Source organism: Macadamia integrifolia, chromosome 7, assembly GCF_013358625.1.
Source record: "Macadamia integrifolia cultivar HAES 741 chromosome 7, SCU_Mint_v3, whole genome shotgun sequence".
In the NCBI taxonomy this organism is placed as follows: domain Eukaryota; kingdom Viridiplantae; phylum Streptophyta; class Magnoliopsida; order Proteales; family Proteaceae; genus Macadamia; species Macadamia integrifolia.
Window position 1 is genome coordinate 35023007 of NC_056563.1, and position 127766 is coordinate 35150772.

The window sequence follows — 127766 nt, forward strand, 5'->3', positions numbered from 1 at the left end:
GTCTTTAGTTCAAATGGAAGAGCATGTGGGGTAATTTGCATGAGATGATGGTTCAAATCCATCAAGACTCCTTTATTGATTCAAAATCTTTCCCCCATTTCAAAGCAATCCATCTCTCTCTCTCTTTCACTCTCACTCATAAGAATGAAGTTGATCTCAAGCTTTAAAAAAAAAATTATATCAAGCGAGTGGGAAATGAACACAGCAAAGCAAAGATTTAGATCTCGGGAATCAAATTGGCATCGATCTCAGTGATTATTGATTTGGATCAATTCATATTAAGCTTGGATCTGGTTTTATATTTTTATTTATTTTTTCAATAAAGGATTAGGTTTTTTATAATTTGACCCTTTCGTCCGATAATAACTTTCAATTTTGAATCGGACTGAGGGCGATATTCCTAATTTAATACCGATGAGATAGAGATCTTTAATCCCTATCTAGCAGGTAAGAATTTTTTTAGCTTTTCAACATCAATTATTAGAATCATATTTTGACAAATCGGATTGGTTAGGGTCACCTGAATTGAATTTCCATTAATATCGATCCAATTGAATTTCCTTACTAAACATATGGGAAAGTGAAGCTAGGACATCGGCGTCTTTTCAATTACAACTCATCATGTAAATGACTAAATGCATTTAGAATTGTGTATAAATATTTGGAAGACATTCCAATTTTATTTTTTTCTTAGTAAAAATATTTGCAAGGAATTGTTATAAACTAAACATAAATTTACTTGAAATCCATTAGCTAGTATAGTATAATAGAAGGGCCAGTATTGATTATGATATAGGAGAAAAATTCAGTTTAAAAGTACAATTAGATATAAGAAGTCACTTAGTCATATCATTTATTGACATGACTTATTTTCCCACGTCATATCATTTATCAACCTTTTAAGATATGGTGTTGTTTGTAATTTCCCTCATCCTCTCACCTCTTTCTCTCTTTCTTCTTTCTCCGTCAAGAAAGAAGAAAATTGTTGCTCGGAGGGACGGGTAGTGTTCAGTGACAGAAAGGTAAGTTGGGAAATGTCTACTTCTGAAACAAATAATCTAAAAGTGAAATTACATTATATAACAACATCCAAAGCCTTATCTCAAAAAATTACAAATTACTGTTTTTTTTTTTATTTATTTATTTGATAAAAAAAAATATATATATATATATATATTAATGGTTTAGTTATTAGATTTTCAGCTTGATATTCTTGAACCTGGCTCTTTGATATATGATTGGATCCTTAGAATGTGACACTGGAATGATTTTCGATGTTGGATATCTTATATAGATCCATCAGGCAGAATATGGCCTCACATTAAGAATGTAAGTGTATGAACAAAGGAGTTACAAGTTTCCTTCTAAGAGAAAAGGGCCTATAAGGCTATCCACTACTTGCATTAATTTGATTATCAATTTTGTTGTCCAACATTACTTTCTAAATAGAGTAGATATTGGAGAGAGATTCAAGAAGCCAAACCGAAGTAAGTTAGCACAAGACTTTGGTTGGTGAGTTGAACAATTGAGTTGAGATGTATTTTGTAAGGACACAATATAGAATTGTGTGGGGATGTTACTCAGTTGATTAAGTTTGTCTCATTGTAGCAGGCATAGGCTTAAGTCTCAAGTTCGAGTCCTCTCCTCACATTTGTAGTGCTAGTTGCTATTGTCGTTTTCCTTGGTTCCCATCCCTCATCCTTGGTTGCCCTCTTGGAATGACATCCTAGTGGCCCATGGGCCGTCATATAGAATGACCCAAAGAAAAAGTTATGTTCACTTGACATGGAGAAGGGAAGGACACAAACCGAAGGGAAGGACACAACCCATGGTGTCCTTATCTAACAATCCTCAGTAGCTACCTTCTTTTGAATCTCCTATATTAATCCATTCAGAAGTTTCTATTGCAGCCAAAATAGCTCTGGATGGGCTTATAGTATTTCCTTTAGTGGTCACTTTCTATTATTGTGTGCTGATTTTATGATGAAGAAAATATCATTGATGCAGCCTCCTGAAGCCTACCCTACATTGTACACAAGATCAGGGATGAAGGGTAGAACGTGGCAGAAATCTGGAGTGACTCAATGGACATGCATAGCATGATCCAGGATTTTAGCACTTTTTCGCCTTCTAATGAATTTATGATGTTATTTAAGCAAATTGGTTATCACGTTATGTATAGGAAGACTATAATTTTTAACTCAGGATCTAATTGTTTTCAATTTATCTAAATTAATAAAAAAAATTATTATACAAAAAAATTATACTCATGTTAGATTTTTTATTTTTTATTTTTTTTGGTGTAAGACCACGGAACTAATTGCATATGTCTCCTATTGTCACATTAAAATTTAAATATGGTGTTGGAAGTACAAATTGTCACATTCAGTTGAATTGGTCTGAAGACTAAGGGTTTACCAAAATCAGAAAAGGTGTCAAGAATAAGGGAAGACGTACGTAATTATTTAGAAGATGAGAGCAATTAAGGCCAAATCCAATAGAATCACTTATTGGGAACCTAAATATTAAATTGGTGTTGGTCCGACCTGGTACACTCATAAGCAAGCAGTATTGTATTAGTGGCTCAACTCAAATTAATTGGTATTTTTTTTTCTAGGTGTGCTTTAGTCCGCAATTGGGCCTTGGAGTGTGTAGTTTGGACTTTGGAGCGGGGATTTAAATTTTGGGAATCGGATCAATATCTGTTTTGAGTTTCTTTACTGATATTTGATCTTGATCTTGATCTTTCCAATCATAATCCATCATGTATGGTTTAAGGGTAAAATTGTAATAGAAATAGAGGTAGATTAGTCTAATAGAGTCTAATCCAGGTTGATCCAGAAAGATATTGAAACATGGCACCGATCCAATGATTGTTCCAGAGTTTTAGAGCCTTGCTTCAGTGTGTTGTTTGGAGCAAGGATTTAAATTGTGGGAATTAGATTGGTAATGTTCTTGTCGATATACCCATATTGCCTGACTCAGTTGGATTTATCCCTACTTTCTATTAATTTTTTTTTTTTGAATGATTTTACCCTTGATCCAATAGCAATACCCGGTCCTGAGGTATCAATATACAATCTGTCCGATCTAAACAATTCAATACCAATACTTAGAACTCTAGTTGGAGTCAATTCTGACCCCGATCCGATAAATCAAATATCATTTAAAATCAAATTGAATTGAACCATTGATAATCTGGTTTTACTTATAAATTCTAATAATAAGGAACAAAGTTTTATAGATGGGATGTAGGGGTCAAGTCTAAACACAAGGGGTGCAAAATGACCCCCATGCCCCTTCCGGGGCAAACTCATTAAATCGATTAAATAATTCCTTATCCGGAAGAAATTAAGCTTAAGATAAGGTGCGAGACTCGGTGAGTGAGAGAGTGAGAGAGTGAGAGAGTGAGATTGAGAGTAGTATTGAGTTTGACCCTCTTCCATTCTGTTTTGATTTTAGAAATTAAGAACTGATTAATAACCGTTTTGGTATCGGTGTACGTTCGTTACATCATGAACTCATCCGAAACCGAACTGATTTAACATCGTTAATTTCTTTACATGTAACGGTTTCAAAAAGGTAAGCACATTAGAAAATTTCCAAATTTCCAAATTGGCTAATTACTTCATCTTCTACCGAACAAAGTCTCTATCTATCTATATATGCAACAACCTAGAATGAAAAAGCAAATTCAACTACCTGCTTTAAACCCTTTAAGATCAGCTTCTCCCTCTCTCTCTCTCTCTCTCTCTCGCTGAAAATTAAAGGGTTTTTCGATTGGATTTATAAGCTATTAGACTTTCTTTTCTGTATAGTACTTCTGATTATTGTCTCCGGGATTTGATGATTCAGGTGTTGTGTTAGAGACAATCAGCAAAAAATTGTGGCGAGAATGTATTAATTTCAGCATATTGTTGAAGCTGATATATTGCAAGAACTAGTACTGCTCAAAAATTGTAAGAAGAAGGTGCTTTGTCACTCTTCTTCACTATTTTCACTAGTTCCTGCAATATATCGCTATCAGCAATATGTTTAGAAAAAGGGTAATTAAAGGTTTTGTTTCTCTTTTATTTGTCTACAGATCCAGATTGGTTTGTTTCAGGTTTGATCAGACAATTTTACCTCTGTTTTCATTAGAAATCTGATTTTTCCCCAACCCAGGATCGCATGAATCAGTAGTATTGGCCCCTGCTGTTCCAGATATGAATCGGTCTATCCGATACTGATTTGAACAATATATTATTTTGTATTTTATTTTTATTTCCATTTAATAGAAATTTTACAATTTCTAATCATGTGCTTTTGTTTGGAGGACCATGTTCTTTTCATTCTTTAAGAACAAAGTTCTCTAAGAGAACATGTAAGTTATGGTTTACTTATTTCATCTATTTCTTTGTACCATTCCATTTTGTATGTGAATTGTGTTATTTTATTATAGACTTTAACCAACATGATTTATGTATGCAGGTGAGTCTTTAGTTCAAATGGAAGAGCACGTGGGGTAATTCCCATGAGATGATGGTTCGAATCCATCAAGACTTCTCTATTGACTCAAAAATTTTCCCCAATTAGATTTCAAAGCAATCTCTCTCTCTCTCTCTCTCTCTCTCTCTCTCTCTCTATATATATATATATATATCATACTATTATATAAAAGTATGTATTCATACTTCGTGGCTAATCTTTCACTTGACTATTTTAGCCCTCTTGCTTATTTAAATACCTTATCTTTTTCATTATATTTTTTTGTCAATATTTTTTACTTTTCTCATATTGTTGGTACCCTTTTATATTTTTAATATTTAAATATTTTTTAAAAATCACTCAAATCCTTTGCCTATTCTTTCTCTCACTTTCCTTCGCCTTTCCTCCTCTCTCTCTCTCTCAACCGTTCCTACCTTTTCTCTTTTTAAAATATTTTTTAGGATTTACTTTCTTAAAAAAAAAAAATCTAAAATTCTATATTTTAGGACTTTTTTCTGCCAAAATCTTATTAGTTTCCTTGTCAATAATAATTCCTCACCTTCCTCTCTTATCTCACTCTTTCCCACTTTCCTTTTTTTATGGTAAGCCTTTCTTCTTCTCTCTCAACCGTTCCTCCATTTTACTCTTTTTGAAATATCTTTTAGGATTTTTTTTTTTAAATCTATATTTTAAGAGTTTTTTCTATCAAAATCTCATTAGTTTCCTTATTAATAATAATTCCACCCTTCTCTCTTATCTCTCTCTTTCCCATTTTCCTTCTTTTGTATATCGCCTTTCCTCCCCTCTCTCAACCGTTCCTCCTTTTTCTCTTTTAGAAATATCTTTTAAGATTTTTTTTTAAATCTTTATTTTAAGAATTTTTTCTATCAAAATTTTATTAGTTTCCTTATCATTAATAATTCCTCACCCTCCTCTCCCACACCTTCCTCTCTTATCTATCTCTCTCTCTTTCCCACTTTCATTCTTCTTTTGCAATAAGCCTGTCCACCTCTCTCTCAACCGTTTCTCTTCTTCTCTTTTCAAAACTTATTAATAACTCCGTAAAAGATTTTTTTTCTTTTTTAATCTGTGGCTAATGCGGTGAACCTTTCATTTATGCAGGTACCACTTGTGCCACAGCCCTTACCCGTGCTATATTTTCTGAGGGCAGCAAATCAGTTGCAGCTGGGATGAATGCAATGGATCTGCGTCGTGGAATCACAATGACTGTTGATGCTGTTGTTACAAACCTGAAGAGCAGAGCCAGAATGATTAGCACAATTGAAGAAATTGCACAGGTTTATTTCTTTCACCCATTAGTTTTGTTGCAATTATTAGAAGTGAAGGGTTGTAATGAACCATTATGGGCTACAGTTATTGTTTTTTTTTTTACTCAGCAGCTGATTTAATTCTTTTGGCTACAGTTCTTTCATTAGGGGAAAAAAAAATCTCTAATTATGATTCATGCTTTAATTTCTTCTAGAAGTTTTGGGCATTCACAATTTACAAGTGCCATATACTTCTTATATATAAATAAAGTAAAATACTTTGTTGTCATAATGAACTACGTTGAGATTGGAATTTTCGGTAGCAGTACTTGAGAGTAGATTTTCCATGTCTTTGTAAAATTTGGCTCAATTAGTTTTCATGGAAGGGATAGATATCGCTTGTTGCAATATCGATTGTTTAATATCAAGTTGCTTTTGATGGTTAATAAAATTCTTAAAAGAATCCATTTAAGCTAAATTAGTACCAATACTGGTGATAGATTAATATTCGATATAGTTTCTATTTTCAATCATTTTTCTATTTGATGGTTAATATTTGATATAGTTTCTATTTTCAATCAACTTTCTATTTGATAGTTAATATTCCTTCTTTCTCTGTATTTCTCTTTGTTTACTTCTTTTTAAGTTTCAGATTATAAAATTCTTTAATCTTCTAGGGTTTCCTTCTCCGTAAGAGTAGAGAGAAGCTCTAGATTGCAGCTCAAAGTGCTTCCTTCTGTTAATTTGATTGCATTGAAGTGTTTTTGCATGAGGTAATTCCTTTTCTCTCCACTCCTCTCTATATGTTACTTTTAGTCTGGCATGTTTGGTACTTTTGTAATAGGTGCAAAGTCATTCAATCGGCAAAGCTTTGATCACATTGGAGACACTCAAAATCCTTATGAGCAAGCAATATCTATCATTTCAAGAGCATTAAGTTTTTCTTTTTCTTTTTTATGAGGATGATTTGATACCCTATTTCAGATTTGGAGATGACAGTTTCTTATGATCATATGCTTTCATGGGTTGTTTAGTAGCTGACTCTATCTTGATTACACACTAACGTTCTCTCATCTATATTTTGGCAACATCAATATATGATCAAGATGTCTTTAGTTACTATCCTGATGAGAGACATTGATGGATTAGAGAAAGCTTTGACTCCAACAAAGAAATAGTCCCCGTCTACCGTTGGCAGGTTAAACTTTTCTTATTGCATTATTTTTGCTTTGAAGAAGATATCAATCTGGTACATGATTGTCAGCTTCGTTATAATTGGACCAACATCATTTGCTCCCATTGTTGAAATGGCTATGATTATTGTCGACCAAAGCGGTGGTCAGTGCCATGTTTTATTGATAATAGCTTATGGGCAGGTAACTTTTTGTTTGGTCGAGTTCTCATTTTTAGTTTAATGAAGAACTATTATTTCGTAGAAATATTATTTTAGCTTCAACTTTGATCATGAGTGCATTACATTGTGGCCATAAGCTACTATGCCATATGTTGGTTCTACCACTGTAGTGTATGTATGGTGGAATACAAAATTTTACTTTCATCCACTTATCATGTTTCAGTTATTGGCAATTCTTATTTTACATTTTTTTTTTTTGGTTCTCAGATTTTATTCTTTTTTGGATTCTCGGATAGGATTTTTTTTCCATAGTCCTCATAATTTTGTAATGATGTAGAGTTCTTCATTTTGGCATTAAATTGGGTAATCATGACATTAATTTCTTGTGTGAAAGATATAAATCATTGTATTTAGAAACTGGATCTAATATATCATGCCATTTTTCATTATAAAGAAGCCTTGCTCCCTCCCCCTCTCTTTTATGGTTTGAGATAACTCATGAACTTTCCCTTGCTGTTCTTAGGAATGGACTCTCTATGAGATATTAAGATATGCACCCCAACACAATTGGATTGCTTATGAGGAACCTCTGAAAACAAACCCTCTTTTGGCCAAAATGGTAATAAATGGAGTTGTCTACTCCTTGGGGGGATTGGATTGTGCAAGTATGACTTAGTCTTGAAATAAAACCTTGTTTCTTAGTTATCTTCTTTTTCTTCTATGAAAATTTGGTAATCTATTATTTTATTAAATGGATTTTGATGACACATGAAACCATATTTAATATTCTTCTTAGATTTCCGAAGGTAAGAAAGTTTTATTTCTGTGCTTATTATCATGATTGTAAATAACCCAAACTCAGTAGTTTTGTTTGCACTTTTGGGCTTCCATTTGGTATGTTTCTTATATTCCCACTTAAAGCGTCTCTGATATAGGTACTAACACATCGCCCACTATTGGGACTTAGAAGCTTTGCCCTTCCCACTTAAAACATCTTTGATATGCTTGTTCAATTTATCACCGGCAATGATAAAATTTTGCAAAGTTATTGATGAAATGGCAGCCAACTCTGTTATCATATGCTGCCCCCCCCCCCCTTCCTTTTTTTATTTTTATTTTTTGTTACCATATCTAGCAAGTTTTTGAGTTATAAAATAAATGTTAATATTAGTTGGAAAATTTCCATTTTGTTTATGTTTCAAGGGTTAGAAACTCAATTAAAGTGACAAATTTTACTCGAAATAATATTGACTTTGTGTCAAGTTGTCCATTGCACTCAATCATGTAAATCATTTGTTATCTCTCTCTCTCTCTCTCTCTCTCTCTCCAAAATAGCATTTAACCATTGATTGTTGAAAAAAACCGTGTGTATAAAAATGTTTGGCCACACGTGCATTTGCACGTGTTTTTTTTTACTAGTATATATATATATATTTTTTAGCTCTCGACCTCAACTACGACAATACCCTCAAGTCAGTTTAATACTTCACAAATGAGTTGCCTTTTCCCAGTTTGATTGACAATTTATTTAGGGAAATTTACATCCACCTCTCCTAGTGTTTGCCCTTATTACATCCATCTCCTTGCGTTTCGTTTATTATATTTAAACTCATCAAAACTGACACTGTGAGAGAAGTGTTAGTTTTTGAAACAGAAAATATGATTTTACCCTTCTTCTTCCTCTCCTCTATTTGCCCATAACTAGTGCCTCTCTCTCCTCCTTCCCATTTGCCTAGATGAGTTAGTTTTGGACTTGATTCTGGTGGTGTAAGTAGGTTCATTTCTTCAATTTTCTCGATTTGGTTCTTCACATTGATTTCTTTGACCCCATAGTTGTCTGAAAATTTCGATTTCACAGTTGCTGCCTCCAAGCAATTTGATCATAGGTATTTTGTTTCTCATTTCCACCTCATCTCCAATAAATCCGTTTGACAAAAGGCCAAGGGAATGAATTTTTCAAGGTCAACCATGAACACCTGAAATTGAAAAAATTCAATTAACTCCTCAACTATAATATCACAAGCGATTCAACAGACACTACCAAATTTCCAGGGCAAGGGTCTCAAACATAAACATAAAAGAAAGGTCCAACCACACACAAGCAACATTCTAATCCATCATAAACAATGGCAAACATATTCATTTAGGTTTTGTTATATGTCCATTGAAAAATCCAGAGATAAATAATTCTCTTAGGGTTTCACTCCCCTTCCAAAGCAAAGTAGACTGTCTCATCAGCAAACGATTCAGATTGGCTTCGAAATTGCACAGAAACCCAATAAAAAAAAACCCTCTTAATCTATCAAAGAAGAAGAAACAAACCATTAACATATTTCATTTGATCCTCTATGTGGATGAGAGAGATCCAATAAAAATACCAAATGGGCTAACTACTAAATTCATTCCAGTCAAATACCAAACAAGCCAAAGACAAATCAAAATAAACTCAAAAAAGAAAGAACTGAATTCAAACAATCGACAGAAAACTAGATCAATACAGATAGAAAGCTCACCTACAATGGTCACCAGAAACCCAATGACGAAAGGAATGTTTAAGGATGAAAGCAAAAACCCATATGAAGATTTTCACTTCGATTTAAATATTGAACATTCCTTTGTACTTGGAAGTTCATAGATTTCCAGTGAATTTGTCATCGCCACGAAGTGAAGGAGGTTTTGACTGAGAAATCATACCTGATCTACTACTAGGCTTGGTTAAAGGGACCTCATCTTTGCAGACATATTCTTGATGACGGCTTGGGAAAGAGGGCTCAACTTTAGTTATAGGCAAATGGAAAGGAGGAGAAAGAGGGCTGAGTTATGGGCAAATAGAGGAGAGGAAAGAGAAGGGTAAAATCGTATTTTCAATTTAAAAAATAACACCTCTCGCGGTGCTAGTTTGGATGGATTTAAATGTAATAGACAAAATGCGAGGGCGTGGATGTAATAAAGACAAATACGAGGAGAGGTGGATGTAAATTTCCTATTTATATTCACATTTAAAAAAAAATTATTATTATTATTATTAATCACCATACGTTTAAAGTCTATTTAGAATCTATTTAAGGACAAAATTGATATTACCCATTTAAAGCCTTTATAACCCGATTATTGATAGCTTAATCATTTATAAATGAAACTATGGTGAGCCTAAAGTGGATAAGCCTGAGCTCGACTGAGACCTACCCGCCCCATCAATTGACACCCCTATCATATATCATTGAGGTTATCAACTAATTTCTATAACTTAAAAAAAAAAAAAAAAAAAAAGGGTTTTATCAAATACTAACCTATGATGGAGCGGTTTATGAATATATTCGTAGTGGACTTGATTTTATCAAAGATGACGAGAACGTTAACGCCAAATCATTTATGCTTTGGAAAGATAATTTTTTATTGGGTTTTTTCTTAATGCAATTTATAAAGCACAGGCCGAGACAGGTGAAATCAAATCAAAGGGCATTTTGTTTTGTAAATAAAAAAAAAAAAAAAAAAATCAGAAGGCTATATTTGCGAGAGACACTTGTTTTCTCCTCCAACCATACAATTAAAGAAACTTTTCGTGTGATAGGTAAGACGTTAATGGAGATCCTGCCGCCACAATGGCTCCACGCTGGCAGTGTAGGACTGAAGGTGAATATTTGGATTTTCCGTTTTTCGATAGGCAATTCAGTCATTTCAATTTTTTGTGTAGGGCAATTCAGTAATTTCGACAACATTATAAAAGTGAGAAACAAGGCAGGTATAATTTCTTCTAATTCTTCTATCTGAGATTCTGAATCCGCTGAAACCAGAAGAAAAAAGAATAAACGTGGAAGAAGAGGTGGAGCGACTTCAGGAAGAAATTAAGCGACTGGGGCAGATCCAGACAGATGGATCTTACAAGGTAATCTTCAATCCCATCATCTTTATTTCTCTTTTGAATCTCAATGATCTTCAACATTCTTTTATATATACATCTTTTCACTTTATTTCATAGTTATCATCGTTCCAATTAAACTTAAAATTTCCGTTTTTGTGCTGAAAATTAACGATTAAACTTCAAATTCGATCTAGGGTATGGCTTCGGAAAAGATTTGTGTTGAATCTGAATGTCTAGTTGAATTTATCAAAACTGTTCCAGAGTTCTAGATGTGTCCAAAAGCTCATCCGCTTTGTGGTTATGTGAGATTGTTGGTTGTGTGAGAATGTCTAGTAGAAATGAACTCAATTCTTTTACTTCTTCTCCTCTCTCTGGGTTTTGGGGTTGGAAGAGGAAGGAATTGGAGGGTGTGGTTCTATAGAAAATTGTTGAGGGATTTAGGTTTCAGTTAAGATCTCGAGAACAAATTTTGGTTTTTGTGGGACAGAGCCGTATATGCCTGGTTTGACGGATCCTATTGCTTCCTTCGGACTGTAGCATCTGTGTCTTCCCAGTGATGGGGGAAGCTTTACTCTATTCAAAACTCTGTTTGAACCATAATTAATTCGTTTATAATCTTTGATTATTCAATTGTAATGGACTATGTCTTTCTGTTAAACCCAGTTCCTTTAATGGACCATTCATATTAAACCCGCTAGAATGGCTAGATTTGGAACACATGTGACTAGGGTTGATTGTAGAAGGTGAAGCGCAGTTCTTGGTACTCAGAAACCAGAGGAGTCAGCATCCAGTGAAATTAGAAAGGAATGAAGAAAATGGTTGTTCCTGGGATGTATGGTTGAGAATAATTAGATTTCATGGTTGGTGGTGAAGGCTGATTAAGTTTTAATAAATGCTTGAAGTTGCTGGTAGTGCTTGATGGAATAAGATGGTTTTGAGGGGCTGCAATGATTGGTTGTGTGGGCTGTTTACTGCTGGCCTAAATAAAACAGAATTGAGACCTCAATATTGTGGGATGATTTACATTTATTTTTACTCAGCATTGGCTTGAAATATTCTTCAGCAAGAATAACTGTCAAGTTGATGGAAGTGTTTCATACAATAACATGATGGAATGGTTAGCAGCAACAGATTCGGAGTGCATCTGAGCAGTCTTTGATTTAAATGGGTCATGGAGCTTCTTTTGCCCTACTTTTGGATGATTCCAACACTCTGCTTCTATGCTGCTTTGTCTCCCAAGTCTCCCATATTTTACTTACTTATGTCTGGGTTGGGAGTGTAACCAATGTTCTTTGAAGCCTTTAGTTGAAGTTGTAGACACCAAGAGAGTAACCATATGAATCCTGGAGTCTAGCTGCCAAGAAACTTTGTGCATTGAGGATGTGTCTGCTAAGGGGGTTAACCAGATTCAGAAACATGCATTTTTCCATGCCCGGTTCGACAATCAGCTGCAAAAGATAACTAAAGTTTACTTCTTTATACTTTTGTTCTTTTTTTTACCGAGAAGTTGTCTTGTGTTATCATTTTCAGTTCAATTTTATTGCAGCTGTTGGGACTCATTTCATACATGATCTCTTAGTCATCCAACTTAATACAACCAACATATCCATAGATCCTGATCTTGTTTTATGTTTTGAAGGTTACTTTTGGAACACTATTCAATGATGATAGGTGTGCAAACATTTTTGAAGCATTGGTAGGAACACTGAGGGCAGCCAAGAAACGTAAAATTGTAGGATATGATGGTGAGCTACTACTACAATGAGTCCATGACAATGTAGAGAGCACCCTCAAATCACCAACAACGCCACTGGCAACCACTGCAGCTGTTGTATGATATTAAGCGAAAAGATTGTGATAATACATTTTGAGAACCTTTTTTTGGGTATGAAAAGCCTTCTTGGACAAAATTGAGTGCAATGTATTCATTTCCTCCTGTTGGATGCAAGTATGCCCTCAACTTAGTTTTCTTTTATTCTAGTTTATGTGGTGAATTCCCTCTCGTTTTTATATCATATGCATTGATCTGTGGCTAGGCTTCATGCTTCTTTCTGATCACAAGATGTTTGAAATTTGCTAATTCCCTCATAACATGTTCCCTCGTGGAGGCAGGTTATTTGGTCTTTCAATAGAATGTAATGCTGGGTTGTAGCCTCTCTACTCTAATTAGCCCAAGCCAAACCTTACTCACCCCTGAAATAAGACAGAAACATGTTTCAACTGCATAGCTAATGCATAACACTCTTTCTCCTATTTTCTTAAATCGTCCAATTGTCACTTTAGACAACTTTAAGAGGAAGGAAAGAACCTGGGTGGATGTAGACCACAGGCTTGCAAACAAGATTAGAACTGACAAGGATCTAATATATCTGTAGATTTGGACTCTGTTCTTTTCTCTTAATGCCTATTTTCTTTCTCAGAAAAAGAAAAGTTTTGAATGCCAAGGAGACTGCGCTCTGGTATATACAATGTGCATTGAAAGAAATTTGTGTTGCTATTGATGCTAAACGTGGAAATAAAGTAGCTGATCTGTGTTCCATTACCGCCTCTATCAAGCATAACATAAACAAAAGTTATGTTAGACGTCTCTCTCCGCTTCAGAAATTAACAGCATTCTAATCAATATGAACCGTTGATCTAATTTCCAGAAATCTTAACCCTTCATTAATTTTATCTATTCTTTAAACTATTACCGGCTGTTACACGTCTCTCTCTCTTTCCCCCACTCTCTGCGGGTCCGCTCTATATCTCCGATTCTCCCCCATCACCGGCTCCAAGCCCCCGCTTCCCTCTTTGTCCCTCTCCCCTTCCCATCTCAGCATCTCTCGCCACCCCATCTCCCTCTTCTTCGTCTTCATCGCCATCGCAGATAGACGGTTGAGTTAGAAACAATCTTTTAAACTCTTCTTTCCCAAACCCTTCTCTGAGATTTTTCTTGAATCTACAACCCTTAAGGAGTAGCCACTCCTTCCCAACCACATATAATCCAAAATCATCAATTAAATCCTGAACCCCAATTTAACAGATGATGACCACAATTGCATGCATCTAAAGAGGTGTTGCAGGGGTGGGTTAGGCTCGGAGCAGAAGGACTGAGTGAGGGAGGGAGATGAGGAGCAGAGGGCAGGGGTGGACCAAAAAAACATAAACCATGGGAGACTGTGAAAGAAAGGAGGAGAGGGAAGGAGAGGAAAGGAGGAGGAAAAGGAAAGTACTTGTGTCGTCGACGGAGAAGACGAGAGTCGAAGGGGTAGTTAGGATTTGTGCAAACAAAGCAGAACAATGGAGAGATAATATTACCCCGACACAACCGGTAATCATTTGAAACCGAAGGGATGGCTCAGATTCATTATATTCAGATCAGAGGTTTAGATTTAATGCAGCGTCTAGAAGGTGGGAACGCTTAAGCGCCACTACCTTTTAGCCCAGAAGTTTAAGGTGTCTTCGATTGAAGCTTCTAATGATGATTTCTATATTTTATCTTTCAAAAGGGCATATCCAATGCTTAAAGCTCTCATCATTGCGGATTCCGAGGAGGATCATAATATAAACAGTCTTACCCCCACTTCATGGTGTGATTGTTTCTCGACTTGAACCTGTAACTATTAGGTCGCAACGATGCAATCTTGTGGTTTTAGAAAAGGTGGTTCGTTGCGTTTGTTGTAATTTCTTTATCCCCCTTATCATCTATAACAAAGTTTTTTCATTATGTTTATCAAAAAGGAAGGAACAAGTTTTCCTTCAACTACAGTCAAGGAAGACCAAGGCCTCCAGATGGTAGAGGCGCCAGGTATAGGTTTTTTTTTTCCTACTAATTGCCATTGGCCATTGAACAACCTATTGGGCGCTAGTAAGGCCAATGACCAATTATTCCTACACACCTGAATATGACAAGATTCAATCCACAACCTTTTCCCCTGGGCACCGGCTCTTCAAGCCGAAGCTGCCACCAATAGGCTAAACTAGTGTTCATTGTGGGGTGGTATTATCAACCATATGTCCATGGGGTATAAAAATTAATAGCTATTGATGTATTTCACCTTGCATGGTGCAACAAAACTCTCCCCAAATATGTAAATCTGATTTTTCTTTATATTTTTAATTTTAGAAGAAAATTTTTCTTCACACGTGGTGAAAGAAACACCACAAATTGACCGTCATTATTATTCCCACTATTTGTTGGAGGTCCAAATCATAGTTAGCAAAAACGGGAATGACAAAAACACAGAAACAGACAGTACGGGTTTTAAACAATAAAATTTTTCGAACGACATGATCAAATAAATGAACAAAAAAACAGAGAACAAAAAAAGAAAACGGACGGTACAAGTTTTAAACGTGTAAATTTTAAACAAACGGAACAAAAATAATGGTAGTATACTCGTATAAATTCAGGAATCATTACATGAATACCTACATCTAATGTTCAAAACAACTATATTATCCAACACTAATGCATATATATCTCATGTCTCATTATAAGTTTTACGACATATAATTGAATATCATCCAACACCAATTCTAAATTCATACACCACACGTCCAAAAATTATTGAGCAATGTGGCTTGGCTATGATGTTGTTCATTGTTGTCAACATAGTCAACATACTCTTGAAGTAATGTATGCTCAGTTTGAGTTGGGAGTCATCACTTTAGAAAAAAATTTCAACAAATGTATCACTTTGTATCTCAATTTCGGGGTCCATATATTGATATTGAATTGAAGATGATATTATAAGAAATATAGGACATTGAGTTAGCTTCAAGTCGGCGAAAGAATCAAGTTGATTAGAGTTTGGGAAAGAGAGATATGGTCAATTAAATTGACATTATGTTCAACAAGTTATGTCTCAAAAAACACCAAAAAAGGGGAACGTGTTTAAATGCATTTTAAACGTGTTTAGAATAGGAATGCTTGCCGTTTGCAGTTTTTTCAAGTATCTTTGAGAAGCATACGAAAAAATGTGTTTCAAACGGTAAAAAACATGAACGTGTTTAAAACGGTTTTAAACGCGTTTTTGCTAACCATGGTCCAAATTGCTCTTCAGTGTTCCACACCTATTCAAGAGCAATGACAGCCATCGGTGAAGGAATTCCTCCTTCACCATGACTTGAAGAAAATTAGACCATTTATTTTACAATCATGGCTAGTAAAATTTCTATTAAAAAAATGGCAGGCCTTTAATGAAGGTACGTATTGAAAGTAAAATTGGTTGAATACAAATTTCCTCTAATGGTATAAATTAACATAGTTTATAACTACATATTGAGTGCTTAAGTCGGTCGATTTTTTGGCTGATCCAAGACAAGGTCTACAAGATCAGGCTTAATGGGCCGATCCGACCTATTCAACTTTAAAAATCTCAGCACCATGACCGAAGCTTGTCACCATCATGTGAACTGTTTATTAAAAAAGAGGAAGGAAGGGAACCAACCACTGGCAATGGAGGAGGAAGGTTTAGGGCTGACAGGAGAGGAAGCGAGGCAGATGGAGGGGACGGGTCGTGGGGTAGGGAGAGGAGAACAGGGGCGAGAGATAGAGAGGGCAGGGCCACAAAGTCTAGGGGGAGAGGGAAGAAAACAAGGGTGGAGGAAGGGGGTATTGTAGTGGGAGCAAGAGGGAGAAGATGGGACCAAAGGAACCACTGGAAGGGGAGGAGGGTTAGAACCTGTTGAAGGGGAGGGGAAGTCAGAGCAGATGGAAGGCACAGGGTAGTGAGAGAGAGAGAGAGAGAGAGGGGGGGGGGGCACAAGGTCGATGTGGGGGAGAACAATGATGGGAAGGTGTTATAGTGTAAACAAGAGGGCGAAAATAAGTGGGAACTGTGGCTCTAAATAGGATTGGGAATGCTGCCACGGGGAAGAAAAGACAGAAAGACTAAGGTGTATGCAGTGAGCATCGGGTGGCTGAGAGAACCCAGGCACACACCCCAAGGTGCTCTTAGCCATCCAGATCCTCACTGCACCAAGGCAGTGCAGCAAAGAATTTTTATACGGTAGAGTAGGGGCCCAGTTGGACTTGCTGCGAGAGACAGGACTGGAGGAAGGGAAGCATATTGGAAATGAGAATTTCCACGCATCTTTTTTTTTTCTAACCATTTCATTAACCATGCAAAATTAGTCAACTCGCACCTCCAAGCTAGTTCTGATGGATCTCGATTCCTTTGTTTTAAACCCTCCATGTACTCAAAACACACTGGTACTGTTTGGTTGCAAGGGAAAATAAAGGAAAGGTTTATTAAAATTCACTTTGCAATCAAAATTTCTTCTCTTTGTTTTACAAAAAATATATTTCCTATAATAAGAATTTTTGGTAGTCATGACTCATGACTCATGATTGCATAACTTTCGCTCTTCTTTACCAAATCACTTCCCTTACTTTCTTTTGCTAGCAACCAAACGGATCCACTATGTTGTAAATACCACAAATTTTTCATTACGGAAAATATGATACAAAATACAATACGCATCTGTAAAATTGCCAAAAGTATCAGAAAAATAAAATAAATACAAACTCAGATGAACAAATCAACCACCTGGTCGAGTAGTGGCCGGCAATGGTTTAGTGGCCAAACCGCCACAAGAGTCAGAGAGGAAGAGAGGAGGGGAGGGGTAGGGTAATCCAGGTCTCAACAAAAGCTGCAGAGATGGAAATGAATGAAAATGCCAACCTACAGCGTCTAGCCCTCCCTTTGCAAGCTCCACCAGACCTCTCTTAATTTGCCATTACTAGGCCAAAAGTTTCCTCCCTCCATGAAACCCACATTGATTCAATGAAATTTCTTTCAATAATCCCACTTATTGCCAGACCAGTTCTTATGGAACCAGTCAAATTAGGGGCATTTGAAGGCCTTATTGCCGGTCTTGGGTGTTTTAAGCAAAAGTAAGACACAAAAGAAGAAAGCAAGGAAGAGCATTAGTCCATTCATATCTTTCATCTTCTCAATTTCTGTTCTTGTTTGAGTTGTTTCACCATTCAACCGTTGCATGGGTCTTTTTCAATTCTCTTCTCTTCCAACCGTAATGGCAAATGGTCACTGCCTAAGAGAATTTATGACGATCGTAATTGCCTTGGTGTCAATAGCAATCCTCACAATTAACATGTTGAGCATGTCAACCTCACCCAAAGTGGAGCCAAATGTGTTAGTGGGGGCTCATGTTCGTATGGCAGCTCAACATAAGGGTGTCAATCATTTCAGTTTGATTCAGGATACTACAATACGTACGAACGAACTTGAACCAAATAATTTTCATAACCTCAACCTATTCAGTTCCATTCGGTTTAAGGTCTCAATAACTCTGTTCAAATTCGAAGATGCCTACAGTCCCACAATGTCAAATCTGGTATCTTTTAACACTTTTTGCATAACTCAACAAAGAAACCCATAGTAGGCAATTTCACACAACTCAACAAAGGCATGCCCGTAAGGTATAGTATGGTTTCGATTCGGTTTGGTTAAATTCAATTTATATGCTTTACACTTTATTCAATTTGATTTGGTTCAGACAAACGGTTCAGTCTAAAACTGCATCTAAAGAAATTTCATTTTTTCAAAACCAAAACAGATTCAGTTGAGTCTTAAATGCCAGTTTCAGTTCTGGTTCTATATTGACAACCTTTGCTCAACATTCAGGACTAGTTGAGATTTTTTTTTGGTTAGAAACTAGTTGAGATTGATGCGGGGCGGGGTCTGTGTTATTGTTACTTGAGTCGAGCAATGATCCACAGCCAACGACCATTTTCCCCTCATGGATTTTCCTTTTTCAGTAGGTTCCTAAATGTTTTGCGAGTTTTCAATAGTTCTGATCAATTAAAATAATGAACCATATACAAGCTCAAATGGATGCACATATTGTCAACAGGGATTGTGCATTTTGCGGCCAAACCGGACTTCGGATGTTTGCTACTCCTGAATGGTTGTTCCACCCTATCCTGCTCTTCTTTCGTTCTTTCACGTTTGTGTTTCAATTCGTGTTGTTAAAGAACTGCTTTTGCTTCTTTACGTTTGTAGTTGAGGTGTCTGTCAGCCTATGGTAATGTTTCTTCCAATTTTAATAAAGGTAAAAAGGAATACTCTTCCATAAATAAATATATAAAAACTTCAAAAAGAAAATGAATAAAACCCTATCCTCTTTCCCCTATTCTCTTCCATCTCTCTGCTGACCAGCAGAGCAGCCCATAGATTATAACAATTCCAGGTTAAGATCAGATGGAATCATCCTCCTTTTTCCTACTCAATTGTCAATGTTGGCCATGGCCTTCATTTCATTTTTCATAAATTAAGTTTTTTCAGAGAATGTTCTAAGAAAGAAAAGGCTCAAAGATGTACGAGTCATACTAATAGATTTTCATACTGAGTCCTCTAAAAGAAGAAAAAGTAAGGTGTCAAATCTTTTAAATAATCTCATGATGTTTAAAATCAACCCACAACGCTTACCACCAAAACCAATATCAGTTGAAACAAGCAAGCAGGAAATTGTTTGGACCTCTTCCTCCCACTAATGTAATCAAAATAGCCGTTTAGACCTCTTCCTCCCCTTAATGTGATCAAAATAGCTGCGAACGACGATCTGGTGACGACTGTCCATTTAAGATGAAAGCTTGGAGTAGGCTCTGTGCTGTCTGAGTCTGTTCAGGGGTTCCAGATATGAAGACCATCCCATTACTTGTGCCAGGCCGAGGATCGTGTACTATGACTTTGGCACCAGAAATCTAATACCAGGAGAAATAGAGCTCAATAAAGTTGAAACTATAGAAAGGATATATCGTCTGATAAATGATATTGGGAGCAGACATTGAATTTTGCGGTAGGAAAGCCATTAGCTAGCAAGCAAAAGAATTGACCAATGTTTTCGGGGTTTTTCTTTTTTCTTGGTGCTTTGTGTTTCTCTTCCTGTCGTTTCATCTCTTGGTAGATCCAAGGTTTTAAGTATCATATTGTATCCGCCGATACTAACCCATACATATCGTGTCTGTAAGGAACGCGATACAGTACCAATACATACCTAAATTTTGGTACATGTAAGAAACCTTATCCATTATATATAATTAATTGAATTGAATGCAATCGTTTCGTCGTATTTTGTTATCATTTCTATACATGATATAATTTACATATTGTTTATTTATACTATTTTACGATTCAAAACTGTATATATCCCAAGCATTTCCATACTATTTTTAGCGTATCTTGCATCTCTCCAATACAATATGTCTCTTAAGATCACCCTTCCAATACGATACCTGGTACTGATACTTTAAACCTTGGGTAGATCCCATTAACTCATTAGACAGTTTATTAGCAACATTCTCAAGGAAACTTGCAGGTCAGACAGCAACGATCCTGTAGCTAAGACAATCAATTATAGGTTCAGGTACATCTAAACTAGCTGCCCGCCCCACTCTGACCTAAGCTTCTTTTGCGACAATAACTAATAAATTGTTTCCTCCTAAAAGTCAGCAAAATTCTACATAGACGTTTCTCAGTGTGTCAGGTAATTTTGCGATTAAGGAATCCAAAATTTGACTCATCTTAATGTGGCTTAATGACAGTGAAGTTTATTGTGGGACACAGTCTGAGCGAGCACTTCAGGTCTAAGAGGATGGAATTTAAATTAAAAAAAAAAAAAAAAAAAGATAAAAAATAAAGGAATAATCTCCAAGATAAGCACAGAACAATTACAAAGAAGGCAAGCAATAAAGAACGACATGTCCAAACTTACCTGTCTTAAACGACTCAGATTGTTACCCTTTTGCCCATATACATAGATAAGAGCATCTTCAGGAACTGCGATCTCCACAGTTGTATTTGTCACTATTGCAGATTTGCTTCCACTGCAAACACAATTGAAAATTTGAAACAGCAAGAACTAGTACAGAAGAGTTCCATTAAAAAAATTCAATATCATAAGTTCTTTATGGATGGCTACTAATTTTTATTAAAAGAGCATAATACAGCAATAACAGAGGGCAGAGGCATACTTCGAGACAACCCAGAACCTCCCCACACCCTGCAAAAAAACTTTTTTTTAGACTACTCAAAGCAGAATATGATTCTTCTGCTATATTTCTACTCTGGCTACCAGAGTAATATGGTGCTTCTACAGTGGGTAATAGCAATACATCTTTCCATTGCTCACTGTGATAACAAAAGTGACAGTAAAGGCAATGATTATTCCATCAATCTCTTCCTCACCAGGACCACTAATAACACTTCTTTGGTGATAAATCAAACAAAATACTGTTTTATATGATTCTTTCCTTAGGACAATCGGTGAACAACATAACCCCAGGATCGAGAGGATTACCAGTCAAATTGTAGTGAGTAAATAGTTCCATCAAGGATGCACCTTATGAAAAAAGGATTGGACTAACAGCCTTGCCAGTTGGACAAATTATAAGGCCACTAGGGCCATGCAAGGTTTTAAAAATCGGAATCGAATCGGTGGAAACAGTCAATTCAGATCAGAGGTACAAGGCTTGAGCCTGATCTCCACCAATTCTCCAAGGGAAAATTGCAGCCGCCAAAAACGCATATTTTGGCCATATATCCTTCATTTGGCCACAAAAAATGCACAAACTTGAGAAAACTTGCCATTTTGGCTTGAGCTATAAGATTCTTGAGCTCAAAACTCCAAAAAATTAGAGATCTACGGAGATCTAAACCCCCTCTAAATGCCATTTCTGGGTGGACCCATCAATTCAAACCGATTCTAGTTGATCTACATCAGAATTGGATTGGGATCTATAGACGCCGATCTTGTTGAAGAGTCTGATTTTTAAAACCTTGAGGCCGTGATCCAAAAATAATGCATCTCATTGATGAAAAGTACAAGGACACATGGAAAGTTGCATTAATCATCCTCTTTCCATAATTGTTTTTCACTTAAAGAAAAAGAAATCAGGATTAGGCCGTTGCCCATCTGTGCTTTAGCTATTTTTTTGCAATAAAATATTATTATCATTACTGATACTCCTCTTATTGCAAACTGGCTTCTCAGAAAAACCCAAATATATGGCCTCATAGACAGAATCTGCAAGGGGGTGGAAATACCAAGCACGACAAATTTATATTTGGAATGTATCATATGAATGGCATTGTGACAAAAGACAGAGACAGAAACTAGGAAATAATGAAGTAAAAGAAAAGCCAGAACTGAATAGCCAGCAAATAAACTGATAGAAGTAACCGTTAGGCGGAATAGGAGAAACTGAATATCTTAAGTTGGAGTGATAAGTTTGAATTGGACCTCTGGTTGAGTGGTCTCTCTGGTGGGGCCCACTGATCAGCAAACCTTCACAAGAAACTCTTGAGAAATCAGTGGTGCAATAGAAGGTTTACGGAATAAGCCAAAAAACAGAACAAAACAAAACAAAACAAAAAAGAAAAAGAAAGAGCACCTAGTCCAGAACTAAGGGTTAGTAGGCAGCAGAATGCAAATAAAAAAAGAGAGCACAAAGTTCTGACATATGTTACTAAAGAGAGATTAGCAGCAACAAGATGCAAATCAGATTTCAGAAAATGATCCCAGATTGGGAAGTTATGACTAAATTAAGAATTCAGAATTCACATAGAAACAGGAGGGCCCAGGACTTGTAAGAGAGAGAAGGGTTACAGCATTCCAACTTCCGTGATCCTGTAGTGAGGAATCTGCAGAGACTCCCTTGAGAAACCTCCCAAGTTTACAGCAGTGTGTCCACAGCACAAATAAGTTGTAGAAACTGAAACAACTATTGCTCAATGTATGGTGACTTGTAGCTTTACAAGCTTAATTATGGACTTCCGAATACCTATCCTATATTGACTATGGACTCAAAATACAACCAGTAAACTGAAAACCAGACCTGATGCTACTGTGGACTCTCTTTGAGTGTTTTGAGAATAATTATTACTAAACTATTTTAAACTGACGACTAGAAACTCCTCCCTATTATAGACAAAGAAAAGAAAACCCCAGGACCTGCTGGATTAGGACACTGACAAGACCCAGTAAACGAACACACCAATTATTTCTGACCCACTTTTTCTAGCAAGTCCTGCTTATTATAGACAGAAAAGAAAACCCCAAGACCAGCTGGATTAAAACTCCAAACTAGAGCCAGCCCACTTTTCTAGCCTTCTGACTGATGCTGAATCAGCTCCCTCCCCCCCACGGAAAAAGTAGAAGGGAAGAAGAAGCATACAGAACTATGTGAAACTGACCTTCCAAGATCTATGCCACCTCTATAAGTTGTCAATCCTTTTCCAATGTCAGTGAAGCCCCTTGGATTCCCCCCGCCCACAGTCTGCAGCCAAATTAGACAATCACACATTAAAGTTGTAAGAATGGTCAACTAATCCTCATTATGTTGACCATGATAATAACAATAATAATCGCAAGAATAGATGATACAGAAAATTTTACCTGTGATGTCCATAACCTTGGTGAAGGAGGACGATCTAAGCTGTGTGAAAGTCCAAGATGATCAATACTGTGTGTTAGGGAACTTTTTCGATCAATGTTGTGAGAAAGGGCCACAGATGGGTACATCCTAGGAGGAGTAGGCTCCCTCACTCTTCCATAGGGACTAATCTCTGGGATGGCCGAGGAGTAGCTCCCAACTACAGAACTTTGCGACAACTCAGTGGGGAAAAGATTATCCCGCAATCTACCACTAACTAGTAGCAAACCATCCTGAACATTACGAAACTCTCCAATAATCTGTATAAGTCAAACTTCCTCATTCAGTAAATAAAGCTATGCTTCCGCTTTCAGATATTATGCTACCATAACAGTCTGAAAAAGTGCTCATTTTTGCCTTATTCAATGTCACATAAACTCATCAAAAAATAAGCATTGCATGAAAGAATCCAAACATGGTAGAATGATCATTCTACGGAACAAGATGAGAGGGGTAATGCAGGAGTAGATTACAAAAAACTACCCCAGCAATTTATAACCCCAAACAATACAAATAGGACCAGGAAACAAAGAAATAACCCTATCAAATAAACCCCCAATGATACAATATCCATATAGGAGCAAAACCAGCCCAAAACACAACCCAATAGGAGAGAGAAAGACCTGCTATAGACCTGGAGAGAGAGAGAGGTGCGGTCAGGTCTGTAGGAGTCCGATTGAGCTGCACTCTTGGGCATAGAGTCCCTAGGGAGGGTACAAAAACCCCCAAAGTTGAGCGGATTCTGATGGCTGGTTGTGAAGTTACAAGCTTTCTTGATTTTCTGACCTAGGAGAAATAATCGCAGGCTTTAGGAGAGAGAATCAAATCTGGTTTGTAACTTGGACAGATCTGAACTTCTAAATACTCACAGCAGTCGTATACTTCAACTGCAGTAACTTTAGGATAAAATAGAAAGCTTTAAACAAGAAGAAACAAAGGGAAAAGTGGGGGAGGAGCGGCTGTCTTGGCCCGGGCTTCTCACCCACAGCTATCCCGGCTGTTCTAAGCAATTGACTGCAATTATTCTTTATTCAAATATGAAATTATGAATACATAGGCTCCTCTATTTATAGAGGGCAGAATAGCAATCAAACTACTACTAGGAGCTAGTTTCAAAATAAGACTAGACACTCCTACTACAACTAGGAATTCAAAATTGGACTAGGAATAATAATCCTATGTGAAAAACAAATAGAGTTCTATGACAATTTGGACTCGACATACCACTTACTCAACTCGATGGGCCCAATGGCCCTTAATTAATTAAAAACAACTACTAATTATTCCCCTAGCTGATGGGCCCAATTGGCCCTTATTTGTATTTAGCCACTCATGTGGATCAAGTAGGGGTTCGGTTGGCTTCTTGGATGGACCCTAGCGACTCAGGTGGACTAAGGCTGGACCCTTTTTCCTCTTATATTTCCTTCCATAATGTGGATCTACATCAGCTCCCCCTTTCTTAGAATCATTCAACTCCGATGAATAGGTAATGGACATGTAGTGCTCATAGAGCTCTGTGTCAAGGCGTTGAAAGTCATCGGCATGGATCCAAGTACAATCCTCTCGTGGTCGACCTTTCCATTTGATAAGGAAGGAGTAGTACCCTTTGCCCCCACGAACTGTGGTGAACTTGTTGTTGAGAACATCTTCGATGACATCATCTTTAGGGTTTGCAAATTGAGGAAGTTTAAAGGTGTGTTCAGTGTCATCGTCATCAGAATGGTGTCCCAAATATATCGTCAGATCAACTACATTGAAAACATTGTTGATCTTCAGAGTAGGAGGTAGCTCTAGCATGTAAGCATTAGTGCCAATGCGCTTCAAGACCTTGTAGGGACCCATGTTCCGAGGATGGAGCTTGTGCACTGTACCAGGAGGAAACCTCTCAGGTGGAATTCGAACCATTACCAAATCACTAGGCTGAAATTCCACGTAGCGACGATGTTGATTGGCAGTTGTTTGGTATCCGTCATTACTAATAGCGATGCGATGACGAATATCAACATGTACCTTCGTGATGTGTCTAAGGAACTCATCGGCTTCCACACTCATATGGGCCTGAGGTGGCAAAGGCACCAAGTCAACCGGTCGTTGAGGTTGCAGTCCAAGGACAATCTCAAATGGTGTACGACCTGTGGTGCAGTTGACGGAACTATTATAGGCGAATTCAGCAATGTCCAGTATAGATGGCTAAGTCTTTTCATAGTCTCGGACTAAACATCGGAGTAAGTTGCCAAGACTTCTGTTCACCACTTCGGTCTGTCCGTCTATCTGAGGATGGAATGTAGTGGAGAACTTGAGTTTAGTATTTGTTTTCAGCCATAGAGTCGTCCAAAAGTAGCTCATGAACTTGACATCCCTATCTGAAACAATTGTCTGTGGTAGACCATGTATGCGCATTATCTCTTTGAAAAAGAGTTTGGCCAAGTGACTTGCATCAAGAGTCTTCTTGCACGGGGTAAAGTGTGCCATCTTGGAGAAATGATCTACTACCATAAATATGGAATCATACCTTTCCCGTGTAGGTGGTAAGCCTAGGACAAAGTCCATACTTATGTCTTGCCAAGGTGCATGTGGAACGGGCAACGGTGAGTACAATTCTGTATTCTTCTTTTCTCCTTTGGCAAGTTGACAAGTGCGGCATCTCTGTATCACATGTTGCACATCCTTTAAGAGTTGAGGCTAAAAGTATAAGTCTTTCATCATGGAGTATGTTTTGTCCTTGCCAAAGTGTCCACCCATTCCTCCTCCATGTAGCTCTTTTATTAAGTGATGCCTCAAAGAGGTGTTTGGGATGCAAAGGCGAGTGCCTTTGAAAAGATACCCATCTTGTGTAGCAAATTTGTTATCCTGCCCTCCTTGTAGGTTGTTGAATACTTCGGAAAAATCAGCATCACTAATGTACTCCGCTTTGATGTGGTCCACTCCTGCACTTTGTACTGTGAAGGTGTTCATCATCATCACCTTTCGACTAAGTGCATCAGCCACTTGATTCTCCTTCCCAGCTTTGTACTTGAGAGCAAATACGTATCCTTGCAAGTATAAGATCCATTTAGCGTGCCGATCACTAATGGTCTTTTGTGAGTGCAAGTATTTGAGTGCTTCATGATCCGAATAGAGCACAAACTCTTTGCCAATTAAGTAATGCCTCCAATGCTTGAGGATTTGAACAATGGCATAGAGTTCTAAATCATAGGTAGAATACCTTCTTTTTGCATTATTCAACTTTTCACTGTAGAAGGCAATCGGATGGCCCTCTTGCATAAGCACTCCTCCTATCCCAACATGGGATGCATCAGTAGCCACTTCAAATATAAGATCAAAATTGGGTAGTCTAAGCACTGGTGCTTTGTCATCTTTTGTTTGATCAAGTTGAAAGCTTTAGTAGCTGCCGGAGTCCACTGAAATGGAACTTTTCCCCCTTTTGTGCATTCTGTAATTGGGGCTACAACGGCGTTGAAATTCCGGATGAATCGTCGGTAAAATGAAGCAAGACCGTGAAAGCTACAAACCTCGGTCAAGGTCTTTGGAATAGGCCAATCAACGACACTTTTTACCTTCTCCGGATCAGCTTCTATGCCTTGTGAAGACACAATAAAACCAAGTAAGATGACCTTGGGCAGCATAAAGGAACATTTTTTCAAGTTGATGTATAACTTCTCTGCCCGTAGTACTCTCATGACACGTCTCAGATGCTCTAAGTGTTCATTTTGTGCTTTGTTGTATAATAGTATGTCATCAAAGTACGCTACGAGAAATTTACCCATGAAAGGTCGTAGTACATGTATCATCACCCTCATGAAAGTGCTAGGTACATTGGTGAGGCCAAAAGGCATAACCTTCCACTCATACAGGCATTCTTTTCTTTTGAAGGTTGTTTTCCATTCATCCCTTGAACGGATTCGAATTTGATGGTAGCCACTCCATAGATCAATCTTTGAAAAGATGGATGCTCCTGTCAACATGTCAAGCATAGCATCCAAACGAGGAATAGGAAATCTGTACTTTACCGTGATTTTGTTAATGGCCCGGCTGTCAATGCACATACGCCATGATCCGTCTTTCTTTGGTGTCAATAGGGCTGGTACTGCACATGGACTCATGCTCTCAACCAAGAACCCTTTCTTTAATAAATCATCCACTTGTCTCTTGAGTTTGGCATGCTCTGTAGGACTGAGACAATAAGTGGGCAGATTAGGGAGTACTGACTCAGGCACAAGGTCAACGGCATGTTGAATATCCCTCATCGATGGTAGTTTATCAGGCAATTCCTTTGGCACCAAATCTGAAAAATCAACAAGTAATTGTTTGATTTGTGGGGAATGTTTGACAACTATCACTGGTTCAGCAGCCTTGGTAACAAGAGCTATGATTAGGCCGATTTCTTCACCAAGGGTCAGGAATTCTCTATGGGGCAGTACGCATAACTTGTTGTCCACAGTGTTCTTGCTGAAATTTTCTTTGCATGGTTGCTTCTTTTGCTCAGTGGTTGTTTTGGAAGAGGTCTTAGCAACATTCTTTAAGACATGTTGTCTCCTTAGTTGGGCAGCCCTTAACTTGTCTTTTACCTGAGGTATGTTGAGTGGGTTTAGAATGAATGGTTTGCCTTTGTGATCGAAGATACATTGGTTCTTACTTTTTAGTACCTCCCACTAGTACATTGTTGTCATATAACCAAGGCCTTCCAAGTAGTACATCAGTGAGGACCATGGGGATGACATCACACCATACACTTTCTTCATAATCTGAGAACTTCAATGGGACTAAACACCGTTGAGTTATAGCCATGGTGTTGTTGTCTAGAAGAGATATCTTGTATGGCTGTGGGTGGGATTTAGTCTTAAGCTTTCCGTCAATGACAAAGGCTTGAGATACCACATTTACACAACTTCCACTGTCCACAATCACTTGAGCTTTGTGAGGTCCACTAGACATTAAGGTGTAGAAGATATTGTGCCTCCTCCAGTCTTCACCCTTAGTTTCAGACACTAGGATTCTTGCAACCACATTAACATAAGCATGATGATCATCATTCTCTGGTGTAAGTTCATCTTCCCGTTCATCCTCCTCTCCTTCAACTGCAACAATAACAATCCAATCGTCATCTTGAGGTTCGTGGATTTGTAAATCCGGCTTGGATTCGATGGCACTGATGACAGAGTTGGACCGTCCCCGCTTAGGGTAGAATTTATCCGTGTGTCCAGTCTTTCCACAATTGTAGCATGTCACAGATCCACTCTTCCTTCCCATTGGAGCCTTCCCCTTATCTTATGTATCTTGTGGAGCTCGGGTAGGTAATCTAGTGGGTTTGGTTGGTGCATAAGGCTTTTTGTTGTCAGTTAGCTGGATGTACCTTTTGGAGGTTGTTTTGATCAGATCCTCTGCTTCTAGTGATTTGTCAAAACAAGTGCTTAAGGAGGGTATCTCGATCACACCAAGCTTCTCATGAATATGATACCTTAACCCCAGTTTGAAACAGGATATGAGCAGTTCTTTATCTTCTTTATGGGCACTTTTTTGTGAAAACAGTTCATTAAAACGATCAATATAATCTCCTACAGTCATAGCACCTTGCCTGAGAGTATTCAACATGTCGTAGAGTTGACGTCGGTAGGTGGGTGGTAAGAATTTATCGTTAAGGACAAATTTCAAGTCTTCCCAATTGTGAGGCATCTGACGACTGCGGATCAACCTATTCTCTTCATTCCTCCACCAGTCCTTAGCTCCACCAGTTAACTTAGTGACAACTAATTGAACTTTCCTTTTTTCAGGCATACGGTATCACCGGAAGTAGTCATCAAAGGAAGTTACCCAGTCCTGGTAGTAGAGGGGATCATTCCTCCCACTGTACTCTTTCAATTCTAACTTGGCCTTGTACGTATCGTTAGGCTGATAAAGCTGATTGTCATACTCATTATACTCATCATTCTGAGTTGTGACATTACTTCTAGGTTGCATAGTGACTCTTCTGGGAATATTACCAATGCAATTAACAGCAAGTTGAACATTAGTTTGGGCAGCAGTTGGTTGGGTATTAGAGTTGGCAGCAGTACTCTCTTTTAGGTCAGCCAACTGTTGGTCATGTCCATCCAACCTCGTAGACAAGGCTTGGATTGCTTTCATCACATCTTAAAGGGTGGGTTGGTGTTCTTCTATCTGAGCCATAGCTCTGATACCACTTAATGCAGGAGTAGATTACAAGAAACTACCCCAGCAATTTATAACCCCAAACAATACAAATAGGACTAGGAAACAAAGAAATAAGACCATCAAATAAACCCCCAAGGATACAATACCCATATAGGAGCAAAACCAGCTCAAAACACAACCCGATAGGAGAGAGAAAGACCTGCTATAGAGCTAGAGAGAGAGAGGTGCGGCCACGTCTGTAGGAGTCCGATTGAGCTGCACTCTTGGGTGTAGATAGTCCCTAGGGAGGGTACAAAAACCCTCAAAGTTGAGAGGATTCTGAGAGTTGGTTGTGAAGTTACAAGCTTTCTTGATTTTCTGACCTAGGAGAAATAATCGCAGGCTTCAAGAGAATCAAATCTGGTTTGTAACTTGGACAGATATGAACTTCTGAATACTCACAACAGTCGTATACTTCAACAGCAGTAACTTTAGGATAAAATAGAAAGCTTTAAACAAGAAGAAACAAAGGGAAAAGTGAGGGAGGAGCGGTTGTCTCGGCCCGGGCTTCTCACCCACAGCTATCCCGACTGTTCTAAGCAATTGACTGCAATTATTCTTTATTCAATTATGAAATTATAAGTACATAAGCTCCTCTATTTATAGATGATAGAATAGCAATCAAACTACTACCAGGAGCTAGTTTCCCAATAGGACTAGACACTCCTACTACAACTAGGAATTCAAAATTGGACTAGGAATAATAAACCTATGTGGAAAACAAATAGAGTCCTAAGACAATTTGGACTCGACATACCACTTACTCAACTCGGTGAGCCCAATGGCCCCTAATTAATTAAAAACAACTACTAATTATTCCTCTAGCCGATGGGCCCAATTGGCCCTTATTTGTACTTAGCCACTCAGGTGGACCAAGTAGGGGTTCAGTTGGCTTCTTGGCTGGACCCTTCTTCCTCTCATATTTCCTTCCATGATGTGGATCTACATCAGGGGGGTTTTAGCCGCTACTTTTGGTTTCCATGGAAGGAACAATTTGAGTCTAAGCCTATAAAAGAGCAACAAATAACAAGTATATTTGTTCGCAAAAAAGCAAGAAATGTTTGGCTCCTGCAAACAATGTAAAGCAATCACAGGTCAAGAATAGGCTATGTTTTGATAACTAATGGCTTGTGGGCTTTTATTTTTTGTGATTTACTTGTAACTGGCTGAATTATAAAGCCCAAAATAGGCTCTGTTTTGATATCTTATGGGCTGTGGTTTTTTTTTTTTTTTTTTTTGGTGTATTACTTGTAACTGGTTCAATTACAAAGCCAAAAATTTTAGTCTAAGAGGGTACACAAATTAATTAAAGTCAAAGTCTTTCCCCATTAGCATTAGGAGTTTGAAAATCTAACTGGTTGTTTGGTCCTAGTTTCATTAGGATCATAGAGTTCTAATTTCATAGTCACTTTAGGATTTCAATTAAGATTTTACGAGTCTATCATTGCTCAAATAAATAGTTTGAGTTGTAATAGGATCAGAAAAATTTAAGTCATATTCTGAGAGTTCATAGTGGTTTGAGTTGTATTAGGATCAAATGGATTTTACGTCATATTCTGAGGGTTCTGTATTAAGCATATGCCCCCTTCTCTTCTTCTTCTTCTTGATGCAGTACAAGGACAGCCCAAAAAGGCCCCTAATTAGTCCAGCTGGGTTAAGTTATAACTAGCCCAAACCAAGCCCTTTTCTGGCCACTGACTCAAGTCATAGTCCAGGCCCATACTTGGGCCCATATATTGGCTACACTCGAGCCCGTGTTTCTGCTCATGTAACCATCGACCATCAGCTATTAAGGGAGATACTTTAACCGATTTGTGAGCCCATGTGGCATCCATCAGTTCAGACTTCGGACTAGGAACACCATCTCTCGTTGTGGCTCTATATCAGATTCCCTTGCACCAGGCTTAGCACAATGGGTGTTTTCCCACTAATTCCTTTAACTATACCCTAAAAACCAAAATAAAAAGTTCATAACAAAAGGAAAAAAAAAAAAGGAACTATTTGCATCCTTTATTTTTTTCTTAATAAAAACCAGAAACAGAGACACTGTCAAACCTGTACTACTTCATCATTTTCTGAGGCACACTTGGGAACCTGATCTCCTCCAATTATCCGTATTCCAGCACCGGTTACTTTCCTCATTTCTGAAATTATTTGACCTCCTTTACCCAGCAAACAACCAGCTTGGTTTGATGGTACTAGAAGACGAGCTGCAACAGAATCTTCTGATTCTAGCCCCTTTTCCATGCCAGCTTCTACTAACCTAGTGAAAACACGAAGAAGAGCATTTTGTGCTGGGGAGTACCTTGATTCTGGGTTCTGCAGAATGAAAAATGACAATTACGACAGAAACAAAAACAACTACATTAAAGAGTCTAAGCATGAAAATAGAAGAACAAGAAGAAATACAGGTAGCTAGATTAACCTCCATTGCAGAAACAGTGATTACACGTTCATCCGATTCAGCTACAGAAGCTCCACAGCTAATAGAAGCTCCTGTTTCATTCTGCAATGCCCTGACAATGATACCTCCCTTGCCAATTATACCTCCAATCTTATCATTTGTGCAGAGAAGCCTGAATAAAACTTCTTGTTGTGTCTTCTCTGGATCCAGGGTGGGGATCCTGTCAACATCAGTAGACAGAGGACGGCCCCTGGATGGATAGTCAATAGAGCTGTTTGATGTATGTGTAAACAGTGAACTCCTAGGACGAGGGAACTCTCCATGTGGATCAGGAAAGCTTCCATGGTGAGTTGTCTCAGGCCTGCTTGCAATTGATTGTGCTTTCTCTGTCGGTGGACAAGCTTGAAGGCGGCAGGAAACAGCAACCAGTGCTTTCTTTACTGCTAAAATGTTTCCTGTAATCTGCAAAAAATAAAAAAATAAAAAATTATGGGTTTTCAAGCGAGAAACAGGAACAAACAGTTTCCTACACTATAGTGGTTAAGGACACATGCCACATCCACATTCATATGGAGTCTATGGTTCAGTTCTTCAACCTAAGAGTGTGTACGGGAAAGCCAAAACTTGGGGTTCTCAGTGTGCTGACACTTGGCATATGGCAAAGTGCCCTTCTAACAAGCTGATGACACTCCTAGATGATATCAAAAGAAAAAAAATGTGAGCACTATGCATTCTTGGACAGATATCCAGTCCTTTAATTGTTTCTTTATATGTTTTTCTTTTATTTCCATATTTTCATGAAATTCTTTAATTTATTAATGTAAGTAAATAATTCCATACGCCCTTGTCCCCAGCTGTCATTTTGAAAGGTTTACATGATACATATAAACCCGTGCCATGTACAACACCAGTGAGACGGTGAATATTGGGGCATAGTATCGGGCTCTTACTGCTTACCTCCTCCCTACATTAAATATTTGAAGAGTACATACACTATGACATGAATGGGCCAGATGCAAGGTAATAAGGTTTAAAAAATATGGGACCTTCCTCCTGGTGCAGCCTGTGAAATATTTGGAAGGAAGATAAGTTATAACTTATGACGACTAACATGAACCTCCATCTAAGGTGCCTCAGCAGCCAAGGATAGAGCTGTTCTGTGAGGTTCAGTGCATAAACAGTTTGCACAATAGCCACACAGGCACTTCACAACCTCAAATTCAATTCATTCTCAATCTGATTTCTCTATCTATCACAGTCAATTTAAAGAAGAGAAACCTTTACATATGGAAACTATTCTAAAATAGAAACTAAATAAACACAGCAAAATCTCCAACGTACATACTCTACTTCCTAAGAATAAAGAGAATAAAATAAAACTAAGAAAGTTATAAAAGATGACATAATATTTTCCCAAATCCAGCTAGATTCCAAAAATCAATTAGACTCGATTCTTGGTCAAGGTTCCCAAACGGGTTCAAGTTGATCCACCAAAGCACTCCTTCAACCATCCAATGGCTATGTGCATGGTCATGCACACAACCTTTTGCCTTACTTTTATTATTATTATCAGAGCGTCAAGTAGGCCGACGGCATTGTATATTTAGCCAATCATATTTTACATGGATCTTGTTTAATAGTTAATAAGAATTTAACGTAAGATCGAATCACAAGTGATCCAATCCTAGGTAGGATCTTTCGTAAATTTAAGGAGTTAACTTGAATCAACAAACGGAAGCAAAATAATAAACTATTTGAACACAAAACAGTAACTTTTTCCAGACCTTGAGAAGGGAAGTGCAGAATCAGTATTTTGCAAATATCTCGATATCAAGCCATTGAAAAGGGCCCAAATTTGAAGCAATCTCCAAATTAGGGTTCTTGAATGCCTAGTAACAATTTGAGTTCGATCGGATGGCTGAATTGTTTAATCCGAAAAAATGTGAAAAGACATCCAAACTTCTAGAAGACTTGAAGAAATTCAAAGAAAACTTGACAAACAATACTTACTTGTTGTTGAATGAAGAAGATGATGAAATAATAAAAAGAAAAGGATTGAGATGGGATAGATGTGGGTGGGAAGGTAGAATGGTGGGATGGATATCTCAGCCTAGGCCTCTCACCCACAGTTATCTCAACTATTGAAGAATTATTTCTTAGAATTTTGGGAGCACAAAAGCTGCAATTTCATTAATAAATTCGTATTCAATTCTGCAACCCCATACAAACTTATATAGAAGACTCAAAGCTAACTTAAACACTAAAAAATAAAGGCCTAACCCAATCGTTAACTAATTGGAAAATCTAAACTGACTACAAAACTAAAATAACAAATAAAATAGACTCAAAATAGGACTCTAACTAAACTAATCAATTAAATCTCGTTTTCCTACTTTCTACCCATATTTTAGGCCCATTACAAAGAAAACACATGGAATCAAAGGGTCAATACATGCATAACCTAACCCAAGGCTTATTTCTAATAAGCCCATTATGTGACTTATCTGCATCAGAATTATGTCTTATCGACCTTGTTAGGGTGTTCTCCGTAAGCTACGCATTGCATTATGACATGAATCGGTGGAAAGTAAGGAAGGGTTAGTTGGGGCACACCCTATAAGATACCCGCTTTGGCACCCAATTATAGTGTCGTAGAGCGTTTATGCACTATGGACAAGTAAAGAAGCTTGCCCAAGAGTGTAGGATTAGATTAGCATCTTGGAACGTAGGACATTTAGTTGAAAAAGATTTTAGAATTGATAGATGCAATGAAAGGAAGAAGAATCAACAAAGCTGGTATACAAGAAACAAAATGGAAGGATGAAAAAGCTAAGGATTTAGATGTCTATAAGCTTTGTATAATGGGAATACAACTAATAAAATGGAGTGGAAATAATAGTTGATAAAGATTTACACAATGATGTTGTAGATATTAAAAGAATACCATCCATCAAACTTATATTAGTAAAGGAAATCATTAATATAATTAGTGCTAGCGCACCTGCAATGGGATTAGATAACCACACTAAGAAACAATTCTGGGAACACATGGATTATTTAATCCAATGAATTAGTCAAAATGAAAAGATTATAATAGGAGGAGATCTAAATGGGCATGTTAGAAGGGATAATAGAGGCTATGAAAGAATTCATAGAGGATTAGGTTTCAGAGACAGGAATGAGGGGATTTCAGTGTTAGATTTTGCGGTTGCCTATGATTTATCAATCGCAAACGTGGTTTGAAATTTTCAACCAACATTTCATAGTTTCGACATGGACAGAGACAAAACCATGGTTGAAACCAAAATGTAACTGGTTTTGACCAGTTTCAACAATATTTCACACATTTCAATAGTTTCAATCGAAAAATACAAATTTTGACCAGACCATGACATGTCGAAGTTTACCCCAAAAGTACCTAGTTTCGAGCATTCATAAATTCTGACCTTGATTTAGGATCTTGTAGTAAACACAGGTTTCGAAAAAAGGGAAGAGCATCTAATCATCTTTTTTTCTTCAGTATGCATCTAATCAACTTCAAGAGTGGGCAATATAGTAGCCAAATAGATTTTTTTCTAACTACACAAGTTGATAGGCTATCATGTAAAGGTTGTAAGATTATACAAGGGGGGAAATTAGCCACACAACATAGATTAATGACCTTAGATATGTGTTTTAGAAACATCAAATAGTAGGAGAAGTCAGAATGTTTGCCTCAGGATAAGATGGTCGAACTTTAAGGGAGGTAACTTGAAGACGATTACTAATAAATTAGTATCACATGCAAGATACTAACATAAGGATGATGCCCTAACATAATGTGGAACGAGATGGCTGCTTGAATTAGAAATAAAGTTAAGGATGTTTTGGGTGAATCTAAAGGAATATGACACTCATCTAGGGAGGGAGACTTGGTGGTGGAGTGAAGAAGTTCAAACAACAACTAAGGCTAAGAAATCCAATTTTATACCTAGGCAAAGGCAAATGATGAAGATGATTTCAATAGGTAGAAACGAAATTAAGAAGATAATTGGGAAAGCAAGGGCTTTAAAATATGAGGATATCTATAACAAGTTACACACCAAGGAAGGGGAACAAGGTATCTATAAACTAGCCAAACTGAGGGAAAAGAAAGATAGATTTTTCAACCATATTAGATGTATTAAAAGTGAGAATGATAATATGAATGAATGATAAGGAGATTAAAGAGAGGTAGACTAAATATTTCTACAGTTCACAAAATGAAAATAATAATATTATCTTAAAAGGTTATAATAACCATCAAGGAACTACAAATCTTAGATATATGCAGAAAATTATAACGGCTGAAGTACAAGAAGCATTAAAAAAATGAAAATATGTAAAGTAGTAGGTTCAGATGGTATCCCAATAGAAGTTTGGAAGGGTCTAGGCATTTGTGGATTATCGTGGCAAACTAGAATATTTAATAAGATTCTAAACACAAGGAAAATGCAATTGAAGAAGAAGCATTATGGTACCGATTCCAGGGTTCCGTAGTGATATTCGAAAAGTGTTACCTTCTGAAAACCTCTTCAACAACAAACAGAATCTTAATCTTTGTCTTTTGATACATAATCCCACACTTGAAATGCTATTTGTAACAGAATCTAATATATTGGTATAAAATAAACACTAGATAAATGCCCAAAAATTTACAGAAGAACAAAAACTCCTAATAAATATGAAGAAAAAAATCAAATTTCAATTAATCAATACTCTTCAATAGGCTAGTTTATTTACTGCAATTCGTGGGAACGAAAAGAAATTTAAGCAGGATATGTGTTTTTGCTCCCCTTGTTTTAAATTCGAAACGAACTTCAAGAGCCAGAGTCGTTTAAGGCCTTACCTCTATGACATCGTCGTTGGGAGACGCGCATGCAGGGAGCTGTTCCGTAGGCAAAACGCTAATCTTGGCACGGCTATCCTTCCTGATACCACCAATAATCTTCCCACCTTTCCCCATGACCGAGCCAACTTGATTGGAAGCAGCGAGCAATCTGCAGGAGACGATACCTCCCCCAGGAGGGAAGACACCCTCGGTTTCCGCTTCAACGTCGAGGATCCTATCGAAGACCTTGACGAGAGCCTCTTGTGCGGGAGAGACCTCGTATTCCTTAACTGATTCCTCGCCCTTGTCATCTTTCAACTTGATCTTCTTCTTGGGATTCTCGGAGGCCACAACGATAATGATGCGCTCGTCGCACGCTACGACGGGATCCTCCACGCGGATCTTGGAGCCGGTCTCCTGTTGGAATTGCTTGATGACGTTGCCGGACTTTCCAATAACGCCGCCGATCATGGAAACATGGCAGAGGAGGCGCAAGACAACCTGGCCAGGAGACACAATAATGGGTGGCGGAACGTGTTTACTGCCGCGGCCGCGCTTGGGTGCGCCGTTGACGCTGCTGTAGGTATTACTCTCATGAATTCCGGAGACGCTGTAGAAAGAACGCTTCGCCGGTGGAGATAGGAAAGGACCGTCCATTCCTACTCTCACACTGTGATTGCTCCGGTTCTCCTTCTGCTCCTGCAAACCTAACTTGGAGGCTGGAGAATACTCTCTGAATCCGAATCCGACTTCACGCAACGTTCCTTCTTCTTCTTCTTCTTCTCCTCCTCCTTCTCAGTGATTGATCTTTGTCTAAGTTGCAGTAGCTAGTGTGAACTGTGAAGCGAGGAGTGGCTTCCCCTTGGTTTTGTGATGTTCATAGGTTGTCTTTCGTTTCTTTCCCAGTTCTCACCAAGACTAAACTCGAAGCGTAACCCTCTCCCGTGCTCGCCTCCTAGGTTTTCCTCCTTCGGTGGTTATTATACGCGGGGTGCGTAATACGCTCTGCGAGTGTAGCATTTTCTGTATTGTTATATGATCCCTAGGGTCACGATTACTTGATCTTTCGGTAAAGTTTGGAAGCTAAGGTTAAACGCTAAAATGTAAAAACCATGGGGAACCAGCTGGAATTGGTTGGAATCGGCATAAACCTTAAAAGTTAGGGATGTACATGGATATTCGAATTTTGAATTTGTATTCGTATTCGATTAAAGATATTTAGAATAAAATTTAAATTATTCAATTTGATTAAATAATTAATTCATTAATAATTTTGAGTGCTCTAGAAGTTTAAATAAATTTTATAGAATGAGAAAAATAATTAAAACAACTTAGAAAGATAGATTAATAACAAATTATGTCCTAATTATACAAGTCAAAGAATAATTGGATAGTTGAAAATTTGAGTTCGATCTACATCCATATTCGATTTGTGGTATTTGAATCTGGTCAGGAAATATCCGGATCCGAACACATTTGATTCAAATTCGATCCATATCTGATCCATTTACATCCCTACTAAATAGATCAATCAAAATCAGGATTGAGTTTGGCAAATTCTGAGGGCGAATTCAACCGAGCCAATTATGATCGAAAATGTTGAAGTGTAAGGAGAAGGTGTTAATTAGGGGTGAAATAGGACCGGATTGGACCAAACTTTTTAAATCCTAACCCAATCGTGAGTACTCTGACTCAGCCCGAGACCAACCCGAGCCTTAGATCGGACTGTGTTGTCACAATATGCAACACTGATGTGGTAATGAGAATACTTATCTTTCTTGAAGAGATGCATCCACTAAGTAAAGGAAAGTGAACCAATCTTCAAATGTAAGAACTTAATAATGATGATGTTGCAATGTTGGAAAACAAAGCAACTTGACTAGCCCTATTGGGCTCAACCCAACCCAGGGGCCACTGATCCTGATTGATCTGGCAACCCCTATTTTTATTGTTTCAAAGGCAGTCAAAGCTAGACCATAGTTAGCAAATTTGGATTCGGGAATTATTTGGGCGGAGAATTATTCGGAATAATTCGATTGATTAATTTAAGGATTCGGTCAAAAAAGCGGTCAAAAAAGCGAATATGACGTTTTGTTTTTTGTTTTTTTTTTTGTTTTTTTGTTTTTTAAATATTGTTTAAGTGGACCTAATAATTCGGGATTCGTGTTTTTTTACCGAATTTTATTTTTAATTCGGGTTTGGTCAGAATTTTTGATTTAATTCGGAAAAATTCGATTCGGCCGAATAATTCGTGAATTATTTGGCCGAATTGCTAACTAGGAGCTAGACTAGCCCTATTTTGTTTTATATCATATGAATGATATTGTTATTATATAAAGGCATATTATAGGTTAGGTCTGACCCTAGGGTCGAACCCTAATCGGTGTGGAAAGAGAAATAGTTGAAACCATGACCTTTTAGAAGCCTACACTCTATTGACAAAGCACCAATCAATTGAGCAATCAGTTGTATTCACTGGATAACTTGGAACTAAAACAATGTCCATCTTTGTTTTTTTTTTTTTTTGGATGAAAAGAAAATAAACTTGATTAAAAAGAGATGTAGCTAAGTACATGTCAATCTTCTATTGGAAACATGAGTTCACCTTCTGTGAATTTGAAGCTCTGGACTTTCGGGGTATGAAATCCACATGGATTTTTTTTTTTTTTTTAAATGAGAAAATAAAGATGACTTTAATCAAAAAAGAATCCACATTCTCAGTTGCAACAGTTCTAAGCTTTACATTCCTAGCTCAATTACAGGGATTTGTGAGCATTAGTACTGCCAAATTGGAGATTTGGGCTCACCTGCTAAAGGAAGTCTTTCAGTGAACACCCCCCGCCTAGTTATCAATTCGGCCGAACCGAATTTTTCCAAATTAAATAAAAAATTCGAACAGAATCCAAATTAAAAATAAAATTTCGGTAAAAAAACGTGATTTTTACTAATTTGAATTTAAACGCGAATAATTCGGGCTGAACCGAATTATTCGGTACACTTAAACAGTATTTAAAAAAAAAAAAAAACGTCATATATGAAACCCACGGTACCCACCACCGAAATAGTTTTTTTTTTTTTTTTCATCTTCTTCTCCCACAAATTTCCGCCTCCTTCTTCCCATCTTTTTTCTCCACCTAATTCTTCTGTAATAATCGTACGAATCTACTCTTTGTTTCATTTCTTCTCATAACTTCATCAGTTCATCCTAAGACAGGGGAAATATCAAGCCTTGATGGATAATTTGAGGTTCCGGGGGACCAGGACAGATTCATATCGTCGTATCAATCAATCTTCTTTTATATTGTTGCTTTAATTTTGAAAAATTAGTGCGTCTTAGTGCAATATGGGTCTTGTGAACTCAAACAAAATGATAGTGAAAATTTTTTGTGATCAATTTATTTATTTGTTTTATTGTAGTTGTAATCTTGCTTTCACTCTTTTGGGGCCTAATCTATTCCATGAGTAAAAATTGGATTACAATAACCATTGCTTCCATCGCTCAATGATAATTTTTTTTATAGTTTTTTACTTTATTGTATAAAGTAATTTGCTCTTTCTAAGTATACAAATCAAGTTAATAACTTGATAAATAAAAAATATACAATAAACTATAAAAATAATATTCAAATTTTTTGCCCGATTTTTATTTTTTTAATCGAATAATTCTCGAATCCAAATCTGACTCCGATTTTTATTTTGTCCGCTTTTTTGACCGAATCCTTAAATTAATCAATCAAATTATTCCGAATAATTCCCGAATCCGAATATCCCCCGCACCCCCCCCCCCCCCCCAAAAAAAAAAATATCTCACCTACTATGGCTGACCGATGGCTTAATTCTTGTGGATTTTAGGGAAGTGGCCACTCAATCATGAGGCAGAATGAGAGAGAGGTTCTTCACAAAAGATACAGTGGTCAGTTGCATGAGATGAGTGTTGTGAATTAGAAATTAAAACACTATCTGTGTGGACCAGTATAATTAAGAGGTCTACATAAAAACTTAGAAAAGTATTTGGACAATAAGGAAAAAAACATTTATTGTCAACAGAAAAAGAGGAGCCATTACCACCAACAAAGGAGTTACTGTAATCATGTCAACTTTTATAGCCCAGAGAAGGTCTTATTCTTGTGATCACCGTGATCATAAAATAAGAGGATTCTGGAACTACACATGTAAAATTAAATACATTCTTTTTCCAGTAGACTATACATCGGTTACTTTTCGTAACGGTAGAGCACAAAACAGAGTAAGCAGGAAACTTCCACAACCTATGTTGATGAACAAGTTATTCTGTAAGAGCACATTCCGTGATCACATATCACTATTAAGGAATATGTAGCCATGTAGAGCAGCAGCTTAAGGCAAAATATGAACAAACTACTTGGAAGGAGAAGTTAGCTTGTGCTCTTCTGAATCATGTTTCAATGATGCATCCCCACCCATCAACTCCTGAAAGCCCTCAACCTTCACTGGCGGGGGCCTCACCATGACCATGTTCCTGTATGAACCGAAAAGCTTAAGAACTCTTCTAGCATGCCTATTGTTTAGAATGTTGTTACTTAAATTCAATATAGTTAGGGTCTTACTGTGTCTGAAGTTGAGGGATTTGAACAGAAGCCAATTGTTTAAACTGATGGCTGGATTGAGCAGGGAGGTTGGCCATAGCACCCAGTTGCTGCTGCCGGAATTGCATTTGGGGGTGTCTACCATTGACAATGGAGGAGTTCCCGTCAAATGGCGATTCTGTTGCATTCTCAATCTTAACTTCCATGTGGGGTCTCTCTTTATCCATGCTCATACCGGAGCGTGGAGTCGTTGGTTGGCGTCTTCGCATTCTTTCCCACTGCTGTTGCTGCTGAAAAGCCAGATTCTGGGGATTCATCATCTGCATGTGAGGATGCATTTGTCTTGGGAACTGTGGAGGAGGCCAATTTTGAAGAGGAAAGAAACAGTTAAAATAGTTAAACTCATTTGAAGATACAGGTTATAAAACATCAAGTTAACAGCCCCTTATTACAAAGATCAGTAGTGACAAATGGTAACTTCATTGGATTCCTCTAAACCCATAAGTTGGATCAGCAAAACACAGACATGGAGTCTTCCACAAAATAGAAGGGGATTTAATGAATAAATATTCGTACTTGCTGGGGTTGTAGATTGGGACTCTGAAGCTGGGACTGGAACCCTGGTTGTAGTCCCCTTAGATTCTGCGGTGTTTGTTGTGTGAATGCCCTGTTACCATCCTTTGCATATTCTGCTAAAGCCCCAAGATCACTGGACAAGCAAGGGTTTCAACAGAAAACTAGCATTTAAAAAAATTTAAATGAAAAAATAATCTGAGGCTCTAAAATTATTGTCATTTGAAAAAAAAAATGCTTCACATTGTTCAGCAGCAGCCAGGAGCAGAGTCAGCAGGATAATTTTTTCAACAAAAAAAAAAAAAAAAAAAAGGAGCACAGAGCCAAGAGTTGGTACCTTAACTGCATTCCTCAATGACTATTTGCTTGAGAATTCATTGGTCATAAGTAATGTCACAAGGATACATGGATAAAATTTTGTATGCCTGGAGTCTACATTTTGCCCCATAGTACTGATGTCAACATGACGTGAAATGGAAGTGTAAAAGATCTTTAAATCCTTACATAATTTAGTTGTCGAGGTCATGGTGCCAAGGCACTGGCCAGGATTGGAGCCTAGGCGGTTGCCCAGGCAAGACCTTGTTGGTCAAGGCATGCATAAAAAAGGGTTTAGTTTAAGACCTTTCAAGTTATGTTAGTCCTTATTGTTTATTAATATCATGAGCAGGTTATGTTAATATTCAGTCTACATAGGATTGTAATGTATAAACTAAAGAAAAGAATGAAGCATATTATAAAACATACAACAACAAACTCAGCCTGATCCCAACTTAATGGGGGTTGGGTACATGGATCCATGCAAAAACAATAATGGAAAAGTGAGAGTAAAAAGGAAAAGGGGGAGGGGGCGGGGGCGGGGGCGGGGTCGGGGGCGGGGGCGGGGGGGGGGAGCAAGAAAATCTCAACTAAATGGGGTCGCTACATGGATCCTTGCCTTCCAAACGGCTCTACCCTCATACTCGGGACAAGACCTAGACTATGCATGTCATTCCTCACAACTTCTTTTATGGTCATTTTAGGCCTGCCCCTAGCTCTTTGAGCTCCCTCAATTTGAATCAAATCGTTCCTCCCTATAGGAGCATCCCCAAACCTCCGTTAACCATGGTCATACCTCCTCAAAAGACTTTCTCGGAGCTTATCATTGATCAGGGCAACTCCTAAATCAGGTCTAATATATTCATTCCTTACTTTATCCTTCCTAATTTGGTTGCACATCCATCTTAACATCCTCATCTCTACTACAGATAACTTATCTATATGGCACTTCTTAACTACCCAACATTCTACCCCATACATTATAGTCAGTCGTATAATAGTTCTATAGTTCCTTTAAGCTTTAAAAGAATACGTCGGTCCCACAAGACTTTGGTCGTACCCTTCCACTTCATCCATCCCACTTTCTTTGTGAAACATCATCCTTTGTCACCTTTTTTATGTATGGTTGACCCCAAATATCTAAAATAATCACTTTTCGGTATTTCTCTCTTCTCAATTTTCAACATATCGTTATCCATCATAGTGTGACTAAAGTTACACATCATATATTCCGTCTTCAATCTACTTATCTTAAAACCTCTTATTTCCAAAGTTAATCTCCATAATTCCAACTTAGTGGTAATCACTATTTTTGTCTCATCCACCAATACAATATCATCGGCGAAGAGCATATACCAAGGGACCTTGTCTTGAATGCTTTTGGTTAAATCATCCATGATAAGCGCAAACAAATAAGGGCTTAAGGCTGATCCCTGGTGTAATCCAATCGTAATTGGGAAATCATTGTCTTGAGCTCCCACAGTTCGCACAGTCACCACGCCTCATACATATCTTTGATTATATCCACATATTTACTTGACAACCCTCTCCTCTAGTACATGCCAAACGAAATCTCTAGGGACTATGTCATAGGTTTTTTCTAGAATCAATTAAGACCATAAAGACATCCTTCTTTCACACACTATCTTTCAATGAGCCTCCTCAATAGGTAAATAGCCTATGTCGTGGATCTATATGGCGTAAAACCAAATTGATTCTCTGAGGTAGTAGTTTCTCTTCTCAAGAGGGATTTAATAACATTCTCCCCATAATTTCATAGTATGACTCGTTGGTTTTATGAATTTATAATAATGTACAAGGTAAAGAGAAGAATGAAACATTCACTATAAACTAAAGAGAAGACGTGATGTATTCATCAGTTAACCAATGCTCATTCAACATTCATCAAAACAAGTCGTGAACGATCAAGGAAGCATTTGTTTTTCCAATTGACACAATTCAGGGCATAGTTGTATTCATTTCCTAATTTTAACCCCTAAGTTTTACTCTACTTCCATCCCCGCCCCAAATTTTAATACCCTTCAAAGATATGATAAGCCGCAATAAGGTGCATCATAGAAGGATACAACCATACATGAGTTAAAAAAAAAAAAAAAAAAAACCCGAAATGGAACCCAGCCGTGTCAAAACCTGGCCAATGTGACTAAGGCGATGCAAAGGTAAAGCCTTTGACAACTACGGTGGTGAACATACCCACTGCTTTGAGAACATAACCGACTGCCAAATGTCTTCCTCCTCTTGTTCTTTTATTTATTAATGATAAGCACGTAATATTTGTAATAAGAAGGAAAAGAAAAGGCCAACCACTATCAAGGAATGTAAAATGTTTTCTTACGAACCGTGACAAAAGAAGATAAGTCATAAGTAAAAGAGAACAAAATAGATTCAAGAAAGGCTATGGTGATAAGACATCTCTATTCCAAAAAAAAAAAAAAACAAAACAAAAACACAAAAGGCCCGTCTCAAACAATCCACCTCCTGCTACCCAAAAAAAGTTAGTCTACCCTTCTTCCACCTCTCCCTCAACTCCTTTTTCAATAGGCAAAAGGACAAAATTAATGTAAAAAAGATAAGTATATACATAAACTTATCTTAAAAGATTAAATAAGTCCATCATTCCTTTCTAAAAGTACCAAGAGATACCATAAAGAATTAGTCTCCTAACACCTTAGCCTAGGTCTTAAATTTAAGTCAGGCCAATTGACGGACTTTATACCCCTGCCTCTGTTTTCCCCTCAAAGTTGCTTTCAATTTTTGTTCCCACTCCAAGATAAAGTGATATCTTCAACAGAATTCAGTTGAAGCATCAAAAGGAGCCACAGCCCTGGAATTGCTAGATTCAACGGTTCCAAAGATTTTGATACCACCTGCTTCATTTTGGTTCTATCTTTTATGTTCCCCCCCCCCCTCCTCCCATATAAACAACTATGCTTCTTTCTTTGATTGATTAGCTGCAAATTCTTAATATCCAAGAATGGGAACGCCAAGTTTCTAGTTTAAATGAAAAGCATGATTCCTAACCCACTCAACTCTCAAGTTGGATGTCTCCTTAATGACATCCAACTCTGGAATCTTTGAATCAAATAAATTCTAGTTCTCCAGAACTGCTGTCTGGACTTGCACTGTTGCACATCACTAAGAATTCTCCCTCAACAAAACCTACCTTCTTGCTATCTCATGTTACTATTTACAGTAGTTAACTTTGATAACAACTAGCTTACATTGTTTCTACCCAAAAAAGAAAAAGCTTACATCCTGAATCAGAATACTGGTTCTAAATTCTTCAATAGCTGGATTCATGTCATTCTTTGTGTCTGGAAAATATTCTCCTTAAGCTAATATTCATCGGATAAAATTTAAGGACCAGGAATGAATGCACTAGAAAAACATAATACTGAAGAAGAACCACCACACCACACTTAAGTTACTAAGAAATGTACTCACATATAGCCTGCTGTCTGAAGGAACATTTTGAGAATTTCAATCGCTGACCACTGCTTTCGGTAACTATCAGTAAGAACTTTCAATATACGACCAAGTTTACAGATGTGACAGCTGAGAAGCTGTGATAAGACCTCCACTGAAGCTTCAGTTGCACCTTCAAACCCCAATGTCCTCAATACACGAGCTATCACCTTTTGAGACATCCGCAATGCTTGTTCTTGGCCAAGAGGTTTCTTGTTCAGTTCAAGCCCATTCTTTCCCCTGTATTTGCTTCTCTCAAATCCTGTCCCTAGGTAGTCAGGCCTTATACCAAACCTTTCCATCATTGCAGGACTCCGAGTCACAACATGAGGTAAGCAGTCAAGGACCCCATAAAACTCTACTTTTTTATTGTCTTCTGCTCTACTTATGGGAGGCAGTGCACTATCAGGCACACAGTTCAATGAGAACATTGTTTCAGGGAAAAATGGTGTTTCATCATCCATTGAGTTATTGCCATCTGAAACAGAATGCATGTTTGACCCATTCTCCCAAATGGGATTCCCAAAAGCCACACAATGATCCTCCTTGAATATTTGCCGCTGCCTCTTATGCTTCCCAAGAAGCCTGAGGTATGTAGACATTCCCTCAGGTGTTCGCTTGTGTGATTCCTGATCCCCAAATGGCAAAATCTTTTGTCTGCCATCTCTGTACTTCTCCATAAACTGGTTATACCATGACTCAGGAAAGTCATCACGCCCAGGCTTCTCGGATATGTTATGGACCTCTGGTTCAACATATCTTGATCCAACACCAAAGGTAAGTTTTGATTGGATCTGCATTATACGGCAACAGTGTCAGCCAAACTGCATAAAATATGAGGGGGAAAAAAAAGGAAGTGGCATCCTTTCTACGGTCCCTATATGGTTAAATTTTAAAAATTAAAAGGAAAGTGCCCAAAGCTTATCCAAGGAAGACTTGATCATCTGGTCGTAAAAAAAGAACATAGGAGTGCCTAGCGGATAAACAGGATTGCTGTTGCTTGTTAGAGGGTCCCACTACCAAGCACCTAGGAATTATCTTAATTAAATTAGAAGTCCAGGCTTTCATCCCTGCTAGGAACATGTCATAATATCCAACTTCATAGCTCCAATGAACTAGTTCCAAGTCAGATTTTTTAGTTTGTAATTTAGTTATGCATTCTTCTTTTGAATGAAGACTAGTAAAGTTAATTAACTTAGCAAAGCAATTGAGATCATTCACTAAAAAACTTAGCAGAGCAATTGAGACCATTCACCAAAAAAATTAATTATAGCAGAAAAATAGTCATCATAAAAGAAATCAAATCTAGCAACAATACAAACCTTAGACTGTACTGAATTACTAGGAGCTAAGCCTTCTGGGGGTTGAACGCCCCTATTGCGCGAATCGTCTTCTAAACAGAAGTATACATCATCCCCATGTAACTGTAAATCTGAATGAATTGTGTCAACCGCATTATGAAATCTGATCAAGTTATACCGATTCAAAAGAAGGAGAGAATAAAAAAAAAACACAAGGCAGTAACTAATTAGATTACAATTTCACAGAAGAACTTACAGAAGGGGTTGAGCTTTGAAGGAGAAGCAGCAACAGTAGAAGAAGACGAAGAAGAAGACGAAGACGAAGAAGCAGCAGACGATGAAGAAGAAGAAGATGATGAAGGGGAGGAAAACGAAGAAGAAGGATGGGAACGGAGAAAGAGGGAGACGCTGGCTTTATCGTAGAGGAGAGCGCGAACCCTGAGCTGAAGTTGGATCTGTGCCCTAGTTTTGGAATCGTCGGTCCTCATGAAAGCTTCCCAAGTCGACGGAGAGGCAAGGAAATGAGCGAAAGTGGTGTAACTCGACTCGCCCAGCCATGAACGCCACACGCCACAACCCTCCAGCTTTCTCGCAAGCTCGTAGCCTCGACCGTCCTCTCCCAGCAATGCCATTCTTCTCCTCTTTACTTTCATGCCGCAGAATCAGAGTAGGAAGCCCTCGATATACAATAATACAAAGGAGTTTGAAAACTCCCCGATAGCAAGGGCTTTTTCTTATTTTTAATTAAAAAATATTATTATTATTGTCACGAGGTTCTGTTATTTTTCAAACATCACAAAACATATATTTAGCCACGTAGACAGATAATGTGTCCAATCACCATTGGATAAAGAGGAGATGAACTAGATTAGACACATGTGCTCCATTTGTATTGATATGCATCCCGTGTATGTTCATACATGCATATGATTCGAATGAAAAAAACAATAAAAATATGATCTAGATTTGCCTTTTAACACTCTTCGGTGACCATTCTACTCTTTGATACCACCATAAAAAGTTAAAAAAATGGATAATAGAAAAAGGTATAATCTTTTATCTATTTGATTTGATTCAATATTGGTTAAGACTTGGCCTAACACTACTAGACTTGGTACAAATTAAGGTTAGGCTAGATGGTAGATATTATATGGGAGAAAAAGGAAACCAGGTTGCATAGCTTACACTAGCACCCCTTCCTGTCTATGGGCGGAAAGAGAGAAATAAGGAGGTGCTATTGTATACTGCTCAACCGGACAAGGAACCCAATCTCATATTATAAGTATGGGAAAATTAACATTGTTAATAAGTTGGATTGGAGTAAACTTTGGCTATAGGGACTAAGATCCCTAACTCATTAGGTGGGCTAAAATTTGCTCAAATCTCTAGCTTATATAGGCTCTACCCTTTGACTTGTTTGGAGATTAGGGGGCAAAGTTTTATGTCCAAAAGCGACCCTATGTCATACACAGTGGGCAAAATGACCGTCATGCTCCTCTTGGGGGTGCGTGCCTATGTGCATTGGCCACTCCTGGATAAAAAAAACACTTGCCCTATAATTAGGTTAAAGAGTAATTTCCGATTACTGTCATTGCAAAAAATCAAATGGCAAAAATGAATCAACCAAGACTTTAAATGAACAAAAAAGAAGTGCTAAATTCCAGCCACTAATTTGAAATGCAAAACTTCTTTCAGAAAATTATCCATCTCTTTGGGTACAGTTTTTTTATTTGTTCGATTCGGCTTCAGCTTTAATATCCAAGATGGCTGTTCTACGTTAGTGAACATAGTCTCATCAGATACATCTGATAAAACTGCTACGTTTGGTGAATATTGAAAACTACGCATGTAGATTTTTGAGTTATCATGGAATCAGACCTAAAAAAATTTCAGAAGCTCAGCATAAAACCTAGTATGTCATAACCAAACTGATAACTTCTCCTTTCTTCTTCTATCTTCTTCTCTTAAAACTGCGTGAGTACTGTTCTTCTTTCATCTTCTTCAGATCTTGTCACATGGTAGTACTGGTCACCAATTTGGCTAACGTATGATGCATAATTTTAAATTGAACACCACCTCTCATTCATATTGCAAGGCATTAAGCCTAACTATACAAGTTACATATTTGCGCACTATGTTATATTGATACAAAGGGGAAAGAAAAATTAGAAAAAAATTTCCCCTAAATCAATGTTCAAGAATTTAATGTACACAAATGTATTGAGAGAGATCCGCTAGCCAGCGCACCACCTGAAAATAGATATGATGAGCCCCCGCTTGAATTTGTACAATGGAACATATGCCCTTTTGGTGAAATGGCAGGTGAGTGATTTGTGACATGTAAATATCCCATAAGATGTAGAAGGCTTTATCACCTTCATGTTCATGAAGTAAGGATTACCTGAGGATGTGAAGCTTCAGCAGTTTTGTGAAGTGAAATAGGTGGGAGTGATGAAGCACTATTGGTTAAGTTCCCGACCTTGATGTTGTAGCTGCTGCATGGCCGTGGATCAAACAATCTGCATCAACAGTGGTCTCCCTTGCAAATCTACACCATACTGAAATAACTCTTAAGCCATCTGTTCAAACACATACAATGCTCCAGTCAAAATTCTCTTGAGTCATATATTCTGCTATTAATCCTCCATTCTAGATTAAGACAATGAAATAAAAGAGCAACAAATGCAAGTAACAGCCTCAACCAATATAGACCATAAATTTGCATAGTTAATTCAGAGTAACAGTAGCGCTACAGTAATTTTCAGTGTAGAAGCCAAAACCATTTTCCGATTTGAATTCCTCTGATAAGCAACAAGAAGAATTTAATAGGACACAGAAGAAATAAACGAGTATGGAAGAGGGGGTGTCCGAACATGCCAACCACCCAAAACCACAACATGCAGATAATGAAGAAATGCATGAGTATGACCAAGCAACACAAAAGCACTATTTCCCTCTCCAGCCGGCAGGGAAACAATCTAGGACCAACCCATACCAGTGAGAACAAGTGCAAATTTGCCACACTAAAAACTGAAAGGCAGACCCTCCTAACAATCCTGATCTCGTAATTCCACATTATGGGAAGAGCCAAAAAGCTAATTCATCTCCTCCAGGCATTTTGACACATAAATGCTAATTAACAAACTGGTTGTTTATTTAACCAGCTACTATGTCTGGCTATCCACGTCTCTTTCAGCCGTTGTCGTTCTTGAAGTCACCGTTCTGGTGGAGATTAAGCTAACTCATTAGCCACAGCATCTGTTAATCTTAGCCTCCATTGGAACTAGACTAATCTCCAGCTCATTAGCCACAGCATCTGTTAATCTTAGCCTCCATTGGAACTAGACTAATCTCTTAACTCATTAGCCACAGCATCTGTTTATCTTAGCCTCCATAGGAACTAGACAGTTCCATTCATCGAGAAGGATCTGGCTTTCCCTTTGCTCATTTAATATCTCCAATCCTGTACACTTCACCATGTACTGGAGTTCTGTTTCAACTATTAACCGTTCTGTCAAAAGATTGTCTCTAAATCAAATTGCATACCTCAATTAATATGGGCTGAAGATCCAGTGGGTGATCTATGAGGCCAAGCTTGTATAAGTGGTTCTATTTCCCACTGGCTCCATCTGGTTGCAAGGGAGATAAAGGGAAGGGAAGGGAAGCGAAATCAAATCAATAAAAGTGTATGGTTGTGTAGCTCCAAACATTTCAAGTACGATCAATATATTTTTATTTTGCTTTGCAATCAAATCTCTTTAATTTGAAAAGGAAAATAAAGTTTACATGATATAATTACCAAATAAGGGAAGATCTTTAAATTACACAATCATGATTACAAAATTTATCTTTCTCAAATCAACTTAACTTCCCTTCCTTTTACTTGCAACCAGACCGGACGGAGCAGTCACAAGGAAGGTTGATCTGGGTATTCCAACTGTTAGATAACCCAAACCAATTACATGACTGCAATGTGTTTTATTCTTCTATTCTTAACACAGGTTTATTAGGTCCTAAATTTGTACACCTATAAAAAAAAAAATAATAATAATAGATTAATTAATTAATTAAAAAAAAAAAGTGAAAAGAATTGGAGATGTTCCACTCATAACAAGGCCTGCCAAACAACATTCTTACTTTAATTAATTCATGGATGGTAAAGTCATTCTACAACCACTGAACAACCAAATAACATCCTTAAGTAAATGAAATAACAAACATTTTCTTCAATGATATTTGGAATAAATAAGTGCAAAAACAAAAGGCGACTGTCGCCTAGGCCCTAGGCAAACAAGCCTGGACGGCAAGGGAGCCTTGACAACTATGGTGCTCAGTAATGTAGTTATGTGCAGTTGTGTATTGGTGGTATTGTGTTATAGCCTTGCAAGCACATGCTTCTTCAGCCTTTTATTACTGATTGTATAATCAAGTCTAATTTGAAATTCCCAAGTCTTCATCGCAGATTTTCATGTGTTCAGAATTTCCATCAAAGACAACTATTAGTTCAGAAAATAAAAAATTTCAATAATTCCATAATTCTCTAGGGAAAAATATTTAATGAAATTGGAAATGTGAACCTCACTCATGGCTCCAAATCTTTGACCATAGACTCCATCTCGACATTGGAGCACTGTTTAACAGTGCATAAAATATAGCCATAGAGATCTCGATTATAGACTTTTTACTGTCCATTGGTAGACTTTTAAAGCACTACTTTAGAATGAAAAAAAAGATATAGCAATTGACCACTGAGGGGTTGATACAAATAACAACAAATGAATTGCTTTTAAAGTTTATATTTAAAATATCACACGCAATCAATGTCCAAAAAAAAGCTGAAAGCCAAACACTTGATAAGCCTCTCTATGCAAGGAATCAAAGAACATAACGAAGAAGCAGTTAATTGTGAGCAGAAGCAAAATTTACCTCAGGTCAACATCATTGGTCAGCACTGATGGAGGAAATCTAGAGGTGCAGTATGGAATTGTCTATCCTGTCAAAGAAGCTTTTGATTTCACATTTCGAGGAATGCTAGTTTTTCGAAGCTGAGGGTTTTCTATGGAATATACAAGAAGGCTTCCATCCTTGGTGCCAGCTAAGAAGCACTCTTCTGGTGTCACAGTTAGAGATGTTATAATCCTCCCAACACCATCATACCTTCTCACAACCTCAAGTGAGTTCATCGACCTTACAACTATCTGTCCTTGGTCGCCTGCACAAACCAAGAACTCACCACAACTACTGAGTTCAACACAATTCAGACGCCCATTAGATTCCGATGTTGCAATGTGTTTTCCATTTATAGAATAGAGGTGCAAACTGAGATCATCATCAGCATAAAATATTATCCGTCCATGCCTAGATGCAACCAGTTTTGACAGGGCACTGCCACATGGATGCTGAAGAGACCTTATATATCTTCCTTCTCGCAAGGTGTGGAAAACACAAGTTCCATCTTTTGACCCACTGATAACTATATCAAGCTCTGCACTGACAAATAAACACGTGATTACATCATCATGGCCACAAAGGATATGGAAAGGAGTTTCAACAATAATATAGTCCTTTCTGGGTAGCTCTGTTTGTGCATATCGAACTTTCTTTTCTGTTCCTCGGACACGAAAAACCTCCCACACCATGACTGTTGTATCATAACTTCCAGTAGCAAGGATGCTTCCATCAGATGTCACTGCAACATTAATTAATTTCATAAGGCTGTATGGACCAAATGCAATTATTTTTAAGATAGATGAGGTAAAAACAAGAATAGAACTTGCTGGAGAACAATAAAACACTGACATTACCAGATGTAGGACATGTAGGGTATGGACAAGGACAACTAGGTGAGGATATATTAAGTATGGATATGGATCCTAGAATTTGACTGCCAGCCAACCCCCCCCCCCAAGCCCTCAGAAACCCTTGCTTTTCCCTTTCCTAGTAAAAGAGGAACATATAGGTAATCGATGGATGATGAAGGTTAGAGCTTAGGGTAGGCTGAAGATTTGGGGAGAAGTAGTGACAAAATAAATGGTGCCTTAGGTTTAACTATAAAAATGACTTTAAACTGAATTAAAAATGTGAAATAGATTAATCATTCATGTAGCCAAGAAAATGAGTTGAGTTGAGTTGAGTTGGATGGTGAAGGTGCATGCTGAACCTCCGACTCTTAAGGGTAATGAAAAAAAAACACAAAGCTAAGACAACAAGAAATCCATCTTTCATTATCTTATTCAATATAATACACATGTACTTACCGACTCAAGTAAGCCTTATCCCAAGTAATTGGGGTTTACAAACATAATGCCTTGCGATTCAACTCTATTTAAAGCCATAGTAGCTGTTTAACTAAAAAACAAAATTTTCATGTTTTTTCTCATGCCATTTGAGTGTTATCTACCTCAAATATTGATTGATGGAAGTCTAAGCCATGTCTTTGATGGCTCCATAACTGTACATGTTTTTTCATGTTGCAATGGTTTTGAAAAAAAAATGGACAAAAGGTCAAATTATCTTGGCTACTCGTCAATGGTTCAGTGTCTGACCATCTAATCTGGATGGTTTCCAGTGGCACTGTAATATGCATCAAAAAGTTCTATATTTTGATGAATAATATGCATTAGTAAATCTCGCCCCTCACAAGAATGCACTTTCTCAGATTCTGATTAGTACTGTTATGGCCCAAGTTAAATCCAAAAGTGACGACATGATACCTGCAACACAACTGACCACATCTTTGTGCTGCCGGATACTTTGCACTATTCTTCCATCATTAAGGGATATGACCTGGAAGCTGTTTTCCCAATTGCCACAAGAGATCAAAAAATTTTCAGATGGAGTTTGCATTGTAGCAAAGCATTGTGTTCCAAGCTCAATATTTTCAGCCAATGGACTACCAATTTTACAAGGGACAAGAACATCAGAACCAATTCCAAAAAAAGGATCCTGCAAAAATTTGGAAAATATAACATTCAGCTACTCTAAAACGTCTGTAAGAAATAATGACAAGACCATTACAATAACATAACAGGGAAATTCAAATGGCAATAGGTGGTCTAACCTGTGAGCCAGAAAAGGTGAAATTTCCACCGGATTGAAGTTGAGTGGTCAACCACATCTTGATTGACAGGGTGAGCCCCTGGTTCACAAGGACAATGTTCGAGTCTAATATACCAACAAATAATACAGCAGATGGAGGATGAGTTGTACTAGAAATAGTGGAAGTCAAACTTATTGAACCAGGAGCAAAATATAAAGGATGAGCAATGGGAATTGGAGGGCCTCTTCTGGGGTGTTTTTTACGAAAAATCTGAATTGGTGTTTGCCCAAAATTTGCTATCTGATCTTCAATGGCAGATCTTTGCAATTCATCTTCCATAGTATCCAGATCAACTGCACCTTCATAAGTTAAATAATAGAAGACATTGGCTGCCTGCAAATCAACATCAGTCCCAAAGATATAAATCACTTTCAGCAATAAACAATTGGAATACAATGAAGAGCATTTTCATTTATTATAAGCTGAGCTCCTACCTCCACTGCAGGTTTCCCACGCTGCTTGTAACCAAATACCAAATCAATCCAATGATGGAGATTGGAGCTGACATATTCACTTTCAAGAGCTTCTCGATTTTTGTTTATAAATTCTTCATGAGACCCCTGCACAATTCATTGTGGGTAAGCTATTTGGAGAGGACTTACTACAAGCTTCAATTGTACTATGCCAAGAAAATATTTAAAATTTGATTCTCTCTACCCCTCAGACTCAATCTGTCATTGTTGGTGAGTGAGAGTGCATGTGTATGTGTGTGTGTGCGCGTGAGCGCGCGTGCATGCACACACATTGCATCTTTCTCTAAGGCTGTGTTTAGTTGCTTTCCCAGCAATGTTTGCCAGATCGGTACCTTTTGATTTCCTCAAGGGAGGTTAGAAATACATTAATAATCTTATCGCATCCTCCATCAAAAGGATTGGTCAACTTGAATGTAGAAGGTTGCTCATTAGAGAATTGAGGCCATCCGGTATTGGTGTATCATAAGGAGATGGGAGCTCAGTTCTTCGAGTCTCCTCCAGACCAGTTCGAAAAGGGTAGAACTAGAAGTGCTGGAATTGTTGATGAGGAAGAAATTCAATTGTGCAATTATAGGAGGAGATTCAGTCGATGTCATTAGATTGAGGATTCGGTGGAGCAGACATGGCACTACACCCCTTATATAAGGCCTATAAGTTACATTATCTATCAAATATAGGTTCGGTTCCACTGGAAGATGGCTCATGTTTTGGCAAAGGAAAAGGTTTGCACCCATTATTACAATAGATCAGTTCAGTTGGAGGGTGGATCTTAATCGGGTCATCGTGATCATACATCTACCAGAGGGTTTATTGTTATTGTATTCTACGCCATACTTTTATCTTTGTGAATAAAAAAGGGCGTACTCAGTGCACGAGGCTCCCGCCACTGCAGGGACTGGGGAGGCTCATAGTGTCTGCAGCCTTATGCCCACTTCACGGAGAGGCTGTTCCTGACTCGGAACCCATGACCACTTTTATCTTTGTGAATATTAATAACTTATTCCTCATAAAATAAATGGCAAGGAGTTTCCCTCAGAATAATGTTTTGATTGCACTAGAAAAACTTTCCTTTCTCAGGCTCCCAGCAATGTTCCACCTCTAATTGATCGGGGTGCATTTCTCAAGAAATACCTAGAAAAAATCATCCCTAGGGATGGCTTTTCATTTCCCTGGAAAGGCAACCATATGCACAATCCAAATTTTTTGGGAAAAACTTTTCCTTCCCCATCTTCCTGGAAGCAACCAACACAACCTAAATGTATAGTTGATGCAAAAATGCCTGTAAACTCAACTCAAGAAACTAATAAAGCAAGAAAATAATTCTATATAAACAAGAAATAAAGAATGTAACATAACAAGTCTATTAGACAAAGAATTAGTGACATATCAAGAAGAAGACAGCCAAATTAACCCCTGATGGCCTGATGTGCTTAAATCATCTAAAAAATTGCCAGAACTGGTGAAATATCAGGAAGAAGATAGTACAGTGCTAAATTAACCCTGATGGCCTTACTTAAATCATCTAAAAAATTGCCCAAGCAAGTGGGATATATTTACAAAGATGCCTAACTGTATCAACAAGTCTTGGGGTTGTGATACTCTGGAATTGCAATTTTTTTTTTTTTTTTTGGGTCAATTAATAAATGCATTAAAAGAACGGGGAGGAAGAATATATCCCCTAAGGCAGATTACAAACCCTATAATGGTAACCAAAGTCCAAAAGGACAGCATCCAAGGCCCAGTGGGCTTGAGGAGTGGAAGATATGAAACAAATGACATGCCTAATACAACACAAATCCACATGGGCATAATTAAAAGGAGCCAGAAGCCCAACAACATAAAATTCAAAAGCCCATATGGGCTGAACAAAAACCCAGAAGCCCAAAGTAGGAGAAGGGGCAAACAAGGAAAAAACAGGTAGGTCCCACAAAACCCTACCAACAGATCTCATCACTTCCACTTCCAGCCATCAAGACATGAATCGAAGTTCCATCAGAAAAGTGGAATTGCAATTCAACAAATTAAATAACCTAAATAGGTCAACTTTATTTACTCAGGCTTCCTAACCTACCTTTTTCTTGATAACTGATTCAAATTCAAATTCAGACTACTTTCAATGTAATCTTATTCTTATTTACGATTTCTTAAGAGTTAACAAGGTGCAAGCATAAGCCTAGACTACAACAGGAATCTGACTAAAAGACCACATGCTATTTATTTCTTTTATATTCAAATTTGAGAGCAAATCTTTATCAGTCTTTTATTCAAAGATTTCTCATAGGCTATGCAAAATACCACCTTCTTTGATCATATTGTTCTCTGATAACACACTAAAATTCAAGTATCCAAGTAACAGTCTTACTGATGTTCTGCAATAACACCTTAGTCAAATTCATGACGGGCCTTCACATACCTTGGCCCAAGGGGGAAGACAAACATCGGCAATAGGTTCACCATCCTGTTTCACTCCCAAATGATATGAGTTTGAATTCACAAGAAATTCTGGCATGTAAAAGAATTCAGGTATTAACTCCTTCACATCACTTGTATTAGAAAGGCAGTTCCTGTATGTGCCCTCAATGCTTTGGAAAAGGCGATCCGCATGGTCAAATTTACCACCCTATCCAAAAAGTGTATCATTATTTTAAACAAATTTCTAAGATAAGCAACTCAAGTGAAAAATAGAAGATCGAAAAACCAAAGAAAGAAATCGATCAAAACTGTTGATTAGTAAGGATTTAGGTACCAACATCACATTACCTGCAAATTACGGTGCAGAGTTGTGAAAGGCTCTAATCTAAGAAGATAGAAGAGCACCATCCCCATGCTCGAATAGTGGGACCCATAGTAGAAACTGCAACCAGAAACAAAGAGCATAATGACATTTATCAAAAAGGATAACAAAATGAAAAGCAATTGTATCATACATAAAGAAAAGAAAAAGGGGGGGGGGACTGTACATGTCTAATCAAAAAGCAATAATGACTCTGGAAAAGATATTCAACGATTACCTAGGAATATCAGGATCACAGAAGTTACGATATCTATCCTCAAAAACCTGCATGGAGTTGAAGCATAAATACAAGACATAATAGTAAAAAATTGAGTTCCCTTCATACAAGACATAATAGTAAAAAATTGAGTTCCCTTCATTTGGTAAACTGTTTAGTTCAAATGGAGCCACAAGTCACCACAAAAGGTGACAAAAATTGATATTTACCTCAAACCTTTTTGAATCCAAAGCACCAACAGGTTTCGAAAGGTCCCGGAAAGTTGAAGATTTGTTAAAGTCAAGTTTCTCAGAGGAATAATCAGCCAAAACCCAAGGGAAGACCGGATATTGAGTCAAGTCATTGTAGGATCTGCCTGCAAGTGTATTGAGTATCATTAGGTATTCGAAGTTGGATATATCCCTTCTTCTCCAGCTCTCTCTTGCAGTTTCTGCCAGAGCCACTGCAACACGTCTATCTACAAATGAAATAACTCCGCTCCTGTCCTTGGCACTTCCTTTTGGGAACAATGATTCATTTCTACAGGAGACTATCAACGTCCCGACATCTTTGGCAACCTTAGTTGTAGCAAAATTAAAAAATATGGGGGCAGATGAATCATTGAAGAAAACCTCTATTGCACTGTGTCTTAGCAAATAGCGAGTCCAGTAAACAGCTTTGATCTACCATAATAACAAAAGAAACATGTTATAGGTATTAAAGAAAGAAGTAAATCAGATAGATATGAAGCTTTACAATCTCCTACCTTGGAGACATTCCATCTACGGTGGCGTTTGATATGGTTTGGTTGTTTTTGAAGTACAGTTTCATCCACTATATCTGTGCTATCAATAGAGTTTCCTTTCTCAAACTCCACATCAGAATTTAAGGGCCACTTTGATAACTTCTGGTTCTGGACTCCACCCAATTGATCAGGCTTGGTGGAGTCGGAACTACTTGAGACATGAAAGCTGTTAAAAACAGATGATCCTCCAGTTCCTTCCACCAAAAACTCACCAAAGAAGTGTAGAACACTTTTCATGACTGCTAAATGCCCAGCAAGTTTTCTCTTTGGTGTAACAAGCACACAAGGAACAGAAAGAAGAACCTGGAAAATGAGGAACCCATACATCAGAGGTGCCATCAGTGGAGGTATACCATAGTATGCTCATAAATTCTGACATACCTCACTAGTTTCTGTCTCTGCTGTACTGAAGGAAGGATCCTTCCTATCTTGACCAATATCCTTCTGCTCAGAGCCATCTTTCAAAAGCTCCGGGGACTGGTCTGAAGGATCCTCAGGGGCAAAGGCTTTGGGCTCATTTTGCTCTGTATCATTTTCGCTAGGCTCCATGCTTCCTTCATCAGTGATCTTGTGCAGTCCTTTCAATATAAGGCGTTTCATTTGCTCAGGAATATGGCTCCCAAAACCAGTTTTGCTTTCACTGACAGGACGACAAATATCGTTGCTGGAGGCAGTGGATGGAGGATGACACAGCTTTTCATCAAAATGATAATTCCGTCTTAATTTTGGTCTACGTCTCCACATATCTTCTGCCTTGTCAAGTTTCCAATGTGTGATGGTACTATTAGGGAAAGGATTTGCTGACCATGGACCTCTTTCATCAATCAAAGCACGAAACATGTGGATCCATTTTTGCTATTCAAGAAGAATGGATTGTTAGCATACATGCTGAAACTAGTCATGAATCACTGCAAGGATTGGAAAACGAAAGAAAAAACATACATTTCATAGACAAATAAAAAATATGAAAAGGCAAATTATATTCTTACAGCAACAATTTGCTGATCCTCATCATGAGCAAGCTGGAAAGCATCTCGTCTACTATCATCAGAAGCAAGAATGGTGCTTAAGCTACTTTGTATCTCATCTTCAAAAGCTCTTTTCTGATTAGATTCAGCATAGGATATTTCATCCATCCTAACTCGTAGCTCATGCAATTGTTTGTTGCGATCAGCTTTTGAAGTGCTAATGTACTTTACCTCATCAGCGATCTGAGCAGTGATAAATAGACAATAAACACAGTTTTCCAGACTTATTATAATATGAATATGAAAATAGTAAATATAATATGTAATCTTAAAGGAACAAGCTGAAGATGCTACTAAGTTTAGAAAAATCGTCTAAGAACAGGATTTTGGTGGTCCCCAGCTTTTAATCATCCCATGAACAATCAAGTCCAAATTTTAGGAAAAGTCACCATTTCAATGAGCCTTTACAACTTCTCCAGCATTATTTTGATTGCAACTAACATCCAAGATCATTTGGCTCTAATATGCCAGATAGATGGCAGCATACTTAAAAACAAAGCAGCATAAAATAAAATAATAAAAAAATATGAGGTCATAACACACCATAGCAAGGACCCTTTCTTTCTGAATTAAACCATGAATGGAGCTTGCTTGCTTGCTGACTGAATCTGATGAATCATCTTTGCCCACAATACCAGTAGCAAGCATGGATTTCCCGCAGTTGACTGTTTCTCGAATCAACTGTGATAGAACATGAAAACGGGCCCCATCATCCATCATTCCATATCGCAACCTAACAGTGAGCAAGGACCTGTACAAAATTGCAGTTGAAAGTAACAATCTTTGTTGATAAATATTGTACAGGAAATAAATTATATGTAGGACCTTAGATGCATGCACTAGTTAAAAACTTAAAATACCACTTTGGAGAACCGAAGAAACCGTACCAAATAAAGAGCTGCAGTTTGTTCTTGCTTTGCTCATCATCAGCAGCCAGAAGGCAGGGAAGCAGTGGAATGACCTGTTGAACACATCTTGAGGCTCTTTCTAGACCAGCTTTACACAAATATAAAATAACAAGCCGAAAAACAGTTCTTGGAACTTTTTCCCCTCTTAAGAGCATAGCCTTATCGACACTTTTACTTGGTTTTCCACCCAAAGCATTGCTGATTCCTCCCGACACAACAACAGCAGCCATTTCAGCAGCTGGGATATTTAATGATTCTACTAAGCCACGAGCTCTTTGACCAAGAGATGGGCCAATTGATGAAGAGGGTTTCGTTAGAATCTTGCTTGGCCCCTTTCCATTCATCTCACTAATAATTATCCACAGCTTGTCATATAAATTCCACCACTCATCATTCATGGCGTCATCTTCATTCAACAAAGGCTGCTTATGGAGTTCAGGGTTTCTACACGCCATGAAGTAATTTCAGGTCACAAAGGGAGTAGCAAAAGTTACAGATACAATGCTGGAAAAATAATAATAACAATAAATAATTAAAAGAAAAAAACACTTGTTTCTGTACAAGTTGAACTATTAAAACAAGGACTAAGTTTTCCTAAGGCCACGGTGGCCCATTGTGAGTTCGCAACCACGTACAGTAGAGGGGAAGATGGGGTCACATCTAGACCATCCCATCATTCAGCCACCGGTGAAGGAGAACTTTGTCCTTAAAACAATGTTGAAAGAGCGTACCATAATTTTGCATTATTAAAGATGAAGATTTAAGATTTTCTCTGACAGTAATTGCCTAACTGTAATTAGATTTTGCTGAATGAGGGAGATTTACCAATGCTTCTCTTTTTCTGAAAGCACGTCATCAAGTGGATCTGAAAGAAACCAGAGTATAAAGTATATAAAGTGGGAAAGCCTTCTACCTACCAAAAATTTGACACTGGTGTATAAGCACTACAACATGAGGAGTGAAGCACCTTATGAAGGATGCTGAGAGCCTAAGAGAGTCATATCCCTATTGACCTTAGCACATTTATGCTGACAGGGACACAAACTACCCATGGGCAGCCATACAGTTCACTTGACACAGGACACCTTCATGCGGTAAATCGACTTTTGTGGCATTATTAGTCCAGGGCAATTTGGTTATGAACATGACTGGCTATGAGCATAAGGTCCCCTCAAAGACAGTAGGAGTCATCCTGACAAGGCTACAGCTATGGCCCTTATGGACTTGCACATCATACCCAACTCCAGACCCCACTCGCAATCATCAACGAGTTACAGACCATATAGGCAAGGATAGGCACAATCCTTCTATGAACTAGTGAGCAGCAAGAGTGGTTCTGTAATGAAATACCAAGTCTTTTTACCAAGGTGATATGGATTGGCACCATATGGCAGATGCAACTCATATATAATCACAGTTTGATGTGACCATAACAAATGGCAAGTAGCTGAAATAAATTGTGGTTTATTGTAAACCACTTGGTTATATTAAGACTTTATGGGATGCAGAAGTGTGTAATTTAAATCAAATGAATAATTTGCAAAATGGTATAAGTTACTATATAGGGGTTTTTTTTTTATAATTTATTTATTTATATTTGGCATCAAGATTCCACTAATATGAGGGACACAAAGCACTTGCTGATGTTGAGTGGATGGACAGAGAAACCTTGAATGATGGCTCTCCATTTCATGGCAGTAATTATTCTGGCATGTTCAATTAAGAGGTAGAGGGCCTTCACTCAAGCAACAGTTGTCATCTGGCTATGTTTCTAGATGCACATCTTTAGACTTTAGCCCCCTGAGGTATGCATTGCAATTACAAAAAAATCAGAAAACTTTGTCTGCTAGAGCAAGAGGATGGCCTAAACCTTATGAGTTATGAGTGAGGCTATTTTGAGTCCTAGTTGGCCTTTTGAATTTACTGTAATATAATAAATTCAAACTTCAATAAAACACCAAGAAGGCATTTCTGGGGAACACTTCACATTGTCATACTTCAGTGGGCGAGACTGTGGCACAATGGTTAAGTTGCACTATTGAAACATGTTGGTCACATGTTCAAAACTTGGAAACAACCTCTCTTAGGAAGCGGGGGTACGGCTGCATACATTTGCCCCTCTAGACCCTGCAATAGCGGGAGCCTCGTACACTGGGTTTCCAGTTCAGATTGTCACACATCCTCCTCCTCCCTAATCATGGATGCAAGATACCTGCCAGATGTATCCATGATAGTATTCCCAAAGGACCAAGAATTTATACCTACCATCTGCTTTAGTGGAAATCCTCATTTACAAGTATTGCATGGATCATGCACCCACCAATTATTAGATTTTTTTTATTCATAATTTCAGTTTGTCAATATTTCTGAAATTAGTATTTGGGGGGAAGGGTGCTGTCCATGTTTTTTGGTTGACGTATATTCCCTATCTCGCAATCTTTTTCACTTCTATGAGTAATGAATCTCTCCTTTTTACCTAAAGAAACTATTTATCAAGATAGTCGACACCAGTAAGGATATTGAAGCACCACACTTCTGTGTACAGAACTACAGATGGACTTCTGAAGCTTAGAAGAAAGAACACTGCTTTCCAGATGCTTGCTGTTCTTATTGGTTTAATAAAACCAATAAGAAAAAAAAAATTATAATTTGTGCAGTTCTTATAATATCAATTATGGTTTTATTCATTTTATAAAGGCATACTAGCCTTACCAATATACCTCAGAGTATGATCATTACAACTTGAACATTATACTTCATACTTATGCAACAATTTTCCCACAATATTGAGCATAAAACATCAAATCCTGTAAACTCACATAATACAAAATAAAAAGATAACAACTTCTATGTGGTTTAACTATATAAAGCATAACCTTCAACAAATGATACATAAAAGTAAATTACAAGTACCTAAGCGTCCTGTCACTGTTTTCTCCTCGAGAGGTCTCAGATAAAGTCGAGTTGAGATCATACTGGCTTTCTAGTTCGAGAGAATCAGGGAAAATATCAGAGCTACTTCCAGGATACTGCAAGGGGAAAATAAAGTAATTTTTCATTGAAGATAGTTGTGTATATAGTGAAACCCCAGAAAGTAATTTTTCATTGAAGATTCTGCCACTTGAAGTGTGTAAAATGAACCCTACGTCATTCCAACTTGGAAAAACCAATGCAACTTGCATGGTTACATCAAAAAATTTTAAATAAAGGGTCCTTCTAATACTTCACTGGGCATGGTACAGTGTAGCTTTTTTTGGGTACATGTAGGCAAGATCAACTGAGATGAAGTGAAGAAACATCAGCCATGAACAGAGCACATGAAAGAAAACAGAAAAGAAAAGGTGTAACAATTTTTGGTAATTTTCTGAAGCCACTTTATTTGTTGATTTATTTTTGCCACTTATAAATGAAATAGAAAATAAAATTTGTAGTGAGTTCCAGGAAAACTAACATGCAAGAGAGACCAAAACTGGATATATTTTCAAATAATGTTGTCTCGTGGCTAAAGTTGACTTGTTGAATTAGTCAACTCTGTTTAAAAACTTAATAAAAATCAAACAGAAGAAAGATAAGTAGAATACCGGCAGTTTATGACCAATTTCTTCTATAAGCATCTCATCGACCAGTCTTAAGAGGTATAGTGTATTGTCTCGACATGGTTGAGACACAAAAATGTTGTCCTCAGAAGATAATTCTACAAGTCTCCCAACTAAATCCTCAAAGATATCACGAAGTAAGTCCCGATATGAGATGTCACCCTGCACGCACTCACAAGCATTTAATAAAATTGTCCATTTGACTACTAGTTAAGGACTTACTTTTTTTTTTTTTGTTGGGGTGGGGGACAAAGAGATGATCTAGAGCATGGGGTTCTTTACATACTTGCTCCGACTGAACGAGTAGGAAATTCAATGTCTCTTCTAAATGCTGCCAGCCACCTTTCACAGAATGCATATAGTGACAAAGAACAACGCAAAATAAGTTCCTCACAAGATGCTGTTCATTTGCCCTACCATCACTTTGATCCCTTGACACAGCTTTGTAGTTTTTAAGTACATCAAGCTTTGCAGATGTTGCTAGCCAGGAATTCCAACCATGTTCCTAAAACAAAATATGATGAATTAAGTAAAAGTTTTACAAGTTATAACTTATAAGGACAAATATTATACAAGAAACCAGTAGCAAGCAGTACCACCAACGCTTCGATATTGCAAGGATTTGAATCAAGAAGATCAAGCAAATCCCATAATATTTTCACTCTTGTAGATGTGTCATTAGAGCTTGACAGAACTCTGAAAATAAGCTCCAACATCTCAGGAAGGAAGAAGTGGGAATTGTTTCCTTTGCTCCTCTGCTTGTCAGCTTGATTATGCTTCTGTAAGACCTGGACATCATTCTCATACATAGCAGTTAGAAGATAATATCTGTTAACAGAAATACAAATGAATAGCCAGACATCAGCAATAGAAACAACTAAAGCTTCTACAGATTATCTAACTCAAATAGACATAAGCTTTACATCTTTCACATCACCTGCTTTGGGCTAGCACCCCCAAGAAGAGCATCAAACAAGGTGGCACACAAAAGATCTGTTTGTGGAAACTTGAAAAGTCTATCAGCTATTGCAGAAAAAATTGGTTGCAGCCTTGTATTGACCTTCCTATGGCTTTCTGAAAGAGATCTGGATCTTCCAACTCCAAGATTGAAAAATCTGGGTCCCTTCTTCTCAGATGGAAGTCCAACCAAAAGTCTTCCCAGGAATTGCAAACTGAGCAATCTTATTGGTTCGGATTCCCTATGATCAACCGGTGAAAATAAATGTAAATAGAAACAGCGACATGGTCAATAGAGCATATAATTGCTACTCGAATACTCATATTACATTACACTCTTTGCTAAAATGTTTTAAATGGTGTTACAGTATTAATTACTTGAAACCAGAACACTAAACCAGAAAAAGAGAGAAGAAGAGAAGAGGAGAAGAGAAGAAGGAAGGAGAGAACACGGTAGTCCCAAAAACAGAGCACAACCTGTGATATTAATAGCCATAATCAGCAAAAAACAAAGTACATAACTGCCCCTCCATAAGGTTAAAACCCCAGGACAATAATAGGGGCCTGATAGGACCAAAAGGCCCCTATCGGACGCTGAAGTTAGCGCTAATCCTGTCAACCTCAACAAATGGCAAGTGCATTTTTTCAGGTCATCACAGTCACAAGCTTAGTATGACAATAAACAGTATGTATACTTAATAATTAAGAGTTGATAACATCCACAATGTCAGGTATATATGCTAACAGATACTTTAGAAAAGAAATTACAGAAATTATTTGGAAGGCTAGAATGCAACTAGAAGTTAACATCAGTGTCATAGTTTATATATTACATACAAAAAAGAGCCTAATTACAATTGAATTTACGATAAGGAACTCCCCCAAAAATTGGATTGCCAAACACATGCAAAAGTAAGCCCTATTTTTTCAAGGAACAGCCTGTTTTTTAATATATGTATATATATGCAACATTTACATTCTGCAAGTGATGGCAAGAGATACAAGCATCACAAAAGTAACAAAAAGCCACAGTAGAAAAAAATAGAAATCCAAACATAGATGTCTTAAGGAAGTTAGTTCCAAAGAAGAAATTATGAAGTCACTGGGCTCATCTTGCAAAACTTTTACTGTCTAGGTAAGTGTTTCAGCCACCATTGACATTAGAATATAGATGGTGTACCTCTGAAGGAGATTAACGAAAATGTGACTGCCACCAAGAATATTAACTTGTTCCAGAAAAGAAGCAAGCAATGGCTTTTGAGAAACAGCACGAATAACCATATGTAACACATCCTCAACACATGCCATATCTTGACTTCTCTCAAAAAAAGCTATAAGCGCTTTTATATCTGATGCTGCAATGTTCTGCCTGCAGGATGAGATACCTCTGAATAAGAACTTCTAGTGAATAAGATTGTAATACTTCATCTCATACATCAACTAGAAATTCAGAAATGTGCATACAAGAGTGCCAACTTGGCAGGTGCTTAACCTGAGACTCATTTCACCAAGACTTAACAGAACAAGACGTATTTTATGAATTTCTTCTCGACTTGGTCTCTCTCCAATTATCTGTTTACTGACAGGATGCAAAAGAGGCACGCTGCCAAAAGCAGAGCGAGTTTTTGGTTTGTCCCAGTAAAACTGGTGTATTATATCAATAACGCGTGGAAGCCGACAGAGAGTTGTAAGTAGTCTTGGATCATTGTCAAATTGCTGTATAAGAAACATATACAGCTCGCGCTGAACGTTGTAAGCCGTATGTACCCAGATAAGAGGATTAAGAAATATGCTCGAAATTGCACCTCTCACCAGCAGCTCTGACAGGCCTAGTTGACACCACAGAAAAATTAATACAGAATGTAGAATGAATTTATAGATGGAAGGGGAACAAGAAAAAGTACATGCGTGAGTTTGCAGAATTTTGTCAGTTTATGTTGTTACATTACCACAGTTTGCCACAACATTAAACATGTGTTTCAAAGCTGACAGGGTTTCCAAATTAAGCTGCTGGGATGGAACTGATTGCAACAAAAATCCCAGAATGGAAAACCCAGAAACATGATGCATTTGTTGCTGATTTGCTATATTCTCATCCAGGAAAGAAGCTATAAGCTCAACAGCTTCAGCTGCAATACAATTCCTAGTGATAGATCTAAGAATTGTCTCCTCCGTTTGTTCACTCTCAGAATCTTCGAATTTACCGAACTGAGTCAAAAGTGGAAAAAATACTGAGACACCCCCAACACAGTAAATTATCTGTTGCAACAAGCGACGAGAACATAACTGTGTTCCAGCCATTACTACAGCTTCAAATGAGTTCTTGTCCAGTGCATGATCCAGCAGTGGTGAAACATTAAATAAATTCCTGCCATCACTGGCCTGCAAAGAGATAATATTAGATCACAATTTATTGATGACAGGTAAAAATAATGCAACTAACAGGAAATTGTTACAGGAAAAGATGATGACCTGCGCATTGAGACCAAAAATGATTCTAGATGCAAGACCATCTTTTGGATCAAGAATTCCACTGGGCAAAGGGTAGTCGGAAGCAAGTGCAACTTCATTATCAAGGAATGAATACATATAACTTGGCCCTAGGGAATAAATGCCCAAGATTTGCTCAGAAGAAATAGCATCACTGAACATATAAACTGGACCAATCTGTCCAAGAAACGGAGAACATTCTCTGACAGAGAACAGTGGGTTCTCTTCTTCATACACAGCTGGACTTACTTTTGCTCCAATTGAACAACATGTCAAAGCTTCATTAATCTTAGGATACCTGAAGCATGTATTATGAAAGCCAGGAAGTTAATTACGCAGGTAATTACGTGAAACCTGGAAGCAGCTTTGAATGATTTCCCAACCAAAACAGATTAATAGAGCATAGCATCAATCAAAATATTAGTAACACCTGCATTTCTCAGATGATACAAGATCACCATCAAGGTAACATCGCAGTATGCTTCCGCCAGAAAATGCTCTCCCAACGCTATGAGTAATGCAAAGAAAATGCCATTTCTTTCGCACTAGGCTCAGATGCAACGAAACACACTGTCGTTTGACGTTGATAGACTGCAAGACAGAAACATAAGTCATAAATGAGCATAACTCGCTTATAACATCAAAAAACAATAACAAGCAGCTTACCGGGAAAGGGAAAAAAAATGAGACAATTCTAAACTGGGAAGAAATTTAAAAGCTAGGGCATTACTACATAAAGCGTATAGAGCTCCCCCTTCTTTTGAGAAATTCAGACAAGATGCTAGGGTGTAATTGTCCCGGATTGGGGTCATTTAATGGTACTTATGTTAAATTTTTTTAAGGATCTATGTCTCTGTTCTGATTTCAGCAAGTTCCTCATTTTTTTTGAAAATTGTCTACAGTTAAGATTTTCTGATGTATTAGGGGTGTTTTGATCATAGGAATAAAAGTAGAATCAGTGATTGAATTGGGACCATTTCTTCTTATTCCCCCCTTTTCAAAATTAACGGGAAGTCCAGTTAGTGTAAAAATAGAATGTTAAGTGGGTTTCTTTGAATGATGTAAAAGAAGAAAGACGCATTAGGCACATGGCATCATAGTTGTCACGGCGCCAAGGCGAACCAAGACGGTGGAGGGTTGTCTAAGCGCTTAGGCGATAAGGCACCCGCCTTAAGGCGAACAAGTGTTATTTTTTATTTTTCCTATTTTCTAACATTATTTAGTAAGTTATATATACCTTGTATCATAAAAAATCAAGATTAAGCCACATCAAGTCATTAAAAATCAACATTTAGCCACATCAAATGATAAAAAATTAACATTAAGTCATATTAAGTTATAAAAAATCAACATTTAGAGAAATGCTCTTATTCTATAATAAGTTTGACTGGTCAAATGATTTATTTTTACATGAGACTTTTTGTATTAGTTATAACATAAAACCAGCTTTCTAACAAGTCTAAGATTACTTAAATCTGAGTTGCAATGACAAAGATATGCTTCAGTCAAACTTATTTTTAAGTGCACGAATACTGTTAAAATCGCCTGAATAAAAATAATTTTATGAATATCAAAACAAAATATTATTTAACCGGACTTTTGGTTTTTAGCAATGTTTTAACATGATAGAATTTATAAAATTTTCATAATTGAGAAAAACCCCAGCATTTAAATGTTGAAAATTGTCCCTATAACCAAAATCCAATTTTTGTTCTTGGACTGGGGGGTTGACTTTTTATCCTTTTAGAATTTGATTTTTAAACTATTTTTATTGGATTCAAATAAGGGGTATTTGCTTATTTATGAATAATTTTTTAAGTAAATATCATTTATTTGAATGATATTTGGCATAAATAAGTGCTGAAACACAAGGCAACATGCAATGCAACAAGGCGGTTGTTGCCTAGGCCCCAGGCAAACCGCCTGGACGCCTAGTCGTTGCCTTGGCGACGCCTTGACAACTATGCATGGCATATTGGCATTATCAACCAATGTGCCATTTTGTTGGAAACCTCGGTCTCCAAATTCTTCATAGATTATATAGCTAGACAAGGGGATGATAAGGCCTCATTTTAGTTGTAGGGGAAGATTTTAAATTGTGAAACTACACACTGTATAATTTGAAAGGGCTCTTTGCCCATCTATTGCTATTGTTTTTGCACTCTGCTTCTTCTTTTCTCCTTCAATTAAATTTGTTATTCAATTCACCCAAAAAAATGATGTAAAAGAAAAAAAAAAAGGAAACAATGAGCCAAGGAGTGACCATATCAACGTCTTGCCCCAGTTTCTACAATGGAAAGACCTCTTTAGCAAGCAAAAAAACACTTAATCTTCCTCTTTCCAAATTCATCTTCATAAGCTTTGGCCTTCCTTCCAAATTGTGTCTCCCCAACCTTCATATTGATCCTCATAGTTAATTCCAGAATTTGTAGTATTTTTCTTTTCCGTCTTTCTGGGATTGCAACAGTGAAGTATATTTTTGTTTCATGTATAAAGTATATGATATTATGCCCTGCAACAAACCAGGACACCGTCTTCTATGCAGAACTTCACAAAAATCAAGAAGCAATGAACTACAGCTGGAAGAAAACTTGTACCAACTCCGCAAAACTGTTTTCTAGCTGCTGCCCAACTATAAGGTGCCTACTCATATCAGCCCAAACACTTGGATAACACCTGAGACACCCTTCTGTTTCTCCTTCCGCACAACCCACTCCCCCCCAACCTCCACAAAAAAAAAAAAAAACAAAAAACAAAAAAACCACACCATACAGCCAAAGTTCCCAAGAACACTTTATTTTCTCTAAAAGGAGTTTTTGGCCATTGAATGAACAACTTATTTACATTCTAAGGCCATGTCAAGCTTACTCTAAAAAGACCAAGGAAGAATATCCATACATTTTCAGTCACATAGCAATTCAGGAACTGGTGTGCCGCTGAATCCTTTTCCCAACAACAAAAATAACATTTTTTTTTTTGGTGAATAATAAAGGAACTCTAATGAGAGCCTTCATCTTCCAAACACTTGTGACTTCCATTAACTTCTTTAATTCTTTGGTTCTTCCACATCTGGTTTCCTCCTCTGCTCAGTATTACTACTATACACATGAGCCAGAAAGTATGCGAAAAAAAAAAAAAAAACAAATGATGAATATTTATTACTCTCATCAACACATATGTTCTCCACTAATCGATACAAACATGGCCAATTTAATACAAAGAAATATTGGAAAAGAAAAAAGCTGTAAACTTGAAAGTTCCTATTAGAGATCGTATGGTTGCAGAGGAAGTATTGGAAAAGACAAAAGCTGTAAACAGCTGGTTTCTCTCAGGGGTTGAAGTGGGAGAGAGATTCTGATCTACTTTGCTTCTTTCTACCCCCGGCTCCCGGTTTGGTTTCTTTCTTCTTCCTTATTTCTGTTCGCTCCTCTGCTCCATTGCCTTTCTTGTTTCTACCTCTTTGGATCCAGAGTCAATAAAGCCTTCTTTTTCTTTTTCTTTTGCCAGTCAAAGAGGGGGGAAATCACCCCCCCCCCAAAAAAAAAGGTGGAAAAGAACTGTCTGGAAGCGTGGCCTACACCAGCTCCCATCTCTAGCACTGGCGTAGGCCACGCTCCTGGACAGAGAACCACTTCCAACAGAAAAAAAAAAAAAACTGTTTCTCCACTTCAATAGGTCCATCAACAACAAAAAATTTTAAGACTATAAAATATCCATGCCCTTCAACTGTTGGATTTTTTGTATTGATATTGAGAGGGTTCCAATACAGATAACTCAAAGATGATGTTGTACCATAGCATGTACAGCATTCTAAAGATCAGTCATGCTAAATGAACAAATATGAGACCGATCCTTGGAAGAAGAAATTAAAATGAATACTGAACCAAAAAGAAAATCAGAAATGATAAAACAAACAACAGAGAAATGTCAAGTCAATAAACGTAGAGGGTTAGCTGACCAACTTTTCTGACAAAAACCATGCAAAGCTTAAAGAGAGTGGTTGCTCCTATGGTTCTTCTGTTTAAATTGGCAAGTTAAAAGTTCTGTTGTTTAGCAATTATCTTCATAAATTTAAGGTAGTCGATTAGTAATATTTAAAAAGCTAATCAAGTCAAGTCTTCAATGACAACTGAGAAACTCTGGTTTGGAACTGAAAGTGTAGTTTTGTCTAGGATTTTTTTTCCCCTTCACTTATACAATTGGATCAAAAGAGTGGGAGTTTTATTTCTTACAGAGAATGTTCTAAATTTCCAAGGAGTTGGGAATCTAGCAAGTTCAAACCAATAGATTGATGATAAGTGCAACCTCAACAATTTGGAATCGAATCCACCATTAAGCACTGAATGCAACAACAATGACTCCACTTAAGGAACCAAATTCAAAAGAGGTAACCAAACAAGGCAAACAAGCAGAAAATGATATTTGAACGAGATGTCAAGCCTAATAAACAAACAGTTGGACTACATCCTGAGGAAAAAGAAACTTTTACCTCATAAACCAACTTGTCTCTCCCAAACACAGCAAAGCACCCTTTCCCATTTTCTGTAAGAAAACTAAAAAGACCCATGGTTCCTGTTCTGGGGAAGTTTTCTACTCTGACCCAACATGAGAAGGAAAATCCCTTATTGTGAGGCCACTGCACCGGTGTTCTTATTACAATTCCCTAAAACAGGGTAGAAAATGTCAGCTATAACTCGAAACATCTCAAATACATGAATAACAAAATATTATCAACCAATTAATGCCCAGAATAAATCACTAGTGCTAAAGGCAACAATTAGGAAATTTAATAAAGAGACAAGAAGAATGTAGAAGTGTGCAGAATAAAGTCATGTCAAAATTTCCTGAACCAAAAGTGGTATCGAACCTATGGATCTTCCCTCTTTTTTTATTTGTAATTAATTGGTTAGTCCTTGGATCTAGAAATAATATAGAAATAGAATAAAGATCTCTTTCTCGAATGAAGAAATAATAAAATATTGTTTCTGGATATCTCAATTGGTCAAATTCCAAGCAATTGTACCCTTTCGAGAAATGCCCGAAAGAGTAATGAATATTATTTAGATCTGTAGTGGACCAGTTTGTTGACATACCAGCAAGCCATTTTTTATTAACATAATGACACTGAGCCCTTATTGCAGCCAATGCTACTAAATGAGCTGCTTTTTTTTTCATTACATACCAATATCAGGATTTTATTGATCTAATTGCATGCAATTAATTATAATTTTTTCTAATTTTTATCAATCGTTGAACTCCATTTAGGGTTCGTGTCATCTAACTGTATGGCCTTAAGTAGCGTGGAATGGAAGAACAAGATTTCTGTAATCAACACCAGGTAGTGCAGATAAAGGTGTAATGACTAGAAGCACAATATATTCAAATGCCAAAATTTTAGCACAAATAGAGGAACACTCCCACCCCCCCCCCCCCCCCCCCCCAAAAAAAAAAAAAAGAAGACCCCCCAAAGAGCTTGTTTACAGCACTACAACCCCCATATAAAGGGAATCACGCAAGCCCAGTCTACCGCAGAGTTATCAGTGAAGCAAGCTTGCAACTTTTATTACAATTAGAGATGAAAATGAGCTCCAATCATCGGGAAAAATATTGCAGCAATGCAGCCCAATTCACCAGAATTCGTCACATCAACAGTAAACATAGTGGTTACTTGTATTTCTTACAAAATTCAAGTTTCAAGGTGCTTTTGACTAAAATTTATTGAAAGTAAACCAAATTAGTATTATAATTACACTGCAACACTGCTACAGATTACAGAACTTACAAGATGTATAATTTTAATGGAAATAAATTATGCAAGTACATACAGATTCATTTCCACTGAGATCGAAAAAGGCAGCAGGCCCTTTTTCGTTAAGCATAGATTGAATGCTGATCAACAGCAATGAGCAGTACTGTTGCCTTGCCCCAATTTTGTCACCACGAAGAAGAGCAAAAATTTTCCGTATGTCCTTGCCAGATATGCTATGACCACCGATAACTTGAATTAGTTGAGCAATTTTCAAAATCACACCGTCATTCTCCTCTTGGGCAAACCAATCAAGAAGAAAATTAAGCATTCCTGCTCTCACACATGAATCTCGATTAGAGATGGAATCTCTTAGCAGTTGCTGAAATACATTAAGCCCATAAGACCGCAATGAATCACTGCTCTGTCCAACCACAATAACAAAGTAATAGTTCAGAAAACATATCAATTCAAACCAAGGAAAATTATCAAAATAGATAGATGCTGGATCAACTTGTGTGAAATCAGAGTTACTAACCTTCTGCAGAACACTTAAAAAAAGTAAGACCACATCTTCATTCTGTGCCAAAGAAGAAAAAAAGGTTAACATTAATATGTGGCATTAACTGATGCATTCAATCAAAATTTAAAAGTTGACAGACATATTCAATACACCCCTTACATAGGAATTAAATAATCACCAAATCCAAAGGAATATTAGTAGGTTTACACCAGATGAACCATGCCAATAAAATATCAAATGCATCTTGATAAGGTTAAGGTATCCATTAAAAGTCACCTTTATTACGGTTGTCAATTTGATATCAAACTTTCCATCAACAAGCATGTCTAACAGAGCACTCAAAAGCCCTTCACTTGACTGCCACTGGAAAAAATCCAACAACAAACTTTGCAATGTCCGATAACCCTTCCCCACAAGAGCTCTAAAAGAAGCCTGCAAACAATAAATGAAAAGAAAAACAATGAACTAGAATAAATAACACAAAACACTGCCAAAAAAAAAAAAAAACTGAGTAAAATCCTTGCCCTTATTCCCCAAGCTAATACTCACATAAACAACAACAACCATAACCTTCTCCCTACTAAATGGGGTCGGCTACATGGATCCAATAAGGTCTAAGATAGTAATAAAAATAATAAAAATACTCTACATGGATCCATATCTGCAGACATGGTTAGTTCATCATGCATAGTGAATCAAACCAATAAGTAGAGATCCATTCCATCCAATCCTCTCTCTATGAAGCCTTCTACATTTTTGGGCCTTTTCTCTTTTAATAAAAATCTTTGAACTATCAATATATATATATATATATAAAGCCATAATGACTAACAACCGTAAATATGTAAAGATTAGAAAAGTATTCGCTACAAAGAATAGTACATCTTCCTTAAACTGGTTTCAAATACTTCCACCAGTCATAGAGAAGGCAGGCAACACTGGTGCAACTCAAATGGTAAATATGTGCATAGGTCATAGAATCTGCATAAAAAACATACACCTACACTTTATATAGCTTCCTTGCCACCCTTTTCTTGAGGGAGAAAAAAAAGAAGAAATATTACCCCCTTTATTTGATAAGCAACAAGAAATGTCCATTCATTAGAAAAATAAAATATGTACACCTATCCATGTGATTCTTTACTGTTACAACCGCTATCCCAAAAGCTTCAGCTGTTAAGTGAGGGGGTACAATAATGTATTCAACACATAACAACACCTCCTGCATCTGCAGGCAACAACCACACACACAGCTCTGATACACCATGCTCTCAAGACGTAATCAAGATTAAGAATATATCGATCCAACTTTATGCATGCATTGGTTCCAGATGTCCACCATCCAGCAGTCCAATGCCCAGAACTCAAACAAATTTCACATGCAAAGCTTCACACAGAGAGAGAGAGAGAGAGAGAGAGAGAGAGAGATCCCACATGACACTGAACAAGCAACGATGAAGCAGGTGCCATAGTATTTAATCGCAACACTTCTATTCACACTCTCGATCAAAACCTTGTAGCATGTAGGTAATTGAAACGAAGCAGTCAGATAGGACATAATTACCTTTGAGGTATCATTTCCTGCAAGCAGAGAAGTCAGTGTTTGAAGAACATTCAGGACCAACTTTTCTCCACTACCCTTGTCAAGATTTCCATTTAACAAAGAGACAATGTGCAAAAAGCATTCTCCATCACGGAACAAAGTCTGATAATACTGAAGGAAAAGTGAAAATTTGCAGGATATTAGTAATCAAACAACAGCATAAACAGCTTGGCCATTAGAATGTAAAAAAGCAATGCACCAATGCGTACCATTTTATCACTTAAAAGCATATCTCTCATACCAACCAATAGACCAATTGACAATTCTGCAAAATTCTGTTCTCTTTCCTTTACAGAAGTAAACATCTCCAAATATTTAGAGCATAAGTGCAACAGTGCTACTTGATCTTCTTTAAAAGATGGTGGCAGCTGCAAGCAATGATTAAGCAAGAAAAAGATTTTTACCACCTTGGGGGGAAAACTAGAAATCAGATGAATGAATGTAATCAAGTACCTTCATTAGATCAAGAATATGTCTCAGCACTTGCTTCCTCAACTCTCCTTCCCAGAACAAATTAAATAAGCAATCAATCGATGAAGAGTCACGTAAAACTAAACTCTTTGCATCATCCACTACTGATAGATACTCAGTAAAGAGCTCCATAGAAGTCTTCATGCATTTAAGCCAACTTTGAGCTCTCTCAATTGAACTACTGCTCTGATAATTTTCACCCTCTGTAAACTCATTCTCAACAAGAGGGCTTATACATCCAGACCTTCTGAATTCTTGGGCTTGAACACAAGCAACTTTGAGCACTCTCGGAATTGCATTCAATGTCTTGAAAGAAGCAACAGTTTTCTCAGTTGCAAGCTGTAGGATACGATGTAGGCTCTTTGCAAGAACATTTGCAATTTCAGGTTGACAAACAGATTGTTCAAGTGCATCTAACAACACAGAACATTCAGGCTGCCATGACATGAAATTTCAATAAATTATTGTGTTCAACATGATAGGAACTAGGTCAAAATTCTCTTCATACGGATCACATTGTAAATCAAAGCCCTGAAGAAGAAATTAAAAAACAGAAAAGAGACGCCTAATTTACTTTGCAACGCAAATCAATTCAGTTAGGCCTCACCCCAACAAGTACAATATTAAAAAAAAAAATTAAAAATAAAATAAAATCAAATCAAAATCTATAAAAGATATGTGATTCCTGTACGTTTCTCCCACATTCACCTGAGCCCAGAAATATCTAAACCAGAAAATACATTTATAGGTGGAAGCCCAAAATAAAGTACTCATCACCCTGAGTTAATAACTCCCAAGGGCAGCTTCTATCCTAGAAGATGTAACAACTACATACTTTCCTGAACAACCACACACACAAACAAAAAAAAGAAGGGTTCTCAATGGCCGTAAGTATTTTGCAACCAAGATTCAAGAAGAGTTTGCTAGGTGTCAATAGCCAAGAGAAGGTACAATGAACAAGCAAAAATCCATGTCCCAGTCCAAGCTTTGCACATTAGACAGAGATTTGGAATGAAGCTCATCCTTGAGTTGGTATGATCTGCTGGTAGGATTTGTTACAAGTATGTAGACGACAAAAATAGAAAACCACTTGATGTAGTTAGGGCTGTCAAAAGGAGGGCACAAGCTGATCAATTCTTGGTTCAGTTCTGTCCCAAGTTTAGTCCTGGTTTGACTCCACCAAACCAGCTGGTTGGCAGCCTTGCCCCTTCCATCGATCCAGCAGATCAAGCCTCCATTTTTTCTTCAAGTGAACTTCTAGAAGCCCAGTCAGTTCAGCCATCGATGGGTGCAGCAACAGCTGTTAGACTCTTCAAGAAAATCCCTGTCGATTTCAGTTCTCCATGCTTTTTTGTCTTATTCTTGTGTCTTAATCAACAAGCAAGAAGAAAAATGTTCAAGAAGATCCACAATCCTTGCGGATCTCAGCATTGGACTGTTCTCTTATTATGAAGAAACAGCTGGAGGAAGAAAAAGGAAGGTTACTATTGACAAGTTATTGTTCATGTGAACAGTAGCCAGCCCATTATTCTTCAAGGATTTGTTACCTTATTGGTGTTTAGAGTCTTTTGTTAGACAAGTAATTAGTTTACAAATGTTTTAGTTGTTAGTTTCCTAGTTAGTTACTTTCCTTTTCTTGTTAGTTTCCTATTTTGAAACCTTCTCTTTTGAAGGAGCGGTTGTTTCTTAAAAGGCTAACTAATTGTAATTGAGGGAGACTTTGATCAATGAAATTTCTGAGTGAAAACTCTTGGCTTAACAGCTACAATTGAGAGGTGAGATACCCAACTCATTGAGGGGTGTGATACCCAACCCTAAGGGGTGAGATACCCATTCCATCATTCTTCTTCCACCCTTCTCCACCCCTCCATCATTTCTCTTTTCCATCTTTATTTTTCTTCTTTGTTTCAGTTTGTGAGAGAGTGATTTGAGAGTGGAATGAACATTGTTTGAAGACCCTACAATCATCCTTCAACAAAGATTCAGATCAGCTACAGAACAGGGATCGATTCCAACAAATTTCCAAGTTCCCTTTTTCATGATTCAAGCACCAAATCTCCCAGATCTGTAAGCATCTTGGCCAGGCCTTTTGAGGACTTGTTCCTGGCCACAAGAGAGGCACTCAACCAGCCCCTTGCTGCCTTTGGAGGCCTGTAGCAGCTCCAGCGGGTTTTCTCCAAAGTTTCCTAATGGGAGCCACTCGATTCACCTTTCTGCGCCATCTGAGTAGCCATTAGCGAGCCACAAGCTTTCTCCTCCAGTTCTGCTGAAACCCTGGTTCAGCCTAGGGTTCTGTTGCTGTACTGCTGAACTACTAACAGTGTACTTGGGTCAAAACTTAGGAAACCTTTTGGCCTGCTCACAAGCTACCTATGGTCAGGTGTGATAGTCCCATAAGTTCCTTATCTCGTGAACTAAGCTTTCTTCGTAACTTCAGCCCTGCCATGTGGTTCTTCTAGAATTACAGATCTGAAACTTGGACTGGTTTGGTTTGGAGTTTATTTCAACCGGGGTTTGGGGTGTTATTATTGGGGTTGATTTGCCTTAGGGTGAACCTACCTTACATTACCACTTAACAAGGCACATGCCCTTCCCAACTGAACCTAGAAGATGGGCTATTAGTTTCTCATTGTAGTTGGGTCAATAAATGACCTCAATTTGATTCGATAAACAAATAGAAGATTAGAAGGTTTTAAATCTAGGGATTGTCCAGCGAAAAGGAAATGGAAAATATAGAAGTAGAGTACTAGAGCCTATAAAGCTCCATGGTTCAAGATTCAGGTTGATAAGTTACAAATGTCCAGATTTGGTATTTTTTTGCCAAATCCCCTACATTTCTAGGTGGAACAAGGTATTGGGGACTATTAAAAAAAAAAAATCTTTATTCCTAATGCACATTTTATTTTTATTGAATTTTGTGTGTTTTTTTACTTAATTATGCTTTGAATAAGCTATATTAGAGAAAGTATACATCAGGTTATGGTGTACACTAGCAACCTAGGGTCCAAACCAAAACTACCCTTTTAAGGTTCTTTAAAAAAAAAAAAAAAAAAAAAAAAAAAAAAAAAAAAAAGGTTCCAATATGTTTAGAGATGCTTAATTAGGGTTCCCTGGAGTTCCAGGCAAAAATATGGTCACTTGACCACCGAAATGGTCAAACGAAACATGTATCCGAAATTTACTATATTTCAACTGAAATCTGGCCGAAATCCAAAATCTTGAACTATGTAAAGCCTCCATATTAGACGAAATTGATTTTCATTTGAACTATTAATTTTATATCCATATTCTTGGTGTTTTTATTTTTCTGATTTGACAGAACTTATTGTATTTCAAGATCATCGATTGCAAGCTCTTTCAAAATCAAAATCAAATGAGTTCAGTTTGTTGCAATGCCATCTGCCCAATAAAGTTTTCTGCAATTCAAACAAAAAAAAAAAAATTACAAAGAGAGGAACGTACCAAGTTATGTGCACTCCCATTGAATGTTGCAGCAAACTCCACAAAAGAAATCACCTCCAATTGAAGAATTTCAACGTCATCCAACTTTACTTGATTCATAGAGGAGCTAGAGGTAGAAGATAGTTCAGAATATCTAGGAACCTCTTCAATATCTTTTATGAGTTCCCCAGAGCTTTCATCTGAAGTTGGTCCAAAATAGAAAAAATTCTCAGAGAAAATAAGGTCCCATATTCCCTCTTCTCGAAATACTTCAAGTAATGCTGGTGAAGAAACAAGAACCCTTCTGAATGTATAAAGAACACAGCGTTCCAATGTATTAACCAAAACCCTGCAACAAAAATGTAAACATAAATTAAACATAAATATACATAAAAGCAAAGGCAGAGGACAAAATCAAAGAAAAAACTGTTGTAGGCCTAATACAAATTTAAGAAAGATTTACCTAAAAGGAAAAAAGAAAAAACAGAGAAACCCATGTACAATTGAATAATAACCTTAAATGGCCTGGCAGCTCATTTTGATTAGAGCAAGCTTTAATGCACGGCAACACGGTAAGAAGAACCTTCATGATCCATTTTATAGAAAGCTCCCAATATACTGGAGAAACTGCCACAGCAGTTCGACCAACTGATGTGTGGACATGATGTAACTGAAAATCTTCAGAAACCATAAGGAAAGAACAAAGTATACTACTTAACTTAGCAGCATAATCTTTCCAATATTGAGAAAAAGAAACATAAGTGTCAAACGGAACAAGAGGCCCTATTGAAGAGACTATTACAGGAAACTCCTCTTTAGAGTCCAAAACAGGCACATGAAGATCAGCCTGTAGAGATGAGCCCATACTCCATTGTCTGAATTCTTGAAGCATGAAAGCAGGCCAGCAGATGCTATTTGCAAGTTTATGCACCCTTCCGTTTTCGCAAAGAAACTGTAAGTTGTTTAAATTCCCAAAGCTAGAGCAGTTGTCAAGGATAACATAGACAGTTTTAGTTTGAACACAATTTTTCTAAGCTAAATGAGGAACAAAATAAATAGGAAAAAAACTAACGAAGAAATAACAAAAACTATAAATTTAAGTATACAGTGTATGTAATGCCACAAATCCAACTTGGCCTTTCAAGTGAAAAGAAACCACTCCAAGGATTTTCAACCAGAGAATCCAATCCAGGTTTAAAACATTGAGAAATGGATACAGCCATCCTTCATATTTTTTGCCCACAGAGGACCTTCAAATCTCGAGTACAAAGGGCACCACTTACTTATATTCCTATATTAAATAAAACTTGCAAATAGACAATCTACCAAAGATGAAGAGTCTGAAGGATACACCACCTCCCTTAGGACTTCTAAAGAAAGAAGTTGAAGCCCAAACACAACCGGGAAAGGATTCTCCTTTCTGTAAAGAGAGTTTAAGCTAACATTTCAGTACACAAAAGAAAGAGAATACAGTGATCCCATTCTTTAAATATCAATATTGAGAGCATTCAATGATGAAACATAAGCAAACAAGGAAGCAAAAACATATACTGTTCTGCAGTGCGTCACTTGACACCAGGCCAAATGTAGTATTCTCCAGTACGAAGAAGAAAACCAACAGGTCCACCATATAGATAAACACCAAAAAAAAAAAAAAAGGATATGTGGGACCAACTATCTACAAGCATTCACACCTCTAGAAACATTTTAATGCATATGGTGTTATTAATAAGTGAAAAGCATGCAATACACATTTGGAGCAAGAAGCATTCAGTTCCAAGGTGTCTGATAACAATCCATCTTACATGTCTTCAAATCATCACCCCTCTTCACTGTAGTTGGTTGGCAACCCAGATTCTAGCTCAACATCATTTTACTTTAACATGATTTGTGCAATAAATGATCAGATCACTGAAATAGGAACTACTATTTTGGAATTATAAGTTCTAAATCTCTGCCAAGTAAATATATATATATATATAGTTCTATTATTTTCTTGACTGTACTATTTATGGGAAATATGAAACTACTCATTACAGTAAGTCTAGTTTCTTAGTATATATCAGCCAGAAGCCACATACATGTACATGATGCTTAATATTTTTTTTTTAACAATTCTCATGTTTGACAAACTAGAAATCTATAACAGTGACACCATATAACCCAAATACATTTTTCAACCCCCTTGGTCTCTTTTCCCTGCTCCCCCCCACCCCCATCATTTTTCTGGATCAGCAACAATAGAATAATAGCTTTTCATTTAACAAAAAGAGGATTAATTACAATTGATAACAAAACCAAACCCTCCCCCCAACCACACTCCAATCCGCTCAACAAAGCCTTTCCCAACTAAATGGAGTCAATTACATGAATCCTCCTTCACCATCATTTTTTTTTCTTTTTTGGGTGCGTGTAAAATCCTGTTTCACCATTCACCTCTATCAACAGTCATAATAGTTGGTAAGCCAAAGGCATCCCTATTTTTTTACTTCCCCCAAGATGATTTTGGCATACCTCTTGTTATTCTAATTCGTCCAATATGCACTACACCACTCCTACTTAACAGTGCATTCAATGGAACCATGTTTTGCACCCTGTTTTTCTGAACCCATGAACATCGTAGTCCACCACATGGCAAGAAATCCAGGCCTTGTGAATGAGGGTTTGGAATTAAAATTTGCATTTAAACTGACTAATTTAATTGGAAAGCAAAATACCATTAATATTACCAAGGTAAATAAATAAATTCTACATACTCTTTTTTCGGTAATGAATGCTGCATACTAATTAAATAGGAAAAGAAATAATTTCTACAGTAAACTATCACTCTTATCTCAGCACAAATGGTACTCTAGTTGTTCAATATATATATATATATATATATATGGGGTTGCAGACAATACAAACTGTACCTGTCTTTCTCAGCAAGACGGGTATTCCTTGACAGCAATGCATTATCTGAGGGAAGGCCAAGCCCATCCAAAAGAACTTCAAGTCCACCAATACTTCTAAAATGATTCTGACCACGTGGATTTTCAAATAGTGCTGACTGAAGAGTTCTCAAAGTCAAATACTGAAGAGAGATATCAGTCCACTGCTCTTTCATATTTAATCGTCTGATGACGCGCAACAGCTCTGGAATAAAACAGCAACTTCTGTGAATAAATGGAAGAACACACATTTTACATGTACTAGTAGATTTGGATGGGAACATCTTCTTACAAATACCACATGATGCTAGGATACCCCTTTTTTTTAAAGATATCCAACAAAAAAATTTCATTTTTCAAAGAACCAAAAAGGAAAAAAGGGGGGTGGGTGGGGGAACTAGCTGCTGCCTAATTTCATTGGTAGGGGATGGTATAGCCGTATAGGCTTATAGAAAACTTTAGCTACAGTGGCCAGTGGCGTGTTCATTTCCAGACGAGATTTTATACAGAAATCAGAGATCCACGGTTTTCACATGGCTACCTCTTACCTTCCCAGCATCTGTCAGTAGGAGAAATATTTCTCATTCTCCGAGGGTTGAGATCTAGTGAAATTGACAAAAGTGGCAAAACTTTGAGTAAAATGTTAAATCTATCGAAATTGGTGAAATCTGTCTGTTTCCTCTGGGAGCGAAATCACCCTCCCAGAGTCCCAGGTGAAATATCCAACACAAGGCCAACACCCCAACCAAGCCAAAAGACAAGGCAGCCCAGCTAGGACATTGATAGGTTTTGTGATCCTAGACCAAAGGAACTTGGCTTCAGAACTGAAGAACCACTAAAACACCAATGCTAGACGTTTAAACATGTTACTTTTTAACGCATCGAAGAAGATTAAAGTGATTTCTCCCAAAGCTCGCCTTATGTGCCTCCACCAATCACATTTGGATGGAACAAAATCTCCGTGGGTGGACGTTCAACTCCCAATCCTTAGATAAGATTTGGAATGTCATCTACTTTGTTGTTAGTTCTAAGCTTGTCTCACTCGCTCTCCAGCATGTAAGGGATTCCCCAAGTAACAGGCTTATTGTTGTGTCCTGGCATCCTGGGGTCTTCCCACCTCCAATCTTGTAGCCCTCTTCCCTCCCCCCCCCCCTGATGGTTTTGTTCCTTTTTTTGGATTGTTGCTAGTTTCTTCCCTTTCCCCCTAGGGTTTTCTCTCTTCTTTGGTAATGAATTTTTTATTCACCCAAAAAAAATAACAAAGAACCAACACTAACAATCTAGGAGGAAAGAGAAGAAAAATCAAGGAAGATGGGAGAGAGGAGACTGCCAAAAGAGAGAACACTCCATTAAACCGGCAGTCCTCACCCCACACTTTATTAATAATAAAAATCCATCAATAATGACAATACCGCAATGACTAGAAGATTCTACAATCCTTGGGTAGTAGAAAACTAATTAAACTACAAGTCAAAGACTAAATTGACAAATTATGACAAATAGGAACAACTAAAACTAAGTACCCACAAGTTCTGACTGTAATGCCCCCATGGTTCAAGATCTCGGCGAGATCTTGCTAATATCTCGTTTTTTTCAAAAAGGCGAGACGAGATGCATGGCAAGATATAAATTATACAAAAACTCGACCGAGATCTCGCCAAATCTCGCCTCTCTATTTTTTATTTTTTTTAAAACACAAAGGAGCAAGGATTTTGGTATTTTTACTTGAGGATCTTCATTCCTATACTCATTGAAGCTTAAAGAGTAGATAATATTACCTCCTCATCCACATTTGGAGTTACTTTTCTTATATATGATGTCTTTTAAATTCTTATGATTATGTTGTGTCATGTGTTGATTGTGGAATAGAGCATACTCGCCTAAGGTCCAAAGAGTCGACGACTACTTCCATAGGGTACGAAGTCAACGTACAATTTTAGGCTTGATTTTTAAAAAGTTGATGTTTCCATTGTGTTTAGAAGGCCTAAAATATGGTAAATACCAACTTTTAGGGACTACAAAGACCATATAGCCACTGAGACCAACCACCGAGTTGACCAGGAAAAAATACATGATCTCGGAGAGATCTGGCAAGACCTCTCTTTTTTGGATTAGCGAGATGGGTGGGCGAGAAAGAGATCTTAAACCTTGAATGCCCCTGCGGTACCATTATATCTCGACAAGGTGCACACACTGATAAAACAAGAGAGGATTATACAAATCTTCCCATTGCCCAAAAACCAATAGGGAAAGAGAGGGAGAAAAGAATAAGGTTGCCAAGGGGGTTTCTTGCAACTTCCTTACATATTTTTCAAGGCGTCACCTAGGCCCGGCGGCCTAGATGACGTATGGGCAATTGTCGCCTTACTGTAAGGTGCAACACTTAATTATGTCAAATACCAGTTAAGCAAATGTTTTTACATTTGTTATTTCATTTAATTAAGATATTATTCATAAATAAATAAATACTCCACTATAAAAGAAGAAGAAAAAGTCAACCCCCTAGTCCAAGAACAAAACCAGGATTTTTTGTTGTCAGGGCCATTTTCAACTTTTAGATGCTTGGGTTTTTCTCAATTCTGAAAATTTTATAAATCTTATCATGGTAAAGCATTGTTAAAACCCAAAAATGCGGTAAAATAATCTTTTGTTTTGATGTCTATAATTATTTTCATTCAGGCGATTTTAACAGCATTGATGCACTTTAAAATAAGTTTGACCAAAACATAACTTTGTTATTATAACTTAGATTTAAGTAATCTTAGACTTGTTGGAAAGCTGGTTTTATGCTCTACCTCATACAAAAAGTCTTATATAAAAATAAAATCATTTGACCAGTAAAATTTATTAAGTAGAACATTTCTCTAAATGTTAATATTTTATGACTTAATGTGACTTAATATTGATTTTTGATGACTTGATGTGGCTTAATGTTAACTTTTTTATGATATAAGGTATATGTAGCATACTAAATAATGTTAGAAAAGAGGGAAAATAAAAATAAAAAATAACACTTGTCACCTAAGCGCTTAGGCAACCCTCCACCACCTTGACAACTATGCTTCCATACAATGGAAACAAAGCAAGGGAAAAGAAAATAATAATAAAAAACACATGAACATTATCAAGAGTTAAGAGTGAAAAGTCTAAACTTAACCATGAATTGTTAGCAAGCCAAATAACATTGGCAATAGAAAATGGCATACCTTACCTACTAACCAATTTAAGCCACCAGCTTCCATTACTGATACAACTGCCTTCTGATGCCACTGCCGCCACGTTTCAGATATAGAAGTCTTCAAACCAGTAGAAGGATCACTCAAGCATGCACTGCGTGTTGGAACAGAAAAATCCGAACTACTGGCATGCAACTGAGCCTTCTCATGTGCATTTAAGTTTAAATAAATAAAACTGAAAATTATTGAAACCACATAGATAAGTATCTTCTGCAACATTTTAGTCTTCTCTACAGTAGGATTTGATAAACCTTCGTCAGCAGCAAGTGCAACTGTAACTGTCTTAAGTTGGACAACTGCAGCTGAAGAAAACACAATACCATTTTAAGATTTCCACGTGAGCTCATAAAGTATAGATACAAAGATCATTGCAATGTTGCACCCAAAAAAAAAAAAAAAAGTATCACAGCAAAGAGATTAACATTGAGAAATCTACAAGTAAACAGTACATCAGAACCCAGCCCAAGAAAGAAAAGCAACAAAGAAAAACTCAATTGAAGCAATCTCATTAACAAATTATATCTACAATGGCATTTAAATGATGAAAAAAAAAAAAACATCTTCAAAAACAAAATATCATAGCACAAAATAAAGTTTCAAATCCTTCAGAAGACCAACAGAAAGAAAAGCTGATTAGACAAGGGATCTCTCAGAAAGAATCATATAGTATGCTGCATGGACAAAATCCCAGTCAATGGGAGCCACTGGAGACTATGATGCTACACAAGGTGACCAATTGCCCCATATATTTTCAAATCATCTGTGAAAGCTTTATCTCGCATCCTCCCTATAAAGATGCTAATAGAGGCCATTAGGAGTAAGTATCCAAACAAGGACACAAATTTCCAACTTGTGCTTAGATAATTTAGTAAAATCTCTAAACACTAGCAGAATTCTGAGGCAAAAATCTGGTGCTTGCACAGGCCAATTGATTTATTTATATTCACAAATCAGAAGTTGTAATTTACAAAAACGTCCCTAGCAAAGTTCAAACGATTGCTGCCAATGCCTTGAATCTAGTTTTTCTGCCAGTTAATGTGTGTCTGCAGTTCTCCTTCACCCAAGATTTGGGGCTTATGCAAGTTGAATACTTGAATCTGATAGGTCTCCTACTTGTGAAGCACTACCTGGTTCCTCGGACCAGTGTGAACCTCAAAGAGGAAGCCCTCCTTCGAATTCAACCATTCCGCCAATGGTTCAATTGTTCCAAGGTGGAAAACAACTTTCCATTCCCCCCCCCCCAAATCTCGATAGTTTTTCTTTTGGGTTGTTTTACCATAAATATCCCCCTTCTTTCGTCATTCTATTATACCCTTGTCCTTTAATTCCAGAAATACCCTTCATCTTTGAACACTTATTTCATTCAAGTCTTTATAGTGTTTCTTATACCAAAAGGTACCCCTACATTGTTTATAATATTTACAATTCTGCCACTCCATTCTTGATTTGAGCAGCTCAGGGAGCATGATGACGGCATTTGTAGGGCCTATAATGGATCAAAGCTACATTTTATCAGAAGAGCGGCAAAAGCCACTATTGGATCACAGTTGACCAGTCCTCCTTGCTTCCGGAGTTTGATGATCGAGGGGAATTCAGCTATTGTTATCAGCTCCCATGGAGGCACTACCCTCTCATACGAACAAGGAATTATAGGATATTCGTGTACATCAGGTAAAATAAAGTGATTTATCAATTTAATTATTAGTATATTGAGAGAAAGAAGGGTCCCTACTCTTCTTATGCATTCTTGCCTTTACATAAAAAACAGAAAGAAAAAAAAAAAAGGTGAAGAAGAAGTTTGTAGAGTTTTTACATTGAGGTATGATTCCTTAATGGGTGCTGCTAATTGCTATTTATCTATGACATCGGCAGAAATACATGTGACCTTGAAGCATATTGACATTATAGACTGAAAAGGAAAGAAAAGGGTTGCCTAAAACAAAATACCTTTCATTAGTGCAGTAAGCTTTTGTATACCCCCATAGTAGCCAAGAACTTTACAATTGTGCATCGAGCGAACTACAATTGTCAGTGCATCCAAGACAGGGAACCCTTCGGCAATGATACTCATAGTAAAAGAACCACCCGACAGGTCTTCTATAGATTCTGCTGTATTGGTGTTCACTGGATTGTCGAATCAAAATGATCAAATAAAAAAAAAAATCACATGGTATTAACTAAAAGCAAACTTATATTAAATCAACATTGGGCAAAGGCAATTTAAAGTAGGAAAGGGAGTAGTTAAAAGATTCAAAAAGGCCACCAAAAATCTCAACTGAAAGTAGATGATGCCATAAAAGATTTACACATTCCTGAGTTTGGGTGCCAACATATATGATACACTAGGGTGAAGATATACAGTGATGAGAAAAGTATTTCCAATTGGTGGTTGGGTGGGAACTGAATCATTACCAAAGGAATGTGAGAAAAGATGCATAGGACCCACACTTCGGGCATTAAACTACCTCTTCTTCTTTTTTGCTCTTTCCTTACCCTTTTGAATAGTCACAAGAATAAATTTCATTCCACCATATGAAGAAGATAAACATGTTTGGAATGATGGTTTGTAAGGGTATACAAAGATTTTTATGTATGAGTGTCTTATGGGGGAATATACTGGTAAGTACAGACATATGGCCATATGGGGATCTCAGTTTTTAAGTTTTTAAGAGACTAATAATAACATGGAGAAGAGATTGTAGAGAACTCTTCTTTCAGTTCTGCCACTACTACTTAATCTCTTTCTCTTCTTCCTCACTTTCATCCTCGCATGACCTGCTGTCTGCTAGCACCCAGAACAAGCAGGGATTTCAACTTGAGATCAAAGTGACCATACTCGTTTAAGAGTCAACCTGGAGTGATCTTCTTCTTCCAAGCTCTGGAACCCTAGACTAACACAGGTTCCAAATGCAGTAATAACATGTAAGAATCTTATCTAAGGTCCAAGAACTTCAACCCAATGGAAAGCAAGGGGAGCTTGAAACTGGGGAATTCAAATCAATGGATTTTTTGGGATAAATGGTGCTACCGTCAAGTCTGAAAATACCCACTCTTTTCTCTATCTGATCTGAGGCCTGTTGGAGATGAAACGAAGACCCTATGTGTCTCCCAGAGGTCTCCTATCGATTGTGTTTGACCATGATTTGATAGAAGTTGAAGCTGCCGTCCGCAACTCAAAACTGTAAAAAGGCTGTTACAGTCCAGTTCCGCAGAAAAAACTTATGAACTGCAGTATGCTCCCTTCTTTGGCTAATATTTGGTTTCTAATTGGTAGAATATATTAATAAAAGTCTGTAAAATGTTTGGCTGGTGATGCACATGTTGTTGCATTTTTATCACATCTGGGATGTTTCCAGGTAACAGAAACCAATGCTCTTTCAACAGGGAAGGTGTGTCTGGGTCGAGTGTGTACTCCCCATTTGGTTTGGGTATCATACCGACTTCCCAAGTGTGACTCGTTGATATGTCAGGGATTAGTGGACTAATGACGTTCTCTACCGGGTTCAAGCAGTGTAATTCCAGCATGTTTACTTTGGAGGGTTAGGATCTTCATGGCTGACCACAGAGATACTCCTTTAGTGGGACCCGAGGTGGCAAGGCAGGGAGAGCCCGAGTTCATACAGTGGTTGCATGGTGAATCTTAGGTAGCAGCCCCTGATAGTGGCACCCTGACTCAAGAAGACATTGAAGTCTTTCGCACAGTGATGGCTCAGGTCCCTCACCTATTACCACGTCTTCATTTGCCCCATCTAGTTCCCCATAAGCTGCTCTCCAAGTCACCAGTGCTGCCTCTTCCTCCTCATGGAATATTGTATCAAGGGCTACCGACCACAAGGCTGGTATGACTCAATTTTTATTCCAACTCTATCAGTTCCGGAAGAGAATGTTAGAATTAAAAATGGTCTCTTTCTACCACCTCTGGTAAGGGTAGTGTGCATGTCACATTTACCATGCCTCTTGATTCTGTAATCCATGATAAAAAAAATTCTAAAACCTTCTCTCTATTAGTCACCTTACAAAATCCTTGAGCTGCAATGTTACTTTCTTTCCTTTATATTGTTTGTTCCAAGATCTGGTCACAAGGAGGTTTATTGGCAGTGGACACGAAGAGAGAGGACTTTATCTACTTGACTCTACATCACCTCGTCTGAAGGGTGTGAAAGAAGCATAGTCGTTTGTCTGTGGAAGTAGTGAAAATAGATCCTTTGCCAATGTCATGCTATGGCATCAATGTTTGGGGCACCCATCTTTTGTTGTGAAGAAAAAACAACTACATCATTGATTCATTTCTTTCATTCCATCTCTAGCACCCATGTGATTTTGTGTGAGTCATTTCAGTTGTGAAACATCATAAAACTCATTATCCTCCTCATGGTAATAGAACTACCACTCTGTTCCATATTGTACGTTCTAATGTTTGGGGACCTACTCACACTACTTTATTTGCCTATACCTATTTTGTTATCCTTTGTTGATGACTATTCTCATATCACTTGGGTTTATCTGTTAAAAGTTAAAACACAAAAGTGGTGTCTAGTGCTTTCACGAATATCAGTCATATCATATCCACCCAATTTGAAACAAAATTTAAAATTGTTCAATCTGATCGGAGGTGAGTACAAGTTTGGAGGACTAAAAAATTCTCTAGCAATCATGGCATCTCCATCAGCTTGCCTGTGTTGACACTCCCCACCAAAATGGGGTAGCTGAAAATAGGAATCGCCAACTGCTGGAAACTACTAGGAATTGATTGTTAATATGTATGTCCACAAAAGACATGCATAACTTAGGCCTTGTATCAAGTATGATGTTGAATAGAGCTGATTAGAGGGCAAGGATCCACGTAGCCGACCCCATTTCTTTGGGATAAGGCAGAGTTGTATGCATGTCCCCAAAACTTTTTGGTATGTAGCTCTATTAACCACCACCTCTCTCCTATCCATACTCCCTCTAGCATCCTTGTGTTATACTCTCCATTAGACGTTTCACTATCTACCTCTTTTGCCTTTTTGTTCCCCCCCAAAGTGCTTGAATGTGTTTGAACGTTCATGTTTGCAAATATGGGTGTAGCAAACTTGATCCTCGAGCCCTTAATGTATTTTCATGGGTTACTTTCTGAAGGATAAACTGCTTTTTACCTTTCTTCTAGTTAATAAGAGGATATATTACGAAAGAGGAAAGACAAGAGATCCCCCTAAAGGTAGGGGAGGAAGAAAGAAAACAACACGAATTGTAGCCCTCAGTTAGGAGAAGCTCAGGCCAAGGTACAAAGAAAATGGAAGGCCCCAAGAATCAACAATAAAATTATTCCTTGGGGAGTCAATGCACCGGGAAGAGACCTCTTTTGAGGTTACGCTCCATCCAAATGTTGTAAATGGCGGCACCAAAGACAAGCTGACCCACTGCGTAACAACTAGATTTACCTGCAAGGGTCATATCCAACCAATCCCATACTCTATCAAAGGGCAGGATTCTCCTCCAATGAGGCCAACATCTAGCGAGCAGTCCTTTCCAAGTAGGGGAGAAGAAGGGGCAATTGGGAAAGAAAAAAGATGTGGCCTACATCTTTTGGGGAATTCCAAGATAGATAGTAGATGAGAGGCTAGAATCTCTTTAAAAGAGGAATGACAGTCATGGCTTAAAGTATCTCCGATACAATGCGACACTGATGACGGTGTAGCGAGGGAGCAGGTAAGGGCCCTCCAAACAATGGAGCAACCTTACCGTTGCGTACCGATTTTACCCTCGGAAGATGGCCTGAAAATCTCCTTAAATAGTCAATTGCCTCAACTTTAATATCTTCAACTCAGTCATCTCTAGCCTGAAGCATGGGAATAGAGTTGATTTTTGTTTTTGCTTTCATAGATCTGTGGAAGTAAGCAAAGCCCCCGAGCTCCAACCATTTAATTCTAGACTTTTACCTTAAAAAACTCTCCTTTCAGGCAACCAAGGAGAGAAGATCTAAAGAGACCACATTTCTTTCATCCACCAAGGAGGCATTGTGGACGTCAGATTGGAGCCTCAATTATATGTCCGAAAGCTTGTTTCTACAGTCCAAAACCAAGGAGGTAATGTTTCCAAAGGAGGAAGAGTTCCAAACTTTAAGGACACTTAAACATTCCAATGCTTCCAGGCAAAGGAAATGGTAGGGGATGGTTAAGCTTGGGCAGGCTTATCCTAGGCTTCAAGGGGATCTAAGAAAGCATAGGAGGAGGGAAAGGTGGAGAGGCAGGCTTCATTAACCAGAACCTTGTCAAGTTTGCAAGCAATCTGAGAGGCACCACCTCTTCTATTGTGGATTTAAGACCTGACCATCCCAAATCATTCACACATATGTCATCAAGTGAACTCATTGAAAGGATCAACAAAATACCAATCAATCCGATCACCACCTTGATTTTCATGACTAAACTAACAACATTGGAGTCACCACCCAAGCCCTAGGGAAGGGGCCCAACCTCTAAGGCAATCCAACAAATGTCTCCCCAAAGAGAGGCTCTCTCAGTGGGACAGTTAGAGATGTAAGTGGCAAGGAAAAAGAAGCTAGAGTTCCCAGAAAGGTTCAAGAACTCGTTTCGTTTCGGTAGTTTTGAAATAGCCAAAATTTCGTCAAGACAATGTACTTTTTTCCATGTGTTTCATTAGGCCATTTTGGTGGGCTAATGGTTGAAGTGGCTAAAATTAGCAAAATGAGCAAAATGAAATGACTAAGCTAGCCGAGATTTTGACGAAATAGTGCATCTTTTATGCCGAAATATGACCAAAATTATGTATTTTTCTATTTCGTATGCCATTTCGTTCCGGTAAAAAAAATTACCGAAATATCCGAGATTTAGGCGCATAGTTATTAAGGCATTGCCAAGGTGACACCTAGGCGTTGAGGCGGTTCAGAGGTTCTAAGGCAGTAGGGCGCCTTAGAGACAACACATAAGGCGGTCGCCTTATGTGGTAAGGCGACGCCTTATGACTCCTTTTACCCAAGGCGGTCGCCTTATGTACATTTTAGAATTTATAATTTTTTTAAACTAATTTAGATAAATTACAAATATCAATTTGTGATTGGCAGGTGTATGGCCTTGAAAGCACTTGAGATGCATGGGATCAAGGCTACTAACAACTCAAGTACTCAACCAAAAAAACAAAACACGATTCATTCAGAAAGGGTTTTGAGTCAAGGGTTTACAAGGAACTGAAGAAGAAGAACCAGGCGACCTTCCTCCTTTGATCTTGCTCTAGCAGCGGTGAGGGTTACTCCGACGAACAATCGTACCCCCTCTACAGGTACGTTTTTTGTCCTTTTTTTTCTTCTTTCATCTCCCTTCTTTCTTCTTCATTCTTCTTCTGTTCTTCATACGGTACCTTTTTTTTTCTTCTTTTGTTCTTCAGTTCTTCACTCTTCTTCAACCTACAGTGAACTTTATACCTATCTTTTTTTTTTTCTTCTTCTTCTTTCTTCTTTATTCTTCTTCTGTTCTTCAAACAAAGTACCTGTTTTTTCTTCTTCTTCTTCTGTTCTTCGCTCTTCTTCAACCTACGGTGAGCTCTGTACCTGTTTTTTTTTCTTCCTCATCTGTTCTTCATTCTTCTTCTGTCCTGTATACGAATCCTGTTTTTTTTTTCTTCTTTTGTTCTTCACTCTTCTTCATTTTCTTCTGTCATTCTTGTGGTTCTGTTTTTAAGTCAATCTGCTGTTTTGGTTTGATTCTTAATATTAGTGAAGAGTGAAGACCTAAGGCTAGTGTTAAGAGCCAATTATTGCATAAATATGAGGCTATCGATTTAAAGAAAATCTTCTTTTCTATATAAATATGAGGCTACTATTTTTTTTTTTTTGTAAACATATTATTGTCTGCCATGTCCTTTGGAAAACCAGATTGGATGAATATGCTTATAGCCTTGTATGCAACTCTTTATTACTGCCTAGAGCCTTCCATTTATTTGGAAAACCAGGTTGGCTTATGCATGGTTTAAGAACTCAGCGAGATCTCCCTGAGATCTCGTTATTTCGAAATGGTGAGTTGACATAACAAGCGAGGTCAAAAAATGACCAAACCTCGAGCAAGATTTTGAGATCTCACCGAGATCTCGGTCGAAATCTCGACTCGATCAGTTTCGGTCCATTTCGGTCCAAATTCTGGTTTGGTCCACACTATATAAACATGGTTTTGACCCCAAGAGGCGAGATATCTCCCTGGTTTTGCCAGGTTTCGCCTGGTTTTTCCTTTGTGACTTATTTTTGAGAGAAAAAACACAATCTGTGGAACATCTGTTCTTTCTTGGAGATCTTAACTCTTAGTTACATTGAAGCAAAGATATTCAAGATTGGTGGTCGCTTTTCCCCTCAAGAACACTCTAAGGTAAAAACTTCTTCCCAAACCCATTTTTTTCAAAGTAACATCATCAAATCTTGTTTCTTATTTGTTAATTGTTACGTTACATTGTTACTTGTTAGTTGTTACTTAAATGTATGTGATTCATCAATCACCAATAGGATTATAGGAATTAGAAATTATGGCTTTTATATATGTTAATGATTAAGTTGTGTCAAAATGGTGATTGTGGAAGGTGGATTAATGAATATATCATACTAGATGCAGTGTTCGAAGACTCGCAGCATACTTACATAGGGTACATTGTCAGTACCATTTTGAGTTTGTTTTTTGCAAATCTGATGTTTCCATTGTGTTTAGAATGGCTAAAATAAGGTAAATACACAATTTCAGGGCCTACAAAGGCCATATGCCCACCGAGACCTACTAGCGAGTCGACCGCCCGAAAAATAGAAGGTTTCTGCGAGATCGCCATATCTCGTTTTTTTGGGATAGCGAAATGGCTTGCGAGATCGAGTTTTAAAACCTTGGGCTTATGTATTATTGCATTGGTATGAAGTATGAACATTTAATCTTTATTTAGCACATGAGTAGTAGGATTCAACTAGGATTTAAGTCAAATAGAATGGTTATATAAAAAAATAATAAACGAACGTTTTATTCAATAAGACGACACCCTATGCCCACCCTATCGCCAAAGAGCTCTGAAAGACCCTCAAACGCCTCGGTCGCCTCACCGCCATAATAACCTTGTTTAGGCGAGATATCGCCAAGTTTTCGAACCATGGTTCCCAGAAGTGTCAGAAATCTTGAGGTGGAGTTGGGAGGTGGAGGAAAGCAGCAAAATATGAATTTAAGAGGGTCCCAAAGAAAGCCCTTTGGGTCGTGAGAGTGGTTAAAATGAATGGACCAAGTTGGGACAATCAAGGAGGCAATGTGAGAAGCATTAGCCTCCTTGACTTTTGTTTCAATGAAATAACATAAAGACGAACGGTGAAGCTTAATAAGGGATCGGACCTCAGCCTGCTTGGAAGAGGGGTTAAGGCCTCTTTTGTTAGGAAAAAAAAAAAACGGACTCATTGGGGAACAGAGGGATGTTTCAGCAAAAGCTCCGTAGAGCTGGGGAAGCCATGGTAAGGCAGGACCCATGTGGGCTGCTATGATGATGCCGGCAGTAAGCACGGAAAGCAGGGAGACAACCTCTAGAGGGGGGTTGCGACGGATGGCAAAGTGGAGGAGAAGTGTGACACCAGGCCAAAGCAGACCCAGTTTTTAACAAACTTGGACTCTGTTGGATCCTGATTCCTCCCCTACATGGCAATATTCGATCAGTCTCACGATCCTTCCCTCTATTTTCTCTCTTTTCCTCTATTACCTGACCACCCCTGTATATTACAGCCAGGTAACCATGCTCTCAAATGTGCTGCTGATGTATCCGAATCACATCTTCAGTTGTAGGCTAAAATTGAATTCCTCTCCATACCCACTGGAGCAATCTGCCTCTAGAATTCATTAGCACCTCCCTCAAACTCAAAATTGCTAGGAGATAAGTCCAAAGTTATTATCTCAATAGGAAGAGCACTTCATCCCCAAAAGGATGGAGCCTAGCAATGAAAACCTGTGTAGTTGCCTCAGAGACCAACTATTTCACGAGTAATACACACAAGAAATAGCCCAGATACTATTGAACCATATACTTGTGTGTTACAACTAAGTGACCAAACTACAAGAAAACAAATGCAACCCCAATCAAGACGGTCATCTAAATGTAGGACCTTAGGACCTAAACTCCATATTCTAACTTATATTCTCAAACCCTTAAGGTCTCTTCTTCTGGCATTTTTAGAATTATCTGGCATCATATGAAGATTCAGAGCGTCTACTCAACAGAAGTTTCTGGAGTAACAAGCCAGAGGTGTAAAACTATATTTGGCCAGGATGTGTATGACTAGTATGTGTATATGTGGGTGTGCATGTGTATATCACAAACATAACCCTGATAAGAAGAAATTAGCAAACAAAGAAGTAGAATATAACAGTTTCACTTACATTCAGTGACAAGAGAAGTCAATTGTGCAACCTCTTGACTCAGGGTAAGGATGATTTCAGCAGGATGCCCATCTGAGCAGCCAACTACTATGTCATCAAAGCTTGACGAATGCTCCTCAAGCTGGAGGGTTGAAGAAACTTCCAGCAACTGAGAAGAACACACAGGTTCCCAGTTCTTGTAAACGAGTAGAAACTGCTTGAGGAAGACATAAAACAACTTCCTCTTTTCCACCTACAGATTTACCCTGAAATTAGACTAATAGGAAAATTTTGAAAAGATCAAACAGATAGGATAAACTAAAGCTACAGTTATTATAGCACTTGGCACCTAGTCAAGAATCAATTTTTATGCATAACTCCAACATGGAAAGATAATCTTCAACGAGAACTAAAAGCTTAACCATAACAACCGAGGGAAGGAGATGTTAAGGCTTCAACCTAAATTCATACAAAAAAGCTACTCCCAATACAATATAATTAATATTTAAATAATAAAGAATCGAAAGAAAAAAGAGGAGGATCAATTTTCACTTCACTCAAAGTATAACCCTTACAATTACATGCATGAATTGTTTCCCTTGGAAGCTAAAAGAAAACTTCATTGTAGATATAACAGAGAGATTCCTAATGAAAAGTTAAGGGAAAAGAAATGTTTTCCACTTTTCCAAGACATAAAACAGCTTTCTGAAGATGATCTGCTGACTGAATCTCAACCACACGCAACAACAATTTTTCTACAGCCGACAAAAGTATGAAAAGAGAAGAACTGAGGAAGAAAGACAAACGACATTGGCAAGCACTTGACAGAACCCAAAGCCTCCACGCCTACCATCAGCAACAACTAAAAAGTAGAAAGAGACTTTTGCAGACACCCTAAAGTGTAAAACAGAAGAAACAAACCAAACCAACTCAACCCATTACAATAGAATGCTCCATCTACTAACCTGTCAACACAGCCCAATCACCCCCCTTACTTTTCCAGGAACATTCAAAACCAAGACAAACACTCAGAAATGCAATAATGAGCCAGAAGTCACTTATTTACTACACTGAACAGACTACCACGTTCCTGCTCCAAATGACCAACTCACATGTTCAAGCACAAGTATAGTAGTATATCAACAATCAAATTTTCTAATCCAATGCTAGATCATTTATGGAAATTCCCAGATCACATCAATTTCATTATGCTGGATAGAACCCTGCTCCTAATAAGTTTGCTCCTATATCTTTAACAGAGCTCTTCAATAGTGAATAATCAATCCTTGAGCTATTAGCGAGCCGGAAATCGGCCCACTATACCAAAAAATTGATAATAATTCCCTTTATATTGCTAGTGTTTCATACATCTGATACTTATCAAGTTTTCCTCGCTTGGGCCTCCTGGATCAATCAATTCACCAGGAAGAATTCCACAGTTAGGGCAAGACAAGTTTGCAACTTCCCAAACAAAACAGTCATATAAAAGTATTATGATAATATCCAGTTCTGTGATGAGCCCACCACCAGTATATATTGACCTTCTTTCAACTTAGTTTTCGACTAAGACTCGTAGTTAGTAATTAAAGACTAATATACATAGGGCTTATATGAACTCTCTTCAAAGCTAGAGCAACTCACAACTCCTGAACTCCTAATTCCTAGAATGACTAACTAGCAAACGTGAGAAAGCTTTATAGCATTCCAAATATGACAAACTATTTTTAGCTGAGAGAACAGAAGCTAAGAAAGGCCAGATTCTCCCCACACAAACAGATAATTTTCAAAAGATAATGCTAAAACTACAAAAATACCATCAATAATTAAGTCTCAAGCCCCAACCAATCCAGTGCTTCTCGATGGGCAGCTCTTTGCAGCACTGCTCTGCAGGTTGGCCCTCACCCTTGGGGAATAGTTGATAACTTCAATGTGATCTGGTTTAGTCATGAAAAGCAGAGTGGTGACAGCCTCTTGATGTCTCCCCAGTCAAAGCCTTCAATGATTACCCTGAGGACATAGGAATGAATGATTTAAGGTTGCTCCGTTGCAACCTAGTGGTCGGGTTCAAGTCAAGGACTCAAGAAACAGCCTCTCAGCGAAACAGGGGGTAAGGCTGCATACATTATTACCCTCCCCAGACCCCGCAGCAGTGGACCTTGTGCACTTTGTATGCCCTTTTTGTAGTGTGGTCAACCACCATCCCAATAATTTATTGAAACAGTTCAAAATTTCGGTCAAAATGACTGAAATTTTGCAAAATATTTCATGACTACATGTATACCAGATTTCGGCAAAATTTGGACTCATTTCGGAAGAATTTCGAGCTTTCAGCCCCCCCCCCTTCACACCTGAGAACTCTAGAACTACTAGAAAACCTCTTTTTTTTGGCAAAGTCCTTCATCTTGCTACTGATTAAGACTTGGTGATCAACTGTGGAGCATCCACTTCAACATTTGAGTTGATTTGATGCATCATTTAGCCAAATTTCCTCAAATTTCAAATTTTGGCGTTGTTGTGATGGACTTTGAGAGATTCTTCAAGCTGAGGATGACAAGGCCATCATAAGTCATATGATCCAAAGCCAAACTACCACTTCGGGTATTCTTTTTTCCAATCTAATGCTTCAAACATACATAAACATGCTTCAATAGGCAATCCCTATTAATTGTCTACAAGTCTATGATGAAACTTTTTTTACTTTCCTCATATATATTTTTCAATAGTTTTTATTCAATGTTGTGTTTTCTATACTAAATTATGTGTAGAATAAGTTACATATGAGAAAGGATACCGAAAGGTAAAGCGTACAGTACCAACACAGGGTCCGAAGCCAAAGTATCATTTTGGATATGCTTTTTTCTATAATCTAAAGGTTTAAATATTTTTTTAACATGCTAAATTAAGGTTTCCCTAGAGTTTTGGGACCAAAATATGGTCATTTGGCCACCAAAATGTACCAGATTTAGGCCGACTTTTGACCAAAATTCAAAATATTTCAGTTTCAACGAAACCCAGGTGGAAATTAAAATCTCTATGGTTGGTTACTGATGAATATGAGATTCTATACATGTACAACATCGGATCATATGTCAACAAACTTTCCTTATTACCTCCCAAAGTATAGAACAAAATAAAAAATAAAATAAATAAGTAAATTCCTAACTTGACCTAATAATTATTCTATCAGATGCATAATAATATTAAAATGTATATATTGATGAAATACCATAGGACACTCCTTTTGTCACTTATTTATCAAGCTCTAGAACAAGAACTTAAAATCGAAGATGAACAAATGATGGCATTTGGCAAATAGATCATACTTGTGTTTTAAAGAAGTATCTGAATCACATATTATTGGGTTAATTACATACACCTAAGGTACCTAAAGTCTAGAGAAATTACGTCTAGGGCAACTCACGTTTCATAAATATTATGTTCGGGGTATCTTGGGTTTCTTAAATGTTATACTTGGGGTACCTTTTTCTTCATATTTCCAATTTCACACATCGATATTAGGTTTGGCGATACTTCTTTCTCTCCTCTGGCAGATCGGCCATAGCACCCGCCCGCAGTGGGAGAAGCGAGAAACAAGGGGTGAGAACAAACCAAATTAAACCTTAATGTATCCTTTCTCTAGATCGAACTATCTCCCCATTGGTGGGAAGAAGTTCCTAGAGGTGGTGTGGTACAGGAAAAATGAAAAGTCGAAAATATGAGAAAAGGTACCACAAACATAAAATATCAAAAAGTGAGGTACCTCAGGTGTAGTACTGTAGTTTCTCTAAATGTTCGATACCCTAGGTGTAATTTACCGCATATTATTGTGAATTGTATTATGACTTAACACAATATGTGAATATTTTGTTGATATTTTCTAGACATGGCCAATGTATGTGAAGCATATTTTCATACCACCACCATAACTGCACTCGCCACTTCAGTTGCCACAAGCCACCGGAGCAGATATAGCAATCGAAGCGGGAGCTTTAGTCATTCTCTTTCGTTCCAAACTGTTAATAGAATGAATGGACGAATGCTTGTGAGTCTTTAACTCCCCATCCAACCGCCCCACTATAATTAGGGTCAGTGAAGGGGGGGAAAACCCCCAATGTGCCCCTACGGCTTATCCTTATTCTAGCACTCCCCCTCAAGTTGGTATATAGATGTCATGCATGCCCAACTTGACTAAACTAGGATAAAACAACTTTCCAAGCAGCCCTTTAGTGAACACATCAGCTAGTTGATCACCAGACTTCACAAAAGGAACACAAATCAAACCAACATCCAACCTCTCTTTGATGAAGTGTCTGTCAATCTCCACATATTTGGTTCGACCATGCTATACTGGATTATGAGCAATACTGATAACAGCCTTATTATCACAGTAAAGCATCATAGGAAGACAAGCAGGTACACCAATATCATCCAAAAGTGTACGCAACCATAGTAATTCACAAATCCCCTGAGCCATGGCACGAAATTCTGCTTCAGCACTGGATCTAACCACCACATTCTGCTTCTTGCTGCGCCAAGTGACAAGATTCCCTCCTACAAAGGTACAATAACCAAAGAGGGATTTTCTGTCAAGTGAACCAGCTCAATCAGCATCTGTATAAGCTTCAACTCGGAGGTGATCATGAGGAGATAAGAGGATCACTTTTCCTAAAGCTGACTTCAAGTATCGTAAGATACGCATAACAGCTTCCATATGGGAGGAATAGGGATCATGCATAAGCTGACTGACCAAACTCACAGCCACAGCAATGTCAGGTCGTGTATGAGAGAGATATATCAATTTTCCTACCAACTGTTAGTAGCAGCCTTTGTCGACTGGTTCACCCTCCTTTACCTTCGGTTGGGTAGTAATTTTCCATAGGAATATCAGAAGGATGACCCACCCAACATATCTGTCTTGGACAGCAGATCAAGGATGTACTTCCTTTGAGAGAGAGAGATGCCTTTTAAGGACCTGGCAACTTCAATCCCAAGAAAGTACCTTAACTTTCCAAGATCCCTTATCTCAAATTCTTTGCCCAGAAAACCCTTGAGATGATCAATCTCAGTGCTATCATTTCTTATTACCACGATGTCATCCACATAGACAATGAGTATAGTAACTTTTCCACTAGACCTCTTTATGAACAATGTGTGGTCAGCATTACTCGGCTTATAACCCACATATGTAATAGCCTTGTGAAATCTTAACCACACTCTAAGTGACTACTTCAAACCATAGAGAATACGCTTTAATTTATAGACCTTGCCTTGAGTCCTTGTGCTAAAAAAACCCAATGGAATTTTCATATAAAATTTCTTATCGAGATCTCCATGGAGAAAAGCATTCTTTACATCAAGTTGTCGGAGTTCCCATCCTAGAGTCACAACACATGAAAGTAAAACTTGCACAGAGGTCAACTTGGCAAATGGAGAAAATGTCACCTAGTAGTCAATTCCATAAGTCTGAGTGAACCCTTTAGCCACAAGCCATGCCTTGTATCTATCAACAGAACCATTGATCTTCTGTTTTACCACAAACACCCTCTCACAGCCAACAGGTTTCTTCCCAAGTAGAAGAGTCACAAGTTCCCATATAGAATTCCTTTTTAAGGCATCCATTCTTCCTCCATTGAGGCCTTCCATTTTTATTTTATTTTTTTTCTACAAGAGCTCTCTGCCAATTCTTGGGGACACAAGTAGATGAAAGGGAAGACACAAAAGTATGATAGGAGGGAGAAAGGGAATCATATGAAACAACATGAGATATAGGGTGTTGAGTACAAGTCCTAGTGCCTTTTCTGAGGGGCAATAGGTTGGTCAAAAGGATAAATTATACCTAAAGTATGAGGCTCAGTTGGTTCTGGCTCCAGGGCTGGCGAAGTGATGTGTAAAGGTGTTGTAGTAGTGGTGATGGTCTGAAGTTGCTTATTTCTGTTAATAAACTTGAAGAGTGGAGTCATCAATTTGTCTCTGGAATTCACCAATGGCTCTATAAACTGGAGTCAACTCCCCCTGGGTTGGAGCAATAGGAATTTCCCCTTGAGTTGGAACAATAGGTTATATCCCCTCACTGCTTGTGGAGCAAGAGAATCCTGAGGTGAAGATGATGGGCATACTGGTGGAGCAAGCAGATTCAGAATCATCTCTTCTTCACTAGTAATACCAGACTCCCCCTAAAGAGGTGACGATGAATAGTAACCAACAGATTCATGAAACACAACATCCATTGTTACCATAGCACGCCGGGTAGGAGGATGGTAACACTTGTATCCTTTCTGTGTAGGAGACAGATGATAGGGTGTCATCTGCTACCCGAACTTTATCTCTGCCTGAGGTGGGTGAATACTGATGAAATAAACTAGAGGAACCAGCCATGTGATCAATCGCACCGGAGTCAATGATCCCGAGAGTGGAGACGGCCGCACAATGATCACCAAATGAAATACTTGAGTGAGCAAAATTGGAACCTAAGGGGACTAGATTGGCAGAGTTGAGGAATTGGAAGCCTTAAGCATATGTCTAAAAGCTTGGAGTTCCTCTTGGGACTTGAGAGAGTCCTATATCAGTTGCAGGTGGAGTGTCCACAGTCTCAGCCTGATGGGCTTTAGTTTTGGATCTACCCCGAACACGCTTTGCCTTAAAATGCAGGTTTTCCAAGGAACTTCCAACATTTGGACTTGGTATAGTATGCCTAGTGGTAGTGTTCACATTTAACAATCTCCTTGGTGGTATCACTAGTTCGATTTACTCCCTCAGAGGTAGTAGTGGATCCGGTCTGTAGGGCTGACTTCTCACCAGTAAGAGTATGTAGCATAGAGTTACGGCGACATTCCTCCGTATAAACCAAGGCAAAGGATTGTTCCATAGTAGGGAAGGGAGATTTGCTAAGCATCTGGATACGAATCTGATCATATTCGAAATTCAAACCAGCCAAGAAAATATACACCCTAATTTTATCCAAATGTTTGGTGTAAGCAATACTGTCTACAACAATTTTGGGATGATAATTTGCAAAATGATCCAATTCATACCATAGAGTTCGAAGTTCTGCATAATATTTGGACACAGAGAGTTCCTACTGGGTAATAGTACGAACCTTCTTGAATTGATCAAATACCTAAGCATCATTCACTAGTTGCCTCTAAGTTTCCTTGGCAGCAGCCCAAATCTGAGAAGCAGAATCAAATAGAAAAAATACTTGAGAAATAGATTGATGAATAGAACCAATCAAGTAAGTCATTACCAAAGAGTCATTAATGACCCATTTATTCAAAGGAGCATCTTCATTAAAGGGTTTCTTCAATTTCTCTATAATATGTCCAGTGAGACCTCTACCAGCAATGGTAAAATATGTAGATTTAGACCAGACAAGGTAATTAGTTCTATCTAATTTCACAGAGCTAGTCTCAAAAGGCATGTAGTCATTGTGACTTTAACTATCAGACCCAGAGGTCACAGTAATAACTTCAACCATGGTTGAACTAGTAAAAATCGATAATGAGAGAGAGGACTACCAGATCTTCAAAGATCAACCGTCAGAAAGTGTTTATACTCAGATCAAATTGCCCAGTAAGGGTAGTGAGGCACTCCAGATAATATCAGCCTCGATAAAGAACTGTTGAGGTAGGTAAATTAAGGTTTTGGGAAAAAACCCTAATTATCAAAGAAGGGGAGATTTGATACAAAGACTTAGCAAATGGGGCCACAAGTCTAGTCAATCTCTATTGTAATGGTGATGATGATCTCCTCAAAAATTCAGCCAATTCTGAGGAGGGAGTCCCAAAAATTGATTGTCATGATTTTCGAAGAAAACCCTTTTTTTGGCACAAAATTGATTTTTGTAGATCTTTAATCTTGCAGATAATGATGAGTCCTTCCAGATAGTTGTACTTGACCTTAAAGAGGAAGAAACCACACTCCTTAAAAATAGAAGAATAATAAATCGCAGAGGATGAAAAACCCTAATTTTCTTGCAAGGGTTTTTGGTGTTTTAGCTCATGAGGTAGGGTATAGGACAGCCATTAGATTCGTAGGAATCGCCTCATTAGTGTTGCCCTATTGTAGGTTAATGGGGCAAAGGTGGGAAAATATGGAGGCTAACAAAGGTGATGAAGGTCTACGATTTCTTGAAGGAGAAGGGGGCTGGAAACTAAAAACCTAGATCAGAAATTAGGCTCTGATACCATGTTAACAGAATGAATGGGAGAATGCTTAATGCAGGAGTAGATTACAAGAAAATACCCCAGCAATTTATAACCCCAAACAATACTAATAGGAGCAGGAAACAAAGAAATAAGACCATCAAATAAACCCCCAGGGATACAATACCAATGCAGGAGCAAAACAAACCCAAAACACAACTCGATAGGAGAGAGAAAGACCTACTATAGAGCTGGAGAAAGAGAAGTGCGGTCAGGTCTGTAGAAATCCGATTGAGCTACACTCTTAGGCGTAGATAGTCCCAAGGGAGGGTACAAACCCCCCCCCCAAAGTTGAGAGGATTCTGACGATTGGTTGTAAAGTTACAAGCTTTCTTGATTTTCTAACCTAGGAGAAATAATCGCAGGCTTCAGGAGAGAGAATCAAATCTAGTTTGTAACTTGGACAGATCTGAACTTCTGAATACTCACAACAGTCGTATACTTCAACACTAGTAACTTTAGGATAAAATAGAAAGTTTTAAACAAGAAGAAACAAAAGGAAAAGTGGGGGAGGAGCAGCTGTCTCGGCCCGGGCTTCTCACCCACAGCTATCCCAGCTGTTCTAAGCAATTGACTGCAATTATTCTTTATTCAAATATGAAATTATGAGTACATAGGCTCCTCCATTTATAGAGGGCAGAATAGCAATCAAACTACTACTAGGAGCTAGTTTCCCAATAGGACTAGACACTCCTACTTCAACTAGGAGCTAGTTTCCTAATAGGACTAGACACTCTTACTACAACTAGGAATTCAAAATTGGACTAGGAATAATAAACCTATGTGAAAAAAAAAAAAAAAGATTCCTAAGACAATTTGGACTCGACATACCACTTACTCAACTCGATGGGCCCAATGGCCCACTAATAAACAACTACTAATTATTCCCCTAGCCGATGGGCTCGACTGGCCTTTGTTTGTACTTAGCCACTTAGGTGGACCAAGTAGGGGTTCGGCTGGCTTCTTGGCTGGACCCTAGCCACTCAAGTGGACTAAGGTTGGACCCTTCTTCCTCTCATATTTCCTTCCATAATGTGGATCTACATCAGCTCCCCCTTTCTTAGAATCATTCAACTCCGAATAATGGGTAAGGGACATGTAGTGCTCATAGATGTCCGTGTCAAGGCGTTGAAAGTGATAGGCATGGATCCAAGTACAATCCTCTCGTGGTCGACCTTTCCATTGGATGAGGAAGGAGTAGTACCCTTTGCCCCCACGAACTGTGGTGAACTTGTTGTCGAGAACATCTTCGATGACATCATCATTAGGGTTTGCAAATTGAGGAAGTTTGAGGGTGTGTTCAGTGTCACCGTCATCAGAATGGTGTCCTAAATATATCGTCAGATCAGCTACATTGAAGACATTGTTGATCTTCAGAGTAGGAGGTAGCTCTAGCATGTAAGCATTAGTGCCAATGCACTTCAAGACCTTGTAGGGACCCATGTTCCGAGGATGGAACTTGTGCACTGTACCAAGAGGAAACCTCTCAGGGGGAATTCGAACCATTACCAAATCACTAGGCTGAAATTCCACGTAGCGATGATGTCGATTGGCAGTTGCTTGGTATCCATCATTGCTAACAGCGATGCGATGGCGAACATCACCATGTACCTCCGTGATGTGTCTAAGGAACTCATCGGCTTCCACACTAATACGGGCCAAAGGTGGCAAAGGTACCAAGTCAACCGGTCGTTGAGGTTGCAGTCCAAGGACAATCTCAAATGGTGTACGACCTGTGGTGCAGTTGACGGAACTATTATAGGCGAATTGAGCAATGTCCAGTATAGATGGCTAAGTCTTTTCATAGTCTCGGACTAAACATCGAAGTAAGTTGCCAAGACTTCTGTTCACCACTTCGGTCTGACCGTCTATCTGAGGATGGAATGCAGTGGAGAACTTGAGTTTAGTATTTGTTTTCAGCCATAGAGTCTTCCAAAAGTAGCTCATGAACTTGACATCCCTATCTGAAACAATTGTCTGTGGTAGACCATGTATGCGCACTATCTCTTGGAAAAAGAGTTTGGCCAAGTGACTTGCATCAAGAGTCTTCTTGCACGGGATAAAGTGTGCCATCTTGGAGAAATGATCTACTACCACAAATATGGAATCATACTTTTCCCGTGTAGGTGGTAAGCCTAGGACAAAGTCCATGCTTATGTCTTGCCAAGGTGCGTGTGGAACGGGCAACGGTGTGTACAATTCTGTATTCTTCTTTTCTCCTTTGGCAAGTTGACAAGTGCGGCATCTCTATATCACACATTACACATCCTTTAAGAGTTGAGGCTAAAAGTATAAGTCTTTCATCATGGAGTATGTTTTGTCCTTGCCAAAGTGTCCACCCATTCCTCCTCCATGTAGCTCTCGAATTAAGTGATGCCTCAAAGAGGTGTTTGGGATGCAAAGGCGAGTGCCTTTGAAAAGATACCCATCTTGTGTAGCAAATTTGTTATCCTGCCCTCCTTGTAGGTTGTTGAATACTTCGGAAAAATCAGCATCACTAATGTACTCCCCTTTGATGTGTTCCACTCCTGCACTTTGTACTGTAAAGGTGTTCATCATCATCACCTTTCGACTAAGTGCATCAGCCACTTGATTCTCCTTCCCAACTTTGTACTTGAGAGAAAATACGTATCCTTGCAAGTATAAGATCCATTTAGCGTGCCGATCACTAATGGTCTTTTGTGAGTGCAAGTATTTGAGTGCGTCATGATCTGAATAAAGCACAAACTCTTTGCCAATTAAGTAATGCCTCCAATGCTTGAAGATTTGAACAATGGCATAGAGTTCTAAATCATAGGTAGAATACCTTCTTTTTGCATCATTCAACTTTTCACTGTAAAAGGCAATCGGATGGCCCTCTTGCATAAGCACTCCTCCGATCCCAACATGGGATGCATCAGTAGCCACTTCAAACATAAGATCAAAATTGGGTAGTCTAAGCACTGGTGCTTCTGTCATCTTTTGTTTGATCAAGTTGAAAGCTTTAGTGGCTGCCGGAGTCCAATGAAATGGGACTTTTCACCCTTTTATGCATTCTATAATTGGGGCTACAACGGCGCTGAAATTCCGGATGAATCGTCGGTAATATGAAGCAAGACCGTGAAAGCTACGAACCTCAGTCAAGGTCTTTGGAATAGGCCAATCAACGACACTTTTTACCTTATCCAAATCAGCTTCTATGCCTTGTGAAGACACAATGAAACCAAGGAAGATGACCTTGGGCAGCATAAAGAAACATTTCTTCAAGTTAATGTATAACTTTTCTGCCCGTAGTACTCTCATGACACATCTCAGATGCTCCAAGTGTTCATTTTGTGCTTTTATGTACATTAGTATGTCATCAAAGTACACTACGAGAAATTTTCCGATGAAGGGTCGTAGTACATGTGTCATCACCCTCATGAAAGTGCTAGGTGCATTAGTGAGGCCAAAAGGCATAACCTTTCACTCATACAGGCCTTCTTTTGTTTTGAAGGTTGTTTTCCATTCATTCCCTAGACGGATTCGAATTTGATGGTAGCCACTCCGTAGATCAATCTTGGAAGAGATAGAGGCTCCTGTCAACATGTCAAGCATATCATCCAAACGAGGAATAGGAAATTTGTACTTTACCGTGATTTTGTTAATGGCCCGGCTGTCAATGCACATACGCCATGATCCGTCTTTCTGTGGTGTCAATAGGGCTGGTACTGCACATGGACTCATGCTCTCAACCAAGAACCCTTTCTTTAATAAATCATCCACTTGTCTCTTGAGCTCAGCATGCTCTGTAGGACTGAGGTGGTAAGTGGGCAGATTAGGAAGTACTGACCCAGGCACAAGGTCAATGGCATGCTGAATATCCCTCATCGGTGGTAGTTTATCAGGCAATTCCTCTGGCACCAAATCTGAAAAATCAGCAAGTAATTGTTTGATTTGTGGGGGATGTTTGACTTCTATCACTAGTTCAGCAGCCTTGGTAACAAGAGCTATGATTAGGCCGGTTTCTTCACCAAGGGTTAGGAATTCTCTATGGGGCAGCACGCATAGCTTGTTGTCCACAGTGTTCTTCTTGCTGAAATTTTCTTTGCATGGTTGCTTCTTTTGCTCAGTGGTTGTTTTGGAAGAGGTCTTAACAACATTCTTTAAGACATGTTGTCTCCTTAGTTGGGCAGCCCTTAACTTGTCTTTTACCTGAGGTATGTTGAGTGGGTTTAGAATGAATGGCTTGCCTTTGTGATGTTGACATCACACCATACACTTTCTTAATAATCTGAGACCTTCAATGGGACTGAACACCGTTGAGTTACAGCCATGGTGTTGTTGTCTAGAAGAGACACCTTGTATGGCTGTGGATGGGATTCAGTCTTAAGCTTTCCGTCAATGACAAAGGCTTGTGATACCACATTCACACAACTTCCACTGTCCACAATCACTTGAGCTTTATGAGGTCCACTAGACATTAAGGTGTAGAAGATATTGTGCCTCCTCCAGTCTTCACTCTTAATTTCAGACACTAGGATTCTTGCAACCACATTAACATAAGTATGAGGATCATCATTCTCTTGTGTAAGCTCATCTTCGAGTTCATCCTCCTCCCCTTCAACTGCAACATTAACAGTCCAATCGTCATCCTGAGGTTCGTGGATTTGTAAATCCAGATTGGATTCGATGGCACTGATGATAGAGTTGGATCGTCCCCTCTTAGGGCAGAATTTTTCCGTGTGCCCAGTCTTTCCACAACTGTAACATGTCACAAATCCACTCTCCCTTCCCATTGGAGTCTTCCCCTTATCCTGTGTATCTTGTGGAGCTCGGGTAGGAAATCCAGTGGGTTTGGTTGGTACATAAGACTTTTTGTTGTCAGTTGGCTGGATGTACCTTCTGGAGGTTGTTTTGATCAGATCCTCTGCTTCTAGTGATTTGTCAAAATAAGTGCTTAAGGAGGGTATCTCGATCACACCAAGCTTCTGACGAATATCATACCTTAACCTCAGTTTGAAACGGAATATGAGCAGTTCTTCATCTTCTTTATGGGTACCTGTTCCTGAAAGCAGTTCATTAAAACGATCAATATATTCTCCTACAGTCATAGTACCTTTCCTGAGAGTATTCAGCATGTCGTAGAGTCGACGTCGGTAGGTGGGTGGTAAGAATCTATCGTCAAGGATAAATTTCAAGTCTTCCCAATTGTAAGGCATCTGACGACTGCGGATCAGCCTATTCTCTTTATTCCTCCACTAGTCATTAGCTCCACCAGTTAACTTAGTGACAACTAATTAAACTTTCCTTTCTTCAGGCATATGGTACCAATGGAAGTAGTCATCAAAGGAAGTTACCCAGTCCTAGTAGTAGAGGGGATCGTGCCTCCCATTGTACTCTTTCAATTCTAACTTGACCTTGTACGTATCGTCAGGCTAATAAAGATGATTGTCATACTCATCATTCTGAGCTGTGACATTCCTTCTAGGTTGCATAGCGACTCTTCTGGAAACATTACCAATGTAATTAACAGCAGGTTGAACATTAGTTTGGGCAACAATTGGTTGGGTGTTAGAGTGGACAGCAGTACTCTCTTTTAGGTCAGCCAACTGTTGGTCATATCCATCCAACCTCGTAGACAAGGCTTGGATTGCTTTCATCACATCTTGAAGGGTGGGTTGGGGTTCTTCTGTCTGAGTCATAGCTCTGATACCACTTAATGCAGGAGTAGATTACAAGAAACTGCCCTAGCAATTTATAACCCCAAACAATACTAATAGGAGCAGGAAACAAAAAAAATAAGATCATCAAATAAACCCCCAAGGATACAATACCAATGCAGGAGCAAAACCAGCCCAAAACACAACTCGATAGGAGAGAGAAAGACCTGCTATAGAGTTGGTGAGATAGAGGTGCGGCAAGGTCTGTAGGAGTCCGATTGAGTTGCACTCTTGGGCGTAGATAGTCCCTAGGGAGGGTACAAAAACCCCCAAAGTTGAGAGGATTCTGACGGCTGGTTGTGAAGTTACAAGCTTTCTTGATTTTCTGACCTAGGAGAAATAATCGCAGGCTTCAGGAGAGAGAATCAAATCTAGTTTGTAACTTGGACAAATCTGAACTTCTGAATACTCACAACAGTCGTATACTTCAACACCAGTAACTTTAGGATAAAATAGAAAGTTTTAAACAAGAAGAAACAAAGGGAAAAGTGGGGGAGGAGCGGTTGTCTCGGCCCGGGTTTCTCACCCACAGCTATTCAGGTTGTTCTAAGCAATTGACTGCAATAATTCTTTATTCAAATATGAAATTATGAGTACATAGGCTCCTCTATTTATAGAGGGCAGAATAGCAATCAAACTACTACTAGGAGCTAGTTTCCTAATAGGACTAGACACTCCTACTACAACTAGGAATTCAAAATTGGACTAGGAATAATAAACCTATGTGGAAAACAAATAGAATCCTAAAATAATTTGGACTCGACATACCACTTACTCAACTCGATGGGCCCAATGGCCCACTAATTAATAACTACTAATTATTCCCCTAGTCGATGGGCCCAATTGGCCCTTATTTGTACTTAGCCACTCAGGTGGACCAAGTAGGGGTTTGGCTAGCTTCTTGGCTGGACCCTAGCCACTCAGGTGGACTAAGGTTGGACCCTTCTTCCTCTCATATTTCCTTCCATAATGTGGATCTACATCAATGCTTGTGTGTCTTTAACTGATCACACAAGTCCTCTATTTATAATATAAAATCATGATAGAGCCATAATAGGAGTACAAAACAGAAACTATAAAACATTACAAGTATACCATGATCTAGTCGCCCCACTCTAATTAGGGTCGATGGAGGGGGGATAACCCCAATGTGCCCCTGCGGCACACTTATCCTTATTCTAGCACGGACCTATAAGGATAGGGGCGCTACCGACAGTCCTCAACAGTGGGTGGGGTCTCCCCTAGCCAGCCCCAAGCACCAGCACTGCCTCCAGCCAGCATCCAGCTCACTAAAGAAAAGGATGAGCAAAGTAAAGCGGATTTATCCCTATTGGAATGTAGCGAGTAGAATGAAATCTTACAGATCAGGATTTGATCCAGCGAGGGGTTAAAACAGTTACTTTTGCTGGCGACAAAGTTAGGCCATCTCTTGTAACAACTATAGGGCAGATAGCTACCAATCGTGTTGCTTCCTATTCATGATCAAGTGTAAGGGCTCTGGGGAGGATCATAATGTACATAGCCTTGCCCCCGCTTCGTAGAGAGGTTGTTTCCCAACTTGAACCAGTGTCCACTAGGTTGCAATGGAGCAACCTTATCGTTGCACCAAGGTCTGCCCTCTAAAATCATGAACTATTTGATTAAAATGATACCTAGGAGGTAGATAAAAAAGAAAGATTTATCTGGAGCTAATACTACCCAAGAAAGACCGAGCAACAAAAGATAAGATTTCAACTAAAAACTATAAATTTATTATCTAGAAATTCAGCTTGGTTTGAAAGATGTAAAGTGTCTAGGTTCAATGTATCTAGACTTATGACTCAATCTTATGCTAGTTGTAACCCTAATCTCTTATTATGATTAAAGGTTTTTGGTATATGAGCCAAAAACCTATATAGTTTTTATTCCGCCACCACCTTGGTCGAGTATGGTTGACTGAACCATGCTCTATAACTAACCACCTAACCCTGCCGGATGATCCACCACCACCCTTTCGTCGATCACAGCAATCCCTAGCGCCTCCCCCTGTGTCATCGCTGCACCATCCCTTGCAGCCTTGCTGCCTATCGTCACCACCAACACCTGCCTCCTGCACCGCCTCCTAAGGCCATGCTGCTTTGCGTCGTCCCTTGCGGCCCTCCTGCAGTGCGTTACCCCTACAACCCTCGCTGTCGACGTCGCTCCTTGCAGCCCTCGCTGCCTGCGTTGCCCCATGCCACCATTGTTGCCGATGTCACTCTCTGCAGCCCTCACTGCTACCCCCTCATGTGCTTCTAATCTGTTGATTGCTATGTGCCCTGGTATGCAATAGTTCTCTTGTCCATCTTCATTAATTCATACCCATCTTCATAGACTTCTTCTCCGACCCTATGGTTGAGGATGATATAACCGCCATCATGGTCGACCCTAGAAGTGGTGAGGCACCTCGTGTTGGGGCTTCTGTCCATCACCCCACTCTCCAACCAGGTTCAACAAAGCTGAATGGGTCTAATTATCTACCCTGGCCACGTGCCTACCTGCTGTCCATCTTAATTATCTACTTTTTGGGGTACTTGACTGGCATGGTTCAACATTTCGACTGAAATAATTGATATTAGGATTCTGAGACGATATACATTAGGGACTTTAAAATATCACTGGTTTCAACCAGTACTGAAATGTGGAAAATTTCGGCTGTTCAACGATATCTCCCCCACTTTGACTCTGTGGAGTGGAAAAGTGAAGAAACCAGCCAAGATTTGCATGTTTTGCCATCAAACATACATTCATTCTGCCTTTGGATCTTACACATTCAAAACACATCTACCTAAGGAAGGAATTGTGAAGAAAATGCAAGTTCTTTGAAAGAATGGCACTTAGGCTTGTCCCTTCTCCAAAGGGAAAGAAACTTGTGGTATGTAAATGGGTCTTTACTATAAAAAACCAGGGCAGAAGGCACCATTAAGAGGTATAAGGCCAGATTGGTTGCCAAGGGCTTCACTCAAACCTATGCCATCCACTACCAAGAGACACTTGCACCAGTGGCTAAGATGAACTATGTTTGGGCTTTGCTCTCCTGTGTTGCCAACCTTAGGTGGAATCTCTAACAATTAGACATTGAAAATGCCTTCCTGAATAGTGATTTGGAAGAGGAAGTCTATATGGACATTCCACAGAGATTCAAGCCCCCATCTACTGTTGGGAAGTATGCCGGTTGCATAAATAGCTCTATGGTCTAAAGCAATCTCCCCGGGCCTGGTTTGGTCGGTTCCTCAAGGCTATGCTACATGTTGGTACAAACAAAGTCAAGCTGATCACACTTTATTTGTCAAGCTTGATTGTGGTAACATTACTGCTCTCATAGTTTATGTGGATGATATAGCGATCACAAGAAATGATGCTGCTGAAATTTCCAATATCAAGGCTCAACTTGCAACAAAGTTTGAGATTAACGATCTGGGCCCTCTCACATATTTCTTTGGTATTGAAGTTGCTCGATTTGACAAGGGCATTTTCATCTCACAAAGGAAGTATGTCTTGGATCTTCTTAATGAGACAGGTATGCTTGGGTGTACACCAACCTACTCTCCTATTGAGGATAATCATCATCTTGACAGTGACCATGGGGATCCAGTCAATTGAGAGAGGTATCAACGACTTGTTGGCAAGCTGATTATCTTTCCCACACCCATCTGAACATTGGCATATGTCGTAGGGATTGTGAATCGATTCCTCCATGTTCCGTTGTCCACCCACCTTAAAGTAGTGTAGTGTATCCTAAGATATTTGAAATGTGCTCCAGGAAAGGGACTCTTGTTCTCAAACAACAGCAATACCAGACTCGAAGCCTTAACTGATGCTGATTAGGCCCTTAGGTTCTGTTGATGATCGTCGCTTTACTTCTGGTTATTGCACCTTTCTGGGTGGTAACCTTGTTACCTAGAGGAGCAAGAAACTATTTGTCGTCTCAAGGTCCAGTGCTAAGGCTGAATATTGTGCTATGGCTCAAGGAATTTTCGAGCTCATCTGGCTTAAGACTCTGCTCAGTGATCTTGGGATTGTTACTGTTGGTCCTATGCGACTCTACTATGATAATAAGGTTGCTATTCAATATCGCTCATAACCCGGTTCAACACCACCGGATCAAGCTTATTGAGAGTGACTGTTATTTCATCAAGGAGAAGCTGAAACAAAGTTCCGTTTGTATTATGGTTGTCACCTCAGAAAATCAACTGGCTGATGTGTTCATGAAAGGCTTATATTGTAAGGTTTTTCATCCTCTACTTTGCAAGTTGGGCATGCGTGATATATATGCACCAACTTGAGGGGGAGTGTTGAAGTGTCTAGGTTCGATGTATCAAGACTTGTGACTCATCCTTATGCTAGTTGTAACCCTACTCTCTTACTATAAACAAAGGTGGCCTATGTCGTATTAGACAAGCCGAATCATTCTTTCATTCTTTTGTTTTCAACTAAAGATTCACCTCCTAAGACAAAGTTAACAAAATAGAGAACCAGCAAAACTAAATGTACCGCCACAAATACCTTATCAATGGCAGCCTCATGTCTTCTCCAAAGTGTGTTCAGAATTGCCTCATCACCAACTTCACTGTAAAAGAAAAGAAAATATGAAATGCTGTAAGGAGAATAGGAGTCATGATCAAATGAAATTTATTGAAAATAAAAAAGAGAAAGATGCCGCAGTAAATAAGGATGTCTACCAAAGTTCCCATTATATGGTAAATATTTTGTTTTAATCAGCAATGAAAAAATATATCAAGAATAAGAGGAAAAGTAGGAATGTCAACCAAAAAAAAAAAGGGCCCCAAGAGCACACCATCCTGAGGTGACACCACCCATTGCCACCAAGATCCACTACACAAAGTGAAGCAAGTCCCATGACTCCCACCCAACAATAGTAGCCAAGGGCTCAAGGCATCGCCTATACAACAAGGCCTTTTTTTCAAAGGCCAGGCATGCCCTCGCCTTATTTTTGCACAAAAGGCACCCACTTGTAAACTGCAGGGTCGCCTTGGTCTCCAATTTTTATGTTGTATAAATTGATGCTTTCTCTAAGCTTTTGATTGTCCCAAGTATGACCTTGGATAGAGCCTACTGGAGGGCAAGGATCCATGTAACCGACCCCATTTAACTGAGATTTTCCTGACTCGTTGGGTTGTGCCTCTTTCCTCTTATTCTCATCTTCCTACTCTCATCTTTCTTTTCTCATCTCTCATCTTTCCATCTCTGCCTTCCCCCCTTTTCTGTTTGGTTTCCTATTGTGTTTTGTATGGATCCATGTAGCCGACCACATTAAGTTGGGAAAAGGCCGAGTTTGTTGTTGCTGTTGGTAGGTACACTGTCATGCATGTTTTTTAAAATAAAAAACAAGAAAGAGAAAGAAGAAGCCAATAGCAGATCGAAGGGGTGGAACTGAGAGCCCTGGTTTGTTATGCTGAGAACCCTTCTCTGCTTCCTGGAGACAGCCGACAGCATGGCATGAGTGTATGACCCAAGGTATGTAGCTCCTCCTCCTCCTCCTTTTTGTGTGGATTCATACCATAAGGAGTGGAATCTCCTTGGCCAATTGAGTGGATTCCCTAGGCCTTGAGGTGGTTCTGAAGTTCTGAACTACACTGTCACTGTTGTACCTGTAGGACCTGTTCTGTAATTCTTAGTCCAGCAGTCCCTTCACCATTGACCTCGGTAAGGCCAGTTTCGTTAACCTTGTCAACCCTTGTGGACACTCTATTTCAAGCTTACTTTTCTGAAACCTACAACTTGACATAACTCTATTGATACTTATCCATTAGCCTTGAAACTTCACCCACTAGCCCTGTTTATCCATTCCGTACCAGTCCATTAAACCATCATTCCAAACCAGATTTCATACCTATCTTGCTACCCTGCCCTCTTTTGCTGCAAGCCACCTTAAGCTCCAATCACACCCTGCTGGCTGCTGACTTTAACAACTAGCTTTTTTACACTTCCATTGAGTCTCTTGAATACAGGCTCCATTAATCCTTCTCCTCAAAACATCCATCAATTCCAGAGTCTAGACTCTTACCAGTTAAAGACACTAATACAATCCTACGCTTTCGGACCAGCTTCTTACCCACACTTCCTACTTGTCACCGCTTCTGAGCACCGACACAACACGTCTCTTACAGGAGCCGCCCTGCTCAATTTTCACAATTTCACTACACCCGTCATATTATAGTGCATTGTGTGTCACTTATTCTACAGGGAATGCCCTAGCATAACATTTATACTATGAGCTTGTAGAATCCATGTAAAAAGGTTTGGCTAGGGTTTTTTCTAGGTGTCGGCTGCCAACCTAATGCACCAACCCTCCTCCATGGGTCCATCTCTTAGCTAAGACCTAAACTCACCTCTATCCCCAACATACTATCTCGTTCAATAACCTTCTAACAGAGAGTTACTTGGTTCATTTAGGAATCTTCACACCACTTTGACGAACAAGGCCATGTTCCTCCCTCTTTAGATGCCCACATTGAAGTGATCCTTCTTTTCAAAGGCAAACAATCTCAACGGTCGAAAAAGTGAACTTTGTTGGGTCCCTACTTTTAACATATTCGACTTCAAACCCAAATTTTCTCTCAAAGAGCTCCATTGATTATTATCTCTTACTCTCCTTATTATTCTTTATTGTCGTTGTTGTTGATATTGTTGTGGTGTACTAATATTAATACATCTAAAAATAAAAACATTATATCATTGATAACCATACCATTTTTTGGGGGGACTTAGGAAAACGAATAAAGTTTTTCAAATAACTATGCGGACATAATCAAAGATATATATTATGATGTGGTGACTAGTAAAAAAAATTGGGGGGGTTCATTGATGTGGTGACCAAGGATTAAAGTATTGGTATTGGTCGCTGTATCGGTCGGCCAAAATTAAGATACGTATCGGAGGGTATCGTATTATATCGGAGATACGCTAAAATACGCTAAAGATACGCACATAAATGGATAGGAAACACTTTTTTATACACTTTTGCATAAAAAAATAGTTAAAAAAATCTATATATAACATGTATTTTGCAAAAACACTAAATCGAGAATATCCCACTAAGAATCCAAGGTTTTTAGTTGTCCCATAAATGTAAAATCCTTGTTCCCAACCTTGATTTCCACTTTAGTTAGAGAGGAAAATTGTTGGTAGCAACTTTCGAACAAAAACACCTCAAAATTTTGTGTTCTTCTGAAAAATGACCCATCTTGGCCATTTTATGACCGTATCGGTGTGTATCGGTCGATACATACCGATACGCACCGAAACGTACATTTCACTTCGATTTTGAATTATTCATAGAGTATCGAGTACATATCGGTGTGTATCGTATCGGTGGTGTATTACGATACATATCGATACAAAAGGGTTTTAAAATTTTCATGTATCGTATCGGTCCGTATCGTATCAGTAAGGGCCGATATGGTACGATACGGACCGATACTTTAGACATTGGTAGCGACTAGTACAAAAAATGTGGGGGTTCAAGTTAGTGAATACCCCATAACAATTCGGTTACATCAAGGATCAGTTATAAGCCTTATTTGTTTGTGCTTATCATTGATGGTATAATCAGAGACATTCAAGGTAAGGTTTGTTAGAGCATGTTTTTTGTTGATAAATATTGTTTCAGTGGATGAGACAAAAACAAGGATTCATACTATGCTGGAGTTATGGAGATCAACCTTGGAATCAAAAATTTTAAAGCTAAGTCAAACTAAAATGGAGTATGCAGTGTCTAACTTTAGTTACACTAGGATGGATAATGAGGTGGTGAAAATTGATGAAAGGGAGATCCCACAAAGTGATTATTTTAGGTATCTTGAGCTCAATCATAGATAAAGAAGACGATATAGAAGATGATGTCTGACATAGAATTAAAATATGATGGATAAAGTGGAGAGATGCATCTGAAGTGTTGTGTGATCGATGTATTCCTTTATAACTTATAGGAAAAACCTTTGAGACAGTCATACGACCAGCTATGATATATGGTGAATGTCGGACAATTTAGAAGCATCATATACATAAACTTAGTGTAGCAAAGATGAGGATGTTGCAATGGATGCGTGGCAAAGCTAGGAAGGATAAAGTAAGGAACAATCAAATTAGAACTGATTTTAGAGTAGCTTTGATATATGATAAGCTACAAGAAATTCGTTTGATGTGGCATGGTCGTGTTCAAATGAGGCTTTTCGATGTTTTGGTACGAAGGAGTGATTTGATTCAGACTGATGGAACTAAAAGAGCCAGAGGAAAACCGAAATGACCCTAGGAGAAGTGGTGGAAAAAATAAATACATAACCTATGCCTCGTATCAAGTATAACCTCGAATAGAGCTGATTGGAGGGCAAGGATCCATGTAGCCAACCATTTAGTTGAGATAAGGCTAAGTTGTTGTTGTAGGAACATGAAGAAATTTTTTTTTTTTTATAAATTCTTTCCTTGCTTTTCTGATTTCGGTTTGAATAGATCAATTGAGAAACACATATAACCCACAAGAAATCCTAGTTCTGGTTGGATGTCATACATAATAGCAAAACACATGTTGTGGATACTGTTAAAGTCTGCACATTTCAGTGTCAATGAAAATAATGCTAGGTTGAATAACCCACAAAAGCAAAATAATATGTGACAACCATCAGTATTACTAAGTTCTAACTTCTAACAACCGGATAGAAGTACCTGAAGCAGATCTTTGGGCAGGGGGCAGAGAACCTCTCCGCTTGTGACCATGAACCAGATTCTCCAGGTTGGCCAGTAGAGGTCCTTCGAAGAAGGTCAGCAACACCTTTAACAATGTTCATGCTTCCCCAAAGATTTATTCGACATCAAGACTTCTAAATCAAAGTATTTAGACAAAATTGGCTTTCCTGGCACAACACTTGTAATGAGCTCCACGGTTTGTTTACAGAATTGAGAACAATTGTCATTGCAACAAGGGTTCTGCAATGCCAAGTGTAACAAAAAACAAACACAAACAATAAGAGCAAACCATGTTTCGGTCAGGGAAGAAAATTTCCGAAAGATCAACGGATACGATAGTCACTATGTGGAAAATATGGATAAGAAAGCAATAGCTAAATTCACCCCCCCCCAACACCCACCCCCAAAAAAACAAGGTAAAGAAGAAAATAAAGGCGACCACATGGATTGGTGTGGAGGATGTTAACTAATTTGAGTGAACACTAACTATTACATCCAAATTTAAACACATCAATCAATTTATCGTTCTTTCGAGCTTCGCCTTAAAAATTTTTAGTCGTGTTTTCTCCGAACAGGAAAAATTATACAGATAAAGCTGCACAGAGACCGATCAAATATTAAGGGAATAATAGAGTAAACCACAAAACAGAGGATCCCTAGAGAAATCCAAACTCAGATGAAAAGAAATATTACTTTCATGGAAGTCATTTCAAGAGTCAAATATTCAAAAACTATACTATTTTAGTGGATACCTAAAAATAAAACAAAACAATGACGCAGATTTTGGTGTCTTGGTTGATGATTGAACAGTAAATGAATGACTGAATATGAAACGAGGTCTACCTGACCAGATCGAACAATTCGGATAAGCCAGGACTTCGAAACCTTCTGAAACGAGATCTGATGTTTCAGGTTATTGTGCTTCTCTGGAGCTGTAATGGCGTCTATCTTACCTTACGAGAAATAAGGGAAGACGGTGAAAATATGACGAAACAATTCGGAAAAGCACGGCCAACATATTTTTTTCTAAGAAAGTCTTGAGCCGTTGGATTTACAGAGAGCTCGGCAGTGGAAACTAGGGGTGTCAATTCGTGGCCCGCCCCGACTAAATCGATCGGGATCGATCATTTATAGACCGGCCTGGCTCGAACCGTTTATTAAATATGTCGGGCTTGAGCCCGGCCCATTTATAAATGGTCGGTCTCGGTTTTGCTACTTGGACCGTCGGGCGCCCTACCGAGACCGGCCTATTGTGCACTGACTTGCCCCGACCCTTTAATGATTGTAGAATACCTATTTTACCCCCTAAATTAAAGAATAAAAACTAAAAAATGAAGACATATTCACATTTTAAATAATGGTTATATTTGGTATCATTTATTGATTTATTTTCATTTTTGTTGGCTTGCATGAGTGGGCCGGAATATAAGAGCACATTTTAAAGAGAGCCCGTTTAAAAACCGATTAAAGCCCGTTTAACATTAAACATGTATGTAGCCCGGTTAAGGCCCGACTAAAGCCCGATTAAGGTAACCCGATTATAGCCCGAGGCCGGTCGACCGAATATAAAGTGTATCATACCCTCAATAACTAAGCCCGATTAGTTAAATTGACGGACATGGTGTAGCCTTTGAAAGTCTTCAAACCCGATTAAGCCCGATCGAAACCGGACCGGCCCGACCGGTTGACACCCCTAGTGGAAACGTAGGGGGTGTTTGGTTCGGTAAATCAAATGGTGTTTGTATCGGATATGAATGTCAACCTTTTGATAGACATTCTTTTGAATTATGTTTATTTCTAAAAAATCGTTTGGTTGCCTTTAGGCTGGTACATGTTTCTTGCGGGTTGAGATATTGGCTTTCGTAGATAACTTCTTCACACTTTCTCCTTTTATACTAGGTGGTAAAAAGGTTGCTCATATCTGAGTTTAAATGTTGAGGTAAACTCATATTTGGAACACATCATTTGTAATATGGTCATTCATGGGAAGTAGGGTGTTCACTTATGAGGGTCATCCTAGTGGAACCAAACAACTCAAAAAATTAAGAATTATCATTCTAAAGAATGTCATCCCAAAGATTTACTAAACCAAACACCCCTAAAGGCGTGAGGTTCAAGCCTAAGTACCATCGGATCTAAAATAGCGACGAATAGATCTCCAGGCAATTATGATCCAACGGTGATTCCACTTTGATTGACCTTATGGATTTTTAATTGGGAAAATTACTTGATTACCCACTTATGGTTTCCCTTTACAAAATTACCCACTAAAAGTTTCAGTTAACAAAAATACCCAAAGTTTGATTTTTCTTTACAAAATTACCCACATTTAACAAAAATATCAAAAATTGAGTTTAGGTTTACAAAACTATCCACTCAAAGTTTAAGTAATAAAAAAATACATGATTATGTGTGGAATATGAAGACTCACTATTTTGGGTAGTTTTGTAAACCCAAACCTAATTTTATGTATTTTTGTTAACCAAAACTTTTATTGGGTAATTTTGTAAAAGGAAACCCAAAAGTGGGTAATCATGTAATTTTTCCTTTTTAATTTTCATAAGGAATAACGATGCGATTTTGTCAAATTTCGATAGGCTTGTGTTTATCATGTAAAAATATGGATATATAAAATATGAGATAAAAAACAGTGTTTTATGATTTATGAGTTGGTATCGCTTTTATATCGGTTTCGGTTTGGTTCACCATGTTCAATTTGGCTCCGGTTGGTTTCCGAGTGGTCTGATTTGAGTTCGAGTTCATAATACCTTAGTTTTGGTTTGGTTCAAACCGATTTCACCGATTTGGAGTAGGGTTTCAGTTTTTTATGATTTACGGGTTGGTATCAATTTGGCTTCGGTCGATTTCGATGTGTTATGATTTGCGTTCAGTTTCAGTACCCCAATTCAGAACCAACTCAAATTGATTTGAGTCAATTTGATTCAATTTCACCTGAACGAGGCTGCATTTGATAACATTACGTTTTGTGTTAAAACCCGGATTTTCCATTTATATGTTTAAAAAAAAAAAAAAGGATTTTTGCCTCAAAAATTGTGTTTGGTAAACATGTTTCAAAACCGGTGTTTCATCAAGACATGGATAAGGGAGAGAGGGAATCAATTGAATGGGGTTTTTTCTTCACGAAATGATTTCTTAATCTGATTTCACCGAGACAAGGATGAAATAGATCAATGATCAGTAGTGTTGAGGGAGAGCAGGGATCGAGTGAGAGTTATTCACCACTTAAGTGTTTTTAGAGTTTCAATTAGACAAAGAAGATTTAGGTTATTTAGAGTCCAGAGACAAAAAAGGTTTTAACTTTGGATAAATTATTTGAGCCACGAATTTTTTTGAAATTAAATATTTCATCTTTTTTTTTTTTTTTTTTTTTTAATGATACCGTTTATTAAAAAAAAATATATATATATATATATATATGAACACCAAACAAAATATTCTATTTTCTTGTTTCCGTAAAATGAAAAAGACACCATAAATGTTTTTTTAAATTACTATCAAACGTAACCCTAAGTCAATATCGATATACCAAATTGGTGATATCACGGTTTTTTTTTTGGGGGGTGAGGTGGTTTGTGGGGGGAGTTAAAATTATAACACAAATTGCATTGAAACCTTGAGGACAAAATCATCCTAGCTTGATATGAACAATATTTAGTACCAATATCATAGATATCCACCATCAATATGTGCTGTTGTTTTTTATACATAGAATAATGATGTGATTATTTTGAGTGTTGGATGTTTAGGAAAGGATCTGAGTTGACCACATGTCAACTTTTAACTTGAATTCAATCATATACCTACTCAATATATTTGCATGCGTGCATTTAGGTTAAAGGTTGATATGTGAGCAATAAATGTTGGGATCTTCATGCCTGATTTACCCAATGAATAATCCTTCCTCTCCCTCATGGAGAAGAAGAAGAAAAAAAAAAAACGTGATGATATCTTGGGGCTCATTTGATAACGTTTCTGCCATTTCTGTTTCAAGAAACGGCAGAAACAGAAATTGCTGTTTTTGTAAACAGAAACAGGTAAGAAAGGTGTTTGATAATTCTTATTTCTGGAAACAAAAACGGGTAAGAAGGGTTTTAGAGGGTGAGTCTCTTTGTTCTTCCTTTCTTCCTTTCTTCCTTTCTTCCTTTCTCGTATCCATTGAAAAACCTCTTACGGCTTTCATGGCTTCGAGTGACTATCCTGTTCCTCTCCTTGCTCCTTCTTCAACATCATTTAGGGTTAGCTCAGGAATCATTGGAAAAGCAGTTGATGCACTTCTGAAATGGAATGAATAAAAGAAGAAAAAGTTGGAGAAAACTCAATTGTTAGAGCAAGATGACTTCCTCTATCTCATTCTAACCCTCAAGAAGATCCTTGCAAATGGTCGCACAAACCCTTACAAGATCCCTCTATCACACCCTCTCCACTCCCCATAAGAGGAACTCTGTCTCATCATCGATGATCGCTCAAAAAATCGTCTCACCTCTGAAGCCGCCAAAAAGAAAATCCAGGCCGACGGAATCCCCATCTCGAAGGTCCTCAAGCTTTATAAGCTTAAAACAGATTATCGCCCATTTGAGGCCAAGCGCAAGCTTTGCAGCTCCTATGATCTCTTCTTTGCCGATAAACGGATCATTCCTCTCCTTCCAAAGCTATTGGGGAAAGAGTTCTTCAAGAAAAAGAAGATTCCCATACCAGTCGATTTAAGCCACCAGAACTGGAAGCAGCAGATTGAGTATGCTGAATTGACAGGGAAAAAGCGGAAGAAAGTGCATCGGGTGAAGGAGGAAGGGGGGTTGGTTCGTAGTTGCAGAGCTCCCTTCGAATGAACAATATAAATTCATGTTGGTTCGTAGTTCGATTTTTTGTGCCCCTTTTTTGTTTCGAGAAACGAGCGAAACAAGTAAAACTTGTTTCATCATTCATGTTTCTTGAAGCATAAATTGTTATAAATTTCAATTTATGTTTCAAAAAATAAGTGGAACATAACACTTTTACCAAACGGTATTTATGCCGTTTCTTTGTTTCTAAGAACAAGAAAACACATAAACACGTTTCTGGTAACGTTATCAAACGGGCCCTTGATTTACCCGGCGTTGCCACCCCATGGAATGAAGGACAATTTTCCCATCATGATTTACTTCATTGCCATGCACAATTATTTGAAAGACAAATAACAGAAGAATACTTCTTTTTTTTTTTTTTTTTTTTTCAACTTTAGTTATGCATTGGATGGTGAGGCTCTTGCTCTTTGACTTGGACTTCAGTTGATAGTCAAAGTCGGTCTTAGTCATGTTATTGTGTGAAATATGATCGTTACGTTTTGATCCTTTGTTTGTTAAATTCTTGTAATAGTTTGTTATCAAAGATTTCCGCATGTCTCTGACATCTTTCTTGTATTTCTAAGTGAGTGATGTTTTACGTTACAGGGCTTTTGGGAGTCTGATTTGCATGCGGATCTCCTAATTATTGTTCATCAGTTATTATCCAAATGAGGCATAATCACTTATCCATACTTCTTGGGGGTTCTGTAACACCCCTCGCTGACTCACTCCCCCCCAACCCCAACCCCAACCCCAACCCCAACCCCAAAAAAAACACAAAAAAGTTATATATACAAGGATAAATTATTATATAATTTACTAATTTTGGTTACAACTACCTTAAGATTAAGGGAAAAGTTTCAACCACACCAGTACACACTTATATTTTTTTTACAATATTGATTGATGATTTTGATCAAGTATCATTGAATATACGAGTGATATATGGTTCACCATTAACATGTACTCCCCATGCTTTTGTGTTCGACTGAATTTATATAGCCTATTTCTTTATATATATATATATAAACTGATTTATTGTATTTTACTTAATTTTCTCAGATGACAAGCTAATAATCTTCAGACTCAACAATGACATGTGAAACTATCAATCTGATATGAAACCTTAGCTATGAAAACTTTACTTCTCATTGCTTTGAGCTTACCTAATGTATCGTGTGGGCCTCATACGTATCTACATTTTCGATTTTGCTGTAATAAGCCCGCAGAGTTTTCTTCGAACCAAAACCCATACAAAAAAAATGTAGGTCCATTTAATCCTTCAATAGTTTAGCTTGGGCTTGGGCTTGGGCTTGGGCTGGGCAAGTTAAAAAAAAATTAATAATAAATAATAATAATAATAATAAAAAAATACTCAGGCTTTGTTTGGTTGTAAGGGGAATGCAAATTTTTTATGTAAAGTGGACTTTTTTTTTCCCAAAAATAATAAATTTAGATGTTTGATTGCAAGGGAAATATATTTTACATTTGAAAAAAAAAAATTCACTTAACCATTAAAATTTCTCTTTTTATTTCCCCACCAAAATAAAAAAAAAAAAAAACCCTACTCTCATGATCTCTCTCCCACTCTCGTGACTCTCACCCCACTCATGACTCTCTCTCTCTCTCTCTCTCTCATGCGACTTAATTGAGTTTGTTTTGACCAAAAGACTTTTGGAATGAACCTTTCAGTCATTATCACTTGTGATCTATTACTATTTTATTTGTGATCATCTTTTATATTATTTTAAATATTTATTTATGCTACATTCATTTGATAGATATAATGAAATGGTTTATTTTGGTTAGTGATAGAATATAGTATCTGATGACATTTGGTTTGATTTGGTACAGACCTTGAATGCCTTGATTCACATAACCAATATAAATTTTGAGGAGCTGGGTGGATTATGGATTGAAAAATACTTTCTCCCCCCCCCCCATATTTTTTGAGGAGTTTGGTTGGATTATTAGTTTTTTGAAATTTTACATCCAACCAAACAATCATGGCAAATTAATTTCACTTCACTTTCTATTGCAACCAAACAACTCAAAAGAGAAAAAAAAAATCGGTTCACCTCCCTTATCATTTCCCTTGCAACCAAACACAACCTCAATGTATGAGGTCCCAACTCCCATCACTGCAGGGTATGGAGATGGACAGATGATCATAATTTTTCCTAAAAGGAGTACAAATCACCAAAATGATCTAGTGTTTGCATTCATTCTTGGACTATTAAGTACCCAAAAGACTCTTGTATTTACATTATTACTTAGCATCTACCCAAAGGATAAACAAGTTAACAAAAATGTCTAAAATCAAGTTTCGGTTTACAAAACTCCCCAAAAAAGTGATTCTCCTTCATCTTTTACTTACAATCACGTATTTTTGTTAACTGAAACTTTGAGTAGGTATTTTTGTAAACATAAACCTAATTTTAGGTATTTTTATATGAAACTTTGGGTGGATGATTTTGTAAAAGAAACCCAAAAGTGAGTAATCAAGTAATTACCCTTGCTATAATTCAGGTATATGATATTTAGACCATTGTTTTAAAAATCAGATTTGTCAAGATCATCGAGATTGGATTGGTGTTGATTAAAACCGATCACCAATCAATCATGATCATTGGATTGAAGATCAATAGATCACATAGTCTCTTTAGTTGGGGGACTTCGTAAAGATTTTGGTCATATATTGATCTATTTCAATTTAGCTATCTGTCGGTTACTACAAAACGAAAAGAAAAGGCGGCAAAAATTTCCTTTACCAATGTCTCTTATCAATTTGAAATTTTGGAAAATCCTATTGTAATCAAGGTTTGTAAAAATTAAAGATTTTATTTATTTATTTATTTATTGGGGTTAAGAAGTTGTAATTTTATATTTTTACCCTTTTAAGATAACAAAATTTTTCTAACAATTTTTTCTTTCTTTCTTTCTTTCAATTAATAGAAATCCTTCATTTCATATATAAATATTATATCAAATAATTTTTTTAACCCATATATAAAATAACTATTGATAATCAAACAAGTACAATTAAAAAGATGGTAAAACTTTTTATTTCATTACTTTGGTGATAACGCCCTTTTAAGTTTTATTCTCTTACTACCTTTATGCATAAAATATTGGCAACTGGTATAGGTGGTCCCACCTTTATGTTGGAAGTACCAAATTCAAATTTATTTCTATTAAATAAAGTAGACATATATTATAGCTATAAAATAGCTCAATCCTTTTCATGGTGAAAAAGGTGTGGGTTTTAGAGCTTAAAGAACTTAGACCGGATAGGATAAAATTAATCATTGCCGGCCTGGGCGCTTATCAATTGAACAGCCCAGGTGCCAAAATTCAAGGCGTACGGCGAGGGTGTCAATCGATTGGGCCGGTTCGATTTTGATTAGGCTTAATCTGACTTGAAGACTTTCAAAAATTGTACCATGTCCACCAATTTAATTAATCGGGCTTAGTTATTGAGGGCATGGTATGCTTTATATTCGGTCAGTTGGCCTTGGGCTATAATCGAGCTACCTTAATCGGACTTTAGTCAGGCCTTAACTAGGCTACATACATTTTTAATGTTAAACGGGATTTAGTCGGTTTTTAAATGGGCCCTCTTTAAAATGTGCTCTTACATTCCAGTCCACCCATGCAAGCCAAAAAAAATGATAATAAATCAATAAATGATATCAAATATAACCATTATTTAAAATATGAACATGTATTTACTTTTTAGTTTACTCTTTAATTTAGGGGGTAAAATAGGTATTATACAATCATTAAAGGGTCGAGCCAGGATGGTGCACAATATGCTGGTCTTGGTTTGGTGTTATTCGGTCGGTCTCGGTTGGACACCCGACGATCCAAGTAACAAAACCGAGACCGACCGTTGGTAAATGGCCGAGCTCAAGCCCGACATGTTTGATAAACGGTCAAGGCCGGGCCTGTCTATAAATGGTCAGTCTCGATAGGTTTAATCAGGTCGGGCCACGAATTGACACCCTATGTACGGCTTTGGAGTGTGGGCCCTATAAATGAACCGTTAGTTTTTCATCTATCATCATAAACACCTTGAAACACTATTTATTTTAATCTATATTTATCATTCATTTTTTTTTAATCTCAATATTGTGTAGATCCTAGGTATTTTCAACCCTTGAAGATATAAACTCTAAATCATGGTTAAAGATAATGAATTATACAATTATACTTTGAAAGTGTTTGAAATCATAATTTAAAATTAAGGTTGCGTTTGATATAATTTTCAAACGTAGCATTAGGTGTATGGTTTATATGCATTCTCGGATTAGGCTATGGGTATCGGAATAGGTTATGGGTCTAGCAAGTGTTCTAGACTTGAAATCTACTTTAAGAATACATACTAAACACAACCTTGGTTATTATGCGGAGGGAAGAGGAAAGAGTGAAGACTATCCGTTTATGGTCCATCTCTATCTTAGGATGACATTTTTTTTTTTTTTTTTTTATGTGATTGGTGTGGGGCCTGTGGGCTAACACTTGAATTCACCACAACGGGTATAGCTCACCAACTCGTCGATCTTTGCGCTTAAATATATAGTGATTTTG

The 127766-nt window shown here is 38.0% G+C and overlaps 3 protein-coding genes and 2 long non-coding RNA genes across 9 annotated transcripts; 2 read left to right on the forward strand and 3 right to left on the reverse strand.

Moving 5' to 3' along the window:
- Positions 1-5395: 5395 nt before the first annotated feature.
- On the forward strand, positions 5396-7884 carry LOC122083054. The gene is made up of 2 exons (XR_006141556.1): positions 5396-5765; positions 6413-7884. It is a non-coding gene; the product is annotated as an uncharacterized LOC122083054 (long non-coding RNA).
- Positions 7885-8860: 976 nt separating this feature from the next.
- Positions 8861-12926, forward strand: LOC122083850. The gene is made up of 2 exons (XR_006141741.1): positions 8861-10975; positions 12591-12926. It is a non-coding gene; the product is annotated as an uncharacterized LOC122083850 (long non-coding RNA).
- Positions 12927-19278: 6352 nt separating this feature from the next.
- Positions 19279-37793, reverse strand: LOC122083561 (KH domain-containing protein HEN4-like). 2 transcript variants are annotated; one of them, XM_042651413.1, is made up of 8 exons: positions 36854-37792; positions 32008-32448; positions 31638-31901; positions 23357-23653; positions 23155-23237; positions 22202-22246; positions 20675-20786; positions 19279-19664 (listed from the first exon to the last, which is right to left on the reverse strand). In XM_042651413.1, exons 1-8 carry the CDS (start codon positions 37490-37492, stop codon positions 19500-19502), a joined length of 2046 nt encoding a protein of 681 aa, XP_042507347.1. In that variant the 5' UTR covers positions 37493-37792; the 3' UTR covers positions 19279-19499. The 2 variants fall into 2 exon arrangements, with proteins under 2 accessions (XP_042507347.1, XP_042507348.1); XM_042651414.1 differs by lacking the exon at positions 22202-22246 and having other exon boundaries at positions 36854-37793.
- A 3052-nt stretch (positions 37794-40845) lies between these two features.
- On the reverse strand, positions 40846-47773 carry LOC122084674. Its single transcript, XM_042653105.1, has 6 exons — positions 47332-47773; positions 47097-47206; positions 45754-46568; positions 41977-42109; positions 41422-41750; positions 40846-41333 (listed from the first exon to the last, which is right to left on the reverse strand). The coding sequence occupies exons 1-6, from the start codon at positions 47726-47728 to the stop codon at positions 41213-41215; spliced, it is 1905 nt and encodes a 634-aa protein (XP_042509039.1). The 5' UTR covers positions 47729-47773; the 3' UTR covers positions 40846-41212.
- A 1360-nt stretch (positions 47774-49133) lies between these two features.
- LOC122084610 (BEACH domain-containing protein B-like) lies at positions 49134-119318 on the reverse strand. Of its 4 annotated transcripts, none has more exons than XM_042652997.1 (42): positions 119179-119318; positions 118315-118575; positions 114136-114199; positions 95751-95982; positions 87319-87495; positions 85347-85673; positions 82118-82340; positions 80557-80625; positions 79721-80182; positions 79227-79554; positions 75747-76199; positions 75503-75661; positions 75255-75404; positions 73967-74122; positions 73706-73747; positions 73247-73591; positions 71911-72084; positions 67852-68012; positions 67404-67719; positions 66881-67313; positions 66424-66760; positions 66112-66300; positions 64912-65173; positions 64571-64762; positions 64261-64479; positions 63960-64136; positions 63292-63407; positions 60358-60822; positions 60014-60221; positions 59432-59653; positions 58824-59297; positions 58404-58745; positions 57868-58320; positions 57659-57705; positions 57408-57501; positions 57061-57267; positions 54609-54734; positions 54136-54507; positions 53789-54020; positions 52002-52764; positions 49555-49654; positions 49134-49476 (listed from the first exon to the last, which is right to left on the reverse strand). In XM_042652997.1, exons 2-40 carry the CDS (start codon positions 118434-118436, stop codon positions 52064-52066), a joined length of 9828 nt encoding a protein of 3275 aa, XP_042508931.1. In that variant the 5' UTR covers positions 118437-118575; positions 119179-119318; the 3' UTR covers positions 49134-49476; positions 49555-49654; positions 52002-52063. The 4 variants fall into 4 exon arrangements, with proteins under 4 accessions (XP_042508931.1, XP_042508930.1, XP_042508929.1 ...); XM_042652996.1 differs by having other exon boundaries at positions 49134-49325; positions 49477-49654; XM_042652995.1 differs by having other exon boundaries at positions 49134-49654.
- Positions 119319-127766: the final 8448 nt, after the last annotated feature.

Excerpts from the sequence above, each read along its gene's own strand:
- LOC122084610 (XM_042652997.1), bottom strand. The coding sequence starts at position 118,436 with ATGAACATTGTTAAAGGTGTTGCTGACCTTCTTCGAAGGACCTCTACT. Across the intron at positions 73,748-73,966 it reads AATTGACAACCGTAATAAAG|AATGAAGATGTGGTCTTACT; the intron begins GTGACTTTTAAT and ends TCTTTGGCACAG. Across the intron at positions 54,735-57,060 it reads GTCTTCCCCCTTGGGCCAAG|GGGTCTCATGAAGAATTTAT; the intron begins GTATGTGAAGGC and ends TGAATTGTGCAG.
- LOC122084674 (XM_042653105.1), bottom strand. The coding sequence starts at position 47,728 with ATGAAAGTAAAGAGGAGAAGAATGGCATTGCTGGGAGAGGACGGTCGA. Across the intron at positions 46,569-47,096 it reads GTAATTCAGTACAGTCTAAG|ATCCAATCAAAACTTACCTT; the intron begins GTTTGTATTGTT and ends CGTATAATGCAG. Across the intron at positions 42,110-45,753 it reads CTTCAGACAGCAGGCTATAT|TGATCTTGGGGCTTTAGCAG; the intron begins GTGAGTACATTT and ends TTGCTTGTCCAG.
- LOC122083561 (XM_042651413.1), bottom strand. The coding sequence starts at position 37,492 with ATGGACGGTCCTTTCCTATCTCCACCGGCGAAGCGTTCTTTCTACAGC. Across the intron at positions 32,449-36,853 it reads CCAACGACGATGTCATAGAG|ATTACAGGAAACATTTTAGC; the intron begins GTAAGGCCTTAA and ends TATTTTTTGCAG. Across the intron at positions 23,654-31,637 it reads AAAATGATGAAGTAGTACAG|ATTATTGGAGAGTTTCGTAA; the intron begins GTTTGACAGTGT and ends TGACTTATACAG.